Source organism: Strix uralensis, chromosome 4, assembly GCF_047716275.1.
Source record: "Strix uralensis isolate ZFMK-TIS-50842 chromosome 4, bStrUra1, whole genome shotgun sequence".
Taxonomy (NCBI): Eukaryota; Metazoa; Chordata; class Aves; order Strigiformes; family Strigidae; genus Strix; species Strix uralensis.
In genome coordinates, this window is record NC_133975.1 from 24,702,787 (window position 1) to 24,846,965 (window position 144,179).

The following is a 144,179-nucleotide window of genomic DNA, read 5'->3' on the forward strand; positions in this document are numbered from 1 at the left end:
AAGTTGCTTAGGTAAATAATTAATTCTGCTGAATATGTTGAGAAGGGCTTTGAAAAGACATGATTACTTAAAGTAAGACAGGGAATTTGCTAAGAAATTATGAGAATCCATCAGTGTATTCTGACTGTTGGAGAAACAACATGTAGATTACAAGCCACTATTAATGAATTAATTTATATATTTATCAAGAAATATTAACTCTATCAGTAGATAATAATGGTTCCTATACCAATAAGGTAAAATAAAAGATATACTTTGAAGCTACTGGTGCAGAGCATATGAAACCAAAACCAGAGCAAAAGAGATCATGACATCTCACAAGTGTGTTAAAAATGGAAGATAGTTGAATGTGGTATCTTTACAACAAATGAACCTTAAAAATCAAAGGTGTGGCACATATAGGAAAAATACACATTTAAAAACAAGACTTCATTCTTTGTGACTGATTCATTCGTGTCATAACGCTTCCTTCAGTCATATTAAATACTGAATGCTGTTGGCAAAAATGTTTTAAGGCGACTTCACTTTAGATGCTGGAAATAAATTACAGAACAGTGTAAGATATGTTTTTTCCTGGTTGTTGATAACTATTTATTTCACAGGCCTTTTGTTAATATTCTAACTTTCTAGATAATCACCTTACTTAGATTTGCTTATATAGCTAACTGCCTTCATGCATGTCTTCAGTGGGGAATTAGACTGGTAATTTAACAGCCAGGAGTCTTCCCTAATCATGTTGATGTATGCCTAATAATTAACAATCTGTGAGCAGCTGCATTGTTGGATGTCCAGATAGATTGCACCAAAAATAATCGTTTGTATGTTGTGGGCTTAGTGGACAAAATGAAAAAGAATTTTTTATCAATAGTTACACTTTTTGTACATTTTATGAGTTAATAGGGTTCAATTAACATTGCCAAGTTGTGCGCTTCTTGCATATGTCTCTGGGGCTTTGAAAAGTTGAGAAGAAAGCTTAATGAATGGTTGAACAGTTATACTGGTACCCTAGTAATTAGAGAACGGGTAATTAATGTGCATCTGTGGTAGACTCTGGGGTACTGTCAATGACCCTGCAGTGTGGTAGAAAAAGGAAATTATGAGCTTGGCAAGGGAATACAGCTTTTCCTATTTTCTTAAATTTTAGATCTACATCTGTGTTTAATTAAAAGAAGAAATGAATTACCATTAACACCATTAGGCAACGAGCTATGATTGGTTAAGGTCCACATGGACTGTGAAACTGATGAAAACTCAGGAGATCAGATAAGATTTTGTGGGGATTTTTTTAAATGCCTGAAGGACTTTTCACAGAAGACACCAGACTTTCAGAAAAGAAGCAGCTTATAGGCTGGAAAGCGGACTGGTGAAAAAAAAATCTGCATTTTGGTACAACTTCTACTGTTACCAGTTTTGGGTTTGTTTTGGTTTTTTAAAATTAAAGTGTGGGTGCCCAGGTGCTGGCAGCATGGACTGCAGAGGTGGCCTCTGAAGCCTCTGCCCTGTGCCAGACACAGCCATTTCCAGCCAGTTCTAACAGACCCACCACAGGGCACAGCTCAGCCCCTCAGCCAAAGTAGTGGTGCCTCTGTGAAAGTGCATTTAAGAAGGGGCAGAAAGTAGGAGAGAAACGGTAGAGGAAACACCAAGGTTAGAAGAAGGAGGTGCTGTTCTGTAGCATCAGAGCAGGTATTCGGTGCAGCCTGTGAAGCCCCCGTGCTGGAGCAGAGAAAGAGCGTGAGGAGAAAGGAGTGGCAGAGATGAGCTATTATGGCCTGACTGCGGTTCCCTCTCCCTGGGCTGCTTGAGGGATGACATGGGGATAGGGCAGGCAAGAAGAGGAGTTGGGAGTGAAGCTGAGCCTAGGAAGGGGGGGAGGAATGCTGTTGATTTATGTTTGCTTTTTTGTTTCCCTCTACCTGAATTAATAATTCCATTTTTATTTTGACTGGCAGTCAGTTAATTTTCTCCAAGTAAAGCCTGTTTTGCCCATTATGGTAACTGGTAAGCAATTTCCCTGTCTTATCTTGACCCACAAGCTTTCCTCATGTTCTTCCTATTTTCTCCTCCTGTCTTGCTGAAGGGGAAGAGGGAGTGGGAGTTTGACCCGGGACTAACCCACCACAAGATATTATAATTTATAATTCACTGAGGTAAAATTTGTTCACAACAACTACAATTTAGTCTTATTTAACTTTAGAAGAAATATAAAAAGCATCTTCTTCATGAAACATTTAGTTTGTACAAGCCTTGCACAAATTAATAATACTGAGAAACGCTTATTGAAAGATAGCCCTCACAGATGTTACAGATGACTAGGTAAGCTGATGCACTAGTTTCTAGAGGGATTCAGATGAAAATTGCTTTTATCTCCTGAAGCAAAATAACATTCCGTATTTCACATGATATTAAAATGTATCCTCAGGGTAAATATGTTGTCTCTACTTTTAAAACAAAACACAATTTAATTAGTATGCAAAAGTGAAGTACTATTTTATGGGAACAAGTAAATCTCCTGAGTTTACTATTTTAGCAGATTGTAATACCTTTTGTAACAGTACACTAGTTGCAAATTAACTCTGGTTAGCCATAACCAACCAGATTTATAAGATTCATTGAAATGTTAAGCATCAGCTAATAGTTAAATCACAAATTGTTCCAAGACATGTGGTTTTAGTTAATTTCGAAATGCCCTTTAATATAGCTAAACTTTTGAGTATCTGAAACTTTCAGCTTGCTTGAAAAACATACAGATACATTGAACAGTTAGTTTAGCTGTGCATGTAATTAAGAAGCACCTAACAGGAAAAAAGAATTCTAATCTCGGACATTCAAATTTTAAAGCATCTCAATACAATATTACAGAAGCACTTTGAAATACAGTCAAGAATACCTGAGGAAAGCTGTCATACATTACTTTAAAAGCAGCTTTACCTTACAAGAGCAATCCAGATGGGAACAATACCCTAAATAAATTTGAGCATTCCTTTTTTTTTTTATTATTTTATTTTATTTTTTTAGTTGACTAAAATAAAATTGTTAGTTTAGGTATATTTTCAGTAAATATGAAACAAGACATACCTACAAGCTGGGTAACTATAGTTCAAATTGCCAAAACATAAGTTAATTTTGTACTGGAAAGCATGGGGGTTTTTTCCCCACAGTAGTGCTGTTCCCAGGCTAATGTGTTCTGCCTCTGTGGAAAACAGCAAGTAGAGAAGAGCTGCTTGTGTCTGCCCATGTCCGTAATAGATACTTCTCATACTCTAATATTCCAGGGCACTACAAGTCAAAGTATTTCTAACATCAGGGTATTTTAATTATTATGTAAATAGGAAATATTTACTATATAGATAGAATATATAAATACCTAGAGCTGAACAACTGCTATGGTTAGCTTTTTAACCAAAACCTGATACACCTCTAGAGCTGGTAAAACCCATACTCTGAAAAAGACAAATTGTGCAGGTAGCCCATGCAGCAGGCCAGGGGCTGAGGGAGATCTGTAGCAATGTCAACACCAAGTTACACAGAGCCCTGTGGATCTTTGTGAAGTAGATTGAGGTTTTTCTTTTTTTGTTCTAATCTTTCAGAAGCTTTACAATTTCTCTTTCTTTCCATCTTATAAAATGAGTTAGAGATGAGAGAAAAGAGATTCCTAGTTCGTTTAACCAATGTCCATGGTATCACATGGAGCCCCAGTATCTTCAACAGCAGTGAGTAGAATGATTCTAAAATACTTATCCTTACAAATATAAATTTACAAAGCAGTGTTAAGTGGACAGAAATGGATCCCTGAGTGTTCCTACATTAAACACCCTGTTAATAGGAATGCAAACTATCTGTCTTAGTTTTAATGTTTCGGATTAACTATAGATTTTGGAAGACTAAGGAAAGAAAGAAAAAAGGAAATGAAAAAAAGGAAAAAATAATTAATTTAGAGGGAGGTAGCGGCACGCAACTTATCTTCAAGTTTGCTTCGCTGCCATTATGGAAAAAAAAATTATTAATGTTTTAAGCAAAGTGAAGAGATGAGCTAAATATACTAAACCATAACACCCCAAAAAGCCAACAGTGATCTCTGGCCTCATAGACAAGTGGCTATATCAGTAAAGGATTTGAGTCTTCAAAGCAATATTTAGTAGATGCTGAAATTAGCATCTAGTCCTGATGTTGCAGTCACAAACCTGAAGTTGTCTAAGGTTTTCTGGAAACCACAGGGAAATTTTTGGTATGTCAGACAGCTGATACACAATGCATATGTTATAAGCAGGAAAACCCATACCATAACAGGATCCTGAGAATAAAACCTACCTGATCCTGGAATTTAGGAGCCTTAACTATACAAGTGGTTCTACTTCCTTGAAATTCTAAAAATCTTCTCTGGAGTGCTAAAGCTTACATATACCAGTGTACAGTTTTTGGTTTATATTGTTGTATAATTCAGTCACAGGTGATGGTGTTGCTTCTGTGAGGTAGCTGAAGTAAAACTCTTGTTTACCTAGCAAAGAAGATTGTATACAAAACACTATTCTCCTCTCCCCTCCCCTCCCTGCCCCAGGTTCCTCCTCTTAAATACCTTATCACAGAGGCATGGCCACCATTCATTAATTGACTTGGCCTTGGCCAGAGACAGGTCTGACTTGGACCTGGGGGAGCTTTTGAGAACCTTATTACAGGGGGCCACCTCTGTAGCGCCCTCCCCCACTACCAAAAGCCCCGCCACACAGACCCAGCACGGTCCAGGAACAGAATCTGCTCACATTTTTATCACAAAATTACCCAAGAAAGTTTACGCCTGTTCTTTTTTTGTTGATGCTGTTTTTCAATTTGTAAATTAGCAAATTAGATTTGCAATATAATTCCACAAGTGCATTGCTCAAAGGGTGTGAGTTCATATTCTAAAAATGTTGTTTCTTTATTGTTTACTTTTCTTACAACTTTGCAGAAGTCCTGGCCGTATTTGTGATGTGGAGAGTACAAATCTTGTGCTCTCCTTTCACACTGGTCTATAAAACTGGCCTAAAGAGAGGGCACACTAAAGACTACCCCGTCTAGACTTCCTGACAGCGGTTCCTTCTTCCACTTCTCGAGTTATAGGTAACTCTATCTTGATTTCCGTAACTGGTATAGGGTGAGACACACTAACAACTCCCTCGTTTTTCTCCTAGGTTCCCCTTTGCTCCTATTGGATCAGGTAAAAGGAATGCTACCACCGGTGGGGCTGTAAGGATATAAAACAGGGTACCAAGACATGCACAAGAGTGGCTGTGACTTCGATATTATCGTCCAGCCTCTGAGTTGCCATGCCACAGGGAAGGAATGTGGGGGAAGTGCATGGGAGGCAGAGAGCAGATGAGAAAGAGGCGCCCTCAAATACTTTCCCTGTAAATCTTTGGTGTAGGGTTCTCTACCAGTACAGAAGATTGAGATGGTTTTTGTACAGCAGTATTTGAGGTAGAACACATTTAGGGTTGATGCCATGTTAATGGCTGTTGTTAGGTGAGAAACAAGTCATTTGCTAGCTACAATTTACAGGATTAATGACACTTCTATATTATGCTGCCAAGAGAAGTTAGTTTAAATATGTATGAACGTACACTTCCATACAAATGCAATAGCATGCCAGTCATAAAAAGAATGGAAACAAAGTATGCAAATAATATTGTGTAGAAGCCTGGTGTTATATCAACTGTGCATTTAGATTCTTAAAATTCTTTGTCCAGCAGTGCATTTCACATTTTAAAAAGCTCATAAATAAATAAATAAACCAACAAACAGGATTAATGTCTTTGAATATGCAAGATTTCTGTCAAAATATCTGACACAATGAATTCTTCTCAATATATAAACTTTGTAATAGATTATTTTTAGTAACCTGTTTTTCCTCCTCACATGTTCCCTATATATTGTGTGTAGCCAAAAAATTGTTGCACATTTTTTTCTATAATTTTGTTTTCCTCAAAAAAACCACTAAGAAACTGTCAATAGATTTACCAACAGATTTACTGTATATTTGCCTTTCTTGTAAGAAAGATGCTGTCTATTAAAAATATAAAAACACAGTTGCAGAGTCATTGCAGAGCAACTTCACTGCCACAGTAAATTTGTTCTCATTGCCTGCAAACTTATTTCATCTGTGCAGAGGTGTTGTGCACATTTGAAGTAATAACTGTCATCTTTGGAGATCTTTGAGTGTGGTGAAGAGTAAAATAATAAGAATTAGCAGATTCACTGGCATGAATCTTCAGTACCCTGAGAAGAAAAGGATTGATAGTGAAAAAAAAAACCACTTTATTTTCAACCTGGAATGCAAATATCTCCCTAAAGATATTACATTTTGATTTCAGAGCAACAGAAACAGCTTCCTTTGGTTAAATTAAATGAAAATACATGTAGTCTCTTAAAGTATCTTTGTTAAGAATAAGTTAAAGCTTAAAGGTATGAAGAAAGAGCAAAATAGTGAAGAAAAAAAAGAGAGGGACGGAATGAGAAAGAGGAGGAGACAGTGAAATTAATGAAATGACCATTTTGTTAATTAAATGTTGTTATGCATTGCTTCAGTCTCTGAAATAATAGTTTTCAAACTAAGTATTTTACCAGCATACTCTCTGTCATCTCGTACATTTTACTCAGTTTTTATCAGATGTTTTTCCCCTGAGATCAGCATGTTACAGATTTTCTGCATATGTGACAGTTGTATATACAGCTCTGAATGATATCATACTGTTAAATGTATATGTAGACAAAATTCAGACATTTGTTGTAGTTTGCAATTGCTGTATTTGCAATATTGTAGCACTAGTTGGGCATTAATGTCCCTGATTACAGTTTTGCCACAGATTATTGTAGGTCTTATGAGTGCAGTGTTGTGATAAGCTTTATGGGCAGTAGCTTCCCATAAATGAAGAAAAACAGAAGATTTAAGATAAATACAGAAGTTTAATATGTGAACCCTTCAATCTTTATCAATCCAGTTAGTACAATCCAATTAGATTCAGTACAGAAAACTGCATCTTATTTGAGTTTTGGAAATAGAAAATAATAAGCTATTTTTGTTCTGTCATTTGTTAAAGAGTTTCATCTTTGTGGAAAGCACATGCTCATATCAGATTCTACAATGAAGACCACAGAAGAAGAAGAAACAATTTGATGCCTGAGATGAAATATTAACAAAATTGATTTTGACAGTAAATCAAAGCAGATGCAAACATATAAAGCATTATGAAACAAAGTCTTGCCTACAAGCAACAATACATAATTCTAATTATACTCATGATTCTAAAAGCCTGGTTTACAAAGTAATTTCACTGATTTCAACATTATTTTCCCAGAATGATACCATCATAAATGAGGAGGATTTGACCTATGCTTATGGAGAACTTACTAGACTAGAATGTGGTAAGTAATGGAAATCTTGAGGTTAAGATGAGGTGCAGCATAGATAGAATATAAAGAGTCAACTGAGCAGAATGCCGAATGACTTTTGAAGAAATAGAATAACCTTTAACATAACCTTTTATAAAAAAGAAATCAGTTTTCTAACCCTTTGTTACTTATATGCAATAAGATTTCATTTAATCACTTGTAGTTGATGTGTTTTCATTATGTCAATCAAGATATTCAGTCAGATGTCTTTATTTCCTTTCCTGCCACACAGAAGGAAATTAGATGCCAGGAAAAATAAACTTCCTTAAAAAACCAGTCCAACTAGTGATAGACTTTCCCATTCATTGCTTCTGTTTATTTAAAATTTATACAGTTAATGCACTACACACATGGTGTGCAGTGAGGGTGAAGAGGATCAGAAAGAGGGATGTGGTTCTGTATAGTTAATCCTTTGTCATGTAACAGAGCTGTTTAACACTTATGTCTTCCACTGCAAAGTTTTGCTTTTCCTTCTCTTTCTCCACTGTAAATGCTTTCAACTTCAGCTAGTATTTTCACATGGCAACTAAAAGCAATCCAGTCACACGAGACTTGCACACGGTCATTGTCCCAGTGCAGTCAAACTGGGAAGGGTCACAAGAAACTGCATCAGCTCCCCTAGATCGTACTAGGCTTCTTAACAGCCAAGTAATTATGGCATATACTCACCTGAACAGCTTGTCCTGCATAAAACAGTATATGATACCAATCATTTCTCTCTCCCCAGTCCTCTAGAGTGAAGTATCACACAACTAAATAAGAATAAAGACATATGCCAATTTGATCAAGACCCGATTATTTTCTTACTTAGAAAAACAGAAGGGATATATGCCAGTTTTTGTAAGCTGCAAAATAATAATAAAGCAAATTTGGAGACAAAACAACAAAGTTTGAGCTAGGAAGAAAGCTTTGCAAAACTTGTAAATTTCTTTGGTTTTATGATCTTTGTGTCCTTTACCACCTTAACACTGTGTGGAATTTTTGTGAATGTTCTGAAAACTGAAACCTTTTGGTATAGTAAAGTATAGTAAGTTCTGTTTCATTTTTGTTGTTTTTTTAATTACAAGAAGGAAAGCTAAGTGAGATTACATTTTAGAGTGGTCGCCTTTTCTTGTACGTGTTAAGTCACAATGGAAAGCTAGTCATTAGACTGAAATGCTTTAACATCTTCTCTTCAACAATCAACAATGTATATTTAAAAAAAACCCCAACGATAAAATCTCTGAATAGATCATTTGCATTTGGTTTTTTTTAATTAGCTGTCTGATTTTTTTCCAATTATTTTTCTTATAGGGTTGTTTAAATAAGAACAATAAATTTTTCATGTACTGTTTTTACTTTTCCTTTTACATAAAGCTGCTCCATAAGTCAATTTTGTTAAATCAGACCACACAATCTAAAGTAATACCTACTGTTGAACAAACTGAAGGCATTCTACTCTAGGTTCTCCAGTCTGAAATTCTTCTTGTCTAGTGCACTGTTTTAGAAATGTTACTTGTAGCTTATTCAGTTATTTTTATTCCTTGTGAATTCTAGTTGTATATATGGACTTTGCAGCACTTCGTTCCTATCTAAAGGAAAGCTTTGACACAAAGCAAAAATAAGTCTTCTATTCTTGTCATTCTTGAATTTGGGCAAATGTTGGGTATGCTCTATTTCTTATTTTGTTCTTAGAAAGAATGAAAATGTCTTTAAACTTTGCATATTTATCTTCTATCTATGTAGAACAAGTATCACATACTTTCCATCGTAACTGAGTACTGTATTTCACTGCATCAAAAGAACAAGTTCAAGGACTGAGGAAGTGTTCAGAGAAGGCTAACTAAGACTTCAGGTTTTCTAAAACGTGATTTCTGTTTTACAGTTTGCATTAAACAAAATTCACATATAAACAAAACTGCAAAAAAGGATTACAAACAAAATCTTCACAAAACATTCTCACTGCCTCTATAACTGAACAGAAATAAAATAACAACTCCTAAAATTATTTTCTACAATTTTACATCGTTTGTGGTTAGGCGCATTCAGATGACATGCCTATTGCTGCACAACCACAGAGACACAAGTCTGTATTTTTTTCCTGTCTGGCTAATTAAGTTATAATTAGCATATAATCTATCTGAAGAAGTAACCTTTTCTGTCTAGGACATCAAATTATTGGCTCATTAGTTAAGTATTCTCATAAAGAAGCTGGATTCTCCCCAAGCTCTTTTTGTGGAAAACCGTCTTTGGCCACAGAAGAAACCTCCTTAAGTTTAGCATGCAGTTAGTGGCACTTCAAATACTGTTCATTATTCATTACACATGGTTATTGGAGAGAAGTTGATACTTTGACTGAAAGCAGCATGTGATGTTAGAATAGATGATAACAATAATGGGTAAAGTAGGTTTTGTGTGATTATCCTCTTTTAAGAAGTTTAATTCTAAGTGCTGCTAGAATTCTAACAGTAGATGGTAATTTTTTAAGTGAAAAATACATTCTTTGTGGAGGAATTCTAGTTAGTTTTATTACTTAATACCAGCAGATATTGTGCAACCATAAATAATATGTCTATTAAAATTAAAGACACTCAGTAAAATACAATAAATATTTGAAATGGCCCTAATATAATATAATGTAATGTATATGATATAGTATAATATAATGTAAACAGGGAAACATTTATGATAATGCAATATTGATAGCGCTACTTCCATACAGGATTTTTTTTTTTTTTAATTATGACTATTTAGTATAACTTTTAACAATCTGATGTTTAGAATCTATTTAAAGTACACAAAATGAAAGTATCTAATAGAGGACAAAGGAAAAATAGGGTGGCAAAATCTGCTTAATATTTGAATCCATTGCCTGACATATTCTTCTTTCTCCCCCACCATTATTTATTTTGTACATCCACAAAATGTCAACTTGAGGGAACTCATGCAATTTTACGGATGCATCTGCTTTCTGACCTTTTAATGCCAGTGCTGCATTTAGCACAGGAATACTCTGAAGAGTTTTAAATACTGAAAGTCCTTCAGACAAAATGTAGCTCCTGAAAACAACATATAAAATATTTTACTTACTTGGGTCCAGATCCTCACATCATGTAAACAAGGATAATTGAGAATGAATGTCTATAGCTTTCAGCCACTGTCAGAAACATTAAATAATTAGATTGATAGCTATAACCTTGTAAGTGTGTGTGCACATAGTAACTATAATATTGTATAGCTTGGAGTAATTGCATGAATATTTATGTAACAAGGCAGAGTTCATAGTACATAGTTAACTTGAAACACTGGGAATTCCTTGAGTATTTTTCAAAATTAGCAACAATTACCATAAAGTTCTACAAAGCAATTTAGTCCTGCTTTATCATTTAAAACATTATACTGATGCACATGTATACATTTGTCTCATAAAATACCATTAAAGTATTAACTAAATTATTAAAACACTTAGAAAGTCAGTAAAATCAATTGATATAATATCCTTTCAATCTATTTCAGGCTCCCTGAGCTCCACTGTAAAGACCTGAAATTGAAGATTACTCCATTCCAGGAATTTCAGCAATTAAAGCAGAACCATCTATTATTACCTGTTTTGTGTGTTTGGTTTTTGTTTTTTTTTTTTTTTTTCCTGATTTTTGTTGATTTAATAGCATATATGACATTAGTGGATATAAAATTGGAAAAGCTTCAGGAAGTTTACTGTGGTACAGAAAGCCTAAAGAAAGTACCTTGGCCTCAAAACCGTTTCTCTCTATATATCTATCGATAGCGTCCCAACATTACGCTAATAGATTATGTCAAGACAGAACAGTTACCTAAGAGTTACTTGTTCCCAGAGTGAATTTTGGTATATTAAGAACATGGAACAGATTTTTCTTGGTGTGCATTCTCTGCAGTTATTAGTACTGAGCATGATAGCTTTCATACCATCCATGCTAGGATGTGTTAAGCAGGTGTGAATGCTGTCATCTGTTGACACATAACACTGTGTTTCTGTAAATGATAGCAGAACTGAAAGAGAGAAGGAAGTTGAGCCCCAGTTTTTATGTTCATTTGACAAAAATATCTGGCCTTTCTAATATAGAATAATTCATTTTTTACTGTCAGGTTTAGCAAAGATAGACCTGAAAACTGCTTTCTTTTTTTTTGGTTTTTTTTTTTTTTTTGTTCAGAAAAGCCTGTACAAAAGCTTTCTTTACTGGTTCCTTCATAAGCAATCTATTTTTTCATAGGTAGAAAAGGAGATTTAAGCTTGTCTTTTTTAAATTTTCCTTTTTTTCTTTTTTTTTTTTTTTAACTACATGAATAGAATCTTCTTTGAATTTTCTCCTTTTCTACCTTTTTGACAGTAAATACTGCAACTAGTACTTTAGGGGGGGCACATAGGTCTCAGCTGACTAAAGATCATCGTCTTTGCCTCAATGGCAGTACTGACAAAAGAGGATCTGCAGGGAGTAAAAATTCATTCTGGCAGCTGGAATAAAATGTTTGTTGTCCTTAGACAGAAATCATGGTGATTTGAGCATTATTTGTGGTTTGATACAATAGACTTAGCTTGATTTTCGGAAAGCTGTATTTTTTCTAAATGCATAAGGCATGATTGTATTATATTGTAGAAATCTATCCAGGCTACAAAGTAAAACTTTATAGAACATCATATTATCTTAAACCCTGCATGAATCATGTTACTGGAAAAAGTTTAGAAATCATTACTTTTTAAACTGTAATATTTTTCATTATTTTCTGTTAGAAAGTCCAGGGTTATTATCTGAGTCCCATTCTCCTCACCCAAAGAGAAAATTACGAATTCATGAACATCACAGTTTAAAATAAGAATGTAAAAAAAAAAAAAAAAAATCGCTGTTGAACCATGAGTCCTATAAAACATGACAGACAAATATGACACCAACATTGACTGTATGCTTTGGCTTCAGTTTAAGGGAATATACTATTTTTTTAAAATGTCAATCCAGTTTCTGTAGTGCCATCACAAGAACAGGGGTTATCTTCTGTTTCAAGACCTAAGAAGATGGTGGTGGTCCTTAAGTTTATGTGAGATAAAACCTAAACAATTTTTAGAGTTAAGTAAGTTTTTAAAAATCCAAAGTCCTGATCTAAAAATATGGTGTGAAAATGTCAAATCATCAAAATGCAATGATAGGAATGAATAAACATGATTTTGGTCCATCATTGCTTTGACATTCTAAGTTGTGGTTTTTTTCTTTCCTCTTACTATCTAAGATACCTAAGGTTTTATGATAAGGTTATTTTGGAAAAAAAAAAAAAAGTTCTAATTGTTTTCAAAATATCAGAATATTCATTTTCACATACATTTAAAAAAATTAGAAACTATCTCTTGAATTCATTAATTTCCCAATTAGAAAGTTCATCAGTAGATCTCCAGAAAGTGAATTTATTATTCTATGTCCTTACATTGCTTTATCCACAATGTATTTCCCTCATATTTTCTTTAACATCTATAATGAGTATTTTTTTTCTACTGACCATTATTTATAATAAACCATGTTCGGTTATAAATACTGTTAATAGATGCTCTTTTCTCCCTCTATCATTGTTTTACAATGCTAAATATGACATGATGGAGGAATACAGTATACATCAATGATGTTTGATGCCTGTACATCAAACAGTACTTTTGTAATCTAGGTAGGCTTCTCAGAAACATTTGAGACTTTAATAAAAGCAAAATTTTTCTTCCTAATTAATGGAAAACACCTTCAAAATTGTACTCACTGTACATACTTAGGGTAGCACTGCTAAATATGTGTCATATTTTAATTTGATAAACTCCAGTCATGCTCTTTAGAATATTTATTTCCTGTTATATTCTGATGTATTATTATCTGACCTTGTTTTTTTTGTGTTTATTACACTTCAGATTCCTTTCTGCAGAAACAAAGCTTTCAAGATACCTTCAAGTAGAGCTAGTCAAAAAGATGATGGTCAGCTGATGTTTTATAAAATACATCAATTTCAGCTCACTTCTAAAAAGATATTGCTGCTGTTTCTTGCTGTTTATCTTGAGCTATTGGGATCTGCAACTACAGATTTTCTTCTATTTTTTGCTATTTTTTTTCTTTTTAAACTTTTAAGTTGTAATACTGGAGGTGGGAAAAAGGCATTCTATGTAATTTTATTTTTTTTAATCCAACATATACCTCAGTTACTTCATTTCCAAATTTTCCCAAGAAAGAAATTTCATGTTAAGCTCAAAAACTTGCTGAAGGTAGTTTTAGCAGATTATTAAATTTAAATATTCATCCCTGAATTTTTTGATAGTAAATATGGAAAAGTAAAATTAATATTGCAAAGTTATTTTGCTCAAACATCAGCTGGTAAAATAAGGTTTTGTTAAGGGTCGACATAGCGCTGAGGGATATGGTGTAGTTGGGAACTGTCAGTGCTAGGTTAACGGTTGGACTAGATGATCTTCAGGGTCCTTTCCAACCTTGATGATTCTGTGATTCTGTGATTCATACTTTATTTCAGTTTAAATACTTTTTTTTTAAATTACATGTTCTGTATTGTTTAGATGATCATGTTCAACAAAGTTTTGCACATTTTAAAAACTAAAGGGAATCAAAGGATAAGAAAATAATTACATATTGAAAAACAGATTACCTTATTTTTTCTTTTTAAATTTAACTTTAAAGGAAATTTTTCCTTGCCTTTTAAAATGAGAATGTTAGGTCAGTTCCTTTCTATCTGTAATAAAAAATGTTCCAGTGTTTATCTCCTAGACCAGACTTTTTTCTATTGACTTTTCCAGATTATTAATATGGTCCCTTGACACTGTGCTTATAAAAATTCTAAATAATAATTTGAGCACAAAGTGGCTCATTGACCGCTGCCAAGTAATACACAAAAGTGTCAGGATAAAATAAGAGTGTGATTTATATATGCTAATCTAGCATAATTTTAATTAATTCTTTGGTCAATCAGATTTTCAGGGATTCTGAGAGCTACATCTCTCAATGACTTCAAAAGTTCTCAGTACTTAGTATTTCAGCAAGGTAATTCCATGCTTCCTACTTTGTTATTTGTTTCGGACACATTACACTCCTTAGGGATAAGTTCTGCTACTTTTCCAGTTTTCTTGACACCGAAAGTCAGAAATTGTTTCTGGCTGCAAACAGATGGTGTTTTTTCTCTTATGTAATGTCCTTAACTAAAAGACTCAGAGTGAATGTGCTGCAGTTAACTCTTACTTCAGATGTCACTTCTCTCCACAGTCTATACTAATTCTACACAGTTTCTCCTTCCAGAGAAAATTATATTCAGTTGCTATAACCTTTAAGTAAAAAGAATTTGGCAGTACATTTAGCTTCATTGTGGTGTGCAGATTATTTCTCATTGTTAATGTCTGAAGGAAATTAATGTCAGAAATTTGGCCCAAAAACTATTCTGTTGCTTTGTCAGTATCTATCCAGGTATGTGTTTTTTCTTTTTGCCAAGGGAATAGTAATCCACTTTGAATAAAAAGTGTTGTGTTAATTCAAAAGAGCCAGCAAAACATTGATTTTTGCTTCCAACTCTAAGATTAGTGATTGGAGCACATACAATTTCAAGTTCAGTTTGCCAATTTTTTCCATTTTATATATGAGGCAGAAATGTCACACAACCTAAACTAAGTAAGCCAGGAGTAAGTACTCTTAATATAAATGGTTTTGAGATAATTCTGCAGTATTTCATCAGAAAAAGATGAAAGGACACATTTGGTCAGTTTGTGGAAAATTTGCTGAAAGGTCATGAAGAATGGCTTTTTCTTAAGTTAAAGACTATATACTATACTATATACTTAAAGACAAATATGCTTAGTGTTCCTAAAAAATGCCTTTTAAATTTCACACAACCTAAAAGCATTTATGTGCAATTTTTATTGCTTATAAAAGACTTAATGAATCTGTGCAGTTAAAGGTTCCTCACACATCTGTAGCAAGTGGGCAGCATGATTGTTCCTTCAAAGAGAAAGATTTATATAATCAGTGCTATTTTTAAAGAACATCCCTGTCCTTCTCTTTTGACTGCACTTGAAATGAAAAAAATAATGTGTTGTTTTATTAGCAAATAGTTTCATTTTTTCAAAGGTTTGTCATGAAAGACAACTATTACGAACCCAATTATATATCACTGGAAGAACAGATAATCTTTTGGACACATAAACCCTTCTCTCAATCTAGATCAGGAGCAATAAATTTCAAGCTGATTATAGACTGCAAACTTTTTTTTAATGATATGTAATTATATAGACTAAGTAAAAGGAGTTTGGGGTTTGTGTCCTGTTTGACTATATTATCATATAAATAGCTGAGTTTTGTAAAAGTTGATTTTTAGATGTAAGAAGCTTATGGCAAAAAGGCTTATGATTACAAGTACATGGATTCTTAGTCTGGGTTGCAATGAGTTTGAAATCCCAAATTATTCTGGGAAAATATATTATTTCTGTGAAAAAGGAATCTTACTTTATTATTCAGTATTGACTTTAAGAACTTTATCAAAGTGATAGTTACACCAAAGTAGCATGCTACATAGACTGAGAAGTAAGAAATTAAAACTGTTTGAAATACTGCTATAAAATGTAGCTGTCTAAAGTTTTCCAGATGAATGTCCATTTGTTAAGGAACTGTATATCCAAGAAAAAAAAAATGCAGAAAGGGCCTCTTTTGAAACACCATCAGTGGTTATGGAAAAAAGAACCAGCTGTACAAAAAGTGAGTATAAAAATTCTAATTTTTTAATTATTTTTTAAAAAAAGTCTGACAAATTTTATTTTGATCTATGTTTGCAAATATCACAAGCATTTCATAGATATCTTAGTGAACAGGCTTTGAAGCCTGCAGGATCATGTGCCAGCATAAAACTAGCACACTTGGAGGCATTAAGGTTTACATAATCCATGGCAATTTCCCTTTCAAAGGAAAAAAATTGAAATTTTTAGATTCCATTCCAAGATAGAATAAAATCAGAATCTTCCACAAAATGGAAATAATTTTATTGTTGAAGTAGTATTTGTGAATAATTACACCTAGATTCACTGGAAAAAAAAAATAAACTAATATAGATATACAGAGAAATATCTTTTTTCTTGTCCTTTTCAGAAGTGTGAATATACTTGCACAGAGATTTCCATGAGATGTATTACTGTCTGATTTGCATCATGATTTCCTCTGCTACCTATACAGAGCTAGAAATCATTAGGTAGTCATTTTTCGTTAGCTTAAGATCAACAATGACTTTTTTTTTAACGTTTTATGTGGCATAGCTCAAGCTATAAAGTTGTCTTTGTCAGTCATATAATATTTTATTATTTTAGGACAGCAGAATCAGGACATTTATTTTATTCTCTATACATAGGCAAGACTGAAAAAGGATTAAGATGGCAGCATCTTTAGGGATTTTTTCTATATATTTTATGATATTGGAAAGAAGATAGCTTTTTGCATTTTAAAAGGAAAAACTACCAATATGAATGTGGAATCTTTGTTTTTACAAGCATAGCTATCACGACAAATTATAGAGGGTTTGTTTTCTTTCACCTTTCTGATTTAGGGTTGGTATTTTGGGCTGAGAAACTTTTAAAATTAGTGCTTTGTTTTATTGCTGCTCTTCTAAACCAAAGTTCAAAGAACAGGTGCATGTCTTATAGCAATCTAGATATGTAATTGTTGGAGGAATATTAATAACTGAAATTATATGATGTTTTCATATTGTAATTCTGGAGGATTAATATTAGTCTCTTTTTGTTTATTCCAAAGTCAAACACACAGGGAACTTCATTTAGGAAACTATGCTTTCAGAAGTATGCAAAACTCATTTCCAATATAATAGATACCCAGGCAGAACAATCTTTAATGCAACAATTTGCCTTTACTTGTTATCAGGGCAGACATCTGTCCCATTTATGATCTAGAACTATACTAGCTGTGAGAAATACGAAAACAAATGGATTAATGTAATTACAGATTCATCTCCTGGGCTCACTCCTACTTTAATAACAACCTAGAAGAGATCAGCCCAGGAGGTGAAATGAGCACTTCGGCACAACTGATTGCTTACATTTAAGAGTTTAAACCCTATAAGCATCAATAGTATAGAGGTTATGCATTGACCCTCAGAGCCAATCAGTTTTATTTTGTGCCTTTTCCTGCAATGTTGAACAAAATAGATACATTATTCAGTAGACTGGAAAACAAACTGCATGAAGGAATGAAAAAAAGTAACAAAACTTTTTAGGGTTTTCTGAAGCAGTGTCACATCCTCTGAAGTTAATGAGAGCGTTCTCCACTGACTTTAATACTTCTTTTCATTCAGTTCATAATAGACTACTAAAGGGCTCCTTAATTGAATACTCAAAAAGAAAAAAAAAGAACTAAATCCTGAAAGCTAAGGTTTTTATATATTCTGAGTGTGAAAAGAAGCATCCTTATTAAAAGGATGATTAACCTTTGGTGTAAATAATCAAAGTGGATTCTATTTCTACCAGCACAGCCTGGGTGACAGATTTTAACTATGTGTTATTTTGAAACTGTCTACATGTGGAAGTTAATGAGGAGAAAGAATTTATTTATTTTGCTGTTACCATTCTTACAGTGTCTCTCTCTATAACCTCCTGTTTGGCAAAGAAAATATCCTACTAAAGAAAACTTCAATGCATTTTAACTTAATAAAGTTCCAAAGTATAATAAAAACCATTTCACAGCAACATTCTTACAGCAGAGTAGGAGTGCTCTTCTGGAGAGTTGAGAGGAGGTAGTGGCCTATCATTTCACATTCTAGCTCATTCCACATTTATTTGCCCATGTAGACAAGTCCCTAGTCAAACACAGCTTTTTTTTTTTTTTTTCTTTTATGTATGGACAACTGTTAGATTATTTCAGACTGTGATAAAGAGAAAATGAGACCAATAGTAGCTTCTAACTTTGAGCTCCCTGAATATATGCAATTCTTGGCAAAGAAACTGAATCAGTATTTTGCATTACTTCCTGTGTCTTCCTGAATTCCAACAGTATGCCTTGTTAATGATGTTGCTGGAAATACAGATAATCAAGCAGTGCACTTCGCAAGGCATTATAAGGAAAATGCTTCTTTGTTAACAGTATTTACACACATTTAGTAAAAAGTGATTTTTTGAGTAGTGACAACACATTGTAGCCACTGTCTTCATTACAGTACTGGTATGAGCTGTGCCGTTTACTGATATGGGGGAGCAAAGTTTGTTGGAGGGTGCAGGTGTGGGTTTTTTTGTTTCATTTTGTTTTCTTTTTATTGTAGCCCTTCTAATACAGATGGTTCTGCTACTCAGACACCTCTCGTCTGTGTTTTTGCATGATGTAGCTCAGTCTTTTCACTAATTTACTTTTGTCTGATGTGGCCAGGGATTCTGTTGTTTTTAAACCAATACTCAGGAACTTCTGATTGGTTGAGAACATTCATCTGCAGTGAATCCTTTAAAAACATACTGGTAATGTCTTGTAACTGCAAAATATCTTCATACCAAACTAGTAACTAATTTAACCCTTATAATTGATCTGATCACTTCTGTGTTTCAAAAAATTCAGCTGTCTGAAGCTCTCTCTTTGTACAAAAATCTTGGGTTCCCAGTCTTTTTTCCTTGAAAATCTAATTAACAGTATTCTTTTAAAGAAGAAGATTACTTTCTGTGAGCAATTAACTGAATTTCAGTCTGCTTTAAACTTTTCAATATAGCAATGAATATTTATAAATGTAATAGAACTTCACCCTGGTAGGCAATTCCTTTAATCTTATTTGAAGCAGTGTGGGGCCCAAGTCTCACTGCATATTTTCTTTTGGCACACACACACAAAAAACCTAATTTCATGAAATGAGATATTTGACCAACTGATATCCAACCTATGACAGTTCAGAGTCTGTTCCAGTAAACCTAGAGTGTATGTATCCATATTATCTGTGGCTCCATGCTGCGATTCAACAATGATCTCTCGAGCTCATACGCAGTTTTTTGTACCATTAGCACCTGTTTGCTTGCAATTATCAATCATGGAATAAAAGGTACAGTAACTTTGGTCTTAAAATGTAAGCTAAATAGGGTAAAGATCTGCTGCAGATTAAAAACTAAAAATAATTTAAAAAGAAAAGCAGACATCCAGGAAGCAAAGAAGCAAGCTGAAATGGAACCAAATAAGTATTTTCAGTATTGAATTTCCTGTCTAATTTTGCTTTATCTCCTCCATGTGAAAAGTCATTATTATGAAATTGCTTTTGAAGTAAAATCTGGTTTACATTCTTAAAACAGTTGGATGCTGCAAACAATTTTCTAGTAATTTCTATATTATTGCCACATATGCAAAATGCATGAGAGCTGGTTTTAGTGCCTTTTTTTTGCTTTTCCTCTCATTAACTCTGCCATCTTATTTGTGCTTGAAGAACTGTCTTGACTAATTTTACTATCTGGTTTTGATATGTTTACTAGATGAACTCCTTTTTTATACTTCTCCTCTGTGTTTCTCACTTGTCTGAGCCTATTCCTCAAGATATTTTTTTTTTCATATGTCCTTTTATTCTGCAGTCTTTGTTTTATGCTTTCACTGAGGGTAAAGACATCCTTGTGAAAAAATGTCTTCTTTTTGATGTTCTCTCTTGGTTTTGCAGGTGATTTGACAGTAGATGCCTGTCAAAAAGATAGGTGGGCTCCAGCTTGATAGTCTAGTGAAAAAAAGGAAAAAGTAGGATCCAGATCTTTAGGATCATATCATAGTTATATTTTGTGTAAGAGGTGGTTTTGATGCAAAGGACTTTTCAAGAGTAACACAGAGCAAACATACAGCACTCATTTATCTCTGTGAGAAGGGGCTGCTTTAGGTGATGCACATTCCCAAAGGATCTGCACATATTCTGCACATCTGATGCATACAGAATATGTCAGCTTGGTGCACAATCTGACCCTGTTTCAGAGCTACAGCAGAATCAGTTATCTCGCAACCAGTTTGAAACTGGAGAAATCTCAAGAGGGTAATGAGGTGACACAACCTTGGCCAAAACCTTGCAAACAGAACACATAGGACAGAGTATTGCACAAAAACGTAATTGATGAAGACAGGCTAACCAGTCTAGAAAGGGATGGATACAAAACCAAGAATAATTCTAGTAAAGGTAGAAAGATGATGTAGAACTTACACCCTACGGGTTCTTACAAAACATTTGTCATGAAAAGTAGACAGCAGTTGACCTCAGTTAGGGACATACGTGTGTAACACCATAGTGCTGTACACAACTGTATACACTCTGTTTGCAGTCACCAAAGATACCTGCTTTTATCCTTCCATTAAACTGCAGTTGTCAAATGAAAGCCAAGCTGTTCTTTTGTTTTGGAGTTGTAGGGGATTTTGTGACAAGCTCCTGTGGAGGGTATATATCCTCTTTCGGGTAATACTGTGCAACTATAAAGGTTGCAGTTCACACAGGAAAACAAATTAACTGAAACCTAGGACTTTTGACCTATTATATTGAAAGGCCACATTCTTTTCTGAAAAGCCCAAATTCAGTAGGGTTTCAGTAATCCCTTAAGAAAGAATTCTTGCAAGTGGAATCACACTGTTACTACCTTTACAACTGTCAAATAGTAGTCAATAGTAAAGCCATAATATACAAATTCTCCATTATACAACCAATTTTAAATTTGAATTTGCAAAACAACTTTGTAAAATACAAACTCTGAGAAGGATCTTTGCTTCCTGATATAGTCAGCATATGGAATACATAGTGCCCACCTCATCTCTGGATGTAGCCGAGTAGAGATGTTCGAGAAAATGTCCAAGGACAGAAAAGCTGATGTTAACTGTGTACAGCTTCTATAATGTTGCATATGACCTCATTTATTCCAGTATCTCTACAAATTTTGTAGAGACTGCTTGGTTTTAGTTTTGTTGTTTTTTTTTTTTTCCCTTCCTCTTTCATCCTTTCCTCTTGCTGCAGGTCATGGGGGAGAGAAGAAATAATGTCTGGGAGCATCACATGTTACATGAGATATCATTTATGGCTCTGCATTACTGACAAAAATCAAGTATTTAAGGTAAAATATTATAATCTATCAGATTTTTTTCTCACATACACAAAAAAAAAACCCTAGCGCAACACAGATTTCTCTAAAATGTAGGGTTTCTGTTACCGTTAATATGAAGAGCTATCAGTTCTCAGATTTTGGCAAGTAAAGAAGGAGCTTTCCATCCCATCAGCCTTTTAATCCCAAGTATCATGTTTTTCTTGGAAATGACATCTCCATTTAAATTAAAAAAAAAATAAATTTAAAATATTTAGTTGTTATATGAGGACAGGCTGAGAGAGTTGGGGTTGTTCAGCCCAGAGAAGAGAAGGCTTCAGGGACACCTTATAGTGGCCTTCCAGTACTTACAGGAGGCCTACAGGAAAGATGGAGGGGGACTCTTGATCAGGGAGTGTAGTGATAGGATGAGGGGTAATGGTTTTAAACTGACAGAGTGTAGGTTTAGATTAGATAGAAGGAAGAAATTCTTTACTGTGAGGATGGTGAGACACTGGAACAGGTTGCCCAGAGAAGTGGTGGATGCCCCCTCCCTGGAAGTGTTCAAGGCCAGGTTGGATGGGGCTTTGAACAGCCTGATCTAGTGGAAGGTGTCCCTGCCCATGGCAGGGGAGTTGGAACTAGATGGTCTTTAAGGTCCCTTCCATCCGAAACCATTTTATGATTCTATTTTTAAATGTGTTATTTTTCCATCCTTTTTCCTGAGTAAAACCAGTAACTCTGACACAGAATACCTGAAAAGACTTTTGGCACAAAGGTCATTGAGCTTCAGGATCTTTAAATTAAACATTTGAGGTTTAAGAAATTGGATTTTGCTAACAAAATAAAAATTCATAGGAAAAAACCCTAACCTGTCCTACCAGCTGCAGTTACGTTCAGATGGTTTGTAGACTATGTCTTGACACATACTGCTCTGGGTATGTTATCTTAACAAACGATCAGAACTTTGCCAAAAGTGTAACTGACATTGATTCCATATTGTGTGTCACCCAAACCTAAACTGAATTTCAGAAGAAAAAGTTGTGAGTTTTATTTTTTTCTCTCACAGTTGTCTCCAGGCTAAATTTCAAAAGCTTGCTCTAAATGGTGAAGGTATAAAGGTTTTCATAATTTAAAAAGTGCTTTAAATATTTAAAAGGCAGACTTTCTAAGATGTGTTATTCCCATAAGACAGCATAAACTTTCTCTGCTGTCCTCTAGGTCTAGGGTAGTTCCATTTGCAGCCCTAATGAAGAGGGGAATAAGAATTATCCTTCAGTCTACCTAATGTCCATAAAATTCAGAGCTTCACTCTTAATGAGTAAATGACATGAACTGATAATTAGAGCAGTTTCAAACAGTCTCAAGGAGATGTTGAGAAAAATCTTCCTTTAGGAAAGTTTACCTGCTTGCCATTTTGTCAATAAGCCTGAGTGTTGATTGATTTTGAAGTGATAATTTCTGTCTTGAATAAGAATGTATGCATACATTCTTCTTTCAGATAAAAAGTAGGGAAGAGAAAGTAGCCATAGTCTGATGAAGTTACTTGTAATTTACCATGATCACAATCAAACTTTTTGATTCTAGTCTTAATATTGTTGCTTTCCTAAGAAAGCAAATCTCTCCTGTTAAATCAAATCTCTAGTTACATTTCCTGATAAAGCAAAGCTCTATGTCTGGTTATTGTGTTCTGTTGTTTTCTTGCCTTTAACCCATACCTTCACATGTACTATCACTTAAAAACTAGGTAAATTGATAATACAGTAACTTCTACTACTAATTTCAATGATTTCTACATGCCCACATACTTTATATGTCCCATTCAAATAATTTTTTTTGCTTTCAAGGTCAAAGAGGATAAATGATATTTTTTTAGTATCCTCTAATGTAATACTTCTATTACTGAATAGCTTTAAATTGATTGCATAGACAAAGTCCCTTAGGATCTGCATTTTTTTCACCTTTAATCCAAGTCTGTTGTTATCTTCAGTAGTCTTTGTCCAATTCCAGTCATAATTCTGACAAGACTATTATTTTGACTGATGTTTGATTTTCATAGCAACCCAGTGTGTCATTTTATTACCAGAAATCTGCACATTTTATTTCCTATCGTTTCTCTAGTGATGTTCACTAACTTATTTCAGATGCCAGTGTTTTAAAACTGCCCAGAGGGATGACTGTCCTTATTTTCAACTGTCTTTTAAAAGGAAAAAGAATTCAATATGGAATAAGTCTGTCAGCTGAATGCATTTCCTTTTTATTTTTTTTCCTGTGTAGTAGAATGTATCATTTTAAGATAATTCTGAGAGTCTTATAATTGCACCACTTAGATTCTAGAGACATAATTCATCATTATTATGCTTTCAGTTGCCAAGGTGTTTCAGTCAACTCTTTGTTTAAGTGTTATTTATGAAGTTTATTTTAATTTCCATTGTTGTCCATGAATAAGACAAAATACACAATTTCCTCTTTTTATGTACACCATTATATAAAAATTATTGGACTTTCTACTGATAGCTGATCAGTACCTATCGTATTAAGAATGCACTTCTTAATTAAGCATATTTCCTTAATACTTCTCTGAAATTCTTATTTAAATTAGAATATTGTTGTTATGATGCTCTATCAGAAAACTGTCATAAAGTTTATGTTTAAAACCTAGAAGATTTTTTTTTTCCTCTTTATTTGCTAAACTATAAATATTCATTGCTCCTCTAGGTGTCCTGGGAAAAAGTTCAGAGAGAAACAAGAGTGTATCAAGAACAGAACAGAGATTCAGAAAATCTGAATCCAGTTTGTGCATGATCAAAAAATCCTATAACAGCAAGCCAGCTATTTGCTCTTTAAAACAGAAACAAAACTTCTCTCTCTCATCTGACTGTGAAGTCTAGGACAAAAAGTCTGTCTCTTGTTCTATGTATACAGCATTTAATCATAATTTGGCATTATTGTATAAAATATTATCTCGGCTATCTTTACAGGAAATAATAAGCAAAACCAGATATTGTTATTCCAGAATAGCACTTCCATGTGTCTTTGATTTCTACTTTTATAAGTATGTTGAGGTTTGAACTCAGCCGGCAGTCAGACGCCACATGGCCGGCCGTTCACCTCCCCCCTCCCTGGTGACATAGGGGAGGGACAAAAAGAAGAGAATTCATAGGTTGAATAAAAAGAAAGAATTTACTAAATATGACAAGAGAACAACAGTAACAATAGTGAGTCCAAAAAGAAACGGGTAAGATGCAGCAGTGGCTTACCGAGCGCAGCGACCGCCCCCACAGCAACACGCGATCGGACCACAACCTGAAAACAGCGCGTGCCGGAGAGAGCTCACCCACCTGTATCCCTGGGCATGGCATCACATGGTATGAAACACTCCAATGAAAGTTAACTCCATCCTGGTCGAAACCAGGACAAAGTATTTTTATAATGTGTTGATATTTAAATACTGGGTTTTTTTTTTTCTTCCTAAGGGACAACTATTGGCCTGTTTATGCATTTATGGTCTTTTTTGCAGTGACCTCAAGGAAATTATACTGGAAAGCACTGGTCTAGGGTCCCTGTAAATTCAAAGAAAGGTAACTCCTATAAATAGTTTGAGGATGTAAGTACTACAATGAAGATCTTCAACACAGAAGAAGAGTTGAAACCTCAGGTATGCCACCCAGTTACTAGCCCTCTAGGATTGTAGAACTCTCCCTTGTTAAAAGGAGAATTTAAAACTCCAGCACATTATACATGAAAGATATACATGATCTAACAGTTCTTAATTAAATTTTCCATTACTATTACAGTCAGTAATGAGCAGAAAAATACAGTATGAGCAGGAAAACTCTATGACTCAGATGGGCCACCCGAGATGTCTAATATGGATTTTATGCATCATTAGCCTTTCTTCAGCTGTTTAGATTTCTGTCTACTTTGAACTTTTTGTTTTAGGAGTCCATTGTATGTGCTTATGCCTTTTATTTTTTCACTTCAAACAGATTACCTCTTCCAGCTTTCTACAGAAATATGTATTTTTACCTTGAGATGATTTTCCTACATGTGAGTGAAAAGGAAATCTGTTATAATTTTAGTACAGCATTTTTTTTTTACATTTGTAGTCAAATGACAGCACAGAAATAATGGTTTTGGTGTGGCACCATTACATATCAATTTCAAACGGATACTTTAGTATTTTTCAAACTGTATTGTCTTTGCTAATGCCATTGATATGCTAGCAGATACCTTTCTGCCTGAGAAACATATTTAGGGGTGCAGGTTAGACTTCTGTTACGCCTGGGCATAGATCCAAAAGGTAGCATAAGCTTTGCTTCCTTGATTGCACTTACTACCATTTGCAATTCCATAGTCCAGCATTTTTTGTGGGTGTCATAAGCCTTCTCACCCTTGAGTAAATGAATCAGAGAATCACAAATCTGCTGAGGTTGAAAGGTACCTCTGGAGGTCATCTGGCAAAATGCCCTGCTTAAAACAGAATCATCTAGAGCAGGTTGCTCAGGATCGTGTCCAGTTAGGTTTTGAGTAACTTGAAGGATAGCGACTCCACAACTTCTCTGTGCAATCTGTTCCAGTGTTCAACAACCCTCGCAGTATCTTCTGTCAGAATTTTCTGTCTTTCAATTTCTACCCATTGCCTCTTGTCATGTCACTGGGTACGACTGAGAAGTGTCTGGCTTCATCTTCTTTACTCCTCCCATCAGGTATTTATATATATTGACAAGACTCCCCTGAGCCTTCTCTCCTCCAGGCTGAACAATCTAAGTTATCTGGAATAGAACAACTATCATGTGATCTCTGCATAAATATTTACCTCCATTTTAGTTTACAAACTTCTGCAGCAAGGCAATCTGAATTTACAGATGACTGTGTCTCTCTGGAAGCAGTAGTTATGAAAGGTGCCATGAGTAGAAGGTAAAACTGAGTTACACTTTTTGAATACAGAAGAGAAACACAGAATCACAGAATCATCATCAAGGTTGGAAAAGACCTTGTAGATCATCCAGTCCAACCCTTAACCTAACACTGACCGCTCTCAACTACACCATATCCCTCAGCGCTGTGTCAACCCGACTCTTAAACACCTCCAGGGATGGGGACTCCACCACTGCTCTGTGCAGAAATCAAAAGAAAAGACTAAAAAATAATTAAATCCACAGCTAAAACAATTACTAGAATTTTGGAGACGTTACATTAAAAATTAACTTCTGTTTCTTACTGATCTCCCAGCATTTGCAAGTGACATATTAATTTCATAATTAAGAGTCCCAAAGAAAGTATATAAAACAATAAAGTGTTGGTAAGCTACAGTTAAGGTAAAACATAACTGTATACTTTTACAAAGACTATTTGAAAAGTTCTCCATTATAAATAAGAACATTTAATGTGAATAAATTATGACAATAGTTTCTTGAAAACCAGATCAGTCTTCCAAAATGCTTAAAAAAATGCTAGGAATCATTTAGAAATGAATGCAGAAAACATCCTCATGCTCCTACACATCTCACCTTTAGTTCCTTGCAATTTCATTCATTCTGTTTCAAACAATATATGGTAGAATTAGAAATTCTGTTAAGAATAGAGACAAGGATGATCAGAAGAGATATGCAGTAGTTTCCAAGTGAAAAGAAAATTCTTATATTAAAAAGCCTAATTGACTAGCAGTTTTGAGAAACAGGCAAGCTGAGGGAAAGAAGATACAGACTCATTAACAGTATGGTGCGAACAAAGCAAATATTCACTAGTTTTTGTAATGTGCTAGGGGTGCATCCATAGAAATTACACAGTGGGAGTTTTCGAACAAGAATTCTTTGCAAAATGTATAATGATAGTCCAGATAAAGTGCTGACTGCTAGATGCCAAGAGAACACACTAGGTAAAAGATATCTTTGTACTTGTCTTGTTTCTGTTATTCTTTTCCTAAACACTTCTGTCTGTTCTGGCCTTTGTCAGAGATGGAAGAATGAGGAGAGAATCTCTGTTCAATGGCAATTATTTTATAAATCTTTATGTAAGCTACTCTAGAAATAAAAATACTGCAGTGTTACAGATAAAAGCTCAATCCATTGAAGTAAAATTGCTGATTTCTAGTTATGCATTACAGAGACCAAGTTTTCTATCTTCATAAGATTTCTGAGTTTCTATCAAGAGTGAGGTCTGATATTTCTAGAGAATTAAAGGCATATACTGGGATTAGTACTTTCATATTGAAAATCAGTGAGACATATCCAAGTCATCTGATGTTGTTTAGACATTCTGCCTGTCATTTCAACATTTAATTTTGAATAGTATGATGGTTTTGTTCAGTGTATTCAATATTTTCAGTAGTAGTGAGGATGAAGACAAAAATGGTTAAGTTTGAGAAAAGCTATCAGAAAGTTTTATCTGAACCTGACAGGTTTTCACTATTAGTCCTGAAGTGTCATGGATATAGGTTTTCTTTTGAGAAACATAGTTGGAGGGAGGGAGGGAGGGAGGGAGGGAGGGAGGGAGGGAGGGAGGGAGGGAGGGAGGGAGGGAGGGAGGGAAAAAACCCCTGAATCTGTCAAATTTATCTTTTAGGATATATTTTATCCTGACCAGTATAATGATATGAAATGAGAAGAAATAACAATGTTTAAGTATGAATTAACTATAAACCAAACATCAAAACTGGTTCTGTCAAAGATCAGATGGAGAATTAGGTGAAGATGTAGATCAATTCTTGGATCCAGATCTAACTGTATACTTTACATTCTCAGTGACAGGATAAATGCCTTCCATTTCAGGAAGAGAGTTATAGTCCTTAATTATATACTTATATGAATAATTCACTTCATGTGGGAAGAACTGTTCATATTGGCCAAGAAGATGTATAAATGTCTGTCAGAACTGGCCTAAGAAAACATGAGAGAAAACCATGCTGATAGTGGCATGGATGTACATGAATTTAACATATATACACTTTGCCTATGACCCCTTTTATATCCATCTCTGACTTAATAGCTGTATAGGAGAAAGTATGCACCTAATGAGGAAATATTTTTTTCTTACATACATATTTGACCATGCTTTACTCTGATTTATTTTGCTAAATGTAATCCAACTGCATTATAATTACTTCAATAAAATCTTCTAGTCAGGATTTTTTTCCCAGTGGAATAGAGCAATCAGTTTTAAGTCTTTTTTCTTTTTTCCATTTAGCTACAATTCTAGAAAGGCAAATACTTTTTTTGGCCCTTCTTTTAAATTGGTGCATTATAATATGTATTTCATCAGGGTATTAAGAGATTATTGTTATTCTTTGTATCAGTGTCATTTTTACAGTCAGATTTTCTGACTCATTTAATAATTTTTGTTTTTCCTAGTAAGACCTTTATAATTATTCTCTGACTTTAGCCAGCATTCTTGCAAACCCACTTGTATCTTCCACTTGCAGAACCGCATTCTGTAATTTAGGAAGCATTTGAAAAGTATTTTCTTGTGTCCAGTATTAGTTGCCATCATATCATCATTCTGTCTACTAAATGTTTCTTTCAGGCATATTACAAATGCAACATTGTACCTTTGGTGAAATTCTGCATATTTGCTATGCTGCTGAGAGTTATTTATCTGGCTAAAAGTGGTCTAATGGCCTCTGGTTACAGCTCTTTTTCACCTTAGGCTGTTTCATATTTATGTGATGCTGAGAATATGCCTCTCTTTTGTAACCTATATAATACATTTAAAGTACTATGTGCCCTTCCTACTGCAAGAGCTAAAATAATCTAGGCAGTTTGCCTTGAAGTATGTTGGTCTGCCTTCAAGTTGATAACATGCACATTTACAGTGCAAGTTCCTGAGACATTTAGAGTGGTTACTGTTATCCAGTGTCCTTGTCCTTCATGATTAAATTTTGAAAGTCACATTTGTTTCATCTTTTCTGATGAAAAGTGTTATCAGCAAAATGAGATTGGTACACAACTTAAACATCTCTTTCTAATACCCCTACAGGGTTGTGGTAGATGTCATTATGCGGATCCAAAACATGCATTCTCTGCATTTTTTCCTGATGCTTCCACAGACTGCTTTTAATAGAAAATTGTACTTTATAAATCCTGCCAGGTTTCCAGTTGCTAGGTAAAATGTAAGCTGTTTGAATTAATAACTCCAGTACTTTTTAATTAAGACATTTAATCATTCTCTGTGTGGCAGGTGCACCCGCCCAATGAAAATAGGGCTTCTTGGCTGCTGAAGTGTAGCAGCTACTGATTGCCTTTACTCTCGGGGCTTCACAGTAGTTGGGGCCTTTGGCCGATGGGGGGCCTGGGTATAAATGGAGTCCCCTGGGGAGCCATTTTGAGCTTGTTCCCTGGAGAAGCGTGCTGTGGTTGAGGACTCTCCCCTTGGGTTGGGATGTCACCCAAGGAAACTCCTTGAAGTGACTTGGGTCGGGACGCTGCCCTGAGCAGGTCCCTGAGGTTGAGAGCCCTCGCTTGTTAGGTGAATGAGAGAGCTTTTTGGGTTGTTGTTAAACCCTAGGAAGTTGTTCTGTTCTCCTCTCACAGGCATTTGAACCTGTAATTTGCGGAGGGCTAGTTAATTATGTTGACAATAATTTTTAATTTTTGGTGGTTGCTTGTTTATTTGAGAGCCTCCCTAACACTCTGTCAACAAGTTATTTTCCTATATGTATTTCTTTTCTTGTATATGATTTATTTATTACTTTATTTAGTACTTTGGTCTTCTTTCTCCTTTTCCTGCTATTTATGATTTTTATTGGACTGAATAATATTCCTGTTCTGCCAATGGATTTTTTCCATTTCTGTTTTAGTTGCTCTCAGTAAAATCAACTGTTTCAATTTGTTATATCTGTATAAAATGGAATGAATGTTAAAGCAGTATCTTCTTTGCAGCAAAAATTGGTATCCAATTACTGTCATTTTCTTCAGCACAAATGTCAAGATTTGTTGAGGTTGATGTGATCTTGTTACTTTCTAATAATAAGTGAATTATTTTTACAGTGACATGTAGATAAGCAGTTAACTGTAATGACCTTATTCATCAGTAGCAGTACTTTATCTCATGAAAAGTCACCTTGACTTCACTAAGACTTCATACGGTATAAGCCAAGTAGGCATATAATGCATCACAATTTGGCAGTCATACTGGATTTGGCATTCTATACTGGAGCCAAAACAGCAACTGTTTTCTTTACCAGTCTGCAAAACGGCACAACAACAAAACCCTTGTGGCATAAATTAGACCACCATTTATAATCATGTTATCTTTAATATTTTGCTGGACCTCAGCTGATACATAGAAACTAAATATGCACATCATTCTAATCTGTTGTAATTCAAAGTAATTCAAAAATTACTTCGGTGAACTCATTTTATATTACATTTTAACAATTACTGAATCTTTATCAGTGTAAGTGCAATTACTAACAGGTGCCATGGTACCTTATTAAAACAAGATGAGCGCAACTAACTGTCTGATTATGCTTCTTCTCTTTTATTAGCCACCTCCTTCTATAATTCAAAATTTTTGAGGGTTTGGAGTCCTGTTATGTTTATGATATCATATCATCTGTGTCCCTCAGCTAGGGATCAGACTGTTTTGAGATACATATGTAGGTAACAATCTCTAGGCAAATAATTCAGGCTGTGAATGTTATCATACAGCATAGGTCAGCAAGATAAATTTCTTGTCATTACATTGTAATAAATGAATACCAGAGTACATCAGATACCCTGCCATAGCTTCAAGTCTTACACAGCTTTGGTGACTTGCATAAATCACTACTTGCTTTCTCTGATTTCTCTTAAAATTTGTCTTCCTCTACACTTTTTCTTCTTCTAGGAAATAAGTGTTTCTGATATTCTCAGAAAAACTAACTGATCAGATTTCTCATGTTTTACTCCCTTTTCCCATCAGTGTAACATCATGCTTCTTTGTTTTTCTGGTTGCTCCCAAAAATTTCTTAGTGCTGCTCTTCCTCCTTCTTATCTTCTTCCTTAGATTTTCTTTCCAACTGGAGTATGTACCTTTAAAACAATATACCTTGGTATCTCTAACTCTAAAAAAGCCCCCAAACTAAAACAAACAAACAGAAGGCAAATAATATATTCTGAACTCATCTGTCCTAAATATCTATTTTACTGTGATGTGACTTTTAGGATTGGGTTTCTTCAGCCTCTTAGAACCAAGCAGTTAATAACTTTTTTTTTCTGATAAAGTTCCTAAATTCTTTATAAATTTTTCTAGCCTTATCCAAAATGTACATGAAAAACAAATCACCCCTTCCTCGTTCATGTAATTGTTAACATTCTTGAAAGATCAAGCCTTCCCTCCATCCTTCCTTCTCTACAGTAATTTTGGCATAGATGATTATTAGACTTTACATCAATTTCAGGTATTTTTACACTGCAGGGTAGAGCAAAGGAAGATCTTAAATACATCAGCCTCCTGGTATCATATACTGTGAGATTACTTATCCCATGTTTATCTCACTAAAAGGAACTAGCTTTCTCTGACAAAAAATAAACTCAGAACAAAACAAAAAGATACTTATAACATTTTAAGTGCACCAGATTCTCCTCAGGTTTTAAAGGTTTCACTCTGGTCAGCACTAGAGCCTTCATCTTTAGCCATGCCTTCAGTATGAGGACAAAACTGCAAATAAAGTATGCTGTCTCCAGCAGACAAGCAAAACCTCAAATAAAAAGCCATTTTGTCTAGTTCCCAGACAAAAGGAAGGATAGACTTGGTTTTCTAGTAATTCAGGTTTTCCAATGGGAACTATGGTGCACAATTATGTAAATTACTGCTTTTTAACAAAAGGTGATTGAACTGAGATTCATGTTCATGAAAAAATGAACAAATTCATAGCTGCACATAGAAAGGCACAGAAATATGCAATGTATCAGATTCAAACTTGACTAGAGTCAAAGATTTTCCAGCTTTATTCTAGTGACATTGACTATTTTTAGTACTATACTTCACCCTGTGTACATTGGAGAAACAGTGTGAAAAAATGCGAAATTGCTTTTACAAAATCATCTCACTTGTGAAGTACACATGCTTCTTGTGCAGTCCCAACAGTGTCTACTTTAATCCTATAATAAAAAAATGTCTAATTAGAACAAATTTGATAAGCAGTCAGTTATCTACATTAAACATATGTGTCACCATTTTTTCTACAAGTAAACCTATTATTTCTAAATGAAATCAGAGCCATTAGATCAGAAAGGCTTACTGAAATAGAACTTTCTTCATTACTAAGCAAAATCGGGGATTTCTATTTCAGAAGGGAGCACACATATCATTTCAAAGTAAATGCCAGTAATAGACATAATTAGCACTATAAAGTGTTCAAGAGTCTTGAGGAAATTAGTATGTGTTGAGTTTGAATGGAGTAGATTACTTCTTAGGTATTGCAAATAGGTATTACGTATATTAACGTTTTAAACAGGCTTACAGAGAAATAGTCTAAGAAGCAACACTCTGAAAAATGAATCTGAATAGATTATGAAACTCTTTACATGATTAGAGACTGTTTAAAATTAGGTTTCTTCCCTGAATCTTTTCTCAGTTGTGAAACATTATTAATCGGTCATGGCAAGATCTGTGAAACAGGGCTCAGTGATATTGTTGTTAAATGGATTCTTGTAGAGCACTCATTAAGTGTGACAGAAACATTTTAACAGTCTAAAACCAGGGCTTTGTTCACCGCTTTGCATTCTTCTTTGTGGCTGCTAGGTTTTGAATGTCCACAAGTCTTAGTGATTTCCATGGACAATAAGGAATAATGCTATTTCACCAAAACCTGTGTTGTCACAGTTCATGATTAGTGATTCAATATTTGTCCAGCCAATTTGTGGGAATATTAACCAGCTTAACCAGATATATGTTTCTAATCTTTGTGTAACTACGGTATCTTTGGAGTAATACTCATATAAGGTTTTATGAAGTCAGATGATGAAGCTTGGAATTCAGCAAAACCTTACTCTCGTTTTTAATGAGGTATTTATGGAGAAGCAAACTAAGACAAAGGTGTATAGGAATTTTCCCAGATGCTAGTTTAACCTTGACCAGTTACCTTCCATACAGGTGACAGATCCATGTTTGATTTTCAGTCACTAAGAATGCTTCTCATTTGACTGAAAGCAAATGTGCACTACGTGCTTTACCCATTAGGATGAGAAAGGAACAAAGACATATTGATGCTTTATTCACTACTCTCTTACCCTTTAAAAGAGGCCAGACAGCCTCCTACCTAAGTAGCATAAATGGAAGCATAGCTGGTAAATGGCAGTTATGAAAACATTGACTTTCAAATACATTATCTTTCTTAATCACACTAATCAAAATTGTATTTCCAGAAGTGTGAAATTAATATACAAGTGAGATACTGATTATTTTGTAGCAAAAAGTAAAACAACCTGGCCTGTGTTTCAGTGACAGCAGTAACCTGTTTCAGAGACTGAACATGGCTTGAAGTCACATGATCAGGCCTTCTTTAGCTAGGAGGCTATCTGTAGGCATTCACCATTTTGTCATGGGCTTTTCTCACCAGCAGTTTTGCTCAGACTGAAACAATACATTTTTGGACACAAAAAATAATTCATTTTCCTCCCTCACTTCTTTGTTCAATGAAGTTACTGTTTTCATTTCTCCATTCTGCTATATTTTTGTGGGGATGATCTGAGAAAAAGGTAATTGCTTTACAGTAGCAGGGGAAAAAAAAAAGCAAAGCTGAATGATTTCACTGTGTGCTTTGGAAACAATTAAACCCCCAAATACCTGAAGGTATGTTTCAGTAATCAAGTATGCAGATCAGATTGGCATTTGGAAAAAAGATCCTAACCTCACCATTCATTCTATATAAATTTGTGCTGCCTAAAAAAGTGAAGAGTTTTCTTCTACAGTGAGTGAACAGTATGTTTGGAAAAGCCCAAGTGTTTAAAGCTTGTGGATGTCTAGGAACAGGTTTTATGGGGTTTTGGTATAATTTTTCAGGAAGTATTTTGGACTATATACTTATTGCTGTGAGTATTCCTCAAATATTTTATCCATGCACTTTGATTTCTTAGTTCTGCCTTATTAAAAATTTACTTCCTGTTTTGTTTCTAGGCATTTATAAACAAAATAAATTACAACACACCATGTTACATAGTTTCATGATTATTTACAGTATTTTGAGAAAGAGTATTTGGTAAGAAATAGACATACACTTTCATTTTCACACATATTTTGCACACATTCCAAATATTTCCCAGTATGGATTTGCATTATCTCACTTTAAAGTTCTTGGTATAATTGTGCCATGTAGTCCATTTATAGTGCCTCCTTATTTAGTTATTTTGTTTATTAATTTTGCATAGCAGAATATAGTAACAGGATTTATGGCAATTGAGATTAGCTGTTCTGATTCCAATTTAGTTTGCTAGAAAACAAAGTATGCACAAATTACACACAGGCAAATTATGGTTAGTGCTTAGTCCCCAAAGTTTAGAGGTATTGGTTTGTTCTTTTGGTAGCTCTAGACACACTGAAAATCAATGTGCTGTTTTATGAACTACGGGCTGTTCCCATTCTACAGAATTGCCCTATTTATTCCTTCTTTATATTTAGAAGCAGCATTTTTTTTTTTTTGTCTGGGCTTATTTATCAGAAATAACCTAACCACATTGGATTCACACCTCTTATTTTCATAAATTTCATAAAAGCATAGAACTATATCATCATATCTTCTACTTATCTAAGGGTATTCTTTAACAGTACAATAAAAATCTACATAGCCCTAATATACCATAAGATATTGCAACTGAGAAAATTGGTTTGTTTATTCAGAAGCTAAAAACATTTTCACATTCATCTTCAACTTAGTAGAGATTAACAGTGAAATATTAATAGAAAGAAAATAGAATGTTTTTCTTACAAAACAGTGAAAGTTTTATTTTGCATTTTTGATCAGAACAGGGTGGGGGGGAAGCATTTCTGAAGTTAATTTTATGAATCAAATTAACTGAGCAAAATGTTTTCTGTTGAGATGCCCTTAAAACATAAAATATTTCCCCTTATAATAAGCATGGTGTGGGCACCAGTGTTGCAGTTCTCACACCTGGGTTAAACTGGAATATCATATTGCCTAAACTAACAGCAATAATTCTGACCAGTAGTCCCAAGGCTGAGGACATGCATCCTCATCTGGGATTGTCTGTGCCAGTAAAAAGCTTCCTGCCCCTCTGACTGAAGCTACTAATTACTATCTTTCCCCCATAGGTTACTTCTCCCTAAAGTATTCTAAAAAAACTGTTCGACCGTAATCCTTCTCAGGCTAATTGAGATGCTAACAAACAACTATTGTTTTAGTTAAACGATGTCATTTTGCTGAAGGTTAGGAATCATTTGTCTGCTCCCTGAGTGTATGATTTGCACTTCATACTAGTATGTTACATCCCATCTCTGCTCACTAGTTTGAAATGCAAATCATCATCTTCAAGATCATTCACTTCTGACTACATGGATATTTTGACCCCTTTAACTACTGTATTCTCCAATTTTGCTCTAAAATTTTCAGCAGACCTTCATAATTCTGTGCCTATTGAAAAACAGTGAATGAAATTGGTCCCCAGACTGATCACTGAGAAATTTTGTAACTAACAGCATAGTAACAGTCTTCTGGTTTGTTTCATTTTTTTCTGCCAGAGCTGTAACTTTGCATGCCTGTATACTTACTGGAAGGGTCACACAGTGACAGGGCTTTCCCACTCTTGACATATACTTGTTTTTTATTAATAAGCACTATGTTTGTTTTGCAATGATTATTCTAATGAATAAATTAACCTGTTAATATGACAGTTGACATTTACTTACATTTCATACAGAGTTCTTATGACAGACCACCTTTTGCAATTAAACTAAGGTCAAAGACACGACTAGTGCACAGTTACTAATGCAACAGCAATACGTAAGTCCAAGCCCTCAGAGAATCCTCTGAAGATCTAGGCTCTTGTTCCTAATTCAATCTTTAGCCAACAATTGAAAACTGTAGGATTAGAAAATGAATTTCAGAGCAATTACCTTGGAGAAACTGTTATAGTCAAGAGACTGGAGAATAGAAATGTCTCAGAAGTGTCAGCGAGTTTTGCTCTTTCCACAATTTGACTGAAATATATTAAATAATAATCTCTGCATATTGAGAGATGAACAATTGGAATAATATGCTTCTGAAATACAGTCATGTTAGAAATGAGCTGTCTTTAGAAACCCCATGACTATGACAATTTTTGTGAACTAACTTAAATGCAATAAAGCTTTACTGTTAATTTAAAAATTATTTCTTCTATTCGGTGCTGATTAAAGAAGACTAAGAAATTTACATAAGTATAGTTACTACTATTAAGACATCATCACTACAAGAACCAACATTTATCAGCAGTTCCTACTAGAATCTACTAAAAGCCATGAGCCAACAATCCTGCTGTGTGGTAACTTTATAAAGAACAGCCATACAATATCTGCGACCATACTCTTATTTTAGACTAAGCTAGATGTGCAGCAATTGACCTGATAGAATCATCTGTTTAAGAATGTTATTTCTTAAATGTTCTTTGAGTCTTTGTGTGTTTGAGTATACTATGTAACTATGATATTTCAGAGCCAAGTAAAATATTCTGTGTTTGAACATTGGTCTGCCTGAATTATATTTTCACAAGATTAGATTTGATTTAAATCTTAAATTGAGATTTGAACTGGCTAGAAATGGACTTCTTCACTGGCACCATAAATTCTTTAATTGCCATTGCTTTAGCAGTGATCATTCTTCACAATTATGAAAGGGAAATATAGATCTAATGCACAAATTGTGTGTTTTTCCTATACATTAGGATTTTTGTTTCATATAGATAGCGAAGCTTTCAAGATATTAGTACTACTGAAGTAACTGAAGAGAAATTTCAGAAGGCTCACTGTCAGTCTTCTGGCATGCCTCACACAGGCTCAACCTCCTTGAAACTGCCACTTTATGCCCAATATTTCCCTGTATTTCTAATGAAAAGTCTTCACCCATAGGTTTACTTGGGACCTTACTAATCCAGTAGTCCTTCAAGTGAGAAGAATTTCCTAGCCACATGAAATCTGTTTCTTTTCATGTTATTTTGTTAACAGACTCCAAAAATCATGAAAAAGCAAATTGCATATTTGATCCACCCACTAAGACTGCCCCATTTTTAACAGCTATTTACTATTCAGCAAGATAAAATTAAATATCCAGAATGCATTATAGATGATATTTAACATATTATCCTATGCTGTAAGAGGAAAGCTTCAGGTTCTTCAAGCAAACAAGACTTTGAACTCCTGTATCTTCTCTCATTGATGTAGCTCCCTGCATATGAAATAAAAGACAACTACTTCACCTGCATCTTTCCTGAGGTCCAATCCAGCACAACAGTTCTAAGTACACAGAATATAGATATGCCTATAGGATAGGCATGAAAGGAACTTCAAGAGGACATTTCTAATCCATCTTCCTGTCCAACGCAGGACCAACATACCTGTGTTTTTTCCAAGATATTCTGTGAAGTTTGCTATTCTAATAAACAAAGCCTGCAAATGAGATGGACTCATTTAGGGATCATAATGTGCTAGAGACAACAGTGGCATAGCACAGTGAAAGTCAGTGTCATGACACTAGGAAAGTTGCCCATCTTCAGTCTTCGGTTGTACAAAGCTGTTAACCTACAGATTCTAGTAGACAACTGATATGCATAAATGACATTATGCAGACAACTCTGATGATGTGGAAACCTGAGTTGCAAGTTGTCCTTAAATGCTAAAGAAGTGCCCTTCTTGGTTTTGTCCACTGAAGTTGTAGCAAATAATACAGAAGCTTTAGATGTGCGGCTTTCTGACTGCAAATAAGCTTTATGAAAAGCTTTAACTACAGGTTTATGCTTTAGTTCAGATACATGGAAAGCTGCAGTGGATACAGCTGATTTAGTCTGTTGTACGACCTCCTTCCTAGCCATCCTGACATCACTTTGTCAATGAGTTCAAGTGGCAAAACCAGGAAAATTATTAAACCTTTGTTAAAAGCCATTTCATGTTTCTAAAAACTGAAGTGGAGTGAAAATGTTTACAAATATCAGCAACAACTATGCCTAACCACTATTGTAGAACCTGGCCATTAAGCACTGTGAATGCTTAAGCACTTCTAGAGATGTCCAGGAACAGACACTTTACCAATAAAAAGTTTAAAATCTTTATCTGTGCAAAGGTGACTCTAGAATTAAAAGACAAATGGACAAATGTTTTGAGGACCTACATTTTAAATTTATGTGCCTAATATTGGTGTTTGAGGGCTAACATCTTTTGTAGATTTAGCCATTAGTCTTGAAGCACAGAGCTAAATTCAACTCTGAGGTAAACAACAGCAACTCTATTGGAAAAACAGAAGAAAAATGAATTTGCTAGATGTCTTTGGCATATAATCATTAATGTTCAGAGCTTTATAGAGTACAAGTGCCTACTTTTTTACTGAGAACAGTTATCCCTCTCAAAACCTATTTAAATAGACAAATGTAATAGTAAATTGCACTTCTCTTTCATGAAACATATCAAAGCTTTATTTAGAAAAACTGTTGAAGTAAATCTAAATTGCCTAACCTGAAATTGTGATACAGTTGATAGCTTTCTTTCAATTTTATTCAGCCTTTTATTTTCCCCTGAATGTATTCACTAAAGATAAACCATTAAATATTCAGGCTTATGATTGTATGAAATGACTTTTTCATTGAAGACAATATTTCTCCACTGAAATCAGTTGTTATGTGTGCTCAGGTTGGTATTATTGGACCTTCCCATAAGTGGTCTGTGCTTTCAGGAAGGTTTCATCCTGTTAATTAAATCTTTAATACTCTGTTATCTAAATTTCAGTTGATATATTTACAATTTAATGAAATTATCGCCTTTTTTTCTTGATCTTATTTTAAGAAAAGGAAAATACCTTATGTAATTCTTTCAATTGCTAATAATTATGTTAAGCAGGACTTTTTCATTTTAAAAAAGGAAAGAAAAAACCAAACCCTAAGGCATCAGCTGACAAATGACAGGCAATGAATAAAGGTCAGTCTCTGAGTACTTGTCTTTTTTTGTTACACAATGTGACTCCCAATTCTAAAATTCTTATATTTGCCATGACGGACTAAACTAACAGGTATAAATGTCCGTCACACATATATAGTAAAAAGTAAGATCAAAAGGTTAGGAAAAAAAAATACACAGGTAGAAGACATATTTTGATGCTGGAAGGTATCTATGACCAGTATTTCTTCTGGATCTAAAGCTATGGAGCATATACCAAGATGTGACAATCAAGGTGCTTTACTTTTAATAAAAACAGAAAAAAAACCCCACAAATAACTTTAAAAGGAATCTTCTTCTACATTTATATATTTCTCTTTAAAACAAATATTAGGGTAATTTGAAGATTTTTTGTGGATTATAACACTGTCTAACTTCCAGCTATATTCTTAGAAATGCATCCTGTAATTTTGAGAAAATTTTAAGTCCTTAGTTCCACTTCACTGAGGATGTGGTGGAACCAATGGAAAGAGGAGCAATCTGGTCAGAGGTATAGCCTGTCAGATATACAAAATACAGGATTTAATATTATTAATTTCAATTACAAAAGACTGTTTACTTCAATCATATTCATATCCCATGATTTTCATAAGTAGAAAGTAGCATTGCTGTTATTGTTTAGGGAAACAATTATGCATGTGAATAAATGCATTTATCCACTGTTCAGTAGTATTCAGTTGTGAAATGTGTTGAACTGATATGAATTTCAATTTCAGTTGATGGAATTGAAATTCAATCACACTTTTTCTTCCTGTTTTAATGTTTGCTATAACATTAGAATTAATTTCACATTATTTTGGTAACTACTCACCAAAACACTAGCAAATAACAAAAGAAGTCATCAAACTGAATAGGTATAAGTCAAAGTATTTTGTGTAAATTTATACAAATCATTTGATCATCAAGATTTAATAGATACCCAACTTGATCCAGAGCCATCTTACTATTCAAGATCGACTAAAAAGAACACATTGACTTTTCCATGAACTTTAAAGGAGTATCATTGAGTTATAGACCAATGTGTAAATTGGAAATGGAGTTGCTTAAGTGTTGATCTCTTCAGAATGGACTCAGATTTATAAATAAATTTTACTTTTGTCATTATACTGTGAGAAATATAATGAACAACCCTCACTGCAGTTTCTGCTTAATTTTTTTATGTGGATAGCAATAAGCTCACATAGACATTTATGCACATTCTCACCTTTTTAATTTGCATATGTATGAATTTAAATATTACTCAATAGGGGAAAAGTTCTGATATTATTGCTGAAAGGATAAAAAAAGTTTTACATAAACATATTGAATGGACAAGGGAATATGCCATAATTAATCATACAATTTTACTTTCCTATGGCAATGGTTGTCCCTGTATGCTACTTATCTTTTAAGCTCTCCAATTAAAAGCAACAGTATTCAGGATATGGTGTTTTGGTCAGAGGTTAAAAATGCAAAATAATTCATTGGATCTTTGATCTGTTTCTAAGCACTTGTTCTAAGTTTATTGTGCCCTTGAGGTTGAACCATAGTATAGCACACCCAGCAATCATTCTCAAATCCGTTTCATCTTTCAGGGCTTATTTCATGAGTAAAAACCAGAACAGATGTCAGAGGTTTTTATGTTTTCCCCCATGTTCCCATAGACATTGTTTTCCCTTTGCTGACAAAACATTTAAAAATTATAAAGTGTATTGTTTTGGTAAACAGGGATTGTCATTAACCTTTTAATTTCCCTCGATGGAATGTATGATACATATCCACTATGACATTTACATGGATTTATGTTTCAGTCTTATCATTTCACACATCTTCTTCTACAGCTTTTGCCATGTCAGACAAGACAGCCCTGGGTAGTTGTCACTCATAAAATTACTCTTCTGATCAGACATACAAATTGCATTTCATGAAACCAGCTATATCAGATAAAAATTTGTCTCCCCCTGTCTCATTTTGAATTCTAGACTAAAGGATATCTGAAACATGACTTCTTCCTCCTGCTAGAGTCACAGAATGTCAGTGAATATTTGAAGGAAATTGACCGGAGAGATTGAGTAGAATAATAATATTTAAAAAAAAACCAACATGATTATTCAGTGTTAGGATCTATTCCTAGGATTTCTATGGTTTTCTGTCTGTCATTTCTCCCTTTCCATCTGCATTCTTCTACCAAATTCAGTTCTGTGATGAGTGCCAGATAAACTCCACAAAAGCTGAAAAAGCTCAACTCAACATTTCTGAAAATCAGCTTTACAACTCACATATTAAAAGTTTCAGGATGCTTATTTTTATTATTTTTGAAGATACAAGGAGTTACACTAATCTCCAGAATCTTAAACTTCACTCAAAATCAAGTTATTCATATAATTTTCTTTAAAACTTTTACCTACAGCATGATTACTGATACATCCCTTGCATTTTTCATGAAAACAAAATGTTTACATTTAAATGAATAGTGATATTGATATTGGTTTTTTAACCCTCTCCATTACCTTAACCATTATAACTGGGGAAAAAAACATTATTATATGTCATCTTCAGTAATCAGAAAAAATGTTTGCAGAAATAAATACAAGCTGACAGCGAATGTTTTGTTTCTCCCTATGAATGCCATGTCTGGCATTTTTTGATGTTTGTAAGTAGTTACATACCCATATATCTTCTTCTCTCATCCTCAGAGATAACCACGCTCCCCCTTCACCCTTTATTCACTTGCTCTTACTCTTTCATACATGTATTTTTTTTCCATTACTATTTTATCCTTTGCCTACCGATCACTTGCCAGGAAACACACCTGTTCCATTGACCTTCTCTCTCACACAAAACTGGACATGTAACATTTTTATGTGCACAGCTGGGTAACATCTCAGATACATGCTAGCCTTTGGAGACCTCCAAATGACAACACTCTAAATGAAATCCTGCATCAGCATAATATCCTAAACACTTGAATATTCAAGGGATTTCCAAACTCTTATAAATTCTCAGTCCACTCAGATCTTTAATAATACAGGACAAAGGTAAAAAGAAAAAAAAAATCAATATTTCTTAGAACTTTAATAGCTCAGTATCTAGTATCCAGTAAATACTACATCTAAATTACAAAGAGGAAATATCAATATTAAAAAAAAAATTATAAAAATTTAGTTAAGACCTCATTGCAAATGACACATCTAACAGTCCATATCATGGAAACGTTCTCTAGTTTTCTACTTTTTTAAAAATACATTTTCTCTCTGGTTGCTAATTTACTATTCAAATATATAACACCATGCATTCTGTAAATTAAAAAAGTTGCAAGCAAGAAACTAATTTCATTTTACCCATATACTAAAATTTAGAATTTCTCTTCAGCATCTCCTCGACTGCAACAAATATCTAGCCCTATTTTCTTTAGCATCTTTTTTACTAAAACATCCCCTCAATGCAAACCAACTTTGTATGCACGTAAGTCAACAGACACATCAATGGGGTCTCAGTTTCTCCAGCCTTCCCTCTCTCATACTTAATGTGGTGATGATGTCAGAGAAAGCAGGACGAGCTCCACACTTACAAGTGTCATGTTAGAAACAGGTCCTTAGCACAAAGTCCTTCCTCAGAGAAAAATCCACATTAATGTTGACTATCTGTGTGTGCCACACAGGAGAACACAGCAGCTACAATAGGATATTGGAGTGACAGTAGTGCTGCAAAAAATGGCTAACCATAGAGAGAAGAGGAAAGGAAACACATCTCCCTCATCACCCACAGAACACATTTTTGCTTGTATCTCTCTGTTTCTTGAGTCTTTTTTCAACAAGGTAGTGGAAAACAGTTTGCCAAGTTTTCTTAGCTGATAAACTATCAGAAATTCCTTCTATATTTAATATGTTTGGTTTGTTGCTTAGTGGGGGAAGAAGAGGGACAAATAAGTAGATATACTCTTCCACCTTCCTGGACATTATCCTTTCCAGTTTAATAGTGTTAATTGATCATAAATTAAAAGAAGTGTAAAAGTCTTTAGTAACACCATGATCCTTGAGTAAAGCATAAATCACATGCAGGGTTTCTGTGCTGTTCTTAACCACATAAGATTATGTAATACAATAAATATTATTAGTTTGAGAAAGTTAAAATTATCCTTTGTCTTTATGAGATTAAATGCTTAGAGCAGCTAAGCAGACAGATATGAGCAGTTTTTTATGAAAAGTAATTTCTATGTGAATCTGGGTCTTATCAATCAGTTCCAGGTTTTTCCAGATTTTTCTTGGCTCCTTTGAATGTGCCTTTGTACATTGGAAAGTGGTAACACATGAATTGCTGCATCTTTAAGTATGCAGTCAGCACTGCATATATCAAGGGAGGAACCAGAATATTCATGATCTGTTGAAAATCATAACCTGAGTATGCTTCTTTTTATTTCTTATAGTCTCCACAGTAGTATTCCTGAATTAACACAGAAACTGAAGAAGATTTAGCAAAGTATCTCTGTAATACTTAATCCTTATTTTTCCAACATGGCATCTGTTTAGTAGGACTGCTCATTGGATGTGGTGGTTTTGTTTCAATTCAAAATATAAGGTTCCAATCCAGTTTCAGAAAAGAAAGAATGTACCATGTAAGTATCTAGTATGTATAGGGTTCACACATTTTGGATTTGATTTTCAGAAATGTCAGGATATATTTTAACACTTTCATTAAGCAGTTTTTTACTACTCTGGTATTTGTAGCAAAAGAAACAACAAACTTGGGGATATTTTGTTCCTTCAGGTTTTGTTTCTACTTTTAATGCTGAAAAATAGATTGGGGAATCAGACTATACCTTTTTTTTTTTTTTTTTTTTTTTTGATACCATATTAGTTTTCCAGAAAGCTGGATAGAAAGCTGAAATTGATTTGGAATGTTTTATGCCATATGGTTAAAATTCAGTAAAGCTCCTGACGAAAATTATTCTTAAACCCCTCTTCTTTATTAGGAGTGTATTCTTAGACCTATCTTCTTTTTCCAGTAGCATAAGGAGGTAGTTGCTCAGTCTGTTGGGAGTTTTTTGTAAGCATATATGCCTGTATATGGTTAAGGCAGTAGGCAAAGTTTTCAGAATAAAAATGTCATTAAGACCCATTTGTATTGCATTGATGTTTTAAATATTTTTGTCTTAAAGTCATACGGTGTTGTTAAAGACCATCTACATTGACTTGTATTTCATAACTGGTTTAGCACATCAGATTTTCTTTGCAAATTGTTAAAACTCAAAAGACTTCATATCCTGCCAAAAATTTCACATTAATTACCCCACTGGTGATTGATTTGAGATTGATTGAGAGAAATTCTCTCAAAATGAGACAACATTTACTCTGAAAGGAGCTTTTTTACTGGTGAATAACAGTTATATTTTTAGGGTTTTTTTTAATACTGCAAAGTACTTGTAGCCTTCCTTTTTTTCTTCTGTACTCTGGCAAAGAGACTCTCATTAACTCCCCACATGCCTGATCCATCAGCCCAACCTGCTGCCCATTCTGATCCCAATGTACATCTTGGTTGTACACGCTGTGAAGGTTAATCCCCTCCTCAGTAGTTCAACCTCTCCTGCAGGCGGTATCACCCTCTGTGGAGAGGCAAAAAAGCTCTTCCTCCTCACCCAGTTCCCTGGTACTCCTGGCATGCTGAATTCACACATATGGTGCAATGCAGACAAACTCAATGACACTCTTCCCGTTGCTTTCAGCTTTTCTTTCTCTCCCCATACACAGAGATTACAGCTTTGATGAATTCTGCTGAGATACCAGATGACTGAGGAGGTGCTCCCATATTCAGACAACAGTGTAACTCTACACAGACCTGCCTCCTTATACCATACAGTGGCATATGTTTGTGAGCAGAGTTGAGACTGTATACTGTGCACAAACTTGGACTTGCCTCCCCAGCTGCTGTCGTCAGACTATAATGTTTAACCTCTTGAGGAACTACAGAGACATTCACATAGTGAATGCCCTAGCAGTTTTGTATAATATAGTAATCAACTACTTTGCTGACAAATCAGCATAACTCCATTTTACCAAACTAGTTCACACATGTTTGGAATCTGAGTGAGTATCCCAAAATAGGAGGTGGAGAATTGAGTATTTATGAGCCTATTCATGATCACAGTGACATCTTACCATTTTTCTGTCTGACAAAGTAACTAACAGAGGTCAACTTCAGTCAATCAAAGCACTGTGTTTTTGTCTTTTTTTACTGGCAGCAGTTACTTGTCAGGTTGAAATAAATTCATGATCTCTAACTGTTCCTGCTGTTAATATTTCAACAGCAGTAGAACTTTTCCACTTAGGGTATTTTCTTACTGGTTACTTGGTTGGGTTGAAGATTTGCTTAGAATTGTGATGAGGTTTCATTGATTCAATACCTGAGTTTAAATAAACTAGTGTGACTCTCTGAATAACGTAACAGTTCTAGCTCACTCATGCAAGAAATGCTTAAAAGTGCAGTTCCTTTGTAGGCAAAGTAAGAATTTATTTCAGTAAATACTGTACACACATTTAATTAAAAGATAACCTTTGCATCAAAGAACTTTAAAACCTTCAGAAAGCCTCAATATGAACAGTGTGGTGTGCTAATGACTGTTATAGAATGATTACTTTTTTCAATAAAATCCTTAACATTTTTAGGAAATTAAGGAGAAAACTCTTGAGGCCCCACCCCAATTATCCTTGTTCATAAATTGGTTCTCTACTTTTGCATGAAGCGAATACAGTAGCTGTATTTTCAAAGATGTTCCAGGAACATCTCGGCAATAAAATGACAAAAAGTTTTTTAAGAATCCACACCCAAAATTCTCATGTATCTCCTTGCAGCTGCAAAGACGACCTTTGAAGGACCCTCCCTGTTCTTCAGGTAGAAAGATGAAGGACCTGTTTGCAGGTTAGTACTAAGCAGATGAAGGGAGACAGGGCAGCTGCAGGGACAAGCTCCCCTACACCATGATTCTGCCCCCTCCACCCCCTGGTGTTCAGGAAACAACCAGGGAGGCCAGGTGCATAAGGGGGTTGCTCTATTCACCATGTATTATCAGCCCATGAGATCTTTTCTGTATTGCTTCAGGAGCTGGTTTCTCAGAAGCTGGGGATATTAGCATCACTCAACTGTCCATAGGTGTTCACGTTCAGACTGCTTCAGTCTTTTAGCAGCAGCAGCAGAATCTAGTAGGTGGGTTTAAGGTACAGGAAGCTTAAGATCTGACAGTGCATTCTGTGATCTGACTTAAAAGATTCCTTCCTGGAAATATCTCACCTAGGACACTACAAGAAGACTTAACAAATATTTTATGAAAGTGAAAATGCCACAGTCTTGATGAATCAGACTGTGAGGCCAACAGTAGTGAGACTGCACAGCACTCAAGCCTTTTCTTAGTCACATGCATTACACTGAGCAATGCTAAAAATGCTCTGTAGTCTTTTTGGTTTCTCCCTGCCTCATAAATTTGTGCCCGGTAACACTGGGAATATTGAGCATTCACAAGTTGCCAAACAACAAAATTTAACTTATTTGGAATTACTATTAAGGGAATTAAAGTGAGGAACTGTGACTAGAATGAATTATTACATTTCACTACTAGCAAATGTAGGCATCAGAAAGGCATCAAAATATTGCCTGTTCATTAAACATGGCAGCTTCACATCTTTCTCCAAGTGTGGCATCAGGATTTTGAATGTGAGTGCAGTCCAAGAATGTCTACAGTACAGATTTTTTTAACATTCAACATTTTTATAACATTTTTAAACATTTTTTTGTGTATCTGCATACTGACTTTATGAATTATTGTGGGGAAAGTTTAATTGTGTGACCCTTCATTCTCATGGTTACTGAATCAACTATTTCCTAGAATAAACAGAGAAAAATAATTATTTAAAAAACCCTCTAAAAGTGTCACATATTTTATAAAATTGATCTGGAAATAAAGAATTTGTCTCTACAAACTGAATGTGGGTTTGTAGTACACAAACCAAATGCAGAATAGCTGTTGCTTCTATGACAAGATATCCAACTTTGATAGCATCTCCAGGAATGCTATTCCACCCATCTCAAGATAGGGTTCTAAGAAAGTGAGATTAATTTTTATCAGGAAATCTTGCATATCTCTGCTGTCTATATGACTGAAGGTGCTTACAAGACTGACTTGGAATGTAAGCTTGATTCTTAGATTAAGTTCACCTCACATAAATGTAGCTGCCTACAGGACTAAACAACATAACTAAGAAGAAATTAAAAGTAAAATGTAGGTGCAGTTAACAGGCAAAACTCTGCAATGGGAAAATTGTTTAACATGAGCTTGCCAGAGATTTTACGTGTTCATGAGCTTTCACAGAGAGGGTTAAAATGCTTTATTTGGTTAAACAGCTAATTCATAACAAATAATCTGTCAAATTAATCAACACCTCAGATTTGCAGAAATAAATGCATTTGTTACAAAACTAATAAATAGAAAAGAAACCTGCAAATATGAATGTAGAATGAATAAAGAATGTAGACAAACCTGCAAGTCATGGGAAAACCGTAGTGAAAACTGGAATATCTTCTGATAAAAACAAGATTACTGAGCCTGACATTAAATGTAGTAGGCAAACAGAGGTACTCAAAGAAGGAGTGAGAGGAGCATGTACTGCTTAGCAATACATTGGCTTTTGAAACTTCTTTAACTGTGTAGAGGGTGAGACTGGAGACAGGTAGACCAAATTATAGCAAAATGCACTTATGTACAATCAAAATTTCAGTCTGTGAGGAGTATCTTGTAATTGTGAAATCCACTTATTAAAGAGCTAGAGTGGGAGCACTCCAGTAAAGCTATTACTGGCTTCATAAATTAATTAGAACTGGTTTTCACTGTTCCACCAAAAAAAAAAAAAAAAAAAGGGAAATAACAGCTGCAGAAGTTTTAAAGCTAACTTTTGCTGCATTTCAAAAACTCTTTGACAATGAGAAGATAGATGATTTGCCTCCTTTCAACTGCTACTTAGATTTTAGTCCCACATGCTGCTGAAAGGTAATGGGGAAACCATTGTATCAAATGTATTTGGAATCATGCATTTTTATAGCACCTTATCCAATTAAGGCAGGAGAAATTTATCTTAATTCCTAGATATTACTTTTAATGAAGAAATTGACACTGCTTAACAGCAAGAATTATACGTGTCTTAAAACAATGTTTTATTTTTCCCGCTGTTCAAATAGTTTATGTCCAGTGTTACTAAGGGAACCTTAGGCAACTGAGATGTAAAGTGAAATTGTATCCCTTTCATTTAATTCTAGACATAAGTAAGTATAAAAGATGTAAGGCACTCTCAGAGAAGAAAGTCTCAAAACCATGAATTTATACAGAAATATAAAAACAAGGCATTAATTAGTCCATGCTGTAGTATAGCCTGTCAAGTTTCAGTGCCCCAAAAAGTCCCATACACTTCTCACATTCAGCTACTATTTGTGAACATTTCCTGTCTAAAATGAAGACTTCTGAGATACAATTTTCAGAGAGAATCTAAATGTCGATATGGAAGTGCCCTGGGAGAACAGACTGACCTTGAGTTAAAGCAGTGCTTAATCAAACGCAAACATTGCCTTTCCTTACTGGCTGTTCAGGTGAGGTTGCCAGACCTATCTTCTTGCAGTGCCTTTGCAGAACAACTTTGTTCAGATTTATTTTGTTAAGAGAAGAATTAATGTGAAGGCTTTCTCCTGCCATTTCATGTATGCTAGAATTTACATAGTAAAGCTAATTAATATTATGTTTTGATTATTTTTGTTAAAAATTTCAGAAATACTAGTGGCATCAGAAACACAAACAAGAATTGAGTGGAGTCACGGAGTTCAAACATGGTTTCTTATCTTTATTTTATGTCAATTTAGTTAATCTTCCAGTTGTACTAGAAATTATGCAGTGTAGTAATAATACTTTTAGTACCCTCTTCAAATCTTTCTTTGTCCTGCTTTCCAGGCAAACACAGATTTCCTTGCATCTCCTTCAGCACATCTTTAAAAAGATATGAGGTGTTTTATGTAGTCCAGTTAAGAAACTTCTAGAGAATACCAAAGCACAATAGACATTAAGAAAAACAAAATAAAATTACACGATATACATTCACCCCTTGAATCCTGTATTTCAATATATATAATGACATCAAGGCACAGGTTGTTTGCTCAGTTAACTAATTAACAAAAAAAAAACTACAAAAAGGGGATCACAATTGAAAGGCAGAATTATGTGATTATTTTCATACACTTTAAAATTCTCGAGTTTTTCAATACTGGCAATGAGTAATTCATGATTTAGAAGTACAAGCATTATACAACTGTCCCACAGAAAATAAGTTAGAAGTAATATGCACATAAAAAGATCAAAACTGAGCCTTCAGATGTTTTACAGAATATTTTTTCTTGAAATTGAGGTGCTTTTAAAGTTCACAGTTTCATGAAAGGCAATCTTTGGCTAAAATCAATGTACCAGCAAGATAAAAGGTGCAACAATATGACTGCAGTGATCAAAGCTTTTCAAAAGAATGATCCACTCTTTTTAAACCACATCCCAGGCAACAAGTCCTTTAAATGCAATATGGCTTGTACCAAAGGTAGAAAAGATGAAACTCTGTAAATCCACAAGAAATATAGCAGTTATGTTTTACTACATTGGGTGCTTTAGAAGTGACAATGCCTTGACAAAAAATGGGTTATTTTATATACACTGTAAAAAAACAGGCAATAATGAGTACAGCTAGTAGTAAAGAATAGCTTAAGAAAATGGGTGTGTTGTAAAGCGCTGTGCATAAATTCCACAGCCGCCTCTTGTAGTAGAAAAAAACTTCAAGCAGGTAGGTTGGTATGCTCACTTGTGAGAAAGAAAGATGTTTTGCCCCTTCCTCAAGTAGCAAAACCACAAAGTTAACATGCATCTGCAGGAAAAGTAGGATGGTGAAAAACATTAAACTCACATGCCATAAACAGTAGAAAAGAGAATGGAGAATGACTGGTTAAGTACCACATTTTTTGTGCAAATATTTTTAGTACCTTTGTGTTTGCCTCACAGGTCAGTAGCAACTCAGGCTTCATCATCTGCTAGGTTCTTCTATGAGCTACATGGGATGATGTGGTGGCATCAATCCCTTTCTTTGTAGACAAGTATCTGTGTCTAAGAAAGCTCACAGAATTAACATTAATTGGCCCCTTTGTTGCTAGGCTCAGTCATGAGGAGAAAAATTAAATGACATGAATTAAAAAAAGAAATGCTGATTCCTAGAATTGGTCGCCAAGCAAAAGGATCAAGCCATATTTGCATGGAAATGTTGGAAAACTTCATAACTTCTAATTAAGACTTCTGCTGGTTTAGAGAGCTAAATTATCTTTACCTTGAGAGATCTTCAGCCTACCCTCACATGCCGCAATTGGTCAGACTGGAGGAGGGGTTGGGGAATGTCTCAGCTTTCTCCCATCTGCTGACTGAATGGGCAGGGTGACTATGTTCCTCAGGGGCTAATAGTTCAGGGATTAGTAAGCCGAAGGCTTTCTATGTCTGATAAGGGGTGAGGGAGAGGAAAATCTTTACACAATGAAACAAAAGTTTGATTGCTACCAACTTGGTGAAGGCATGGAATATACCAAAATCAAAACAAGATTGGCTAAAGGTCACGTATCTGTTGACATATCAAATAGAGGGGTCTAAAAGAGGGACTTCAAAAACATTGTTACAGATAGAGTGTCTCCTTAGTGAACAACTAAAAAAGCAGCCAGTCTATGGTAGGAAATATTGCAGAATGATTTGATATAAAGAACGACTTGACTCTACTGAAAGCTCCCAACCAGTCCAGCAGTGCCAGGAACAGCAGGTGACAAAAGTCAGAAACAAATCTTCAGCATCAGGAGGTATTCTGGACTGCAGGGAAAGGCCAATTCTTGGGAAAGGTCATACCTATTAATTGATCCCACTGATATATTAATTGTTTGTAATGTCAATAATATATATATTTAAATACTGGGAATACTGTATTATGGCTAGAGAAATTGTAAAACTTCCCCTCAGCATGTCACTTTAATATTAATCCCTGTAAAAAGCTCAGGGTTTGGATAAAAGTTCTGATCCATTTCAAGAGCACTGACATCGCATCAGACATTCCTGGATTTGCTTACTGCTTCTCCAGGGGATATTAGTAGGGGACAAGAACGTGATGAATGTGTGAATAGTTCCCCGGACCTGCTTAAAAGCTCATAGTCAACCCTTCTCAAAGATTTTAAAAGGGAAGAAAAAATGAGTGATTTCACTTAAGATTATTGGCATTGCCTGTTCAAGGTGTTCAAGGTGAATGAATGACAGCTTTCTGAAAGCAATGCCATTGTGCTTTTATTGTTTTCCTTTTTTAATTTTTTTTTCCCCATGTACCTGATAAAACATAACCTTGAGACCAATCAAGGGGCGCTTACAGTTCTATCCACACGTTAGCTGTAGGAAATAGCAAAATCTTACACTCGAATCGACAGAAGTCTGAGATTACACATATGCACCCCTCAATGAAAAAAACACCCAACAATGATTAGAGAGTTCAATCATTTCATCAGGAAGGTTAGAAAAGGACTCAATTAGAAACCTTTAAAAGATCTTCTGTTCATAGAGCATTATCTGTGTAATACGATGTCTTCCATCAAATAATGGACTTCACCAACATAACTGTGTTCCCTTCAGTTTATTAAGATGTAGTAACTGCTTAAAATTATTAGTTCTTATTCATTTTTTGCTCTTAATTTGTATCTTGCATACTTCTAAAAAAAAAAAAAACTATGAAGAAGGAAGAAGAACAGATTGATGATGCAATCAGTGAGTGAATCAATTGATTTTGTATCTCTGAATCCTCCTATGAAGATGTTATTTACAGAACAAGTGGTTACATTATTTTAGACAAATGAGCAGCACGCAGTGGGCTACTCAGGATCAGGTCACTCCTCTCTCTGAGGGCATTTGATCCAGCATCTCCTAACTCCTCAAAGTACACTCTTCCAACTTCCTTCAACTTCTCTTGCTGAAGCTTCAGCATACGACAAAGAACTATTCCATAAGGCAAATGAAGTGAGAATGTCTGTATATATTAGAAGTTACAACATGGTCTCACTAAAAAATCCGGCAGTCTGGATGTGAGGAGAAAGCAAAAGGACATTCCCTCACCTTTGCAATAAAGCAGTTATCAGGACATTTCAGATCAAGAAAGTGGACCCATGGAACAAGGTAATAGTTAGGTAGAATAACAGGTCTAACATTACAGGTTCACTTGAGCTTTTTACTTCTACAGCATGGAGTTGGGGAGAACAACTGTGCAATAGTACTCCATGTTAAACGGAGTACTATTATAAACCTCACTGTTTTATTAGGGAAGAAAGAAGTGGAAGAAATTAAGTTTCCTTTGTCACCCCTGTTTATTTCTGCCTGCTGGGTTCCAGTCAGTGCACTGTGGTCCACTCCAGCTTACATCCTTAAGATTTCAGTGTATATTGACAGAAAACTACAGTCTAAGGAACAAGAAAGGCAAGTTAACTACAAACAAAATATCTTATGAATACAAAATATGTTTAACTGATGAATAGTGAAGAACAGAAAGCTCACAAAAGCTCACAAAATCCAAGCATGTTTGAAACTTAGGAAATTTATACAAAATTGATACTGCTCCAAGATTTTTTTAATTAGTAATCATAGGCTGAAAGCTTTTTAATGTACTGTTTTGGCCCAGAGAGGCATAAATCTGATTTTTATTTATTTTTTAGACCTGAAAAGACATCTTTATAAAAAATATCCTCTGAGGACAGATTTTTGTGGCAACCATTCTTTCTTCCTCCTTAGGATGAGCTATTTTACCTTTCTTCTTTCACATCACCTTCGAGGAGGCCTAATTTCTTCAACCTACAGGGATTTTCACTAATCCCCCTGTGAGATTATCAGAAAACCCACATTCCTGCCCTGTGAAGGTTGTATGCTGTACAATTTATTCCTCAGAAGCACTTATCATATATTCTTCCACCCCCAAAATAAAGACTGTCAATCCTATTTTGAACAGATAAGAGCTTATTGTATTTTATTGCATTTTTACCTGGAGTTTTTTTTACCCTTCTGTAGTTTCATCATACTTCAAAGAAAGGTGTCTCTTTACTGTCTATTGCTGCCAGCCCTTACTTAATAAATTTACTCCTATGCTGAGAAATGTAAAGGACTTCTGTGATTTAAATTATATTATACTGTATATTTTTCAGATCTGAAAAAAATAAAGTTCTTTAAAGTAATGATCTGTGGAAGATACCTTTCCAACAGGACTTGACTATGATGTGTTATTCATTTCTAATCCCAGCCAAATCTGCAGACTTGAACCACTTTGGGAGGATTTTTTAAATATAAATTATTGCTTATTCTTAAATATGACTCTTTGTGTCTATGAAGTTTTGCATGTTCAGGGAATCAATCTCAAGATTTCTTTCTATGTGGTTTTATTGTGTGTTTTTATCTGTGCCTCTGTCATACATATTCAGTGTTCCTAACACAAGTTCAGTGTTTGGCACCTGGGTGCTGGAGAACTGAGTACTGTGGTTTGGATGTTGTTTTCCTCCCACTTCATTAAGTTACTTCTTATTTTCATTCTTAAACTTTATGGGTTTTGTTATCAAAACTATCCATCAAAATTTAAATCTTACTAGAATAGTTGTATTTCCCTCATGGATGGGTGAAAAAGGAAAGTTCACTGAAAACTGTTTTAAATTAAGAACTCTTTTTTAAATAAAGATCTTCACTTTTAGCTCTGAAAACAGTCAAAAAGATAATACTGTTCAACAAAATCCATTCCAACACATATTTTTTAAACAGTTCATAAGGGCATCAACGGGAAAAATAGCAACCTATAGAAGTTTCCCGGTAATATACAGTTAACTCATTCAGCATGTAATGCTTTTATACACATAGTTTATTTGGATCCATGATTCAGCATTTCTGATATTACAAATCTGTATCAAACTGATAGTTCTTCTTATTTCTCATAAACGCTTTTTAAGGGCAGAATGATAGTGAAACAGAGTTAAGCGTATGCAGAGTGATAGAGTGCTCTCATCACATTACTTCAAGCTGCTATGGTTTATCACTTTGCCTCAGAAAACTTGCAAAATACAGCAAATCAAATCTGTTTTTAAATGCCTGTCTACCTCTGATTTGTTCCACAATTCAGGGAAAAATTCTTCTTGACATGTTATATTGCAGACATGGTACCAAAGACAAAAAAATTTATATGAATGGTAAGAGACACTTTGTGGTAGATAGTCAGGATCTTCTGGATGAAATTAAAAGTGAACAGTTGTTATGTTATTGACCTGACCTCTCCAAATCTGGAATATGCATTGCTCAAAAGACTTATTTTCTTAAATGATCTTAAATCTTCTTAAACTCTTAAGAAGCCTGTCTGTCTAGTATGTCATGTTTTAACCCCAGCCAGCAACTAAGCACCACACAGCTGCTTGCTTACTCCCCCCACAGTGGGATGGGGGAAATAATCAGTAGAGTAAACATGAGAAAACTCATGGGTTGAGATAAAGACAGTTTAATAAGTAAAGCAAAAGCCATGCGTTCAAGCAAAACAAAACAAGAAATTCATTCACTACTGCCCATCAGCTGGCAGGTGCTCAGCCATCTCCAGGAAATCAGGGCTCCATCACATGTAACAGTTACCTGGGAAGATAAATGTCATCACTCCAAACATCCCACACTTCCTTCTTCTTCGCCCAGCTTTATATGCGGACCATGATATCATGGGGTATGGAATATCCCTTTAGTCAGTTGGGGTCAGCTGTCCTGGCTGTGTCCCCTCCCAGCTTCTTATGCACCCCCAGCCTACTCACTGATGGTGTAAGAAGTAGAAAAGGCCTTGACTCTGTGTAAGCACTGCTCAGCAGTAACTAAAACATCCCTGTATTATCAATATTTTTTCCAGGACAAATGCAGAACATAGCCTGGTGCTAGCTGCTGTGAAGAAATTAATTCTATTGCAGCCAAAACCAGCACATTCTCCATCCCTTAATTCCATACCATTTATGTATCCAATACAACCTCATTAACCACCATCCCCTTCCCATGGTTTGATATAATACACAGATATCATTCCCTTAGTCTATGGATCACCCCTGTGATACATCCATAAAATGTCCAAAAAGGTCTACAAAATGTCCATTGATTTCACTTAGTCCATGACTTTGGGCTTCATCTGTTATGGTGGTCACTCAGGACAGGAGAGGTGGTGCGTTGCGTGGAGTTATTTGGCACCAAAGCCAGCTCAGGTCGGGTTGCTGCTGCACTTGCACTGCTTCTTGTAGGACTTGTTCTCCACTGGTTTGGGTGGTTCCTGTTATAGTAATTGCTATAACATGCAACTCAAATCATGGGTTACAACAGTTTAAAGGTATTTCCATTACAATCTCCACCCTGGTCCCTTTGGACCAGATCATAGAGTTTAACATTGCAATGAACTCCTCCCCTTGCCCCTGCTGCGGCATAGACTTATCCACAGCCACAGTCACTCTGAGGTGCACCTGTTCCAACACGGCCTTGGCCATGGGCCTTCAGAGATATACCTGGTCCAGTGTGGCTTTACCCACAGCCACAGTCCCTTCAGAAGTGAATCTGTTCCAACATGGCCTTACCCATGGCTGCAGTCCCTCCAGGGGTGTACCTGCTCTGTCATGGGCTTATCCATGGCCACACGCTTTGAGGTGCTCCAGCAGGACCTCATGCACAGCCACTGATGCTTCAGGGCGTACCTGCTGCAGCATGGACAGGTCACAGTCCATTCAACTCAAGTTCACACTGGAGTTCCAGCCTGTCCTGTACAGCAGCACAGGAACAGCAGTGATGCCCTGGCAATCTGCCAGCCCAGGTGCATGGCCATTGCTGTTATCAAAATGTTCCCAGGCACAGCAGAGTAAGATGATAAGCGGTACAGCAAACAGCAAGGAGCAAAAGCAAAAAGCAGCCACTAACAAGCACAAGACTAATATACAGTAAGGCAAGCAAGCCCCATGGCAAACACAGAAGCCTGTCAATTAATAGCTAAACAGCAATAACAGCTATAAATTCAGTCTAGCACATTCCAAACAAATCTGTTGTTATCTCAAACTCTTCATACCTCACATTGGGCACTAAAGAGGACTGTTGTGGTTTAACCCCCGCAGCAACTAAGAACCACACAGCCGCTTGCTCACTGCCTCCTGGTGGGATGGGGGAAGAGAATTGGTAGAGAAAAAGTGAGAAAACTTGTGGGTTTTCTGCACAGAAGACATTTTCTTAAATGATGGTATTTTTGAGAAGCCTGTCTGTCATCCGTTATACAAAAAAGGTGAACCGCAGATGTTCAATTTAGCTTGACAAAAAGTAAGAATGGCCCTTTCAGGGTAAAACTTTTTCTTTATACAGGCAAATAGAAGGCCTACCTAAGAACAAAGACTTATTTGCAGTTTGGGAAAAACAAACAAACAAACAAACAAACAAACAACAAACCAAAACCCAACACATCATTAGATCCATGCTTATACTGTTAATTTCTACAGTAAATTTGATTTAATGTTTTATTCTTCTTTCAATATGGGTGTAAAAAACTTCTCAAATCTATTTAATAGCAACCTTCAAATACTTAAAAGGAAGTTACCAAGAAGATAGAGCCAGACTCCTCTCTGTAGTGCATGGCAGGAGGTTGAAAGACAATGGACATTGAACCAAGAAAGATTGTGACTGAATACAAGGAAAAACTTTGTGATCTGGAGACTGGATACAAGTTAAAACTGGGCATTGGAAAAAGCTGCCTAGAAGAGCTGTGGAGTTTCCAACATCAGAGGTTTTCACAACCCAACTGGATTAAATCCTCAGTAATCTAGTCTGATCTCACAGCTGGCCCTCCTCTGAGCAGGAGGTTGGGCTACAGCCCTCCTGAGATCCCTTCCAATCAGAATTATCCTGTGACCTTATGAAGTTTTTGGAAAGACATATTGTCTTTGATGAAGTCTAGGTTGCGGCCTTAAGTATGTCATAGGCTATTCACACATTCTAAACCATACCTGTTTCCACTGAAAATTCCCATTACTTTCAACTGAACCAAGAAACTGAAACACACCAGAAATCACATTTCAGTTGAGGTACCTCTGTGGCCTCTGAAAAGCACAATATTTTTTCAGGGGTATCACTCAGCTTCATGTTAGCAACCTCCTTCACCAAACTATAACAATCAGGATTAAATACCTAATTGAGTGCCACTACCAGAGGCTTCCCTCACTGCTACCCACCCTCCCAGAGTTCTGCTGCAAGACCATAGTAGCAATTCTACTGGACAAATGAAATCTCACCAAGAGGTGGACAAGTCAGAATCTGATGACTGCACTGGAAGAACCAGGATATCTCGTTACTTAGATTTTTCTAACACACATGCAATCCAGTTTTAAAATAGTTGTAATGCTTTAGAGGTTCTCATGTATAAAGAAAACATGTTTGTGTACATATTTAATCCAAAAGAGGTACAAGGATGTGTAAGAATGGAGTACAAAAGTAATAAGCAATAATAAAAGAAAAATCAAGACTAGTTCACTTGGCTAGATAAATTAACCATATTATCTTCAGTGAACCTACTTTTGACAGGACTAAGACTTGTCAGGCTTGCTCTGTCTAAGCCTTGGTTTTTTTGTTTTTTTTTTCAAATGACCAGGTGACTATAACTACTTCTATTTCTGGTTAACTTTTTATGGTACAACCATAGTTTTTATACAGATAGTAACAAGTAGCTATTATGTAAAATGAGATATTTATGATTACAACATAATAATGGAGTAAGCAAAAATACAGGCCTGGTGGAGGCCTTGAGAAGTGGGAACACTGGCCATGGTGTGCAGGACTACAGGCATGGGATGATAGGAGATGGAGAGCCAACAAACACTGGAGACCCCAAGGATGGGGGTCTCATTGGTGGTCAGTTAAAGAAATGGAGCTGGAAAAAAAAAAACAAAACAGCTTTAGGGGTAATAAAGAGAACAAAGAATAAGTTAGCAAACATAAAAAATAACAAGTGGATCCTAGAATAACAAAGAAGCCATCAACATCACTTTCCTCCCAGCAAAGGACTTGCTGCTAATGACACACTGTACTCCCCTCCACCAACATCCATGCACACACCAGACTGAAATCATTGACCTTAGGACCCAGAAAGGCAGTAGCAGGATGAGCAAGGGGTAGTTACTAGCATGTCTATATGTAAAAGCTTTAACTGGACTGCTTTACTGAGACTTTTCCATTCTAATTTTCTTTCATCTTTTGTAATAATTAGATGTGGACTAATGAGGATTCCTTGATTAAACCATTAAGATTTCAATTATACTAATAATAAATTCTTGGCTTTATATATGTAAGTTCCATTTTTGCTCATAACATGATTTTGAGCATAATGAGTTATATGAATATCTATAGAGTTCTTAGTAGTAGTAAAACCAGAAGCAGCTTAGTTATTCTGTATGCAAAGCAAATTCAGCGCAATGATTAGTACAGCTTTCATCTTATTCCAGTAACTATGAATTAGAGATAAAAAAGCATATCCCAGCTGAAGCAATAATGTTTTGTTCCTCTGGTTACCCTGCAGATAAATGTGATTTTATTCAGTTGACCTCCAATGTTTCTGCAATGAAATTGTGATTAATATGCTGTGCATATAATTTTAATTTGCTGTGAAAAGGAACCAGTGTGTGGTTAAACAGTCTTTCATCTGGGCCTTCATCACTGTGCTGGTGCAACTTTAGTCAGTTACTAGAAATAACGTGGAACCTATAGCTGTATTTTATGAATGTGAACAGAGATTAGTCTACTTCTCACTGTATCTCCAATGAAAATGAACCATGCTAAATAATACTTTACAGACTTTTTATTTTGGATTATGAATGTAATTTGAATAAAATATAACAAGTATATAGTCATTTTTCAACAGTGAAATGATAATCAAGAGGAATAATATATAGCTCCTAACTGCAAGGCTTTATTTTTTTAAGATATAACCAAAATCATAAACTGAGAAAGTGTTAAACTGTTTTCCTGAACCTATGATTTTAATTTGCTGCACTGAAGTTCTTCTATTTAACATTCCATTTCTGTGATAGGTGAGAAGAAATACAACTTTTTCCACTAACATTTAAGATAGAATTTAATGCACAGAAATTTTCTGGGAAGAAAACAGCTTAGGAGTTCCTCCTTCAGATATCAAGTAGTGTTGTCAATGTGCTCATAGGTCTTTCTCAAAGGTCTTCTTATAGAACTGCTCTGGTCTATTTTGCTGCATTAGGATTCTGAATGAGGAAAGCAGCAGATACAGCATGGAAGTAAACACAAAAGCATTTTCTTCATACCATTCTGAAAAACAGTATTCACAACCTGAGGCTGTTCCACAGTTCTTGCTTCGTAAGTTTTATTTCCCACCTACCATTCAGCAGCAGCATAGGCTTGTATCTCTGATAGCTCTTGTGGACATTCTGCCACCATCACAGGCTTATTGAAGAGACATTTCTGAAATTGTGTATTAGGCATTGGAATGGGCTTCCCAGGGAAGTGGTGGAGTCCCCATCCCTGGAGGTGTTTGAGAGTCGGGTTGACATAGCGCTTAAGGATATGGTGTAGTTGAGAACTGTCGACTCACAGTGATTACAAAGATGCTGTGAGGCTGTGCAGGGCAGAAATCAGGAGGTCTAAAGCCCAGCTAGAAATTAATCTGGCTTCAGCAATCAAGGACAACAAGAAATGTTTCTATAAGTATGTGAGCAGCAAAAGAAAGACCAGGGAGAGCCTCCATCCCCTGCTAGACACAGGAGGAAACATGGTAACAAGTGATGAGGAAAAGGCTGAGGTGCTTAATGCCTTCTTTGCCGCAGTCTTTAATAGCAAGGCTAGTTGCATTGAGGGAATCCAGCCTCCTCATCCAGAAGACAGAGACTGGGAGAACGAGCCCCCTGCAAGCCAGGAAGAGATAGTCAGTGACCTACTGCATCACATAGACATACACAAGTCTATGGGACCGGATGGGATACACTGAGGGTGCTGAAGGAGCTGGCTGGGGTGCTCGCCAAGCTGCTTTCCATCATTTACCAGCAGTCCTGACTGACCGGGAAGGTCCCGACTGATTGGAAATTGGCCAATGTGACACCCATGTATAAGAAGGGTCGGAAGGATGATCTGGGAAATTACAGGCCTGTGAGCTTGACTTCGGTGCCCAGGAAGCTGATGGAGCAGCTCATCCTGAGTACCATCATACAACACATGTGGGACAACCAGATGATCAGGCCCAGTCAGCATGGGTTTATGAAAGGCAGGTCCTGCTTGACAAACCTGATCTCCTTCTATGACAGGGTGACCTGCTTATTGGATGAGGGAAAGACTGTGGATGTTGTCTACCTTGACTTCAGTAAGGCCTTTGACACCGTTTCCCACAGCATTCTCCTGGCAAAACTGGCTGCTCGTGGCTTGGATGGGCACACGCTTTGATGGGTAAAAAACTGGCTGGATGGCCGGGCCCAAGGAGTTCTGGTGAATGGAGTTAAATCCAGTTGGCAGCTGGTCACAAGTGGCGTCCCCCAGGGCTTGGTTTTGGGGCCACTCCTGTTTAACATCTTTATTGATGATCTGGACGAGGGGATCGAGTGCACCCTCAGTAAGTTTGCAGATCACACCAAGTTGGGTGGGAGTGTTGATCTGCTCGAGGGTAGGGAGGCTCTGCAGAGAGATCTGGACAGGCTGGAGCGATGGGCTAAGGCCAATTGTATGAGTTTCAATAAGGCCAAATGCCGGGTTCTGCACTTTGGCCACAACAACCCCCAGCAGCGCTACAGGCTTGGGGAGGAGTGGCTGGAGAGCTGCCAGTCAGAGAGGGACCTGAGTGTGTTGATTGACAGCTGGCTGAACATGAGCCAGCAGTGTGCCCAGGTGGCCAAGAATGCCAATGGTATCCTGGCTTGTATCAGAAACAGCATGGCCAGCAGGGACAGGGAAGCGATCTTACCCCTGTACTTGGCCCTGATGAGGCCACACCTTGATTACTGTGTTCAGTTTTGGGCCCCTCACTAGAAAAACGACAATGAATTACTCAAGCATGTCCAAAGAAGGGCAATGAAGCTGGTGAAGGGTCTGGAGCACAGGTCTTACGAGGAGCAGCTGAGGGAACTGGGGTTGTTTACTCTGGAGAAGAGGAGGCTGAGGGGAGACCTCATGGCCCTTTACAACTACCTGAAAGGAGGTTGCAGAGAGCTGGGGATGAGCCTCTTTAACCAAGTAATGAGTGATTGGACAAGAGGTAATGGCCTCAAGTTGTGCCAGGGAAGGTTTAGACTGGATATTAAGAAGTATTTCTTTACAGAACAGGTTGTTAGGTGTTGGACAGGGCTGCCCAGGGCAGTGGTGGAGTCCCCATCCCTGGAGGTGTTTTGTTGACATAACGCTTAGGGATATGGTGTATTTGGGGACTGTCAGTGTTAGGTTAATGGTTGGACTAGATGATCCTCAAGGTCTTTTCCAACCTAGATGATTCTGTAATGTCTTCCAGAATAAATAAGTGGAAGAGCAAAAATGCCAGTAACTATCCAGTAACTCCTCCATAAATGGTGATTGGGAGAGGAGTTAATAATTTTATTCAAAAAGTATGAACTGAAAGAAGTTTCAGTAGATGTAATATATACAACTCTCCAAGCTCATAGTCACTGTATATTGAAAATACAGAAATACAAAATTGAAAGTTCAAAAATTTTTTTCCAAATTTAGGTTATAATTAAATGTTAATGGGATTACAAATGGTCTACTACCAAACCAAGTTGAAATCTCAAATAAAATAGTACAACTTTCTAAAAGATACCTGTCAATGTAAATCCTCCATTCAGCATTACATAGACTGTGAAAACAATGATAATCATAGTCTCTCAGACATGAAGTCCCTGATGCTTATCATGTTCTAAGTTAAACGTCTTTCACAAACCTCCCAAAGAGTAACCTCTTTATTCACTGAAAATATCATCTAAGAACGTAAGAAAGCTCAACTGTCCAAGATCAATGGTCTTTATCCTGTATCTGATAGCAGCAACAAGACACTCCATTTACGAACAATACAACCGCCTAACCTCTATCATTTCCTTCATATCCTCTAAGCAGTCACAATCATTTGAGATGTACATTCCTGCATATTCACTTCAATAACCCCTGTTTATGAATCTCTTGTCGGTGAATGTGCAGTCCCATTCTGAACTTGATGATATCCTTTGGTATCCAGATGCAACTCTAGAAATAATTTCCCTTTCTGTGAGTTTCTAAGTATTACTCCCTTTACTCCCTTTTCTCACACCTCTAGAATTTTTTCTTACTTTTCTTCTGCTTAATGTTCAAGCTTTTACTTCTTCAAATGGCTCTTAGAATGCAACCCTACATTTCATTTTCTCTGTAGTCTATGGAAAATAAACAATCATGAAATCTACAACCCACAAAGCAGGAGATGATGACTCTATAAATATCTGGCAGATTTCTGGCAAAGTGGTATTCAAAGATCCCTCACATGGTTCATGACAAGAGTAGATATTCTAAGACTCCATAATTTATTCCTGGTCTCAATAAAAAAATTAATCTGTATTTTATTTTCACCCCATCCTAAATACTAGGATTTTTTGAAACATCCATGTTTCTTTTCTTTAAAACAAAAATAATTTGAAATGTTAGATCTCCTCTGAGGATGTCATTCTCAGCAAAGGGAAATTCATAATGAATGTTCATTAATGTTCTTTATCAGTTCATTAAAGCTGCTTGTGCACTATGTTTATTAACATCTTTGATAAACATTTGGATTTGTTGTGCATGAACTGCTGATGAATAGTCATTAAACTGTCCCTAAGTTTATTCATTATGACTGCTTATTAATTTCTCATGAATTATTATAAAATTCAAGCTGCTCTAGCAGTCATCCATAAACAAAGAACAATCATTCACAGTATGTATTACTTATTAGATATAAATTTAAAATACAAGCTTATTTCTAATGATTAATGCATAGAAAATGTACTTTGTCTGGCAGTAACTTAATCAAATCTAAGGCAATTTCAGAGAAAACTACTGAAAATTATGTTATCATTTGGAGTTACACTTTCACTTACAAATCATCTGACAGCCAAATTCAATCCACATTGCTGCAGAGTAGCACTTAACTTCTTGAGTATGTGTGTAAAGATGTCCACATCTGTCTAGCATGTTGAACACCTCTCTTCTCTGTATTGCTAATATCAGGGGAACACTTTCTGCTGGGAGAATTGGTAGCTAACACACACTCTTCACACATTTATATTAACTAAATGCAAATGTAATGCAAAAACTTGTGCTCAAAAAAATCCAAACACATCAGAACTACAGCAACCTATACAACTTTAATTTCCTTGTCCTGTGCACAGCTGTCATTACTCAGTCACGTTTTTCCTTATCAAATTCCATAGCCTCCGGTGCAAAGTGGCTCTATATTACTTTGACTGTAGGACAGAGCAGAAATTTCTGAACTAGATTTATATCATTTAGATTGTATACTGATAATAATTTAGTGTGCTGGGTTCATGTGTGGTGGGGTTTTGGTAGCAAGGGAGGGGCTACAGAAGTGGCCCCCTGTGAAAAGCTTCTTGAAGCTCCCCTGGCTCCAAGTGGGCCCCGCCTCTGGCCAAGGCCGAGCCAATCAGTGATGGTGGCTGCGCCTCTGCAATAGTGTATTTAAGAAGGGGACCTGGGAGGAGGAAGGGGGAGTTATGAGGAGGAGTTATGAGAAATACACCTATGTGAGGTCAGTGGAAGAAAGGAGGAGGGAGGGAGTGAGGTGCACCGGAGCAGACACACCCCTCCCTGTATCCTGTGGTGAGATGGCAGGGCCACCCCCCTGCCACCATGGAGGTCCACAGTGGGGAGATGCTGACCTGAAGCCTGTGGAGGACCCCACACTGGAGCAGGCAGCTGCCCCCAAAGAAGGCCGGGACTCTGTGGGAAGAAGCAGCCCCCACTGTTGTAGTTCAGCACTGGGAGGACTGCAACACATGGGGACGTCCCATGCTGGAGCAGCTCAGGAAACATAGCAGCCCATGGGAGGAACTCACATTGGAGAATGTTTGTGGAGGACTGTCTCCTGTGAGAGGCACTCTATGCTAGAGCAGGGGAAGAATGTGAGGAATCCTCCCCCTGAGGAGGAAGGAGCAGTGGGACTGACTGTAACCCCCATCCCCTGACCCCCTGCACCACTGCAGGGGAAGAGGTAGAAAGGTTAGGAACAAAACTGAGCCAGGGAAGAAGGGAGGGGTGGGGGAAGGTGTTGCTTCTCACTGAAATACTCTGTCTGTTAAGTGTTGTCATTGTTAGTGTTTGAATTAAAGTGATATCCTTGTTTTAGTTCTCCTAATGAGTCTGTCTTTTGCCCATGACTGTAATGGATGAATCATCCCTCTCTGTCCTTATCTCGATTCCTGCTGACTTTTGTTTTATTTTCTCCTTCCCATTCCTGAGGGGGAAGGGGTGAGTGAGCAGCTGTGTGGTGCTCAGTTGCCCTCTGCGCTCAAAACATGACATTCAGGCCTTGTTGCTCCATGCTGTGGCAGATACATCAGTGCTTACCATTTGGATAGCTCAGATATAGAAAACTTAAAGCTAGCTCAGATATGTCTACACTGCTTAGGTATCTGTAGTCATTTTCACTGCGCTTACACCCATTATAATGCTGTTCTCATTAAAATTTTACGCTACTAATGAAACAATGAATATTTAGCATTTGTCCAGTTTTGATTGATAAACCTTGACTCTAATTTTTTGGTTTGATTGGTTATCATAATAGAGAGTATTTTTCAGAAATATCACAATGAAAACAGAGTGCAAGTAAAAGAATGTAGTAAGTCACTGTATCACAGTCTCACAGCAATTGCTGCAACTGGGAAAAAGTCAGGTAGGCTAGGCATGAGAAATTCTATAGAAATGTCAAAAAGATGCTAGCAAATTCATAAAAAGCGTTCACACAGGGTAATTTCTGAAAGACTGGACAGTAACAAAAGAGAGAACTTCCAGCACAAAGAACACAATCACCATAAAGGGCTCACAGAACAAACAGGTAATGTGGTTTGTTTTTAATAAGCTCAAGTTTGATGAAATTCTGTAACAAAATTCAAACTTAGATGAGATCCTTCGGGCCTCATCATCAGTATATTAGTTTCACAGTATGGTATTTTCACAGACTTCAACCGTACCTTCTAATCTCCAGCAATACATTTGTATAAGCACGTACCATGTACACTAATAAATATTCAGCCATTCAGTAATGTCATTGTTTTCTATTCCTCAATAGACTACTCAGAAGTAATTTAAAATGAATGAGACAGAAAACATGTACTCTTCTTATTTCTCTTTTATAAAAACAGTAGTTAGTACTCCCTTTCCTCCCTCTAAGGACCTGATTTATTCACATAGAAAGAAGATACAGGACTTCAGGCTTTAAGCTTTTCTCTCCTGCAGCCCATCCAGGGCCATCCACATCTCAGATCTGATGCACAGTATCTGCACTACTCACACCACCATTCAAAATGACTTGTAAATAAGAACATCCATTGGAGTTCTAGTAGATTTCTGTTAAAATAAATGAGAAGAAAATCTATATTGGAGAGGGTTCAATCTAATTGCTTCTCTTTCCTTTATCTTACGTTTTGTAGCCTTTTTTTAATTACCTTTTCTCTTCTTACTGGAGTCCCAATTTTATTCTTTGTTTTCCACAAATGTATTTCATCCCCTTTCCCTTCTTTTCTTTTTCCAAAACCTAAACCAGAAAGAAACTCAATGTTTTGTTTGAATTCACTCCATCAAATCAAATAAAATTAATAACTTGAATTAAAATATGCAATCATTAATATTCTAAAATAAGACCATACTAAGAAATTTAGGTGGGCATATGAAAACTAATAAGCTTATCAGCAATCATTTATCTAAAAAGAAAGAACTTCTGATTTCTCAGTTTGTATTCAGCTGCAAAAGCTACGAACAGGGTGAGAAAGGCAAGGACTTGTCAAGCGACAGGGCAGTTAGTAAGGAGCACCCATTAACATCCTACTTCAGTGCCAGAGACCTCAGACTCCAGTGCTCCTATCTGACAGGGAGCTTGCAAAGAGTTCATGAAGGGGACAGTCCCAGCTCACATCTCCCCAATAATGTAATGAAACAAAAAGATAGTTATAATGATTTTATTGAAAAATTCAGTTTTAATACCCAAGTATATTTATGTCAGTACACATATGATTTAAAAAGCTGAAAGTGTGCTGATTGCAAAAATCTCCTTTAATAATCTAACAGCTTTATAGCATTTTAGCATCTAGTCCATAATACAGAAATAAAAAAAAAAAGGGGGGGGGGGCATTTGCTTTCAATATTTGAAGCAAAAGCAGTGTTGATGACAGTTAAGATCATACTTCAAAAGGCAGTATGAGCTAAAGCTACTTAATTTAATAAATTAAGCACTTTTATCATTATTTAATTATCTAAGAGTAATCAAAAGTGATAACTGCATTTTCATAGATAAGGAAGTAATTCGAGAAACAAGGCTGATTGAGCAAGACTACACCTCATGGATTCTTTTTCTGGAATAAGATAATTTGACAAGTATCATTTGGAAGAGCAAATCATTAAAATGTACCATGTGGAAGTGGTAGCTGCAAATTAAAGTAAAAAAAGACTTAAGTAATCAGAAAATATACTTGGAAAGACTTTTTTTAACCACTGGAAATCTTCATTAAAAGATCAAAGTCCTTTCACACATGTGGGCACTTTTTTTCTTGTGTTATAGACTAACCTTCATTTTGTTTGTCGATTACATGGTTAAAGGTAGAACAGACAGTAGCTCTTCCATATTTATCCAACACTTCTGTAAAATGCTTTTTCAGGTGCTAGGAGAAGACGACTAGACTTTCTTGGGGGAGGGGGATTTGTCTGACACTGAGTGGAAATTCAAATGGTTCCAACACCTTCCACACTGATTTAGAGAAGAAAATACTGGGATTTAGAGACATGTTAGATTTGAGAGCCTGGATTAATTCATGGTTTATCTACACTAAAAATGGAGCATTTGTGTTTGTGAAAGCATACCCTTATACGAGCAAATTTCAAAAGGATGACAAAACATTGCTTCCAATTATTTGTGTCAAAAGTATGCATTGTCTACCAGGAATTTAACCTAAGTCAATACACTTCCGTGAAATGAACTTTTTAGTCTCAGTATCTTTTTTTAAAAAAAAAAAAAATCAAATAAAAAATTACACTTAGAAAAAGTTGCTGAGTCACATACTCCAACATCTGAAAAAATCAAAAATACTTCCTATACAGTAAGAGCTAATGTTTGCTTAACTGAATTAGAGACTATTCAAGTTTTCCCTTGCCTTTTTGTTAAGCATTAGAAGCTGAACATTTTTCAAATACTGGTGAAATTTAGAATTATTTTATTTTCCATGCTACATCTAATTTTCCATCCTTTGGGACATTGTGCCCTACACATGCTCTCTGTAACACAATGTGGTTGTTTAACCCCTGCCGGGGTCTGAGACCACGCGGCCGCTGCCCCTCCCCCACAAAGGGAGTGAAAATACAAAGCCCCAAGACTGAAATAAGGAAAGGTTTAATACAACAGTGCAATAGCAACACAACAAACAACAACAATAACAGTAATAGTGATAGCAATGAACAGAGCAAAATAGCTACCAAATACAGCAGTGAGAAGCACGATGTACAAAACCACGAGTGCACCGCGCTCCCGCGCCAGGAAAAATGTGACCTGCCAGGATGTGACATCCGCATGGTATCTGAATAACCCGGCTAGAGCTCCCCCCCACTGCTGGGGAAACTTAACCCTATCCTGGTTAAACCAGGACACATAAAATGTTAAAAAGGTTTAGAAGGAAAAACTGCTAGGAGAGGTAGATTGCCCAGCTGGAAGGACTTGAGGAGTAACGAAGCTTCAGAAGTTCGGAGATGGGTATTTTAGTGAAAGGCACTGGGTGTAATAATATTGACCACTAAGAAACACCTACTTGGGACTACAGCTGAGGAGGAGAGAGGTATTGTATCTCTTTACCCTCCCCAATGCCACTCAGAAATGTCCAGAGCTCCACACCTACTCACACTTCTCACCCTCCCCTCTGGAGTCCATAAAGCATCGTTGCACTATGGAGGACTTTGCACAAACAGACAAAGGAGTACAGACAGTACAATTATCTCCCCTCAATATATTTAAGTAATTTCCAGTCTAAAATTTGTTTTTCTCTCCCTCAAAGTTTGCCTTCAAGGTTTAGAAGCCTTCTCCTGAGGAGTGTGCAACAATTTTGACCTTATCCCAGCAACTGACAGCACACTGTAAGAAGGGAAATATCCAGAAAATTATCTGGGTGGTAGAAATGACTAATTTTTTGTCCTTTTCTTTCTGAACAGAAGATTATCTGAGTGACCAAAGACAGATAACATGATCCACACCAGGAAGAATGAGTTCAGAGACTTCTGTAACTTCCTTTGAAAACCTATCGAATCACCTCAGACAGCAGATCACCCAGCTGAGACAAGAATACGTAGTAGTTGATGGCTAACCTCTATCTTAAGCATGAGTGGATTCATGCATGGTGAGTGAAGTCTCCCTTTTCCCCCTGTTCCCCATCCTCAGTGTTGCTTTGATTTATGAAACAAAAAACAAAACAAAAAAAAAAACAAACCAACAAACAACTCTGAAGTCAGATAACCTTAGTTCTTGACACTGATTGAATTTATATTGGAATTAGTTGAACTAAATTAGTAATAAAGTAACTGTTGCACAAGTCCATTGTTTAGCCTAAGTGAAAGAGCTAATATTCCTCAGAAAATGGCAAGAAAACTCTTTGTATTACTACTGCTTCCAGACCTGGAATGTGTCTAGTTCTAGGAAAACATATTAATTCTGGTTCATCACGCAGCAAGTTTACATCCAGAGTAATATGCTCAAACTTTCATGCTGCCATTCTCCTTTGGGAGTCATAGGACATATAGGACTTCATACTTTAGATGAACTTTTAAAGATGCCCTCTTGCTGGTCCAAATGACTAGGATTTCTCTCTGCTGCTACTTAAGCTTAACTGAGTACTAAGGAATCAAAGACAACAGTTTCAAAACCAAAAAGGGAGTCCTGGACTGTGTCAAATTTACCATTCTAAGACTGAGAACCTGGGATATCTAAACTTCTAAAACAGTTACGAAACCTGCATTCCCTTGTCTATTCCAACAATATTGTTATCTGGTACCCAATTTTACATCTGATAGTTACATATGGGGAAGATCTGTGTAAAAAAAAGAAAAGAAGGGATTTAAACATGGAAAAGAAACAATAGGAAGTGGCCAACTTGTGTTTTTTGTCTCTCATTTTTTGTAAGGGAACTTGGGAGACCAGAGAATGCAAAGAATAAGATGAAAGGATACAACTTACTGGTGATCCATTACAAAAAACAGGGACATGGAGACAGATAGGCACTAGAAAGTTAAGTGAAGTCAGGCATCTAAAAACATGCACAAAGTGACGGGTGAGTCAGAGATAATATTTCTTTAAAATCAGTTTTTAAAAATACCAGGATCTCCCAATTTAGATCCTTGTTCCAGATACTCTGGATGACAAGCTCTGTGGAAGAACATAAAAAAATACAACTTCAAAATATTTTGTGTTTATTAATACACAAAAATAGTCTTCTGGCATTAATACTGCTAATTGTGTCCACAAAAAAGCCAACATGGCCCTAAAGGAAGCGGGACTCACATCAAGAACACAGGCTGTAATAAAAGCAACTTCTCTAGCATGCTTTGTTACCCTAGCGTCTCTCTCCTCACCCTTTAATCTCAGTGAAAAAAAGGGAAATTTCTTCAGTAAATGAAAATATGTAAATTAATACTCTGATCTCTGTGGATGCATAAGATGAGGTCTAATTTCAGCAGAGAAACTACCTGGTGAAAGTCAAGAAGAGACAGGGAGGATGGGACAGTCACCTCAGTTTTCCATTAAATGTGTAGTTGTACAGTAGAATAAAAGTTCTCCTAACTTGAGGAGCCAATCCTTCTGCTGATGCCAAAGAGTTATGCAGATCTATAAGCACTGGGCAGGAAAGAATAGATCATTCCAGCACTGATGCCTTCAGAAATCTTGGATGGTTACAAAAGGGTAATATTCAGAAGTGCCTTTGGAAGTTAGGAACCAAAATTCCATTAAAAGATGAAAGAACTTCTGAAGCCCAGAGTTTTAGAAAATCTTCCTTTCAAAAGCAAAGGACAGAGACATCTAGGCTTTCAGAACAAGTTGCTCTTTAAATTACTAAGCTCATCTGTCTCTAATGACTGTAGTATCTGGGCACACATTAGTCCACACTCTACACTGAGAAAGTTAAAAAAAATACATTTCTTTTTTAAACTATGAGTCATAAAGACAGAGAGACAAAGTAATTAGCACAAGGTCATCCTGTACCTGAACTCAGAACCAAAGCTGTATCATTAAAGTTCCTAGCTCTCATCTCAGACAGTAACCTATCTTATTTCTATCTTTTAAACAAATACAAACCTCTATTTCCATCCCAGCAGAGGCTTATGCATTAGAAGAGAGGGGATTCATTCCTTGGCCACTGGATTCTTAGCAATTAATTGATATTCCAACCAGGCTCTTTGGATTAGGGGCTGCCTTCCCCCCCCCCCCCCCCCCCCCCCCCCCCTTAGGCATTACCTGCACATACCTTTAAGGTACACCAGAAGAACAAAACTTTTTGGAGTCTATGTGGTCCTATAGAGGGATTATGTCTTTCTTATGCCTGTGGTTCCAGTTTGCCGACGCACAAAGAACCACAATGAATTCACATGAGTAATCCCAGGTGAGTGACCAGCTCAGAAGCACGACTGAAATGCTGACTACATTGTGTGTACAAAAAGGGCTTCTCCCTTTGTGAGTCTTCCAGTGGAGAGTGAGACTGGAGCTGCATATGAACCAGTCACCACAATTTACACACTCAAATATGCAGTCCCTGGGATGTACTGCCTGATGCTAGGTCAGAGCAGAGGTGTGGCTGAAGCTCTTCCCACACCAAATGCACTTGTAAGTCTTCTTTATCATGTGAGTATGATGGTGCTGTAAGAGGTTTGAGCTGTGCCTGAAACTTTTACTGCACACAGTGCACTGGTAAGGACTCTGTCCTTGTGAACTTCTTCCTGAGAATTCTCTTTTGCAGTTTCTCTTCCCAGACACCTCTGTCTGTTTGTTCTCAAAGGGTATTTTCACATTCATAAGGGTGAGACATCTCACCCTTCTGACAACTTAGGTCACCATTTTGGAATATGTTTTGTCTTCGATCTCCTGGTGACAACTTGTGTTCTTCTGTATGTCCAAACCTTTCCTGGTCATAAGTCTCCATTTTTTCTCCAATTCTATCAACCACTGCAGGTAAAAATATAATCTAAAAAAAAAAAAAAGCTATTTTCTGCAAATAGCGGACTTAGTTCTTTAGGACATGTACTTTGGAGCTAAGAATAAGCATAGCAGTATGAAAACACATGGTAGTGTAACCAAAAATCAGGTTTTGCTACCTCAAGGATGGTGAATCTTTTATCCTCAGCTTTCAGAATACAATTTACAGTTGCAGTGAAAGAAATGGTTCTGAGGAGCAGAACTATTCTGTGTAGAGAGGAACATGGGTGGGAAGACCAGAAGGAGCCAGAAGAGGTTTTTGGGAGTCACAAACTAACTGCTGATTGGCTTAACTATTCCTCCTTATTACTCATTTCTTGAGGGACCTTCAGTTCTTTAACAACTGAAAGCAGATTGTATTTGAGTTCTGGTTGCTTGCTTTAGCCTGCATCTTTCTTGGTTGGTTGTTCAAAATTATGCTGTGACCAGTTAAGCCGAGAGCTGTAAAACTCCCATAATTTCACAGGAGCTGTTATCTTCACAGAGGTCACTACTGAGCCTTTAAAGGCTCTGTAAACCTGGAAATAAACCATTCACTGTAGAAGTATGGCCTTCAAATCACTAGAAGTCAGATCAGATATTGTTGAGAAATAAACACACGCCTCACCCTGATTCTTCACATTGTTGTGATGCTATAGAATGGATCAAAGAGCACCACCGGTCATATATATTCTTACTCCAATTTGATGTAGGCACAAATGTTTGCCTATGGAGTTGAAATACACTTTAAAATGCCACATGGGAGGAGCATTTGTTCATCCCAGCACAAAGGAATACACATTGCTTTTCTTCCACTGAATCTACACTGGAATATGAGTCTTTCTGCAGACTGCTTTGCAAATTTGAATTCAGTTTTAAAGAATGGTTCGTTTAAGATCCTGGTACTAACTCCTAGACCTACTGCAAGTTATGTTAAGAAGTTTTAGGGAGTCTAAGACAGTACTTCCCATCTCTTGTCACTTCTTCCCATGTGCACTCTTGTGTAAATCACTTTGAGAGTTTATTTCCAAATACTTCCAAGTCCTAATAAAAGTTACTTTTTAACATGTCCTTAGTCTTTTTGAGCTTCCAGCTTCCCCCTGTGTAAGGGAGATAACAATCCTTTTACTTTTAGAATGACATTGATTTTGAAAGGCATGAAAGTTCACCAAGAGTACAGATATGCCAGAAATCGGTAACTAATCCATCATCTGTGCATTTATTTCTTTAATGCAGGAGATTTAATGTGGAAGATTTAGTTGTATCTTAAATTTGTAAACAGGGATGGTCAAAAGAAGTACTTTTTGTACAAAGTATTTCTTAACAGGAACTGCAATTTGGTCAGGACAGTGTCAGTATAGTACTCCACCAACTAGAACAAATAATCCCTTGTTTTCCACAGGAATTTTAGGAAAAAAGTTTAATTTCTATTTTTTCCTTCAGACTTTTGGTTCTTCTGTTGATGAAGTAGAATTAATCATATTATATTTAAGTTTTCATCAAAGTGCATTTGTAGATTTGAGTTACCTAGCTTGATACTTTGTGACAACCTGAGCCTTAAGCCTCTCTCTTTTATTCTGTGAGGCTTCTTCCGCATTTCAGCATAATTCATGGCATGCTCAGGCCTCTGGTTCCCACCTGGCAGGTAAAAGGGAAGAAGCCCTTTTGTAGGTACTAAGGCTGACTTACTTCACTTTGTGTAACAGTCATGGGGATCTCATGGGTTCCTGATACTTTCATAGCTCATCATGATCACCCCTTCACAAAATCCTTCACTGGATTATCATTCCCTTAAAGCTCCAAGCTGTCCCCATGAAAAACTGCAGGTGATTGCACTGTTGGAAAAACTAAGATGGCAAAACTTGAAAGGCCTACTATAGACAATTATCATCATGGCAAGAAGTCATCAAAGGCCTGACATTTCTATAGCTTCCCTCCTGCCTTAGGGATAAAAACTCACATCCAGCCTCTGAGTGCTCCTAGATGGAAACCCTATGCTGGAACAGTTGCCTGGGTGCAGCTACCTGGACCATGTTCCCAGACCCAGCTCTTCTGACAAGATATACAGGAACTTTTACAGGATATCCATGCCCTTGATCTGCTCCTCTGTATGTGTCTCTGCCTTCAACTTGTAACTTCAGTTGCATAAAAGCCCCACAGGTACCCCCAGCTTACTGGAAGCAGAATTGTCTGAACCACTGGTGCTGCTTCTCCATGCTGATGCTTTCATCTTGCAAAATTACTGCCTTCACTCTGCTATGATCTCTACTGTCTGCAGTGTTCAGGTTCCTAGAGAACTGTCAGCTATTCCTAGGTGACAAGCAAGCTTTACCCATATAACCGTCACTGAGCCTGAGCTGTGGCAGCTGCAGATTTTCCCAATCTGAGACAAAAGGGGAACACAAGGTTTGAAAAATCGGTTGGCACCAAGTACCCTGACATTTTGCCATGCCTATACAGCATGGCTAATTACTCCATTGACACAGATCCTACTTTTCTCAGAAATTAATGACAGTGTCTTGTCAATCCACAAGTTTCCCAGTTTATGTCAGACTACTCCCACATTTCAGAGCTAACCTTGCCTCTGTTCTTCATCGTTATATTAAAACATACCCTAACTAACTTTCCAGCAACAGCATTCTAGTTCTAGAACTACAGTCCATGTAGTAGGTAGCCTTTTCTTCCCAACATCCAAATTGTACAGAAATCGCTAAGCCTTCATATTTAATACCTGGTGAAGATCAATCAAATCTACTTTTGCATCTCTGAGTCAGCAGCAGCAGGAAAAGAGTATTGATGGACTGGCAAGGGCAACAAAACGTAGGCACATCAAGAAACGTCACCTCAGTGGGTCACAAAAGGAAGAATTAAAATTTTAAAAATTACATACTTTACTTCTACCTACCACCAAAAAAAAAAAAAAAAAAAGAAACAGGAATTCCCCCATACACCAATCACCACAAAGCTCTGACACAACCAGTTTTCACTGAAATCTCATTTTCACTTTTCTAGAATTTCGTCTTCCTCGGATGCAATCCAAAGAGAAAGAAGGTGATAATTCTGCAATTTATGAAGCACCATTTACAAGTTGTTAAACTTACACCACATGAATTTTAATTCAAAAAGCTGAGTGTCATACAGTCTATACATCTCATGTAATATTTAGTGTATTTCAAAGAGCAGTTCACGGTGGAATTCCGCAAATATAATTTTCTACTATATAAAATTAAAATTCGGCCCTGATTATTTTAGACAAAAGGTTTAAAATGGAATGTAAGTACATGTTAATAGAAAAAGACAATACGTTAAAATAGAGCACTTTTTTTAGTATCTCATTAACAATAATGCAGTATTACAGTATTTGAACATTTGAACTCTTGCATGAACCCATGAATTTCTGTTATGCTGTTTACATAATTCTCATACTACATAACTGTTACCTGAAACGTAATATGTAAGAGCAATAAAATTAAGAATACATATTTTCTTCTCACTGCTATTTAGAATTTGCATTTTCAAAAAGCTGAGTGCTCTTCCCGCTGTGACAGCTGGAAATCTATTAATACCAAACTGTCAGAGTCAAGAAACTGAGATAGTGGATCTTTAGTCTCCCCTACTGTGGCAGCTCTTATGAGCTCAACTTTGAAAAATCCTTAAAAACTGTTGGACAGCAAATACTGTGACTTGCACTAGCTATAGACTCCTCTATTACCAACTGCAAGTCGTACTTAAAAATACAGTATGTTATGCTATCTCAGCCTTTAAAAGGAAGGCATGCTTAGCACAGTACTGCAAGAGCTATCATAAGGCAGGCGCATGTGAGTCCTGTGGTGGAGGGAAGCAGGTGCACTGGCTGAATAGAGATAAAAAGCTTGGAAAGTTTCAAAATTATTTTAACTTCAAGAAGGAGGAACTTTCTACCCAATTTGACCATACATTTATTCTCCTTTTCTAGGTGGTGTAACTTATATGCACAGTACGTCCTCATAATAATTTTTTAAGCACATTGTAAGTACTACAGCATTAAAAATACAGTCTTTAAAAACAAGCAGAGAGATCGGGAGCTGCTGGGACTCACCCCACCCCTCAGTGCCCCCTCACTCGCGACCTGCCTGCGGTCAGGGGAGATGGGAGGAGATGGGGGAGGCTGTCACCCCTGCTGCCTACTTGTCCTGCCGACAGAGGAGTCCATGGTGCTTCTGGGAGAACCTACCCCCATCTTGGGTTTCAGCCGAGCCTGCGTTCCCTGGACTAGAAACAGCTGCTGTGCCTCAGGTGGGCATGCCAAGGCGTGGATGGGACAGGAAAACAGAGGCCTTCAGATCCCACTTTGGGTTGTTTTCTGGACTTAGAAATAATATTACAAACTTCTTACTCCAGCACTTCAGTCACATTTCAACTCTACTGGGATTCCTGCCTTGAAGGAACCATTCTACGTCCCAGGCAGAAAAAGTAAGGCTGTGGCAGACCTTTCAACAGATCCAGAGGGCTAGTTACACAACTCTGGAGGGCTAATTACCTGTTTGGCAAGAGGTTGGAGTCCAGGGCCTCCCTAGATTCTCAGTTTTGTAGCATGCTACTGAGTCTCCTCTCCAACTCCTCCTGGTACTTTGGGAAGGCAGACCTAGTACTTTGAAAAAGTGGCTGAAAAATAGAATCCTGTTTCTCAGCCCAGTCAAGCTCCTCAGTCCCCTCTTTGTTTTCTGCCTAGACAAACCTTTAATTCTCAGTTCACTATGAGATTTCACCTCAGTAAAGAGGGAAATCCAGGCGTTGATGATACACTCTTCCATTCAGGTAAAACAATAAAGGGCTACCTCAACTAACAAAATGCTCTTAGTTTCCCCTCCCCCCCGCCCCCCCCCCCCCCCCAAGGGTTATTAGTCCAGATGGATATTCAATGCCCTCATTACAGGTTTTTTCTTTACAATGGACAAAGCTTAGACAACAGCAGACAGATTGTAGGGTATGACAATCTATTCAGAAGAGCTTTCCAAGGGGATTTTTTAACTGACAGAAAAACTATTTAAAAAAAAAAAAAAAAAAAAAAAAGAGCTGACTACTGCCAAGTGCTCTCTTTAAGAGTTCAAATAAACATATGCAGGACTTATGAAAAACGCCCCCAGCTCCATAACACCATCACTTGGAATGCTATTCACACATGCTCAAAATGTTATGAATCCTTCCACATCTTGTGCCACATCTAGCAAAGCTTTTTGCAGCTGTTGTTTAGTAGGTAGCATTCACACACTGAACCAAGTACAGGTCTCTGTGTCCCACCTAACCCCATGTTAGCAGAAAAGTGAAGCATAGCAGTTAATTGCTGATGGTGTGAAGTATACAGAAGGAGCCAGACAAACTGATGCAGCTGTCTACAAATTACCTCTGTTAGAATACATAAAATGTTCCTGCAAATTAATATATGGACATATATATCAGTTAAAAAGTTAGAGATTAACGTAATGGGAGTGACAAATGAGGCCACTTTTGAACTTTCAAGCTAAGCCTTACGAAATTCCTTCACAACAAGCACACTTACTGCTGATGGCCAATTCCTACACAATATTAAGCACCATCACTACAAATACAAACCTCTGTCTTTACCTGCTCTGTGCCAGACTGGCTGCGAGCACGCCATCGCGCAGAGGCCTGCAGGCCGCTGGCTCTGTGGGCTGCGCTGCAGGTGAACCGGCCAGAGCTCCACAGGGCAGTGGTGGGAGCCAGTCTTCCTTGCTTACGCCTGATCTTTCTAGGCTGTTGCCCCCCTCCCCTGCTCCCAACGCCACTGATGTGTCCCTTTGCTGTCCCCCTTCCCGCAGCCCCAGCACAGTGCTGGCCCTCCCTGTAGCCGTGCCCCTGGCCCCTCTGTGGGCAGCCACCCCCCGTCGCCCCTGAGCTGTTGCGTTGTCCCCCAGCTCCTGCAAAACCACGTCTGGCTTTGCTATCGCCCTGCTGCAGAGGGCTCACACACTCCAGCGAGTGAGTTACACTCCTTCAGCAGGCTCATACTCAGGTTAAAGGCAAGCTAGTATTAATAATACGCTGATTAACACATTTTTAATGTGGAGATGTTACAGGCTCTCTTTTGGCTACCATGCATATGCTACTTCAGTGAGTGAAGCAAATGGACTATATGTTGCTACTTTTTAACTTCTCTACAATAGTTTATTAATGTATTTAACAAACAGGAAACACTGAATTTATGCATTCATTAACATCCGACCTCCATAAAACTGTTGTCTCATATGTATAGAAAAAGAGAAATAAGTATGCCATTACAAACTGTAAAATAAATAGTCCCAGGGTTAATACATTACACAACCTCTCACACTGAAACACCAAGAGCAGTCTTTGTCAGAGTCCAGCACTCTCTGACTTGGTTCTTTTAGACATTCCATGTGCAGAGGATGTAATATTTAATATCAAATTTACTTATTTCAAGGCATTTGATGTTACACGGGATGTCTGATTTAGGGGGCAGTGATACAAAATATGCTGAAATCACAATTACAAATGTAAGCTACACTTAGCAAAACACATAGTGATTGCAGCATGTGGCTAAGTCACAACACCAACATGATTCCTATTACTAATCCCTACAATGCACTCACCACCACCATGCCAGACACCCCCAGGACAGAGTATTGGGGGGAAGCCAGCTCAAACTTGTTACTCTCTTCCAAATACTTTTGCTAGTTAGTTTGAATTTTATGCTCCATGTTAAGAGCTATGTATTCAGTCCCCTATCTGGTCCAGCTAGCTCAGGGAGACACACACTCCTTTAATGAGCTCATTTGCACCACCTGCTGATCCACTCAACTGCTTATAGCTGTTTAGTGAAAACAAAGGCCACCCTCTAGTCCCCTTTGGGTAAAAACAGTCAGTGTCTTTGCAGCAGCTGTGGGCAGTCACATCTTGTGCTATTTGCTGAGCTTCATGGGCTCATCTCCCTTGTCCGACTCCTCTCAGTATCCTTCTGTTGTAGGGATCTATTGGTCAGTCAGTCTTAGATTATTTTCTTGAGTGAAGAGTATAACAGGCTCTATAGAGAAATTAAAATACTTAGTTTGGGTTTACAGTGGTTATATTGCTTCCAAATTAACAGAAACAATTGCATCCTGTTAATGGAGAGACTTCTGAGTCAAATATGCATACAGAATTTCATCACACTTCAGTTTGACATGCTTTTTAAGGAATGTCAGTGTGAATAATCTATCATGGCAAATTTGTGGAGTGATGTTTTCTATAGAGCTATAGATACAGTGAAATTATCATTGGAACCAAAAATAATATACAGAAAAGAAAGATATACTCTGTGCAGATTAATTAGGGCTGAGACCTAAATTTTTTAACCTGTGAAGGTAGTAATGGGTTTTTCTGAATAGGTAAATACTGGCCTTAATTTGTCAAAAACTGCAAATCCAAAAAGTATCTAATTATTATTTGAGATTGTGCCCATTTTTTCAGATATCTATTTTCTGTATGGAATGGCAGCAGGTGTTATTATCTTGCATAAACATTCATACCATATCTCCTCTATTGAATGTTGCATGTTATGTATTTTCTTTCAGTTCATAAAGACTGTTCCTCCTCTGCCCAGTGTTTCTGTTTCTCTTTTATTGCCTAACAAGGTTGGAATCACAATTACATTCTTTCCATAAGTGTCCATTGAATTCTTAATCTACAGTATTCAGAATTTTTTTGAAGGTCAGGGAGTCTATAGGAATATTGACTTTATGAATATATTCATGAGATTTTTGTGACAAACTTTCATTTAAAAATCATCTCTCTCCTTACTCTATACTACAATAGAATATCTGGTTTGAAAGAATGTGCCTCCAATTGTGCCCATATGGAGAAATGGCCAAGAAAAATGTGGACTGTGCCTAAAATGTAAAAGGTGAGGAAATTGCATACAGATTTAGTTTATGACAACAGAACTGGAAAATATAGCATGGGGTTTAACCATCCCATCCCACTGGAATTTCTAGTGCCAAAAAATTCTGGTATCATCTAGGCAAGTAAAGATCATTTGTGATGCACTGAAACAGCAATGGTTTTGTTGTTGGGTTTTTGGTTTTTTGAGGGCATGAAATTAATCATTTATTTTTATTGCTGTTAAGCACAGAGCTCTGCTAGTTTGGAGAACAAACAGATGCAAGCTTGTTTTCTGGTTTTCAGAAATAATAACTCCCCTGATGTAATTTCCAAGTTAAAGATTAATTAGACTTACAGAGATATTTCCAGGAAGGTGAACATAAAATGTAGGAACCTGATCCTGAGAAACACGGAAAACTTGCACTGCCAGTGAAACCAATACCAGTAGTAGGGAATATGCTTATTTATTTTTTTTCCCTCTGTCCCCAGTTTCATCTTCCCTATAATGGGGTCCATGCTTAGACAAAAAATAAAAGTTCAAATATAATCTGTTAAATATTGGCAATTTCAAGGCAGGTTACATACTTTGCCCTGCAAGTATATGGACTTTTTTTTTTATTTTCTTCCCAAAACAGGAGGAATTGTTCCATACCCTGCAAACAGTTATTTTATGATCTATGAATTAGGATTGAGATATTGAATCATTACAAAATAGAAAGTATCAGACTGCATAGAAAGCTAGTTTTTGAGGTGGTGTTGATACTGCTATAGTCTTAAATTTAGAATATTTGGAGAATTAAAAATCAAACTTTGAAAACACCAAGGCATTTCAGAGAAGTATTGCATAGATTAATTATCATAGAAAGCTGGAAGAGACCATTAGATAATCTAATCTAACCTGACCTCCAGCATACCAAAATGTATGTATTTCCTGTACTTACATATTGCATCTTTGCTGAAGTGAACCTTCCCAAAACACATCTTTCAGAAAGGTCTCTGCCTCCAATCCTGGTGTGGGCTTTTGCTAGTTTGCCTCAGTGGTTAACATCTTGTTAACACCCTCTCATTATTTCCAGTCTTCTCTAGCTTCTAGACAGTGATTTTTTTGTTATGTTTCTCTACCTACCTAAGGACGGTTTCAGAATTAGCATTTTCTCTACAAGTATTTTTCATCTTCAACAGAATAATCAAGATACTTTTCAACTTCTTTGGAAAAGTAGCCTAAGCTCTTTTAAATGTCTTACTAAAACATGTCATTTTCAACATAAGTCTTTCATGTTTTCTGTACTTTCTCCTATATTTCAGCATCCTATCAGAACTGTATGTGTTATTCACAGAATTGTAAAATTTATAGTATTCATACAAAATAGGGCTGGGAAGATACTAGGCAAAGTCGTCCAGTTCATCCACTACTCCAGGGCAGGATCAGCTGTATACATTCTTGATCCAGGTTTATCTAACTTTTCTTAAAAACTTCCACCACTGGAGAGTCTATAACCTCTCTAGGCAATTTATTCCAATGCTTAACTATCTTTACCACTAGAAAGTAAATCTCCTAACTAAAATGGGTCACATACTCCAGATAAGACCTTCCTAATGCTGAACAGAGCCTAAGGATTACTTCACAGCCTTGTTATTCCTTACAGTAACATATTTGATTTTTACAACAGCACAGCCCTTCACTCATTTTCAGCTTAAAATTCACAGTAGGTTCTGAAGCTCTTTTCTGTAAAATTAATATCCAGCCAGTAGTTTCCCTCCTTGTATTTGTTCAGATGGCTATCCTAATGTTGTTCTCTCCAGCCTTGTATAAAGAGGTAAAATGACTCCATTTATATTCACTACTGCCTCTTTTGTACGTTTCTATGTCTCATCAGCTCTTTTAGGTTACAACATGGCACTAAAACTAAGTTAGTTTCTTTGCCTTATGACTCCTCAACTATCCCCAGTGGTTCACTGTTTCAGGAATGTATGTAATCTTTCAATAAGGCATTTATTATTCCTAGGGAGGCAAGCCTGTATTTTGTAGTGGGGACCTGTCAAAGCTAGTCAATAGTAATGTGTCTTAAATTCTGCCCTTCTGTAGCGTTTAGGTGCATTATTCAGAATTACCATGTATGTGCCTTGCTCAGACTTATCACATACTCAGATTTCTCACATTTGTGTGCCTTACTGAGTGCTTAAAATCCTTGCCTGACGATAGGTGCCTACAGTCTTTCTTTAAAAAATCAGAGAGATTGCACTTAGCAAGACTTTTACATACATACTGTAGATTTTTTTATACTGACAGAGCAATATAATTAGGAATGAGATATGATTTAGCATTTTGGGAACATTAAAAAAAAATTGAGGTCTGATGCTACAAATAAATTGACATGGAGAAACTACTCTGACTTCTTCATAAGGTAATTTGCAATGTCAGGTGTCAAGTTAACTACTGGAAAGAATCATATTTAGTCTCTGTATAATATAGCATGGTTCCTTGAAGAGTATCAGATAAGTGTGTCATCTCCCCCATCCTCCTGCAGTTTAACATAGAGCTATTTTAAATCAGATAAATTATCTGCAAGTATATTGAAAAATCTGTTGATAAATTAGTTGAATTGTTATTTATCACATAATTTGCATATTTAGCGCACATTTTATTTACTAGACATAAATTAGAAATAATGTTCCTGAGATGCATCGTATGTCCTAAGACATGATAGACACAGTGCATCTAAAAAATTTAGCAATCTGTCAAATAGAAATAGTGAGAATATGGCAAAAATGCACATAGTAGAAGATAATGTTGGACCATGAAGTCATGAACAGACTCAGATGCTGCTAAATTGCAGGAATAATCAAATACTGATCAGTAACAAAAATTGGTATTTTGGAAAGGCTGACTTTGAGAAAGAAAAAATTTGATGAGGCCATCAACACTCAAATTAAAGACAGAATGCAGATGAGGCACGGATTAATTTTATTCAAAAGTACAAATACTATCTGGGACTTTAATTCCTGATAACAGGGGGTGAAATGGTCAGGAAGTATTTCCTTGGATCTGTAAGTCCCCTCCATAAACAGCATATTTAAAGACAGAAACCAAGAAGGATGGAAATAAAATTTCTTAACAGGTATAGTCTGTGTGTTAAAGATTAGGCAGTGTAGAAAAATTAGAGCATGGAAGAGATTTAATTTAGACTTTACATGAAAATGAATAACAAAAGGGTTTTTTTAACCCATAACACAATTGTGCTGTTACAGACTTGTTGGTGTTACACATTGAAGGCAAATCTTTTGCTGCAATTTAGCTTAAAGACTGATAAGAAATTAATGTCACAGCATCTAATGAAAACGATAGGAGAAAAGAAGATTGTAACATTAAATTCCAGGGTGCAAGCACAACTTTTATTGCTTACTATGAAAAACATTATGGACCCTTAAGCCTTTCATACTGAAGTAATTAATGCATGGAATCTGAGCTGAACGGAAACAACTATTAATAAATATAAACATAAACTTTTGTAAATGCACTATTCTACGTTCACCTAAGTGTTTGTTTACAGCCTTACAATTATTACAATGGAAATAATTTACATTTCCAAATTATGATGATGATGAATAAAACAAAATAATACTACAAAAGTAGTGTGTGCTTTTTTGGTAGTGAGCGCTACTGCTTTTTGTGGAAATCATTATATGTATACATTATCTTATCCATCATTGCCTAAAGGCACTATTGCTTACTATTAGAATATGTGATGATAACATTGCACTACATCCTTGCTTCAGAAGATCCCATTGGAAGCTCCTGTTGTGGCTTCTAAAAATCACACAGACTAGACATGTGCATAGAGAACTGAGCAACTGAGGTTTTCTGAACTCAAAGTATGCCTGAATCTCAGGTGTTTCCTGAGCCTCAAACAACTGGCTGCTAGAAGAGAACCTTGGGGATGCTTTGTACATCCTTCCTCTTCATATACCCTTCTCTGAACATCCACTTTTGGTCATATCAGGGACAGGATACCGGACTAGCTGGACCTGTGACTTAACACAGCACTACCTCTGGTGCTCTTATATATGTCTTATGTACAGTAACAACTTGCCAAGAGGGCCAAATTTTTGTTGGTTTGTGTTGCCAGTTTTATCAAGGAGACAAATTTTAGTATCCCTACCTAGCCACCTTTCTTTGTGTCATCTATATTCCAGCTGTATTACACTGAAGAGTCAGGGACTCTTTCTTTCTAGAAAAAACTGTAGGGTTTGGTTTTGGATTTTTTTTCCTCTTCTAAAGCTAAAGTTTCCTCAAAAACCAGCTTGAGCAGAATCGCTGCTGAAACTATCTTTTCCCTTGAGAACCTGACAGAGATTAAACAATCTTTTGTTCAGGTAGAGTCTGTGTTAGAAAGCTTTGTTTTACTGTAAGGGGAAACTTTGTTGAACATGTAGGTTTTGGCCAGTTTTTGAGTTTGAAAGAACATTTCTGAAACTGTAGAATTCTTTTCTTTAGCTCTTAAAAAAACCCCAGAAATGATCTTTTCATTATTTGGATTGTAACTTCAGAAACCTTTTCTATGAAAAAGCCCTCTCAAATACTCATACATATACATTTTACTGATAATTCCGCATTTTTTTATCAAAAAACTCTTTGAATGCTTTTGTAATACTTTTAAGTGCTACTGAAATGAGTGTTCACGCATTTTCAATAGTGAACCCTAAGGTTGGTTCTCCAGTATGTATTGTCAGATCAACATTAACCATTTCATGTTTCTAGCCCACGCTAAATGATAGTTTATATCCCAGTGGCAGGTGTGGCAAACACATTTATACCTGTGAACAAATATTTCAAGGTAATGCATATGCATTATTACTCTGCATTCTAGTTCACAATGATGTAACTTCTGCATGTAGCCATAAACTTAGCTCCAATATTCACATAGACACTAAAATTTATACATCATGAGTTACTCACTGGACTCAAAAAGACTGCTCACAGTGAAAAAGCTGAAGGCTTCAATCCTGCAACTAGGTTTTCAATTGATTATAAATCATCCAATGATAATTCCCACATGACAAAATAGAATAGATGAAAAATGAGAATTCATCCCTCCCCTTCAAAATTGAAAATCTTTCAGACAAATTTTGAAAAAATGAAAGAAAAATTGATTGGCTAATAATAAATTATATCATCTACTAAAAAGTTCATAATATGAACACTTTTAATTTTGGGTGAAGCAGATACGTGTCTTATACCTAAAGGAATAGTTTTGCATTGCCTGATTAGCCTAATAGAATAATAGGCATAGCACTGATTACAGGAAATAGTGTGTCTGAGGTAAGGACAAGCAAATCCTACTGGAAAAAGATTATTTTGTTTGTTTGTTTTGGCAAAAGAATGGCTGAAATTAAAAAAAAAATATATTTTGTGTGTAGGCAGATTTTTAGGCCACCACATTCAGATTTTAAAATTTGACAGTTTATAGTAAATTTCATAGTCTATTTAGGCTGTTAAGACTGAATTTCAGAGAATTATTACAAGAAAGGGTGAAGAACTACATAGTAATTTCTATCAGCAATGGAACAGGAAAGCCTGTAATTGCATCAATCAGAGAAGTAGTAAGGGAGTGCAAATGTATGTTACCTAGAGATAAACATTTCATCATTCCATTTATCACTTAAAACCAAATAAGTTTTGTATAAATTTCAAAAGTGATATAGGATTAAGATTAAGATAAGAATAAGTGATAAAGGATTCAAGTCAGTGAGTATCAAAATATGTCCCTGTCTTTCTAACTTTTCTTGCTTCACTGCTGCTAAACATCCCACTTACTGTGAACTCCAGAGTTGATATTCCAGGCTGTGATGTGATAGCGCAAGTTTTAGAAATGTAGAGACAGTAGTCGTTTGATTTAACATTACAATTAAAGTGAAGCATCCAATGATGCGTTTTTACCCTGATCAGTAAGAGTTCAATCAGAAGACAGTTAAAGACTTATTTTAAAAATACATGTATGTAGACAATACTTCTGGTGAAGTCAATAAGAACAGTCATTTTACATTATGTTACATAATATTGGCTTTCATATTCATGTACAGATATTACACTGGATATTACATTAATTGGCTTTTGAATTCATGTACAGATGTGAAATTACTAAGAAAAGTATATAACAGTCTACATGTTACACCTTCATTTCTTATGTAAATATTTATTATTAACAAAAACAATTGTAACAGAGGACAAGTTGTCTAATTTACATTTAGATCTACTCTGAGAAAAATGAATTTTTAAATCAACTGTATTTATGATAGAGCAAGGTAATAATAGGGTATCCAGTTGGTGTCTCATTAATGGTCTCATTAAATTAGTTGCATTCAGAATGTCCAATTTACAGCATTCATAATTTTTCATCTCACATCTTGTTCAGCAGATATTTGCGAATTTTCTTCTCATTAAAAGTTATTTTTGTAAACACTAAAAATAAAAAAACCCTCTTGTGCTTATTTCAATCTTGTTATACTTAAAAATTATTTTCTTGCAGAGCCATTAAATTAGTTCCTTTTCATGTATGATCATCACTGATACTAACAAGTGCACAAGCAATGCAATTGAATATACAGTGATCACCATTGCAATCTTTACCATTGCCATTTGTTAATTAACATTATTTTGTGGTTGTTCCAACATAGAAAAGGAATTTATTTATAGATCTTAAAATAAACAGCTTGAAGAGGCTTTTCATTCTGATATGTGTGGATTTGAAACCAATAGAATTTTTTATTAGTGAATGACAGTCCTTGTCAGAAGCCAACTGAAGAAACTGGATGCTAAAAAGCAGCCTTTCTTACTCAAATATTGCAAAGAAATCAGAGAAACAAAGAGTTGTAATATTCTGAGATGGTGATCCTTTCAGTAGTATAAGCCTCTATAGTGATTTAAAGACAGATATGAAGGTTACAGCAGTCCTCAGGTTTCTCTGACTTGGTCACAGGCTAAAGCAAACATCTGCGCCTGTGACTGGACTATACACAGTAGAAAATCTTCAGATCCTGAGTTTCTGTCTAGTGAAAGTTATGTCTACAGTCCTCTGGCTTTCCTACCTATAGAATTTAAAGTACCAGGCAAGTACCTTCTGCAGGGATTGGCAGAGTCAGTGTTGATGTATACCGATTCTCTGGGACCCTGGGCTGATACAAGAAGAAAGTTTGGGATTCCTGAGCTATACACACTGTGATAACTCTACCATTAGCATGTATAATAAGCCTCATTAGTTTGACATGCTAAAGTTGATTTTCAGAGAACATTTTAATTAGCAGACTGTCATCTGGCCATTTGTCAGATAATTTAGACTACAGAAGCAAAAACTGTTTTAATTCAGCAGGCACAGTAACTGCTCCCATTGCCCATACTTGCCGGCCCTTTCTCACCCTGCAAGTTTTCCACAGTGACTGCAGCAGTGCAGATCCCAGTCCCCTGTCTCTATGCCCAGTAACACAGTAACTTTCCAAGAATTGTTTGCGCTGTTGTCCTGAGCACCTGTTAGTAATGTTCCAGATTACAAGAATGATCCAGCACAAGAGGAACTATCAGGCTCAAAACACATTACCCCTTGTCCTATTGTTATACTTCCTGAAAAAGAGTCCCTCTCGTGAGTCCCCACCTGGAGTACTGTGTCCAGCTCTGGGGCCCCCAACATAAGAGAGACATAGACTTGCTCAAGTGGGTCCAGAGGAGGCCCTGAAGATGATCGGGGGCTGGAGCACCTCCCGTATGAGGACAGGCTGAGAGAGTTGGGGTTGTTCAGCCTAGAGAAGGCTTTGGGGAGACCTCATAGTGGTCTTCCAGTATTTAAAAGGGTCCTACAGGAAAGATGGGGAGGGACTCTTTATCAGGGAGTGTAGTGATAGGATGAGGGGTAATATTTTTAAACTGAAAGAGGGTAGATTTAGTTTAGATATAAGGAAGAAATTCTTTACTGTGAGGGTGGTGAGACACTGGAACAGGTTGCCCAGAGAAGTTGTGGCTGCCCCCTCCCTGGAAGTGTTCAAGGCCAGGTTGAACGGGGCCTTGAGCAACCTGATCTAGTGGAAGGTGTCCCTGCCCATGGCAGGGGGGTTGGAACTAGATGATCTTTAAGGTGTCTTCCAACCCAAATCATTCTATGATTCCTCTTTTCCAGTCAGTGGGAACTTCACCAGGTTGCCACAGCTTCTCAAATATCATGGATAGTGGCTTAGCCACTTCATCCACCAGTTCCCTCAGGACCTGTGAATGCATCTCATCAGGTCCCATGGACTTGTGCACCTTCAGGTTCCTTAGATGGTCTCAAAGCTGATCTTCTCCTACAGTGGGCCGTTCTTCATTCTCCCAGTCCTTGGATTTGCCTTCTATGTCTTGGGACGTGTGGCTGGAGCACTTATCAGTGAGGAGTGAGGCAGAAAAGTCACTGAGTACCTCCGTCTTCTAAGTATCCCGGGTAACTAGGTTTCATTTTCTTTCCCAGAGGGACCACATTTTCCCTAGTCTTCCTTTTATCACCAATGTACCTATAGAAGCTTTTCTTGTTGCCCTTGATGTCTCTGGCCAGATTTAATTCTATCAGGCCTTTGGCCTTTCTAACCTGATCCCTGGCTGCTCAGACAGTTTCTCTGTATTCCTACCAGGATATCTGTCCTTGCTTACACTCTCTGTAGGCTTCCTTTTTGTGTTTGAGCTTGTCTAGGAGCTCCTTGTTCATCCATGCAGGCCTCCTGGTGTTCTTACCTGACTTCCTCTTTGTCAGGATGCATTGCTTCTGAGATTGAAAGAGATGATCCTTGAATATTAACCAGCTTTCTTGGGCCCCTTTTCCCTCCAGGGCTTTATCCCATGTTACCCTGCCAAGCAGATCCCTGAAGAGGCCCAAGTCTGCTCTCCTAAAGTCCATGGTAGCAAGCTTGCTGTGCACCTTCCTCACTGCCCTAAGGATCTTGAACTCCACCATTTCATGGTCACTGCACTCAAGGCTGCCCTTGAGCTTCACATTCCCCACCAGCCCTTCCTTGTTGGTGAGAACAAGTTCACCATAGCACCTCTCCTTGTTGTCTCCTCTATCACTTTGAGAAGGAAGCTATCATCAGCACATTCCAGGAACCTCCTGGATTGTTTATGCCCTGCTGTATTGTCCCTCCAAAAGATATCGGGGTTGTTGAAGTCCCCCATGAGGACCAGAGCTTTTGAATGTGAGGCTGCTCCTATCCATCTATAGAGGGCCTCATCCACTCGGTCTTCCTGGTCAGGTGGCCTGTAGCAGACGCCTACTGTAATGTCACCTGTCCCTGCCTTCCCTTTAATCCTGACCCACAAGCTCTTGGTTGGCTCCTCATCCATGCCCAAGCAGAGCTTAGTGCACTGCAGCTTGTCTTTGACACAGAGAAAAACCTGCCCTCCTCGTCTCCCCTGCCTGTCCTTCCAAAATAGCCTGTATCCTTCCATTCCAACACTCCAGTCATAGGAGTCATCCCACAACATCTCCATGATGCCAGTAAGATGGAGTATCTTGATCTGTCACTGAAGAGTCTGACAAAGACAGCTGAGAAACCAATGAGTCCTGCAGTTAGTAGTTTGTATGATCAAGTTGGAAGACTCATTTATCAGCACTACTTTTTCAGTTTTTTAGAAACACAGGAAGATATTACTGCATTAGTTGCATTCAGGTCACAGATTTAAATTTGATAGCGTCTTGTGGAGTGGTGAGGAGGGGAGATAGATGGGGATCTTTTTAAATTCAATTATAGATTCTGATGTAGTCACATCATTCCAAGAAGCAAACTGTAGAGGTAGATACACATGGTAAATTCAACATTGTCATGTCAAACCTGCCTTTCATCCAAGTTGCTACTTTTCAGTTACATGCTAGGCTTCCATTTTGAACAAGTCTGACCTGTTCTGGCCAAACTGGGTTTTGTTAGTAAATTTTCAGTTCATGGAACCTGAAATAAATAAGTGATTATATTTTTCCAAAGCCTAAACAGGATTTTATTTGGCTAATACAATGCCAGGTATATCTACACAAGTACTCTTTAGACAGGCTAGGAAGTGACCCTGTGGACAGAAGCCGGAAGGGATCAGTGTTCTATGCTTGGCATACTCTTGAGCACACTATTCCTGAAAAATTTAGAGATTATTTTAAGCTTATATGAGACTTTTATTGTTAGATTTTTTGTAGCCCCAGAGATAGACTACAGGTTTTGAGAATTTAAATTGCAGACTTAGGACACTATCTTTTTTGGATCTAGACCTTATCTGGATAGTTTCAGAAAGGAATCTCATTAACTGAATTCAAGTACAGCCAGATAGATTTATATTATTTCATTTTTGTGTTTGATATTGATTTTACAAAAATTTAAATTCATGCTTCAGAAAAGATTCCAGCTGTGTTGTGGAATGTATTGGTAAAAACATAGCCAGTAGGTCCAGGAAAGTCATCCTTCTCATTTTTGGCACTTGTAAGATTGCATCTGGAATACTGTGTCCAGTTCTGAGCTTCCCAGTATAAGATATTAACATGCTGGAGCAAGACCACCAACATGGTCAGGGTCTAGAGTACATAACATATGAAAAGAAGTTGAGGAAACTTGGTCTGCTCAGTCTAGAGAAGGGAAAGCTCAAAGGAGACCTTGGTCCACATACTACCTTGATCAAAGGATATGGAAAAGACAGAGCCAGACTTTCCTTTTCTCAGAGGTGCGAGATATGATGAGACTCAACAGACAGAAGTTGTGACAGACAAACTTGCAATTAGATATAAGAATGACATATTTTCTAATTTATAAAATAGAATTCTGTAAAATATGTAAGTAGAACTATATGGAGGAAGCAGGTTTTAGTTTCCATATGCATAGTCTTCTAGATTAATTTCAACTGAAATACACAAAAACACCTCTAGTTCATTTTCGATCAAAGTCATGCTTTGTGTTAGTTTAAAGAAAGGATATATTATTTTCATTAGTGTTCTTGAGAAGAGCATTTCATGAAGGAGCCTCTTTTATGTTCTGTTCAATGTTGTTCATTACCTTCAATTCAATCAAGTGGCTCATCAAAGAAGACAGATGTGTGGAGTTTTTTTATTTATTCCTGACCTAGCAGGTGGCAAGTGTGGAAATCTAACTTACTCATTTCATTGTTCCAGGGAGTTACAGAATGGATGAGTCATTAAAATGAGGGAACCAGAGCAGGAAGAGTTAAAAGAGAGAGAAAGTTTTTTTCACATCACTGAAAACAGCTGTCATTATATAAGATGCATAATGAAAACCTCTTGGCAATTTTCTTATTATTGAAGATGATAGACACAATGATTCTGGCTGCATATGCAGCTTTTTAGAGACAGACTTTGTAGACAGTATGTAGACAGCTTTAAAAAAGCTTGGAGTCTATCACAGGATCCACTGAGCTTACCAATAATGCTAAGCATATATGTTGATGATGGCAGTACAAAGAACAACTGGTCCTCTGTTGCATAACATGTTGTGGAGTGATCACACCTTTGCTGTTAAACATGTGATGTATATTGTTGTAGCTGGATAGTTTAAAGGTGTGAGCTGAAACTTGAAATGTTGTATTAGGTAAATGTTGGGAGCTTTGCTGGTCCTGATTCTGATCTGTAGAACTTCTTGTGTCACTCAAGCTTGCCCGTAGCAGTTTGTCTAATAAATTACATTCTCTCTCTATTTTTTTTTTTATTTTTAAATGGATTAAAAATACCCATGTAATCATAAAAGCCTCGGGTAAAATCCTGGACAGACATTCTCAGAGACGTGAGCTCCTTGATGGCCAGCTGAGAACAATATTTTCTATTGGTTATGCCACAGCTTATCAAGATGGAAGAACAATCCTCCTAGAAGATAATATAATCAGGTAATTGGGTTGCTGGGACCTGGAGGATGTGGATTTGATACAATGAGTCTGAGAAGAAAAATAAGTTGGAAATGTTTCAAGCCATTATTCAAGTGTTTTCATGGCACAGCAATTTCTGAAACTTTCATAGACTGGAACATCTTCTGTATTTTTATAGAAAAGCTGTACATATTAATGCTCAGAACACAAATTCTAAAAATTGGCACCCAAGTAGGTGAAGCTATTTCCCAATACAGATGTCTAAATAACCAACAATAATTTTTATTCATGCAGTGTTTCTTTTTGACTAAGTCCCTGTTCACTTTCTGCTTGTTCTGAAAATTTCTAGATACCTAAAAGAAGGATATTTTATCACCTCTTTTAAAGAAGTACAAATCCTTTACAACATATGTGTTTTGTATTGTAATCCAATAATGAACAACTGAGAGCCCTGACATACAGCTATCTACCTTGTTCATATAGTTGCATAGGTTTTATCAGGATTTATCCCACAGTCCTTTTCTGAAGCAAAAGTATTGTGGTTTGAAATATAGTTTTCCCCCAGATTGGACAGAAGATTTAACGATGTAAACATAATTACGTGACCGAAAGCATTATCACACAGTATAAAGATACAGTGGTCATCAGTGATAGTTATCATTCAGCAAGTATTCATTTCTATGCTAGTGAACAACTTTACTCTCTTCAGCATTATTGTACGGTAACTTAATAAGTGCTGATTTTCTAATGGTTCAAATTGTGCTACTCATCCAGCATTCAAGAGACACCCGTAGTATTCAATCACATTAGTTCCTGCTCCCTCACTATTTTTATGTTAAACTGATATAAAGTTGATATCCTCCCTGTATGTTAATACATCTCCTTCTCCTTGAAATCTTATAATTTGTTTAATGTCTTTCCCCCACTGTTTGAAGATAATTCATTACTTTCTGACTTTAAAAATCTAAAAACTGAAACAGGTTTATAGACTTTACCTTTGAGTTCTGACTCATTTCCCCTTTTATCCTTCTTTATTTTTATGGCCTTTTCAGCAATGTGGTTGGCCTTATAATTCTTTTTATGCTCACATTCTTTTTGTAACTAGTGGACTAGTTCAGGTAAAAGGTTTTTTTTATTATTATTATTATTATTAAAAAGTATAGTTGAAGTATTAATCTCAAAATCCTTGCTACCTAAATTTATCTTCATCAAAACATATACATTTAACCTGATGAAGAAGTCTTTTGGATTGTCTATGTTTTTATATTTACCAACTGCATAATTTATTGTCCTTAGTACTTAATTACATCCTCGCTCTGCCTGTTTTCATTAGTAGGGAAAGTATGAGCAGAGATAATCCAGTACAGCCCAAACATTTAGGGACATGGCATCACATTTTACTTTGGATGTGGGCTTAGGGGTAGTAATCCCTAATTTACAATGCATCTTGTATATAGTCCTGTCTTTACAGTGCTACCCACTATTCCTCCCACATTTGGAACAGAAATAGGACATATAAAATGGATTGTGTAACAAGTACACTAGAGGTCTGCTTGAAACATGGTTTTCCTAACACAGGGGTAAAAGGAGAGCTTCAATGACCTTCTGGAAATAGGAGGTTGTAATTTTTAGAACTGCTGTCTGTAACCATAATGTTTATCAAATTCAGATTAAATGAGTGTCTGCTAACAGTCGTTACTGTTCAGTTTTTTTCTCACAAGTCTCACTATTACAAAAAGTGTCAAGTTTAATTATTAATTGAAAAATAAAGATAATGTTTTTATTTTTAAAATCAAAGCATGCCCTACAGATCTTTGGAAGCAAGGCAAAAGAGAAATGTAAGTTTGGGAGTATTTCTACGGTTACTCCCCAAAATGAACTTTATATCTCATCTGTTTACATATTTATTTTGTAAGTATCTTAATCTTATTAATTATTACATGTAAACATTATTTTCTGTATCAGACCACTTTTAAAAAATTACTTCAATACATATTGTCATTTTACATTAACCTTATATTTCATCACTAACCATGGCTTTTGACAAATACTCTAACCAAAAAAATCATATCTTTTTCACAAATAAGCAAGATAGTTGCAAACTTTTGGGGCTCTCTGTATAGACAGGCAATTTGCTAGTTTCAACCGCACCCCCAACAGTACTTTACTAGTATCAACCCCACCCTGACACACATAGACTGGTATAACTTAATAGATAAACTGGCTTTTAATTCCTTACCTAGATTCAGCTCCCAAAGTTCATGAGAGGTTTGTTTCAGAAAGGGACACAATATCAGGGGAATATATGTGCATACTTTGCCTCATAGTGATAAGATGAACTAATGTATGTTGTGACTTATTCAGATTTTATTCTTCTGTTCTGTCTTGCACATTTCTGTTTACTGTAAAGATCACTGGAAAGCTTGCCCTAAAAATAGTTATTTGGCAAGGGTCATCATAAAAAAGTAGCTCCCAAAGACATGATTAAGGCTCTATGGATAGGTAATGTCCTCTGAGCTCATTTGTCTATTACACAGTTGAGAAAGATAATAGGTTGTAGTCTCTCAGCTTTGCTGACAGGAAGCAGAATAAGCTCTCACTTTTCATTGCTAGCCAATGACACCAAGTAGTTTCACATGAACTCCACATTAGAAGTATAATTCCGCACATTAATTATATCACAACATATAAAATTAGCTTCCAGCCAGCATGCCTAATATACCCAGAGTTTATATTATATATTGCCTTTTTTATACTGTTACTGCTCTTTTTTGTAGCATGAATAAATGTGCCATGAGTCAACAGTCACTGTAATATTCAAGGGAAGAAAATGTGTTTATATCTATTCTGTCTTTCTCTCCAACCCATTTATTACACATCCGACCCTGAAGATATTTTTAATTAGTTGATAAGAATGGAAAATAATAAACTTCATGAACATTTTATTACAGTGTGTGTGAGTATTAATTGTTGCCAATTCATCAACCCTAAAGCACATTAGTTCTGGAAAGATTTATTTTATCTGTTCTATATTTATGAGTACAATCTCATCTTCAAAATATTAGTAAACAAAAATATCTTTTGAATATTAATTTTAGCACTGGTATTCTCCTATCTCAAGCTGGCTTTAAATGCTATCCTAGGAAATATTTTGTTCACTAGTAATTGAATTAAAATGATATCCATGTGATTTAGCTTGCTCTTGGCCTTTTTAATTACTATACTAGTAATTCCTTGGACTCTTATCTATATTTCACCTCAGATTCCCCTAGTTAACATTTTCCTCCTTATCTGGTTCATTTACCAGTACTATAGACACTAGGTTGTGCCCAGTTTGTGATGAAAATCTAGACATCTGTACCAGCCTGAAAAGTGAGTCTCAGTGACATTTACAGAAGGAATTAGAAATAGGTGTAAATGCATAGCAGGACTTAAATACTGCCTAGAACAGATTAATAAATATGTTAATTCAAGAAAAATAGATTTTTACAGTAAGGGTCAATGCTGAAGGAAGCATTTTCTTTACAATTGAATCTTTCAGTATACAAGGGAGTTTTATATATAGCAGAAGCCATTTATAAAGTATAATCCATTTTGCCTTGTGTTACACCCCAAGCCTCAGATATCAATATTATATCCCTCTTGAAAGCACAGCACAGAGGATGAGTTCAATAGAGACAATAAAGTTCTCCAACTCTTGTTCATGTCATGCCAAGAGAAAGGAAGGACTGTTTTCAGTCTTCATACACACACAGGATGTTACAAGGTGTCCCAATCCAATATCGGGGAGGGTTCTTAAATGATCCCAAGAGCCAGATTAAGACACAAATGAGGTCAGATGCTGTACAACCTTGTAAACTTTGTTTCCTAGTGATAGGACAGAGAGAAGAAAGAAAAAGTCAGAATACCTAAGCAAGCAAACGAAAGAGATGCAGCAAAACTAGTTAACCGCCACCGCAAATCCAGCGATGTCCCATTGGCTCGGTCTTGGTGCAGGTGATGGTGCTCCAAGCTCCAAGCTCTGCCAAAGTGCCAGCTCTGAGTGGATGAAGGAGCAAGAATCATCAAAATCAAGAAGATCAAGATTTTCAAGATTAAGAATCCCGAGAGAGGAGTATGCAGTCCTTTTATTGTACCAGTCCCCACAATTTCTCCGAAGAGTCCGCCCATTTCCACGGAGCTCACTGTAATACGTGCTGCCCCGTGTTTCCTCCATGTACACATGCCCAGGTGTTCATGGTGGTCGTGCTGGCAGGGGGGTCGACCTGCAGTGTCTTCAGCCTCTGCACATCTTCCTCACCCTGATTTCCTCTCCACCCAGCTGGCGCGCAAGCACAGCTTGGTAGGCACTGCCAAGGATGTTGTTGCTCCAGCTTCAGGTGGATATCATGGTTTCTTCAGGGACAATTCGTCTCTTTCAGAGCGTACTCCTCCACGGCGACAGGATGTTGAGGCCAGGAAGTGGTAGTGGTGCAGCAGCAATGTTGAGACAAACACAGTCCAACACAGTCCCTTACACAAGGGAATTTGCAGGAAAAGAAGTCAGACTCTTCATTTTTTAGAGTTCTTAATTCTTCTATGGCATATGTTCTTGTGCAGCATGTATAGGGTGCCAAGGTCAAATATTCTCTATAATGATGAGTTCTAGAAACTCTCCTTAGATAATAAAGAAAAACCACTCAATTATATGCTACTAGAAGTTGCAGATATTATGCAATTCATAATAATATTGCAAAGTAGGTGACAACAAACAAGATAAAAGGTAAAACCAAACAAAACCAACAAAAAAGATAAAAGGAAGTTCCATTAAAATAAGCAGCCTAAGCCAATCTCTCCTGAATGCATTGGGCCTTTAGTTTCACCTAGTTACCTCTCTGTGACAACCCAACGACTACTGTGACAAAACTCCTTTTTTTGCTTTTGCTTTCCTGGGAATGAACATTTCTCAGCCTATTGGCTGTCACAGGTTTCTGACAGGACATCTGCTGTCAAATGGGAACATAGTACTTTTCAGCAACAGATTAGAAAGCATGTGAACTTGCAACCTGGCATGTAAAACAGCATTTAACCCCTTTCTACAAAGCTATGAGAAGAGCACTAGTCCTGGGAGTGCAAGAAGATTGAAGTAGCAAGGGCATAGAGATCAACACTCTAAGGCTGACAGAACAAAATTTGAAGAAAATTTTTTAAAAGAGAAAAGAGGTTGTCTGCTTTATAGAATCAAGAATTGTATTCCAAAATACAGAAAAATATAAGGGAAAAACAAAGTCCTTGCAAATGGTGATTTTAATACATGGGACAAGCTGAAAGGATAAGCGATATGATCTACAGCTCTAATGAGGTGAAACCTAGAACATACCAGTCACCCCAAATGCTCTACTTCTGAGAATAATCTACATGGACCACACAGAAGCCATGCTGTATTTCAGTTTGTTTGTGATCTGGATGGGTACTGGGATCTTGTATCCCTGTCTATAATTCTAGATGTAACCAGAAATATTTACTCTGGATATAGAGCCAAGCCTTACAGAACAACGAGATGGCACTTGCAAAAAACAGGCTGTACAAAGCAAGCTACACATCTAGAGAGGCAAGGAGTGAGAAGATTGCTCTAGATATGCGTAGGACTGAAATCTATGCCTGTCAGTAATTAAACATGTCAGAAATTTTCCTAAAATTTTCATTTACTTTTTTCTAAAATGTTCAAATAAATTGTTGCTTGTACAATTGCTAATGGGAATTTTCAAAACAATGGTGTTTGGGGCATTTTGGGCCTTGGGGCTTTACAGAAAAGAAAGAACATGGAAACCAACTCACAACATGATTTTATTTGCACTCTAGAGGATATTGAATAAGTCTCTATACAAACAGACTGATTTTTTTTTTTTTTTTTTTTTGCATGAACATTTAGGTGCACTTATACAAAACTCAGCTCTAAAGTATCGTTTTATTTTTCCTTATAGTGCTTTCAAACCCTTCACACTGTGCACAGGCAGAACTCCAGAACAGATGCTTAGTCATCCCAGCCTAGATTATGATGTGTTCCTCCCAGATGGTTTCTCAGCTCAGTTTTTATCATGATAAAGACTTTTTGACTTCTAACTAGATCTTTACAATGCTTCTTCAAGCAGCAGGAAAAGTTAGCAACATAAATATTTGCTGTCCTGTATGAAAAGCATCACATTTTTCCATAAGGCAGTAATCCTTTCACAATAAGGTAATTGTCTTCTAGTTTAGTCACCAAGGAGCTGGGTTACTGCCTGACAAAGCAATACTGTTTTATTGAAGAAGCATGGTGTTCCCAAAATAACTTTCAGACATTCCCTGAAATAGCTTCATTAGAAATATAACCAATCCTGTTTTGATAGCCTTGCTGTTTTAACTGCTTATACAGCTGCTATTAATGCTACATCTACCTTTGAAATACCTTTCTAACGTAATGCTATTTTTAAACATTTGCAATCTCATGATCTTCCTTGAGTGAATGGTATTTGCAAACCAGTTCTATGCCTCAGTCCTCTTTGTCTTTGAAAGTCATGTGTTTTTCAATTGCATCAGTGCAAGAGTCTGGGAGCAGAAAGGTCTGAAGACTCCTTGCCCCTCTTTACTGTAGTGGTGCAAGTAGAAACTCTGTGGAAGCTATTCTCCCTGTTGCAGTATAACACAACTAAGCTACAAAGAGTAATAAAAGGTTATCATGGGTCCTTTCTTCTCTAATATCATTCATATGCCACTATAAGGGCGAGTCATGGTCTTTCCATTTACACCCTATATTCAGTTCTGGAGAACATCTGACCATAATTTGTTGCATGTGAAAGTAATGTTTCATACTAAGCCCACTGAGGCTTTTCATAGGCTTCTCTAATCACTACATCAATTAGTCCTAGCACTGGATTATGTTCCAGTTAGCAATTCCCCTGGTGATCTATACTAAAAAATATTCTTCTAAGAGAATGCTTTCTTCTGAGTAATTCTAAGTAATATACAAAATGCCTAGTAACTAATATTACAAACACATAACAAGTATCTTTGCACATAGCTGTTTGGATTAAAAGATATTTCAAAGTCATCAACATCAGTGCCCAGTAAATGCTCTTTTATGCTTGAATTAAAAAACAGGTTAGAACACAGCTTTCTTAAGACAGCCATGATCTTTCTAACTTGTGCACATGCCATTTAATGACTCTCATGTGTCTTCCTTTGTGCTAATAGCATATAGATTCAATTACACCAACATATTAATGTCTTTCACTAAATTTTATAAACAGTTCTTATAATGAAAATCCATCACAGATCACAAAAGAGTGAACAGGAATGTCTCAAAGTGCACTACCGCGTCTGCATAACTGTAGGTAGGTTACTTATTAACAAGGTTATTGAAGGCTGGGATAATGATTTTGCATACTAAACAGCAATGACTTATGTACACTGCTACCCCATTCTTGTTAGTTATGTCATGAACTATCTAGGTGTACTCTAAGGTAGGTAGCTTAAAAGACTTACTATTGAGAAAAGAAAAACAAATAGAATCTCTACTTTGACTAATTCTTTTGCATAAAGGTCATCCTATTGAGTACAGAAGCTCACAAAGTGACAGCCTCAGTACAGCAAAAAGTACAAGTGAGATATTAATTCCTCCATGCAAACAGACTAGCAATCACCTACAATTCTGTTTGGTTAATAACCAGTCACACTTCTGATTTTTAGGGAGAAGTAGTATAATTTATTGGACCAGCTGGTACAGTTGGAAAAAAGGAATGAACTCTTGGCAGAGGTCTGAAATAGACTAAAACAATTCCAACCAAAATATATTGGAACAAACACTTTCAATTGTATTTGGTTAAGTAACCAGACAATTTTAGAAAATTGGACAGTTATTGGAGGAGAATAGTAGCAGGAGAAGAGGTGGTAAAATCCTTTTCCTTGTGAGAAAGAGGCAGAAACAGGCAGTTAGTCACTCTTGAGACCAAAGCATTGTATTGCTTTTTTTCCAAAAAAAATCTATTTCCCTGTCATTCTATTAAAGATATTATCTCCCTCTGGAAACTTACTTCACTTATATCCCTAGACTCTTACAGTTTCAACAACACTACACTTCTGATTGATGGCTTAGTGCACAGAAGATGCATCTGTCATTTGCTCTTTGGCAGATATTAAAAACCGGTAAAGCTGTAGAAATATCCTTTTGAAGGTAGGCACCAGATAAAACCTAGTATAAATCAGAGCTCAGAACCTGAGATATTCCCAAGCATTATGATCTCTTACCAGAATAATCCTACTCTTCTTCAGCTTCAGGGAAAATAAAGCACACCCAGATATAAAACAGGGAGTTAGTATTATCTCAGAAAAAAATATGTTAATAGTGGTTCTGGCATACATTATATGAGTATATGAAATCAGGCGCTAAAGAACTGAGTCAGTGAAGGAATACATTACCTAAATTGGTGCTGAAATAGAAAATAGATACATAAATCCAAAACTAAGATCCAAAATCCCTTTGCTTATACTGCTTAACCCTGAAAGTCCTTCTTTTCCAATCACTTTATTAGTTAGGCTTTTTATCAAGAAAAGAGGGCTTGCTTGTTTTGAACCCCCTACTGCTAGAACAGTAGCTGAACCTGGATTTTCCATTTCTAGGTGAGTGTTCCAGTCACTAGGCAATTGTGTAAAATAGAGTACCATTATCATAGGCTTTATATCTCTATGTTCAGGATAAGTTTCCTACCTGTAGTTGTCTCTCAGACAAGGTAATCTACTAATGAAGACAGCATTTTAGACACATTCCTATACTTGGTATTTCTTTATGCTTTGATCTAAACCATTGCTAATTAGTGCTACGAAATCTTGCACTCTTACTCCCCGCTTATAAATCACCTTTCATTTGTACAATTTTCTGTGTCTGAAGACCTACAGAGAATTGCCAGTCTATAAAAAGTAGCATGCTTTATTCTTTCAGTACATATTTTAAGATAGAGCTTCTGTAATAAAGGTTAAAGGGTTTTTTTTAAGCCTTTAGAGATATTCATTGCAGACTGGATGCTTTGCTCATTCAAGTCAGCAAGTTCCTATTGATTTTGGTACAGCCCAAGAATAAAATGCTAACGCACTAGCTACGTTATGCTAACTCACTATCTACATCTCCAGTATTGGTGTAGATTTTGAATATGATGTTAGCAGCAGAGAAGAAAGAAAGATTCACTAATGTGAGAGGTTTAGGTTACATTCCTATTAATTAGGCTTCCATTTGTCTCATCAAAGACCACACCAAAAATCTACACATGAGCTCAAGGGACTTAAATGTAAGTTATGGCCACTTTTATTAATGCCCCTTGGTCAGTGTGCAAACACACAAGAGCTTGGAGTTAGAACTATGTAAAGAAAAGAAGGATTTAAGTAAATGCCAGAAATAACTAAGCAGAAATACAACTATGCTAATAAATTTCAGGATAAGATGGGATATTACATTAGTTTGCTAGATGCAATTTTACAAGCCATAGAACTCTCTCCAGTTTACCCCTGTAATGTGCCAAAAGCACAAAAGGTGAAGCTTTGACTTCCTGAGAATCTCCCCATCTCCTAATGCTTCGTTCCAAAGGCAATTCATGTTTCTCAAAAGCAAGCAAGCAAACAAGAACAACAAAAGCACATCAAAGGTTTAGTTTTTTTGTCTTAACACACCTATATACCTCATTATGAATATCACCCTCTATATTTAAACTTTCAAAAGCTTCAGATTCTCAGTCATGAAGCAGTTGAGCTCTACAGAAACCAGATGAATATTGGAATTCCTTTCAGCTGGTGTTGATTCTGTAGATTATTCCAGACTAGTGATATCTGATACAGTCAATCAGTCAAGCTGCTTGAGCAATCTGCTCCACTCCATCAGTGCCATGTTTTGTCTATTCTATTGTCTTCACTGAAGACATTTGTCTTCACAGTGCAGACCAAAATTATAATGACTATCATGATTCATTTTAAAAATACCATATTTTTCACAGTTTGGGTACATATGTCAGTCCTGATTATCTAATAATGTGATAGACATCATCTAATTGAAGGGTTTATAATAAGCTATGTGAGTTTTACTTCTGTCATTTTCCATGACGATTCATACAACAAACTTCAAACTATATACAAGCACATATGGAAATTTTTAAATAGAAAACATTTAGTAAACACAACAAAAAAGTCTGTTTGCTGAATTCCCTATACTCCTAGACATTTCTGTACTGTGGTCAAAATCAGAATGAGACATATATTTAAGGTATTTTCTTCATCTATCCAACATACACTGCAGAGAGGAATATAATCTTTCTTACATCCTGGCCCTATGATGTTACTCAGCTTTTTATTATAAAGTTGGTGAAGGAAGTTAGGAAATTAAGATTAGAAATCTGATGAGTAACCTAGTTCAGTAAGAAACTTTTATCCTGAAGAAGTAAGAGTGGTTGAATCAAGCTTTTCATGTCAAAACATCATGTCCTCCAAATACTTTGACTTATGTGTCATAAAAAGACGACCCTCAAATAACCCAGGTAATCTGATAACATAGAAGAGCACGTGCCAGTGCATAGTTAAGTTCATAACCTTGTGTTTATACATTGATTTCATGTAATTTACGGAATAAAATCAGTGAGAATGCAGAAACCTTTTCTTGCGATTTCAAAAAGTAACTTCTATCCATACAATTGTCACAGAAAAGCTGTTTAGTGTGAATAGCAATGTGCTTTTTTTTTTTTTTTTTGTCTCTGGAATGATTAGATCATAATAAAAATCCAAAGCACAAGTAAAAAAAACCAGAATTCTCCTTTCCAATTACTCCATATAAGTAGCTAAGTAAATTGGATCTTAGTTCATATATTAAGAATTAAAATATTAAAATATACATTTTAAAATATTAAAATTTAATACAAAGCATTCGCTTATTGAATGTTTTGTTGTTCAAGAATTATTACACCTGCCTTTATTAATAAATAATTAATAAACAGAATAAGATTTAAACGAATCTTTTAAATGTGTTACTGAATAGACTGAATGCTTTTCCAAAGCAAGGTCTTACAGCTGTTGATGGAAGAAAATTCACTTGTCAATTTCGTTTTTCATAAATCTGACATCAATTCTATATGATACATCCCAGCATTATTAGCTGCAGCTTTGCTGATTAGGAATTACTATCTACTATTTCCATAAATTACACATCATTAACAGTGACAGGCAGGCACAAGGAGCTGCTCTGTTAAAGCACAGGTCTCACATAGGTCTTGTGCTATAAGCCAGTAAAGAACTTACTTTGTAAGAAGCTGTATGGCCTTCGATCCCCTTGACATCAAGAGTCAAAACAAATGATAATTCATAATTGCCACATCCAAATTTTCAGAAGAGGTGCTAAGGTGAGGGTAATTTAGAGATGCATTACAGTTTTTTAAAAAATTATTTTTTGTAATATATGCCTAAAAACTTCCTCATTTCACCCATCCAAGAAATCCTATTGATGACCTTGGATCCATAAGATGAGTATAACAGAACCAAGTCCTATATTTTGCATCAAATAAACAATTTGTATTTATTTTAAAACGAAGCAGCCAAACTTAGTGAAGATGATGTGTCATAACATATATTTGTAGAATTATCCTACTTGTTCAGCATAGTTTATCATCTATTACATGTTATAGACTTACAGTCCAAACTACCCAATTACAGCTCATTTTGAGTAAGCATAATAAAACCTGATATATAGAAACAATCTCATAATTATCCCTTTCCCTAACATGTGGAACTGTGGAACTCATGACAGAACTGGGCATAAGCACAGCCTTAAGTATTCTGAAAGGTTGCTCTACTGTCTAAAAGATTCCTCTGAAAGGAGATGTAGTGTCCTCCTACAGCTCTTTTCCTGAAACAGGGAGATGTTGGTCTCTGGATTTTCTGTAAAACAGTTCTGTTACTGATATTAAGTGTGCTCCCCTACCAAATCAAACTCATTAGAGAATTCTTATGAAAAGCACTTTGTTTAATGCAACTTGTAATGCATATCAAAGCTAAAATGGCTATCAAGCTGAAACAGATCTTTGGTATCTGAAAGACTCATGGATTTAAAATGAAATTCGAAGTTACTTAGAAGTTCTTAGAAGAATAGATGAAAGTTATGGGAATTGAATTCTTGGATATTGCTGCCTAAATGAAGACTGTCACTTCGGGAATTCAGTGTTCTGTTTGGACCTTGTAACATTTTACGTTTACTTTCTACTTGCTGTTGTAAAGGGGCAAATAACAAAAACTTCTGTTCCCCTTGGGCCATTTCACCAGTGTAATTTACTGCTCTTGTATCTTAATTAAAACTGAAATATAATTTCTATTTCTAACTAATTTTGCAGGAATGACTCTACAATGATAAAATTAAGATATGAAGGTCATACTCTTTCCTAAGGTACCAAGTTATATCGGCTTAATTTTAGAATTATATTTTTGAACTGTATGTTTGAATAAGTAAACAACTCCAGAACCTGAAAGGGTATTTCTGTACTTGTAACATTAAAGCTATGAGCGTTATCAGTGATTTGTAAAGGTAAACAATCCAGTATGAACATGTATCTCATTCATGGTTCTTTCAGTTCCTCTCTTTTTTGTTACATTCTGCTTCCAGTTTGGAATGGGATTGATAGGTTTCTACCTTAATTTCTAAATTTCTCAATGTAATAAACAGATAAATATATACTTATATTTCTTACTTTCCATTTTACAAAATGAAATTATAATATAAAAAAATATTAAAAAAAAATTAATTGTGAGATCTTAATAGAATAATAGTGGGTTTTGGTCCTGAAAAGGTAAAGTATGGATGAGAACTAGCTGAATTGAAACTTACCATATGGGTATACCTATTTAATAACATATTTCATTTTTGCATTCATTTCAGATACAGAGTAGAAATTTGGGGAGTTTAATGTGGGAGGAAATAAAACTGTTTTCACCATCAAAACAGACTCAATGACTTAATACCTCAGAGTAAAACTTAGTTAATATACAAAAATTTGCATTTATTTAAATATTTTCTCTATGGACTTCAATTTTAAATTAAGTAGTTTATGTTTTTTCTTTGTTGATGTGTCTCTAAGATACATAAAACTGTTCTGAAAAATATTTTATGGTGTTTATATGTTGCATGGTCTTTCTGACTTTTGGCTAAAACATGAACAGAATTGAATGGCATTCTAACGCATCAGAGATTTTTCTGTATTAACAAGTATTTTTTTGAGTCACGGCTGTTGAAGACCCAAATACAATGTAATAAATGTTGAAAGTTGCTTCTTGTCAGGAGATTAATGTGTGTGGTCATTGGTCTCTCTGGACATTACTTCTTAATAAAAAGCAATTCACTTAAATTACTTTTCTCACTATTTTTATTAATATTACAAAATTACAAGCAAGTAAAGGGAAAGCTTTTAACTCTGCTTTGCTGGAAGTAGTATTAAATTTGTTCATTTAGGATCTAGAGTAATTGATTGACCCATGTAAAACCTAACCAGACTAACTGTAACAAAGGAGTTCGCCAATTACAGATTTGCACATTCTTCAAAGATCTCATCTAAAATGTAAAGGGAGCTGTATGTGATAGTGAATCATTACAATACCATGGCAAGTTAGATACAGATGATATATTGTTATGCCCTGCTCTAGCAAAGAGATATCAGTCTAACATTCACCATTTCCACACAGACATTACTTTAGGAAAAAAGTTGTTCTCAAACAGGTACCAGGATTAATTTAAACATAATTCTCACTTCTCAAACAACAGTGAAAGAATTCTGTGGATTTATGTGAAGGATTTTATCAGTGACTAAGCATCCTCCAAAGAGGTCTCAATGATAATTCAAAGTTTGTCAGAATAACAGGCTGGTATTTTTCATGTAAACAACTTTTATTTTGTTCTCTTCAAAGCAAAGCACCCAGTTTTACTGTAAAAACAACTTTGCATTTGAAGATTTAAGCTGATTATATTTTAACAGTTGAATGTAAATAAAACTGAAACAAAACTTTTAAGCAATATCTGAAGAAACACCTTAATGACTGTTTGGGGTTTTTTTACTCTTAAATGACTTCTCATATAGACTTCACATGAGAAGAGAAAAGATTTCCATATCTTGAAAACATTTGCCAGTTAGAAATAGTGTTTCCAATCTGACCACCTACTTTTTGCTTTATGCAATTATTCCATGCCAAGGTGACTGGCACAATCAGCAATAACATTGATGTATTTTAGATCCAGTGTAAGATTACCTTTCTTCTATAAAAGTTCAATAGCATTCTAAATTAGAAAAAATTAGTTTCACAATGTTTTACTCCAATATAGCATCACAATGAAAGATTAGGTTTATTACAGATTTCTGTATATATGGTCCCTAAAAGAGTTAGGATGAAAATAGGCCTTCTCCCTTTACAATTCAAAAGTCTGCACAAAGACTTATTGCAGTCACAGGAAGCTCTAGCGCTGAATACAGGAAAAACAGCAATGTACATAAGAAAATATTTTTTCTTATAGGTGACCTTGTGTAAATACATTATTATTGATTAGAAGTATTCTGACTGGAAATCTTATGTCATGCAAAACATTTCCCATTTTTCTAAGAGTTCAGCACATAAGGAAAGAAAAAATTCAGAAAGTTAAGATCATGATGCAGCTGGATTTCTCTGAAGACACCACAAAAACATTTACTTCACCGTGAAGGATTTAATGGTTTCCTATGACATGGTCAAATGTTGGGACATCATTATCCAGAAAAGGTCACAGACAATTTTTCTGACTTCTAAAGCATGAAAATACTATGACGGCTGGGGAATACAATTTTCCTGCTATATTTTTTGAATACTGGATGCTAAAAGCTATTTGTTTTGCAAGCCACAATAGCTGCTTTCAATGCACTACCACAAAACTGATCTTAATTATATAAACTAACATGAACATTGAACATGTAGGTCTTTACTTGACTTGAGAGTGATCAACAATTAAATGTTAATTATCTCATATCACGCTATGTGTGACTCAAAATAATGCATATACTCCACTAAATACCTTCTGAATTACTCTGTCTAGATTTAACTTTAACTTGTAATGAAATTCTGATTAATATACAGCACTACAAGTGTACTTGTGCAACAGAATATTCATTCATATTCTATTCAAATACCTTTGAATTTCTTAATAGATCTTCTCAATGTGGAATCTTGCCAACTAACAGATCTATAAACTTACAGAACTGAAGCAATTGTTAAAATAAGACTCTGAACAGCCATGATTAATGGCATGGCCAGGAAATGCAAGTCAGAAGAGATATATTAGTTAAACAATTATAGCCATTTTTTGTAACAAAGCTAAACCTGTGGATGAGTCGGCAACATCACTTAATTTTCAATTGCTTTGCCTATTTATGCCTGACACTGAAGACCCTTTTTATCTCTTTAGACAGCTAGCAAAGGTACGAGCTAACCTTTACATGCTTACACAGTATTTTAGACCTTTGAACATTCTAGGCATAACTGCACTATATTATCCTCAGTGGTGAGGAATCACCTCATACAAAGTGAAAAGAAGGAGATTCTGTAACGCTGATGCAAAAGCTCACTGAAATCAGTAAGGTCTTTCCATTAATGACAAGGAGCTTGATCAGTTTCTAGGACCCTGATTCTGTAACACCAGGCACTTTCTGTAGCTCATCATTTGCTCTTGTCCAAAACTTGTACAAAGAAGAATGGTCGCTTTTCCTGTTTGGTTAGATTGTTTAAGGTCAAAGGAAATGTAAATCATTGCTGCTCTGATGCATCTGATACATTATTATGATTCTCATAGTAAGAATAGAATTGTATTCAGTTTTATCAAATTTCTTCATTTCCATCAAAACCATAATATCTATACATACTTTTAGTAAGAAATAATTAAGACAGAACATTTAGCTAGAACAATTAAGACATAAAACTTGTGTGTGATTATTTCCACAGTTCAAGTCATGGACTAGTTATTTGTGCTCAGAATACTTCATGGTGACCATTTTCTTGAAAAAGGCCAGCATATCTAATGTTGAAAACATGTCTGTAACAATTATGGTAATAGTAGTAAAAATACTGAAAATAAAAATTTAATTTGTCTGTGAGGAATGTCACAATGAATTCCTATTCTTTTCCACCTGAGGCCTCAAAGATATATGTGCTCATTCTTGACATTTTACTTGTCTAAGCACATGTATTTCAATTAATTTCAATAATCTGATTGGAACTCCTGTGAAGCTACTCTTTCTTGTGACTGGAGCAATTTAAGACATTCAGAGCAGTTCAAGAATTTTCCAGCTAGGTTTCTGGTCTCCAACTAGAGTTTACCAACTGTCAGCTGATTGTAGACCATGTGCATCCTCCTATTTTCTTTTAATGTGAAATAGAATAGGTTCCTTTAAAGTTGTCATGACTTAAGGAATGCTACTTCATCCATCATAAGAATTGAAAAGGAACATTCTTTTATTAGGAAAACACACTTTAACACAGGATGCAGAAATCTCCCACTAGAAGAGTTGACTTAACCAAATCAAATACAATGAAAAATAAACATTTGAATACATCCTTCTTCAGTTTACCACAGTACAACATAGGCATATTTCTAATACATGTAGCTGAATGGAAATAAACATTCTCCAAACTATATTGCTCAGCTGTTTGTTTTTCTTTTTCTCCCCAGTTAATGAAATTTGTTTACAAGTAGCACCTAAATAGAAGTATAGACCATGCCGATACCAAATGCCCCCATTCTCTGCTGTCAAGACATACTATATTTCATACGATCTAAAGAATTATGGATAAAAAGTATAAAACATATTAGTAGTCATAAATAAAGCAAGATTATTCAGTGGTTTTGTTTCATCACCTTCTTAATAGTCCAATGTTTTCTCCCAGTTTGAAGAAAAAAAAAAAGTCATGTAGAAATTCTGATTTCCACTTAGCTCTACTAAATTAACTTTGTTCCAGGTGATTGAAAGATTTCTTTTTTCTTGTAGATGTTTCATTCATTGGAATAGACTTAGTTGAACTGCCTTAAATATAATAATTTTCTTTATTCTGGATTTTGGAAAAGAATGAACAAATGAGCTTTAAAGTAATGTTTGCCATGCCTTGGGGAACAAGTGAGTTTCCTGTTTCAAGAAATGCATCTGCTTTACATATTTTTCTTTTTTGTTTTTCTCTGCAAGTTTCTGGTTTCTGTATTTTCAAAGAATTGTTTGTGAATTCATCCATACAACTATGACTCAAATCAGGGGAAGATTTATTTAAAACCTGAACAATGCTTTGCCAAATTAAAGGTATGAATTTTGAGAAGATTCTCTTTAAAATACACTTTCAGGCAGAAATGTTTATTACTTTAGCTGATGGCACTGAAACTCAGAATTACAGATGAGATGAAAACTAACTACAGGCTGTTTTTTAAAGAAAAAATACAAGAAGAAATTATTTTTATATAAGGAAAATGCAGATAATCTGAAAAGAAGTTGTGCAGTACATAAATATTACATGCATATAAAATATACAATTTTCCTATGCCTACTGCACTGGTTTTGGCTGCGATAGAGTTAATTTTCTTCACAGTAGCCAGTATGGGGCTATGTTTTGGATTTGTGCTGGAAACAGTGTTGATAATTCAGGGATGTTTTAGTCACAGGGAAGCAGTGCTTACACAGAGTCAAGGCCTTTTCTGCTTCTCACCCCACCCCACCAGCGAGTAGGATGGGGGTGTACAAGAAGCTGGGAGGGGACACAGGTGGGACAGCTGACCCCAACTGACCAAAGGGATATTCTGTAACCTATGGCATCGTGCTCAGCATAGAAAGCTGGGGGAAGAAGGAAGTGGGGGACATCCAGAGTGATGGCATTTGTCTTCCCAAATAACTGTTATGCATGATGGAGCCCTGCTTTCCTGGGGATGGCGGACAATGTGCCTGCTGATGGGACGTGGTGATTGAATTCCTTGTTTTGCTTTGCTCGTGTGCACAGCTTTTGCTTTATCTATTAAACTGTCTTTATCTCAACTCATGAGTTTTCTCATTTTTATTCCTCTCATTCTCTTCCTCATCCCACTGAAGGGCAGTGAGCAAGCAGCTGTGTGGTGCTAAGTTGCTGGCCGGGGTTAAACTACGACACCTACTCAGTGTCATTGCTGACACTTATTTTTCCAGCTTGGAACACTGGTAATGCTGATTCTTTTGAAACTGATGAAGCCTGCTTTTTTCCCCATTTTTATGTATCACTTGGTGAAGTAATCACTGTGTTTCAGAGGGGGAATAAGCTAATATGAAATTAGAGAACTCTCTTAGGACATTCTTTATTTTGGTATAGTAATAAGATCCTTCGTGTTGCTTCATTGGGCATACCTATGATAGAAAGTTAAATATAAAGACTCTTTTTCCACATCATTTCTCAATATAGGCTTTTTTTCTATGCATTCTGCATTCATAAAGCCTGATGACAGGTATTTAAATAGGGAAAGCATTTTTGAAGGAGATTTCTTCTACAGACTAGAAATATGCCAGCACTATTGTCACCTTAATTTAGATTATTAAAGCTATAAAGTGTTAATGTGACCCACAAGCTGATATGTTATCTGAAGGAGCCTTACTAATAACAGATATGAAGGGGTCAGTAGCCATCTTGCAGAAAAAAGGTAAGCATGATTCCCATCCTTGCTAGGACAAAGATTCCAGGGAAAGGTTCCATTTCCAAAAGCTTTTTATGCATTTTGCCTTGCAGCAATGTTGATTAACCATATAAATGTTCCACTGGTTAGGCTGACACCCTAGCTTTAACAGTCAGATTGCTGATTTCATGAGGCTGGGGCCTTGCAGGTAAGAGACTTGATTTAGAAGTATCATGTCTCCTACCTTTAAGGCAAGTGTTCTGTGTAGAAGCTGTTTTCTCCATCCTGTGTGTATAGGGCAGATAGAGCACAAAGGAGTCCAGGGCCAGGCAAAATTCAAGATACCTTCTGCCTACAACTTTTCTCTGGAAGTTACTGCAATTGTCTTCTTGCTTGGAGTGTTAGCATTTAATATTCCCTAAGCATTGTGTTGTCAATGAATTCAGGGGCTATAGATTCTGTTTTATTCAGCCTTTATTGATTGGCACTGAAGCACTTTACTTTTGATTGCAACATGAATTACAATGCTTAATTTATCCTAAGAATAGTCTTGTAAGCTAAGCAGAGAAGTGTTACTTTCTGTTTTACAGATGGGAACTGAATTGGAGCTCTTCAAATGCACTTGGGTCCATTCATCCACCACATACATACTGGCTGTCACCATAGGCCATAGACAGTCTCATGCAGCATTGAAAGTTTTGCTAGTTGATATTTGCAGAAATCACTGCATAGCAAGCCACATGCAATGATATAGAAGTCTGACAGGATGTATCCTGTATAGCAGTTGACAAAGAAATAGTGAAAGTTCCTTCTCAAAATCAAGCAGAGCTTGGCTTTGAAGGTAAATCCCATATATCATAGCCATTATAGCACACCTGCTCTGGCTTCACACATAGTAGAGACAAATACAGACTCAGAAAACCAGGATGGTACACAGATGGAATCTCCTGACTAGCCATAAGCAGATGCCTTCCTCTCTCCATCAGTCTCTTAAATCTGCCCGTTTCTTTTCTTTTTAATGAATGCTTAGCTAATTTACACAATTTCCTATCAGCCTGAAGGGTATGCTTCCCTTTGGTGGAGCATTAACTATGAATTACATGGAACCTAGAATGGAGGATTCCAGTAGACTGTTTTCCTTTCTCTTCTGCCATCACTCTCCCTTCAATTCTCAGCAATAAAAAAAGCAACAAATGCTTCCTGGATCTGAATCTTTTCTACTTTACATACAAAGACCATCTTTATTTTTTACCACACAACATGATGGGAAGTGAGAAAGATGAGGTAAAAGGAAACAATGACGTTGTGCATGTATGTTTTCTTCAAAGGTTTGTAAAATTTGAGTTAATCTGCGCCTTTACAGAGATACTGGGATTTCTGTACACATTTATAAAGATATCTAATAGCCAAAATGAGCACAAACTGCTTTTTTTAATAAATGCTCCTTATTCTGAACAAAAAAAAATCCTGTTCCAATCATGGCATTTTCACTAATTTCAGAATCAGCTAGTCTATGTAAAAAATATGCCGAGACACATATAATACAGGTTAGCAGGTTATAGAAAGTCTGGTTAGTTCTCTGTATTTTTAATGTCCATGTTTCCAGAGAATCCTGAAACAGAGATGCCAAAGCCCTTGTAAGGTTTTTTGACCTTCTAAATAGCAAAAGTTCTGTGAAGCATACAAGAAAATTTGATGTTACAAAATGACCAGAAATAAATTATTTGGTTAACTTAAAGCAAATCCTGTAGAATTCACTAATTAGATTCTGATTAGCCAAACACCAGTTCACAAAATAGTATCTTTCTTGTCTCTTTCAATTTCAGATATTGTTGCAGTGAATACAGTTACTAGATTCACTGCAGTAAGCAGAACTTAAGCTTCTCTGATCAGTCTTCTGTTAGTATTGTTTTAAAAACATAAAATTATTAATTCCATTTAATTTGTTGAACTTAACATTATGTCACTTGGGAAAAAAGCAATATGGTAATAAAGTAACTTATCTGAAGAGCTGTGCATTCAGAAATAAAATTTATTATTTTAACTGTTATGATTTAAAAGCAAAACAGTTTCTATGCATAATAGGCTACATAGAACTTACTTGACTCAAACAACATATTGACATCTTAGAATTTGTAGTTTAGTTCTAAAAGTAATACTGTTCCTAACACTTTCTCCAACACATTATTATTTCTGCAGTGAAAGCAATTTTCATCATTTATTGTGCCTCTTAGATATCTACCATGAGCTTATTTGATCTAGAAGAAGCTATTTTAATTTACATCTTGCAATCAGCACTCTGAAGTACTGACTTTGAATGACATTTTCTTCAGCTCCTTTCAGAGATGACAAACACTGGCACTATTAGATGAAGCCTTAGCACATTGCCTGAGAGAAAGTCTTAGGTCCATAGGTCATTCAGCAATTCTACTGTTGCAAATTATGATATCTCTTGTATTAGACAAATTCCTTGCTTGTCAGAAATTATTCTTGTCACTGGGCTAAGATGCAGTTTGGAATGAAAGTGATAGTGTAACATATGGCCTTTGCTGTAGGATGGCAGACACATATTCACTCACTCAGAGGCTATTAATCAGCTCTTGATGCAGTGCCCTTAACTTGCTAACCTCACTTCTGCATTTTGCAGTAGAAAAAGCACTCAACCACAGTCTTTAAAGAAAGCTGTGCTTTGTATTGTACATTTCAGGGAAGCAGACTATCCTACAGTTTCTAATTTCAGCTTCTTTTTGGGTGCTAACCATCATCTGGTGATCACTAGAGTATATTACTATAGCAAAAGTTATGATAGCATAATTTGGTAATATGTGCCACTCACAATGATTACAAAGATGCTGTGAGGCTACGCAGGGTGGAAATCAGGAGGTCTAAAGCCCAACTAGAAATTAATCTGGCTTCAGCAGTCAAAGAGAACAAGAAATGTTTCTATCAACAGCAAAAGAAAGACCAGGGAGAGCCTCCATCCCCTGCTAGATGCAGGAGGAAACATGGTAACAAGTGATGAGGAAAAGGCTGAGGTGCTTAATGCCTTCTTTGCCTCAGTCTTTAATAGCAAGACTAGTTGGACTGAGGGAATCCAGCCTCCTCAGCCAGAAGACAGAGACTGGGAGAACGACCCCCCTGCAATCCAGGAGGAGATAGTCAGTGACCTACTGCATCACATAGATATACACAAGTCTATGGGACTGGATGGGATACACCTGAGGGTGCTGAAGGAGCTGGCTGGGGTGCTCACCAAGCCACTTTCCATCATTTACCAGCAGTCCTGGCTGACTGCGGAGGTCCCAACAGATTGGAAATTGGCCAATGTGACACCCATATATAAGAAAGGTCGGAAGGATGATCCGGGAAATTACAGGCCTGTCAGTTTGACGTTGGTGCCCGGGAAGCTGATGGAGCAGCTCATCCTGAGTACCATCATACAACACATGTGGGACAACCAGATGATCAGGCCCAATCAGCATGGGTTTATGAAAAGCAGGTCCTGCTTGACAAACCCGATCTCCTTCTACGACAGGGTGACCTGCTTATTGGATGAGGGAAAGGCTGTGGATGTTGTCTACCTTGACTTCAGTAAGGCCTTTGACACCGTTTCCCATCTCCTGGCAAAACTGGCTGCTCGTGGCTTGGATGGGCACAAACTTTGCTGGGTAAAAAACTGGCTGGATGGCTGGGCCCAAAGAGTTGTGGTGAATGGAGATAAATCCAGTTGGCGGCCAGTCACGAGTGGTGTCCCCCAGGGCTTGGTTTTGGGGCCACTTCTGTTTAACATCTTTATTGATGATCTGGACAAGGGGATCGAGTGCACCCTCAGTAAGTTTGCAGATGACACCAAGTTGGGTAGGAGTGTTGATGTTGCTGTTTAAATTATCAGGGAAAAAAATAACTAGAGCTAACAATGAGATTTACAGTGTCCATAGCAAAAGAATGAAAACACGCTGTCCAACCAGTACACAAATAAATTATGCCCACCCTTTTACAGCTTGATTAAAAGTTTAACCAAACCAAACTGAATGTTATGGAAGGATATACATTCAGAAAATCACACTACGATATCCAGATATGTAGGTTCATTACCTTATAAAACAACCCCAGCTAACAACAGTCACCTTACAAAACTGGTCTGCTTAAAGGAATATGCAAAATTATTTATCCACAGTCAAAGATTTTTGTTGAAGTTTTATAGTGTGTGCAATCTCTGGCTTTGATTTGGTACAGCACTGGAGCATGCACAGTATTTGTACATAAAGTATGTAATGACAACAGCAAAGCACGTGGTCGTACTTAGTTTCATTTTGGGCAGGCAGTCAACCTATGTGGATGTTGACACCTAGATATTTGGCTGGCATGTAACATATTGAATATGCTGGCATATTCTTGTTTTCTATTGCATTACGTCCTTCAAGAATAAGAAGTACCGGGCTTTTCTAATTTATTTGTTTGAGGAGGTATTTTGTTTTCATTTTCATATAAAAGCCAGTAGACTTATTTTTATGCCTCTGGTAAGACTACTCTTACAGAAGATAATCATGCACATAATTTTTTACAAGACTGTCACCTGTCTAAAAAAAAAAAAAAAAAAAAAAATTTAGGATTGGATGTGAAGAAACCTAACTGCATTGTCCTACGTCCATGCTCCTTACAGAAACCTCTCGCAGTATTTTACACTATTCTACAGAAGATGCTGGTAGTAACTTTGAGGACTATCCTGAGTAACATTTACTCATTTCCAAATAATTTTCCAGAAGCCAATTTCAACCTGGAAACATAAATTCATCTATGGAGTTATTATTATTATTATTATTTCCATATATTGATATAGTCCCTACATCACACATCTATTATCTTTAGTGCTGAGAGAGAGTAGTTTGATAAAAAAGAAAATCTACCATAGGCATTTTTGAGGAAAAGATTAGGGTTTTGGGATGTGTAACATGACCCTGGAAACCCCTGCTAAATTGTCTGTGATTTAGATAAAACTGTTGGCAGCCCCTAAGGTTTAGTGACAGCTAGTAACAGAGGCTTCAGTAAAGTCTGTTGTGTCCAATAATAGGTTGTGGTCTGTGGAGGCAGAGCAGGAAGAGTCCTGTACTGGCAGGCTCACTGGGGAGTGGCAGAAGTATAAAGAGAACTAACTGGTAGGGTGAAACACAGCAGTGAAGGTTCAGATGTGGAAAAATGGAATGGAAATGGTACACAGAGCAGGAGCAACATATACCAGAAGTCAGTTACTACACCTAGTTATTTTATACTGGAGGTCCTAGGAAGGACTCAACACCTTACAGCAACCATGGGCTCCTTTTGTTTTGGTTGTCCAGCAAGTGGATATTCTATAGCATTTTGCTTGTAAGCTCTTAAAGCTTGCTTGAAGTCCTGTTAGCAGGATCCATAAGTGCAGATCAGATGGCTGGATTCTTGGTATAATGCATGGAATAAAGTCATGGCTTAATGAAATGTCTGAAAGCCAGAGCCAGGAGAGGAGGAAGGATTACCAGTTGCTGCATTTATGCATAGCTGGGAACTGCCTAAATGATGCAGTAAGATACATTGAGAAGGGGATACCATTTAACATTCATCTCACAGAAATATGCTTAACTGTTATGAAGTGGTGGGTAGCTGATGGTCTGGAAGTGTCTGAAAGTCAAGACACTTAACCATGCAAGATCTGTTTTCCCCAATCATGATTTCTCTACAAAACTAAATGGTATTCTGCTGTCCTTAATCTTTTTTGTTGAGTTGGTTGACTTTTTATAAATGATGCTTAAATTTTCATTGGAGCAATTACTGGAGCCCAAATCTCCCTAATGGGTAAATGAGTCTCTTTCTTTTCACAGCAAAATATAACCTGTGAATCTTCATGAGGTTTGCTGTGTACAGAGCACCTCATCAGTCAGCTTTTTCAGATCTTTTTATGGACCTTCTAAGAGGGCCAGTGATGCACTGATATAAGTACATTTAGGAAATATGACATGGTAGATACAGTATTTTAGCAGCAAAAAGACATTTTGCAATAAAAGTAAGCTATATTTCTCATTATTGGGTGGTTATATAGTTAAAAGCTGCAGCACAGAAAGGGTTTACACTGGATTAAAGATGAAAAGACAGGTGGTGTTGAAGATATTCAGCGTACTTATGGAACTTCAGACATTTTCTAATTCAATCTTTTTTCCTTCTTCCTCTTAAATATTTCACTTTAAGATCCTCAGATGACAGTAATTAGGCTTCTCAGGTTAATTAATCTCAGAAATTTCAATAACATAATCCAGATGACCATAGGAGTTGACCTAAACTTAATCAACTCCATTGTCAAGTTGCTCTAGCATGACACACAATGAACTGTAAACACTATATACTTTCATTTGCTGAGTTATGATTTGATTAATAATTTACATGTATTAATATGTAAATCACACCTATGAACAGCATTTTATCTTTTTAATGATATTACATTATGGAAAGGAGGTTTAGAATCCAGTAATCATTTGCATACTTTTTTGAAGAAAAGCTCTACTAATGATGCCTTACAGAAAACTTTAAAAATCAGTCTATTACATATTTCTTTTGTGTTTCTTTTTCATTCTTCTTTATTTCTAAGCCAGTTAATCTTTGTCTCCTACACTGTTCATAGCTTTCTGAAGTTTTAATTCTTTACTACTCTATCCTCGCCACAAGATACCAATTATGATGAAATAAAGAACAGTTTCTCTTAAAATTAAATTAAATATTGACATGAATGAAATCATACATCACTGACTTGAATCCAGTGTACTAAGGATAAAGGACTAGGCAATATTCCTTAAATAACTTGATTGTTTCCTGCATCACCTCTGCTACTCCATTTCTGGCTTTATGTATTTGTATATATCGTATACATTTGTATATATTTTACTAAATAAGCATAAATATCTACCTATCCAGTATGCCCTTCTCATCCTGAAGATAAAAGGTGAACATTGGTCTAGAGACGATGAGAGTTGATTGCATTAACTCACCAGCATTGCAAGGAAAAGCAACTGCAGGTACAGACTTAAGAACAAAATGTATCAAAATCTAAGAAAATAAGATGCTGATTTAAAATGCATCTATAGTGATAAAGACTAGGCAAAGAGAAATACAGGTATGTTGGATAACAGCTCACATGCTGTCATACATGTTACAGAACAGCTCAAACTTCCATAGTAAAAAAGTCTGAAAGCACAGATTAGATGCCCCTTCATTTTACTAGAAGCATGTCACAAAATTAAATTCCAGGTTTTTCCCTGAATGTAAATATTTTTTTAGCTACCTGTACTTGAATTACTGAAACAAGACAGAGAATATAAATTAATAATAGGGAGGGTCTACAGTTAGTATAGATTACTAAAGTCCATACCAGAAAATAAAGAGTATGGTATGATAAAAGATTTAGAAAACCACTAAGAACTAGATGAAAACACCTGGCTGAATTCACACACACTTAACTGAGGTTAATATTGTACCTTTTTTCATGACAAATTTACCTCCTGAATGTTCAAATACAGCAGAAGCAACAGAAAATAATGAGCTCGAGATGAGTGAACAGAGAAAAACTTTCTGTGGCACTGACCTTTGTCTCTGGAAAAATGTATACCGTACACAATCTTTTGGACCAGTTCTCCCACTTAGTTTGTCACCAACTGAAAAGGAAATTGAAAAAATTTCTGTTCAAATGCATCTTGAGCTTTTTCTTCAGGAGAGAAAAAAATTCTAAGCCATTGTAAACTTATGCAGGTATGAGGTATACAAACAAGTAAAATAAAATTAAATAAGAATAATGTGACTGTGGCATTCACCAAGTTCAATTCATTCATTGAAAACATCTGTTGAGTAATTGGCTGAAAACCAAATAATGATTTAGATTCTTGAAAGTGCAATGCATGCAGGTGATGTTATATTTTAATATCTATGGAAATTTGATAATTTCTATGGACCTTTATTACACAAATTCCCTAATACATATCATAAGAGAAATTTGTTATCCAATTTAAAAAAACCAACTGTGCACATGCTTACAAAGGGAACAGAAAAATTAAAATAGACTATTAGAAAATAATAATTCAGACTTCAGTAACAAAGGCCATTTTTGCAAATTTGCAGCAATGCCAATAACAAGTGTTAATCAAACCTAATTTTTCTTACTATTTTTGAATGTGCCTTGCGTATATCAAGATTGTATCAAAAATGGGTACAGTACCCATGCTGCTTGAAAGAAGCCTACTTCACAGTTCATGATCATGTTTAGGCTTCTGAACTGCAGAGAGCTATGGCACTTTGAAGACTATAAATTTAGTTGAAATAGTTTAATACACTTTAGTAGTCACTCTCATAAATTCCATTGAGGAGAAAATCTACAAAACACAGAGCTCAGAACTGGCATAAATGGTGGAATAGACACAAATAATGTCACACCTCAGTGATCTATTTTGCTTAGACATAGAGGCAATCTGTCATTCAAAGAGCTGATTTAAAGACTGTCCTACTAAGAACAAACAGTTACAAGACTAATTTGAAAGCATCAGTAAACTGTGATGTAAAGGTTAAGGAGTAAGATGTTTTGGTTTTGTTCAAATGAGGAAAGAAAACTTTAAAAGTCAGTCCCACTAATTTCACACATTCACACAAAGGAGATGCTGAATCAAGACCGAGAACCTCAGACTGTGTACAAGGACTGTCTGTTACAGCTAGTGCTCACTATATGAGAAAGCAACTAATACACTGAAGTATTAATGCTTTTTTATGGTTAGACTACACAGAGCCATAACCTAAAATCCCACTCGAGAAGTGTGATATGGACCACCTCTAGTGCAAGAACACCTCCCACCAGCAGATGGCTGCCCAGCCAGGCTCCAAATAAAAGCTAGTTTGGAAAAACTTCCCCCCGCCAGGTCTACGGCTGACCATGATGTCATATGGCATGGAATATCCTTTTGGTCAGTCTGGGTCAGCTGTCCTGCCTGAGTCACCTGACAGCCTCTTGCCCACCCCCAGGCTACTTGCTGAGGGTATAGAGTGAGAAACAGAGGTGGCTTTGACTCAGTGTAAGCACTGCTCAGCAACACCTAAAACACTGATGTGTTACCAACACTGTTTTGGTCACAAATCTGAAACATTGCACCATACGGGCCACAATGGATTAAAATAACATCCCAGCCAGACTTAGTACAGCAGGATATGTTCTGTTATATGGGTGTAGCAGAACTTGTTGATGCTTTTGTGTGCTGTGGTGATTAGTTGTAAGATAAAAACAAAAGATTAATGTTCCATTACAGACTGTTAACTTCAGTAACTGTGGTAGATAAAATAATGTCAATGTTTCAAAAATAAAAAAATAAAATCATTGTAAATTGCAAAATTTTATGTCTATATTCTTCAATGATAAAAGTTGACTTTTTTTTTCTTCCAGCATATTGCATGAAAATTAAATAGTTCCGAAGGGAAGCAATTCTATATAGAAACTATGGTGTCTGATGTATATTCAAGTAGTTAAAAAATTACAAGATCTGAGTTGCTGTGAAAATAAAAAAATGCATTTTCAGTGTTCTACTGAGTTGGAGCTTGTATTTCAGGTGCTCAAAACCACAGTCCTTTTGCATCTGCTGTGCTTTCCTTATGAAGTTATACCTCTATCTGATGAACTTGCTCTGTATTTTGGATGCCTGTTACGTATCACCTTTTCTTGGTTGAGTTTAAAAGTAAATCTATATCTCTGTGACAAAACCAGAACATTCATCAGATACGTATATAAACAATGCTGGCCTATTTGCTATAGTTTATTTTTAAACACAAAATCATAAACTCATTCATTTCCCATATTACATCACAAGGGTTTGGTTTGGGGTTTCTTTGGTCTCATAAAAAAACAGATACTGCCTCTTTAAAGGATAATGAAAAATCTGAGTGTTTGACTTTCCAAGGTACATAATGATGTAAATAAGCATTTATCTGAAGAGAGACCTAAAATGCAGTTGATATTTGTCTGTCTTATCTGTTCAGTATAGTTTAACTCATGGCTAACCCATCAGGAAAAAAAATTTCACAATACCAGTACAAATGAAAAGATATCATTTATCTTCCTACTGATACTTATACAGTAAAAGTATTTTTACAGAAGATTGTATGAGAAAGATGACACTTCAAGAAAATCAATCACATTACTACAAGAAATATGGTCTCTCAAATACTTGCAGTAAAACCTCATTGTGAGACATTGCTTTCACATTGCAAACTTTCAATTCCAGGTAGTGATTGATACTAAAATAATTAATTACAGTTGAGAAGATGTCATTTTCTGTTATAGATTGAAATTAGTGAAAACAATTCACTGTTATGTGTGCTAATTTGAAAAAAAAAAAACCATATAAATTAAATGCATCCCCCTGTAATGCCTGAAATTAGAAAAAAATCTTTTTTTTAAAATGAAAAATTGGAAGGTATTTGGCCATTTTGAATATGGATTTATTAAATTTGTTGTGGTTTAAACCCGGCTGGCAGCCAAATACCATGCAGCTGCTCGCTCCCCCCCACCCTCCCTGGGAAGGAGGGGAGGAAATTGGAGGAGTAAAGGGAAGGAGACTCACAGGTTGAGATAAAAGCAATTTAATAATTGAAATAAAATAAAATGAAATGAAAATTATGATGATAATAATAGTAATAATAACAAACACAAACAAGTAATGTACAATGCGACTGCTCACCACCTGTTGACCAACGCCCAGCCTGTTCCCAGCTAGCAATCCCAGAGAAAAGAAAATCCTGAAACTGCAATCCCAGAAGAGAGAGAGAGCTTCCCAGCCAACCCTCATCTATATACTGAGCATGATGTTGTATGATATGGAATATTCCATTGGACAGTTTGGGCCTGTTGCTCTGGCTCTGCTGCCTCCCAGCTTCTTGTGCATATGCACACTAGCAGGACATGGGAAGTTGAAAAGTCCTTGATTTCTTAGCAACAACTAAAAACACTGGTCTATTATCAACATTCTTCTCATACCAAACTCCATACTGAATTCAAAACACAGCACTATTCTAGCTGCTAAGAAGAAAAATTAACTCTATCCAAGCCAAAACCAGGACAAAACTGAAAAACAAAATTCTGGTTAGAAGTATTCTCATTCGTGTACATGTGTGTGTTGTTTAAATACACACACGTGTGTGTAAAGCACATGCACAGAGTTCAGCTAGTAGAGAATAGAAGATTAGAATACAGTTGGATTTGAATGTCATTCACAGAAGACAGATGGACATTCTGAAAAGCTGCATAATGTTGTCTCTATCTACTGTCTCCTGGTCTTGCTGAGATGCATAAGAGACAGTATTTCCTTTCTCTGTAACATGCTGTCAATGTTAAAAAAGACAAGATAAAAAATGAAATTCAGAAAAACAACAGTAGCAAGAAATTACTTACATGGAAAGTATAAGACTGATTGCATAACTCTGCACAAGAGTAGTTATCATTAGCTTATAGACAACAGTAAGGGATATTTTGAGACGTATCTTCAAAAATGTTTGCAGGGTCTAGTTCTAATCAGTATTTTCATTAATGACCTAGGTGATAAAATAGGCTAATTTGATTTGTGCATAGCAAAAAGATAAGCAGACACGCTAGAACATTAAAGGAAAAGAATTCAAAATAATTCTTTTCTGTCAGCTTGAAGAAATGGTCTCGAAAAATAATGAGAATGAATTTCGAAAGAGTAGACTACTACGCATAAGTGGAAATAATCAATTTTGCAATCAGAGGCTAAAAAAGCTGAATTGGTCACAGTTTTTAGAAAAAGAGGAGATTAGAGTGTTCCAGTGTTTGTCAATCCACATAGTAAATAAGTTTTTTCTTATATTCTGACAGAATTTCCTGTATTTCAACTTGACTGGGCATGAAGCTTGGGTAGTCAAAACCGCCTGCTCAAGCAGTCACCTACAGAAGGTTGTCCAGGGCCATGCCCAGTTGAGTTTTGAATATCTCCAAGGATGGAGACAATGCAGCTTCTCTGAGCAACCTGTGACAGTGTTCAACCACTGTTATAATAAAGAAATTTTTCTTATGTTCAGATGGAATCTCCTGTATTTCAACTGGTAACAAATTCCTCTTATGCCGCTGAGCACCACTGAGAAGATCCTAGCTCCATCTTCTTTGCACCCTCTCAGCAGGCATTTATGCACATTAAGATCCCTCCTGAGCATTCTCTTCTCCAGCTGAACAGTCTCATCTCTCTCAGCCTCTCCTCATATGAAAGATACTCCAGTTCCTTGATCATCTTTGTGGTTTCTTCACTGGACTTACTCCACTACATCCATGTCTCTCTTGCACTGGGGAGCCCAGCACTGGACACAGCACTCCAGGTGTGTCCCACCAGGGCTGAGTAGAGGGGAAGAACCACTTCCCTCGACCCGCTGGCAATGCTCTGCCTAAAGCAGCCCACTGACCTATGTTCAACTTGTTGTTTGCCAGAACCTCAGGTCCTTTTCTGCCAAGCTGCTTTCCATCCAGTTGGCCCCTAGTGTGTACTCATGCATGAGTTTATTCCTCTGCAAGTGCAGGACTTGGCATTTCCCTTTTTTCAACTTCATGAGTTTCCTGTCGGCCTATTTTTCCGGTCAGAATAGCAGCAAAACAATCTGGTGTATCAAACACTTCTCCTAGTTTTGTATCATCAGCAAATATGCTGAGGGTGCACTCGTCCCCTTAACACAGGTCATTAATGAGGAGGTTAAACAGTACTGGACCCAGTGTCAACCGTTGGGATATACCACTGGTGACTGGTCTCCAGGTAGAATTTGTCCTGTTGACTACAATGTTTGAGCCTGGCAGTTCATTCAGTATTTGATCCACCTAACTGTCCACTAGTCCATTTTTAATCAGCTTGTCTATGAGGATGTTATGGGAGACAGCACCAAAAGCTATAGTCAGGATAAACAACATCTACTGCTTTCCCCTCATTCACCAAGCCACTTGTCTCATCAGATAAGGCTGTAACCTTGCATTCCAATATTTTTTATTCATTTTATGATGACCATCTAGGGGATAAAAGCAACAATAAATCTAATAAATGGTAGCAGACTCAGCATAAAAACATGGCTGCCAATTCATGCATCGTCTGGTATTTTTTTTTAATCTCCTTCCTGAAACTCATGTTCTGTGTCTTCAGGTTTCAGAGGCAAATCATAACATCCTGAGTCAAAACCAAATCAAATAAACCAGAGCAATTGTTGGGTCATGCTACCTTGGATACAAATATATGACAACAAGATGAAGTCATCATCTAAACAGGTGACTGTGCATTTCTGACTGCTTAACAGACTCTCAGATGAACAACAAACAGAAATGGGAGTCATTGCCTCAATCCTATTCTTACACAGCCAAGTGGTCTAGCAAGAGGTAATACTTTACTACACGAAAATCTAGATCGTTAAAAATTATTTTCAGATTTGTAATATGAAGATGCTGAGTTTAACACATACTTTGATAATTCTTCTTGACACATTTGGAAACAGATAATTTTTGTTTCTTGCTTTGGGAAAAAACCACAGCATGTAAAGCTGAAATGTTACTTCATAGTTATTTATTTTTAAGAAAGGAGATATGACTAAACTCAGAATAGGACTTAACTGCCATTGATAAAATTGAGATTTCTCTGTATACCATAGAGTTTAATGATTAGACACTTGCTGGGCTGCAGGAACATCAGATTCAAATTTTAGTGTTATCTTGTTCAGAACTGTGACTGAGATAGAGACCTTCAGCTTCATAAAGAGTAGTTTAATCAGTAGCTGTTACAGCTATTATAACCTAGGATTCTTCCTTCCTTGTAAGGCCTACACCCCAGGTGTGTTTCTCAAATAAAAGCTATACCACCAACCTGCCTAAGGTCATCCTTACAGACTATCTAAGCCAATGAGTAGTCACTTACAAAAAAAATGGAACAGCTACATCAGGAGGGACAGTTTTCCCTTAAATTTAGAAGCCACAGCATGACTGCAGAGCTGAATGCATTTGGATGATTGTAAGGGACTGTGTTGGACTGCATCTGTCTCAACATTGCTGTTGCACCACCACCACTTCCTGGCCTCGGCACCCTGTTGCCATGGAGGAGTACATTCTGAAGGAGACAAAGGGTCCCCGACGAAACCACGACATCCACCCGAAGATAAATCGGGGTGTGGAAGACATGCGGGCCGGCATGACCAGCGTGAGTGCCTGGGCATCCGCGCATAGAGGACCACGGGACCATGAGCCCCATGATTGGGGCAAGACGTGCAGGCTGGCACGAAATGGGAGGACTCTTTGGAAAGGTCGAGGGGACTGGGACAATAAAAGGACTGCGTACTCCTCCCTCGGTGTGCACCTTCTTCGACGCTTGTTACTTGGAGCCGGGACCTCAGCAGAGCTTGGAGCTTGGAGTCACCATCACCTGCACGGAGCCTGAGCCAACGGAACATCGCTGGATCCCTGGTGGTGGTGGTAATTAATTTTGCTGCATCTCTACCATTTTCTTGCTTAGGGATTCTGACTTTCCCTTTCTTTTTCCCTCTGTCCTATCGCTGTTACTAATTGTTATGGAAAATAAAGTTCACAAGGTTGTACAGCATCTGACCTCGTTTGTGTCTTAATCTCACTCTTGAGATCGTTTAAGAACCCACCCCAATATTGGATCGGGATCGGGACAACGATGGAAGGTATTTTCATGGAAGGTGCTAGAATGGGGATAGGAATACCATAAGGAACGAAAACAGATACATTTTAAGATAAGCATCTTTTCTCCTGTTATCTCAAGCACCGGGCATTCAGTTACAAGATGCTAATCTGTTTTATATTATGCCAGTATTTAGCTGCTACTCAGCTGCAAGTGGCTCATATGATCTGAAGTTTCTTTTCAGATAAACTGTTCTGTAGCAAAAACAGTGACACCTCTATAATTAATACTGGCTTGCCTTTAACCTGAGTATGAGCCTGCTGAAGGAGTGTAACTCCTCGCTGGAGTGTGTGAGCCCTCTGCAGCAGGGCGATGGCAAAGCCAGACGTGGTTTTGCAGGAGCCGGGGGGCAACGCGACGGCCCAGGGGCGACGGGGGGCGGCTGCCCACAGAGGGGCCAGGGGCACGGCTACCAGGAGGGCCAGCACTGTGCTGGGGCTGTGGGAAGGGGGACAGCAAAGGGACACATCAGTGGCGTCGGGAGCAGGGGAGGGGGGCAACAGCCTAGAAAGATCGGGCTTAGCTTCAAAGTTCAAAAGTTGTCAGTCCCCTAAACGCTCCCATCAAGTCAGTCTCTAATTACCCGATACTCATATATGTATGTGTATATATATATTTATATACCTACACATTCACCTCTAGCAATTTTAGAAAGCTTCAGATACATTCACCCTCCCGTATTTGGTTTTTCACTGCTTTCTGAAAAGTTTTTGATCTCTCCCATTCCTCTCTCTAGTAAAACGCATGATTATCCAAGTATATACCTGACATACTTTGCATGAGATCATATCTTAGATGAAAAAGACAATTTTCTATTAAAAATATTAGCATTTTGGACTTACACTTAGCAAATATCTAGAATGAGCATGAACTTTAATATCATTTAACGTCTTCCTTTTATTGTATCTCCTTTAAAAAGTCACTGTAACATCAATACAAATGAGGAATGTGAATTGAGTGTCTTGCATACTATTATGTAATTGTTCATGTTGATCTACCTGTTAAAAATAAAACTATGGCCATCATCAAAACCGCAAACTGTAATATCTTAAAATATAATTGTCATCTTGGAGTAACTGCAGTTTTATACTGCGCTGCTATATAATGAATTTGTTCCTTTTAGGTACAATATACCCAAGAGCATTTTCCAGTGCAATAATTGAAGAACATCCCTTCTATCTTGGTGTAAAGAAAACTGGGAATATTGAATCACTAGCTAATGAAAAATTACAGATCCATGCCAGCAAAATTATGTATCAGTAGTTAGAAAGCTATGCTGCAAATTGTGCCAACAGAAGCTTTATACAAGAAAATTAAGTTCACAGAATCCATTTGAGGACTTTTAAAGTTGCAAATATTGATTGATATGCTTTAGATTGTCTCCAAGGTCCTGATTTTTCCTCCAGTGTATACCAGGAGAACACAAATTTAGTTACAGTGAATTAAATCTGAGTGCTAGGACGTGATATTCAAGTGCAGAACATCTGAAGAATTGCTGTCAGAGTATTTTTTTTCCCACTATATCGTTCATTTTAATTTCATTTTTTCCTCTACCATCTGTATAGACCTAATTTCAAATGAAAAATCAAACAAAAAAGTGTTCACGGTTCAATCAGGAAAAAAGATAATAAAAAATAATTGAATGGCTGTAACATAAAGAATAAATGCAGCATAGTTTGCTATGTTCCGTGAGGAAGCTTTTCAAAGTGCAAATTACATGGTTACAATGGTGTCAGTGTGTGGGTGTTAGCTTGTGTAACTCTCATATCTAGAGTGCACAAGGACAATTCGGTACCAGGAAGAGCAACCTATAAAAAGGTGGCATTATCCACACAGTGTCTTTTTGCCAGGTCTGAACTCAACCATTAATACCAAATGTTGCTGTGCAATCCACTTTCTTCAGCCTTCTGTGTTTAGTTCATAGAGTTCATCTGGCAATTCAAAGGAATAAATCTTGATGAAAGGAATCTGCTCTTCCTTAGATTTCATAGCTTTTCTCAGCCATTTTGAGTTTTAAATGTGTGGATAGTAAGTGCTTAGTTTCCAAGAGTGTATTTCTCAATAGTAATTGTTACAATGCCAGTATACAGCAGTCAGAACCTGGCTGCGAAAATTCCACTATTTATTTAAACACATAGAGTGTTATATATATACACACATATATATATGGACCTATACATTCAAAAAATACAGCGTCACAAGACACCGGTAAGTTAATGAACGGTAAAAGCAAGAATTTTAATGATACTGAATATCTGTATACAAAATTTTGTAAAAGAACTATTTAAAAAAAATCATATTCTATTATCTCTCTCCTCCTGTTTGTTCTTAGAGAGTTTAATTCTTCAAATAGGTAACAAGGGTCCTGCACTGAATTTATCTAATGTCTATATAACTTGTGGGGGGTTTTATGGCAGCTGAACCTAGTTTAGGGGTTTATCTTTAGGCTTTGGAATCCAGTGTATTGGTTTTTTGAACTTCTAAAGAGGACACTTGCCCCCAATATTTTGCTACTTGCTCAAACTTGATATTAACATTGTATATTCGCTTGACCCACACTCCTCTGTGAATGAAAAGTCATCTACAGTGTTGTGGTTTGAGCTCAGAGAGCGACTGAGCACCATGCAGCTGCTCACTCACCCCTTCCCCCCCCTCCCAGCATTGGGAAGGAGAAAATAAAGCAAAAGGCTTAGGAATCAAGATAAGGACAGAGAGGGATGAGTCACCCATTATGGTCATGGGCAAAAGGCAGACTTATTAGGGGAAGAAAGAAAGAACATAAATTTAATACAGATACTAACAACAACAACACCACTTCACAGACTAGGACCGTGATAAGCATTACCCTATCTTGAAAACACTTTCTTCCATCTCTCCCTTCTTTCCAGGCTCAGCTTTGTTCCTGATAGCTCTACCTCATCTCCTCCAGTGGCGCAGGGGGCAGGGAATGGGGGGGTGCGATCAGTCCATTGCTTCTTCCACCTCAGGGGGATGGACACAACTTCTGGCATTCCTCCTCTGTTCCAGCATGGTTCCCCTCTCACAGGAGACAGTCTTCCACAAACTGTCTCCGACGTGAGTCCCTCCCATGTGCCACAGCATTTCTCTAGCTGCTCCAGCATGGGCCACCCCCACATGTTGCAATCCTCCCAGCACCAAACTACAACAGTGGGTCTTCTTCCCACAGAGTCCTGGCCTACTTTGGGTGCAGTCACCTGGCTTGGCATGGGGTCTTCCACAGGCTGCAAGTTGGCATCTGTTCCACCATAGACGTCCATGGGTGGAGGGGGCAGGGGAGGCCCTGCTGTCTCACCATGGGCTGCAGCAGGGCTCTGCACTGGCCCACCTCCCTCCTGCTTCTCCTCCTTTCTTCCACTGACCTCAGTGTTCACACAGATGTTCTCCTCGCAACTCCTCCTCACAACTCCAACTCCTCCTCCCAGATTCCCCTTCTTAAATATGTTATTGCAGAGGCGCAGCTAATTGGCTCGGCAAAGATGGGTCCGACTTGGAACCGGGGGAGCTTCAAGAAGCTTCTCACAGGGGACTACTGCTGTAACCCCCTCCCCTGCTACCAAAAATGTCCACCACTCACTCAAACCCAGGAGATATAGGCTGCAACAGACATTTCTACCACAAGACTTACAACTGTGATACTTTGGAAAAGCCTAAATTGTTGAAAAGTTCTTCAATGTGGTCTTTTTAAAGACGTTCATGTGTCCTGAGAGAGATCTTTCAGAATTCTGTTTCTCCAGAAGTTAATTTCCTGTACAGGTGCTAAAATATACCAACCTAGGTGTTCTATTTACACTTAGTAAATTGCTGAATATTGAGATTTTATGATGTAATCTTTTTCACGTACTATTCTGAGTTGTTTTTCTGAGGAAGGTTTACTAGATTTCTTATTTTTTCTCTACCCAGTCTCATGGCTCAGAAACTTAGTCTGCCATTTAACCTAACCAGGAAATGGGAGGTTCAGGTATTGGACTGACCACAGAGTAGAAAATAATTCAATGTATTAGCCTTTCTGTGTTTCTCCCTTCATGCCTTTAGTTAGGTACCTGGCTAGAGGCTTTTTAAATACAGTATATAGGTTCATTGAACTGGTTGATTCCATTAAGATGTGCTAAGCACAGATGGCTCAGTGATCTTTAGTTACCTATAATCCTGTAAACTATTGGTAAACCCCAACTGGCTACATGAGTCATAAAAAAGTCCGTTGTTCAAATAGGTAGACCCAGCTGGAAGTCTATGCTTTTAAAATGAAACTTGTTTTCTACAAAGCAGCACAGTGAAAACACCCTTCTTACCTGATATGAGAGTCAAGCTCCTCCGCATCCACTTAGCAGTACAGACCTCTTTGGACAGACTGACACCCTGGGCAGCTTCACAGTCATACTTCTATGACTTACCAAGTCTGGCATAGGTTTCCAGCAGCCCACAGTAACAGGTAGCTCATGCTCACTGAACCAGTTCATTCCATCTGTGCTTGAGAGTTCAAACATGAAGAGCGGTCCACGTCACATTCATTTAAACATCTGGGAATTGTGATGGCATTTGCAGCAGTGCCAGGGATGACCTCCTGCACTTTGAAGGGACAGTGAAATTCTATGGCAGTGCAGCATTCAAACACTGTTTGCTGCTATTATGTCTGATGGAAACAATAACCTTCTGTTATTAAAGGTCAGCTCGTGATGTCAAGCCAAACAGTATTACCATGTTGTACCTGGAAAATGCAAGTGGAGTGTAGGATGTAAAAATTAATATCTAAAGAAATTATCAACATAGTAAAAGACAAGAAAAAGTTATATTTATGTTGGTACTTTAATTACTTCCTCTGGGAATTTGTATGAAAAGAATCCCTACCAAGGATTGTGCTATATAGAAGTTGGATCATGATAAATTCTCTGCTCATCCTTTCAATTGTACTCCATAGTACATGTCAGGTGTGTACAGGAGGAGATAATAAACCTGTCCCTTCAGGTTCAGCAAATCAGCATCTACATTCAGGGAGGCAATGAATAATAAGGAATTGCAAGGAAAAAAAATATTTTCTGTTATCAACATTTTCTCTCAATCTAGGCCCAATCTGACCTTCAGGAGAAATATTACCCCAAGGCATATAGGAACACAAAGAAGTCATACAAATTTATGCGTACATGAACTGACATTTCTTAAATCAACTTTAACTGAACTTTAATTATTTTAATCATAATTTTATTTTGTGTATTTTAAACACTTTGTTTTACAAAAAAATTATCTGTCTATCGATCTTTGTAATTATTTGGAAATCTTTCTGAATTTTCCCCTGCTGCAAATGTCCATTCCTATAGCTTGCTGTTGCATAGTATCCTACCATCTATTTCACATAAATGGAATGACAGAATGATGTACTGAATCAGCATGCAAGTGTGTTATGAAGCAATTATGTTTGATGGTGCAGATGTGTTCAAATTAACTTTCTTCCCTGACTTCAGAAAATCTGCATCAGAGACTTAAGGGAGCATTTCTTGTATTATTAAAAATAAATTACTAGCAAAACAGGGCAGAGATTGATCCCACTCTAACAGTTTAGAGCAGTGAAAAGGAAAACAAGCCTACTTTGCACAGTTAACAATTTATTACACCCTAGTTTTGGCCCTGGATTGCATTTCATAAGCAGAAGTATTTTAAAGTAATACATGCCAGTCCCTTAAAGGCTCACTATTTTGAGAATTAATTAGCTGAGATTTTTTTCGCCTCCCAAATGTCTGTAATGATTAGTTTGAAAAGCTTAAGCCATGTACAATAAGGCATCATGTGCTGAAGAGATCATCTTAAAACAGAATGTTGACTGACAAGTACTAGCAAAAAATTATGTCATAACTGCTTTTTAAAAAAAAGACTAGTATTAAAACCTGTGCTAAAGAAGAAAAGAAACATTAAAGATAGCTTGGCTCTTAGAATACATCCATATATTCTTTGAAAATCCTTTAACAGAACCAGTAGTCTTGTTAGATCTGCAATTATTTATTTTTCTGTGACATCAATCAGAGTAAATTTAGCTCTTCAGTATATTTTCATTCAAAGAGAATATGTGGTATAAAGACCTTTTGCAGAGTTTGTTCAAAGAGACTCAAAACAATATGTGTAAGGTCATAAGCAGAGTCACCTCAATCCAAATGGCTTAGTCTTCAAACATATATAGAAATAATAACTCCCCATTTGAGTTTGGAATATATTCCCTTTGAGGGACTGATCACAACACACCTAAGCTTACTTCTAATGAAATCAATGAGAAATCTTCTGAACTCATTGCAATCAGAAGTGCTACATTTTCTTTGGGTAATTATTTTTTTAAAGTTTGAGTTGGCAGTTAGGTCACTTGATTTTAGTGCCTAAAGCAAAAGCTTTTATAAGTGACTGGAGATTAATTTTGCAAGCAAGATCCTTAAGGAAGGATAATTTCAATATATTAAATTCACTGCTTACCTGAAAGTAAGTACCCTACATTAACTTCCTGAAGGATATATACGTGCATGCCATCAAAGACAAGCTGTCAAAACAAGATCAAGTGCTGCTTAAGTTCACTTAAAAGTCAACTTTCATTCCAAGGTGATGTGCTTCTTCAAGGTGAAGGGTGTGGAATCACATACATTCCTGTTGCAGTTCTGATTTTGCTTGTTAGTAAATGTCACGAATGTTCCTATAATTTGCTAAGGCTAGCTAGACTTTACAGGTTGAAAGTACCTTTTAAAGGAAGCCTTGGGGGTCATATTTTCTTCAAGGGTTAACTACGTATGGTCAAATATAAAGCAGACAAACAAACAAGCATGTACAACAAATCATTAAGTCTTCTGTGAGAATAGTATCAGTGCTTTAGGTGAAAATACATCATTATCCCCATAGTGCTCTTATCTTTTAAATCATTACATTAAATGTATTTTCTATATTCAAAGAAAATTTTGAATGTCTAGACAATTAAAAATGTTACTAGGAAAATAGTCAAGGATAGAATCAGATACATAATTAAAATACTTAAAAGATAGATTTTCTTTCTCAATATCACTTTTTTGAAGCAGCATATTCTATGGATGGTCCCAGTGAAATTAGTGGAACATTTATATTCATTGAATGTAAATTCTCATTTTCCAGAATCTGTTTCATAATGGAAACATACTTTTGAAGTGAGAAATGTGTCATTTTTTAATGGGGAAAAAAAAAAAAAAAAAAGAGTAGTTTTTAACAAGAAGTTTACTTTTATGTTTGAATTTCAGAACTGAGAACTGAGAAAGATTCTTTGTATTCCTTCATGTGCTGGCAGATCTTGTTCCAGAGAGCATTTATTATGAATATAAGTCATTGGCTGGGTAATGAATAATTTTTATTCCCTTGTTCTTCCTTTTCTTACATATATTTATTACCTGTGATTACCCTGTCATCACCTGTAGCTAGTTTTGTCAGTAAATTGTGTATCTGCTTCAAGGTACATATGTTGCTTGCTTTGCATCATGTGGTTTTCATATAATCACTGGGAAATATTGGATCCAACACAGTTGAGTTTTGACTTCAAAGGGGAAGGATTTTATCTTTGCTGCTCTTTTTTTCTATGTCATTTTAGTAATACAGAATTGTACCTACTTCTGATGGGATGCCTGAGATTTCGTCTTTAAAAGATCTCAGATATTTATTTTCAAACTTCTGCAATTAATTTTCAGGTATTCGGTTCAGATTTTTGTGGACTCATGCATGTTTTCACAAATATGTTACACACAAGGACATTTATGAAGAACGAGCTATTCAGTTCTTTATGAATGGAAGCAAATGGAGTCATGCATTTGTTGCAGTTTTGGACAGTGACTGGTTTTCGAGCTATGTAAACTGGACTGATGTCCTCCTCCAGGTGTTTAAGCATGGCATCCTCTTTGCCTACACAAATTTAAGCAAATTCTTCATCCTTAGTTAGATAGGGATCAATTTTCTTACAGTCTCTTTTCTCCCCTCCCCCTACAGATTGCATCATTTTACAGTATTACCATATTCCACATTTTTCTTGTTGACAGCATTTTAAGGATTTTCTAAACTTGGTGGCCAAAGTGTTGTTTTATGGCTTGTTTTTTCTTTCCAGATATTGAAGCGTATCTGTGTTTACCAGTACTGCTAGAACTGTATTCCCAATTCTTCTAAAAACTGAAACAAGTATCAATTTACTGAAGCTTTACTTTCCCCTTAAAAGGGGATACATCAGGCATTTGCTCAGTGTCTGACTTGAAAACCAGTGCTATCCATATTAGAAAAAAACAATTATGCAATGGTATGTATGATTACCTTCCCTCTTCAGCACCTCATGTATAATCATGCTAATAAGTCTAACACCAGCTAGTACATTTTGTAAGTGATAATTGAGGATTTAGCCATGCAGTTGCAATGACATTACTGGACGTAGCAAAGCCAAATCCTAGCACTTCGTTTTGAAAACCCTCAGCCTGCAGCAGGTTTAATGAATTTCATTTGGTTACTTACCTAGTTATGATGAATGGGAAGAGAAAGACAGACTTCATTTTTAGAAAACAGCAGTGTAATAATAGTGTCATCTGTGAAAACAGTAATTTGCACCTAATGCAATTTATGCTAGTCAGGCACTTTTACTAAAATAGCAGCATCTCAGTCTCATTAACAGCTGCAGCATCATTTATTGTAAACTCTAAATAAAAAGGGTACCTCTGCTCAATCCATATGCTCCTGAAAATAGTATCTGTTGTTTACTCTGTATCCTTCATTTAACCTGCAGTTAAGACTACAAAAAATCGGTTCTGCAGTTCTCCTTTTTTTGACTGCAGGGGACAAAGTATACTGGAAAACTGCATTATAGATTTTTTTGGTTTGTTTTGTTTTACTTTTCACTATTGCATCTCTTGCTGGACAGCACAGCTAGCACTAGTCTGTGACTTGCCCCTTCTCCACCACTGAAGAAGCATCAAACTGACTCACCAAAAGAACCAAATTTCACAACAAAAAAAAATCACCATGAGGGAGAAGAGACTGGAATATATATTAATAGAAGAAGGAAAATGCAGTGGGGAAATGCTATGTGAAAGGAAAGGAGAAAAAAGACAGAAAAGGAAGTGAGTCTAATGCAAAAAAATTATGGTCAGAGATGACAGAGAGCCAGTCACAAAATTTCCATTCTCAAGTTGATGAGGCAAAGGCAGAGTAATGTAAATGCTGCAGTTAAAGTCAAAAGCAGTCAAGAACAGGGTGTAATATGGTCACCTCCCATTGTATTCCTCATCATCTGCTGTATCTTGACATATATCACAGAATGAAGTGTAAAGTACAAGGTGAAGAGCCAAGATATTTCTCTCATCAGGGAACTCCAGATAGAAAGTCTTTATCGATCAGTCACAGCTACCTAACAGTACCTCTGCAACTCTGTAATTGGTGCTGAATGATTTTATGTTTTTAGGACATTAAGATTGCAATGCTATCTGGCAGAGCAAGGATATGCAAATGGTATAGTGGCTGATTTAATACCAGAAGGCAAGGTATAGATCAAGGAAAGGATTTAGGTGATACCTCAGCATGATTTAATCTGGAACCTGGGAGATGAGGTGGCTGAGCAGGTAGAAAATTGTATCAGTTATGAGATTGATAATAAGGAAGTGAATGTGTTAAAAAATAATTTGCTTCATAAAAATGGCTTTTCAAATGACGGCGATTATACCAAACACAAATTGCTTCCTTGGGTGTCATACTTGCAGACAGAATTAATGACTGACTTAATAACTCCTGTATTAACATAATAGGCTAGTTAGACCAATTCACTGGAAAAGTAGCAGTATCATTATATGTTTTAACATAGCATTGTTATTGGTGAGGGTATTTTATTAAATCACAGGTAAAAAGGATTAATCATGTAATCCACCTCTAGAGAGGCGTATTTAGCCAGAATCAATCCAAAGAGATATGAATGATTAATAACTAAATATGGATCTGCCATCACAAAATCATGTAATTTGGCAAATATAAGGACACATTTTGCGTTAAGTGTATACACCAATTTGCAACGAAGCATAAAGTTTTATAACAGCAGCAGCATTCACTACATCATCATTAAGCTTCTCTCATCATTTTTATAAAGGGATTTATTACTTGGCCATTTCACCTTAAGGTAAGATTTGCCATGCATGTTCTTAGTGACTAATCCAAATTGGTGCTGAGCACCTGCAACTTCTATTGAATTCTTCAGTGAAAGTTACAAGTGCCCAGAAGTTAATTGTATCGTCTCTCACTGAGTCTTTGAAACCGTTTCCACTGTGCTTTTTGACACACCATAGACCAAAGCTAGGCAAACAAGTAAACATAGAAGTAAAATGCTCCCTAAGCTCCAAGTAAATTAATATTCATTTACTCATTTCCATTCTTTCAGTCTGCTGAAAATAAGGTCTATTCAAAAAGAAACATAGATTTTTCCAAAATGTAGAAAGTAGTACACACATTAGATATACAATATGTCGGGGAAGATTTCCATGTCAAAATATGGTCCTTTTTCATCTCCGTCTAGTCACTGGTTCTGAATGCAGTGTGTTATCGGTTGCTTCTATCACAGATGGTGCCTTTAGGCCCAGGTCAAGCTAAACTCCTACCACTACAGATAGTTCTCACTACCAAAAGTTTACAGTCTAAATAAACAAGATCACTACAAACATTGCAAAGATGAGTCAAGATTGTTACTTCTGAGCAAATTGCATCCCATTTGGGAATGGGACCTGAATGGCTTGAGCACTTGTATAGGGATTTTGCATATATGATTGCGTATTTACCTACAATGGAAGGACAGAGCAAATGTGTACCAAAGTCTACCCTAAACTGCTGCTCTTCTCAAATATCCCCAATGCTTAATAGCTTGAGGTTGATATTACATTTATGTCCTGTGTCAGATTAAACAAGACATGTTTTCCTGTATTTCAATCTTTTTTCTTTAACTGCATGAGAATAATACAAGTCCTGCCTCACAGCATCATAATTCTTTCTAATGACTTAGGCACAAATCATTGGATTACTCAGTTATGATGGACTTAGTGAAATCTAGATTTACTTCAGTAGGTGCAAAAAGAATTTCCCCCTTACCATGGCAATATGAAAGGGATATAACCTGATCTGAAACAGAGGTCTAAAATCATAAAGGATCTGGTTCAGTCGTGAGTTATATCCCAGAGGATAATGCTGTGACCTATCGAAAGGCAATTTGAGGACTAACCTGGAGCACATGCTGTAGGACTTCATGTGAAATGTGTTAAAAAATTCTTCCCCAAAGACAGAAACAAATTCAAAGACGCACGTGGTTACAATAACTGAAACCTTCACTTATGATACTTTTCATAGTGAATGAGAATTATGACATTCTAGCAAGTTAAGTTGATCTATTCTCATCCCAAAAAACCCAAACAAATCTGATTTCTTTTGCCAAAAAATGTAATTACTATTTGCAGTTGTCCTATCCCTGCATTCTGTGTTTCTCATGAAAACAAAAAACTGATGTAATAGTAAAATGCAAAATAAACAAAACAGACCAGGTTTCAATAAAGCTGCAATAGTTCATCATATGCATCAAATCATACTGTTAGAAACTGTGCCTATAAATATCAAATAACCTCAAAAATCACTCAGCTGCAGAAGCTTGGAAACAGGTCCACTGCAGTATGCTATTCTTTTCTCTCAATTCCAGCATTGTTACAGAACTGTTTATCTGAGGCAACTGCTGACCCATGTTACTTTTTGTACTTTTCCAAATGGCTTTTGCATAGGTCCAGGCTGCCTAGAGAATAAAAATAAGTGACACCAAACATTAATGTATTCTGTGTCCTTATCACCAGAAAAGATACGAACCAATGGTCAATGACATTTTGCTCTAGTATAGCTACTAGCTGAAATGACACAAGTCCAGCATGAACGTTCAGTCTGACCACCTATGAAAACAGTAACTGTATCATCAGAGAATACACAGACTAAGAAACAGTCTGAACAACAACATAAAAAAAATCAAATATAAGCATTTTAGTGGGAAACTAATGATCACAACAGGCATAAAAGGTAACATGAATCTAACTACTTGACTTCCTGATCCTTACTGCGTGCTTCCTATACTTCAAGTGATTTCCCAGGATTCCCTGGAAAAAAAGTTTTCTGCAACCATTCAAGTTGAATGAAATTTTGGGTAATGAGTGGTAGCTGATGTTTCATGTTCTGAAATAACAGTTAATACCATTTCTTCCAAGCCTCTCCACTCTGCTTGGTCATATGACAATAAAGAAGGTGCCTTAAATCCTTAGTCATAGAGAGAATCAGTTTGCCAGAGAAGAGTCTGAATTCACTTGTGGAAGAACATTTTTCAAAATGTAGCTTCCTCAAACTAAATTCTCTATTACACATTTATACTGGATACATTAAAATATGTTTTTATGTCCCCATGACATGGTATTTTGAGATACATGTGCTCTTAGGTTTTGCAAACCTAAGGTAGCAGGGATGAAAAACTTGATTCAAGCATCAGGTTTTTCTCCTTGGAGGCTTAGGCAGGATCCTTCTCCATATGAACCCATCTATCTGCCTGTTACTGCAAAGACTGGTAACATCACACATTCAGAACAGTTGTATAAGCCTAGGATGAGTTTATGTTCAGACAGAAGTACAGGTAGCTATTGGGGTTAAAGTACCTTTTGTCTGTACAGTCAAATCTTATTCAGCTTGTCTTCTGTTGTAGAATTCCTGCAAAAATAGATAAGCAACCTTGCATGACAACAGAATGTAAGTGGAAGTGTCTTTTAGAACAAGGTGCCCAAATGAAAATCCAGGCCTAGAAGGGTCAGCATTAACCCTTAATAGAAGAGCTAAATAAGAAGATATCTTAACTGAAAACCAAAATAGCTGGAAGGGACTTCTTGAGATCATCTAGGCCAACCCCCCTGCTCAAGCAGGGTCACTGACAGCAGATTGCCCAGGTCTGTGCCCAGATGGCTTTTAAGTATCTCCAGGGATGGACACAACACAGCCTCTCTGGGTAACTGTCTGGTGCATCAACCACTTCTCCCAGTTTGTATCATCAGCAAACTCCTCCGCTGAGCATAGGTCTTCCTTGCTCCAGACTTTACCTATGACTTCAGGGACCTGAAGACTAGTTTTACTGATAAAGACTGCGAAAAAGAAGGCATTGAGTACCTTGTCCTTTTCCATCTCCTTTGTCATGAGATCCCCTGTCCCATTCAACTTCAGACCTACATTTTTCATAGCCTTTTTCACTGCTGATATACGTGTAGTTTTTCTTGTTGCCTTTCACATCACCAGTATCAGCTCCAGATGGGCTTTAACTTTCCTAATCCCATCCCTCCATGCTTTGACAGTATCTTTATATTTTTGCCATGTCACCTGTTCCTGCTTCCACCCCTTGTATGCTTCCTTTTCATGTCTGAATTTCAGGAGCTCCCTGTTTAGCTGAGCTTGCAGGAGGTGATCCTTCAAAATTATCCAGCTCTTCCGGACCTCCCTTCTTTCCAAGACTATATCCTATAGAGATATTGGAGATCCCATATCACCAAAACTGTATCCCAAGCAGGTCCCTGAACAGGCCAAAGTCTACTCTCCAAAAGTCTAGAGTTTTGAATCTGCCTTAAGACCTTCCTCTCAGGCTCCTGAACTCCACCATGTCATGGTCACTACAGACAAGGCTGCGCCTCGCATGCACAACCCACTCAATCCTTCCTTGTTTGCAAACATGAGGTCCAGCAGAGCACCACTCCTTGCTGGCTCCTTGATCACCTGTGTTAAGTTGTCCTCAATTCACTCCAGAAACCTCTTGGATTAGTTGTGCCCTGCTGTGTTATCCCTCTAGCAGGTATTGGGGTGGTTGAAGTCCCCCATGAAGCTTCTTTCAGCTGTCTGAAGAAAGCCCCATCAACTTCTTCCTGATAAGGTAGTCAGTAGCAGATACCCACAAGAACATTGCCCATGTTGCTCTACCCACTAATCCTCACCCATAAGCTCTCAGCTGACTCATCACCCACCCATAGGCAGAACTCCAGGCATCCCCACTGCTCTCACATCAAGGGGAGATCCCCCTCTTCATCATCCTGCCTGGTCCTTTCTAAAGAGTTTGTATCTGTCCATCACAGCACCCCAGTCATTTGAGTTATCCCACCACATCTCCATGATCCCAGTGAGATCACAGCCCTGTTAGTTCCCCATGCTGCATGCATTTGTGTACGGGAACTGTGTGCCATATCAGAGGAAACACGTGGTTGACTTCAATATTGAGGAAAAAACTGTCTCTGCCTTGACTCCGCCAGGATGCCATTGAGAAGAACATTGCTTAAGTTTTTACAGAAATACACATATTGGAGAGAAGATGTAGCCAGACACATAGTGGCACACTTTGTGCTGTTTAATAAACACTATTAATAATTAAAATGAAAATTTAATTTCCAGGGAAACTATTTTCTCTCCTTTTAGATCTTCTGAACAACAACTTGTGTCAGTTTCTGTAACAACTATATAAGTAACACTTCATGGAACATGTTTATTGAACTCCCCTTCTAATCAAACAAATTAAAAATAGAATATACCTTAACAGCAAAATTGAAAGTCTCCTGACTTCATTTTGCATGCAGATGCTGAGTTGCATTAACATTAGATTAATTTACAATTCTGTTGTCAATTTACAATTATGGTTAAGATATTTCTCCCTTTCCCTGCCCCAAACGGCCACTTTTCCTTTAAATTACAGGCAATGATGACTGTGTTTTGTATTATCTTCTAGTATGACTATGTATTTGGTTTGTGTGGCAAGGTTTTGGTAGCAGGGGGGCTATAGAGGTGGCTTTTGTGAGAAGCTGCTAGAAACTTCCCCTATGTTTGACAGAGCCCATGTCAGCTGGCTTCAAGATGGACCCGCCGCTGACCAAGGACAAGCCCATCAGCAACAGTGGTAGCACCTCTGTGAAAACATATTTAAGAAGGGGGGGAAAAACCCTGCATAACAGCAACTGGAGCCAGAGAGAGGAGTGAGAATGTGAGAGAAACAAGTCTGCAGACACCAAGGTCAGTGAAAGAGGGGGAGGAGGTGCTCCAGGCACCGGAGCAGATTCCCCTGCAGCCCGTGGTGCAGCCCATGGTGAGGCAGGCTGTGCCCTGCAGCCCGTGGGGGTTAACGGTGGAGCAGATCTCCACCTGCGGCCCGGGGAGGACACCAGGCCAGAGCAGGGGGATGCCTGAAGGGGACTGTGACCCCATGGGAAGCCCTTGCTGGAGCAGGTTTGCTGGCAGAACTTGTGACCCCGTGGGGGACCCACGCTGGAGCAGTCTGTGCCTGAAGGACTGCACCCCGTGGAAGGGACCCACACTGGAGCGGTTTGTGAAGAACTGTAGCCTGTAGGAAGGACTCATGTTGGAGAAATTCATGGAGGACTGTCTCCCGTGGGAGAGACCCCACACTGGAGCAGGGGAAAAGCATGAGGATTCCTCCCCCTGAGGAGGAAGGAGCAGCAGAGACAGTGTGTGATGAACTGACTGCAACCCCTATTCCCCATCCCCCTGCACTGCTTGGGGGAAGGAGGTAGAGAAAATTGGGAGTACAGTTAAAGCCAGGAAGAAGGGAGGGTGGAGGGGAAAGTGTTTTAAAGATTTGGTTTTATTTCTCATTATCCTGCTCTGATTTGATTGATAAGAAATTAAACTAATTTTCCCAAGTTGAGTCTGTTTCACCTGTGACAGTAACTGGTGAACGATCTCTCCCTGCCCTTATCTCAACCCACGAGCTTTGCATTATATTTTCTCTCCCCTGTCCAGCTGAGGAAGGGAGTGAGAGAGCGGCTTGGGTGGGTACCTGGTGTCTAGCCAGGATCAACACACCACAAATTTCTGAGATTGTATGACCGAAACTAATTCAGTTAATTTTACTGCAGCCAATATCACCAACTATATGAATAATTTCAGTCTCCTAATTTGCACCTAAACCAGGACTTTAACTAATGTAGATAGTTTGCTAATGCAGCTATATAATTTACTTTAAAATCATAACACGTGGCTCAAGTTAATAGACTTAGAATTGCATTGCCAACGTCCTTCTTAGCCAGCTCTCTCAGCATCCTGTAGTAAGATATCCATTCACAATCAGAATTTATATAAAAGAAAATGGTTCAGATTAATTTCCCATAGAACATTAATAAAGCTAATGGAAATTCACAGGGGGCAGCTTGGCCCAATAGCACAAATGTAACTGCAATTGAAGTGTTACTCCAGTTTATGCTCCAGGATGAGCTAATCTGCAAAGACTTTTTTCTTTTTAGCTGTTACTGAAATCAACAATAAAACTAGACACAGCAATTTTTTCTGTGCAGAATCAGAGATAACTGATATAAGAACACTTAATGCTGCTAGTAATCTAAATAGAGCTGAACAGCTTTAAAGTCCGTGATGCGATTTCCTTAAAAAAGGAAAAAAAATTATATTTGTTCATAACAAATGTTCCTTTACCCCTTCTGTGGCAGTGTAAGGCATTCTATGTCTCCTTAGAGACTTCTACACTCTAAGAGGATTATAACACACCTGGGTTGTGTGTTTAAAACCATGTGTGTAACTTAAAATCAATAATCCTTATACAGAATCATAGAATGGTTTGGGTTGGCAGGGATCTTTAAAGATATCTAGTCCAGCCACCCTAGGGACCTGCTACCCTGTCACCCTGGGCAGGGAGGGACAGCTTCCACTAGATTGCTCAAAGCCCCATCCAGGTTGCTCAAAGCCCCATCCAGTCTGACCTTGAGCACAGTTCATGGCTTAGCTACATGAACAACTTATCACATACCAGTTTATAAATGGTAAATTTTAACATATGTACTATCAATCCATCATGAAAAACAAAGTAATTTGAGTTCCCTCAATCAACAGTGAAAGATTGAAAGAAACTTGAATTGCTTGCACTTACCATTACACAGTAGCAAACTGATATTATCATGGCCCAGCTGCTGTGCAGCAGCCTTTTATCCACCATAACTTATTTTTCTACTCTTTCAAAAACTTAGAAACATTGGAAAATGTGTCTGTTTATTCAGCTGACAAACTGAAAAAACTTTTTAATATTTTTAGACATTTTGTATTGCTTATTAGGTACTGAGTGGGGTCTCTCGTATAACTTTATAGTGTTTCAGAGACAACAAAACTATGTCTTTATCTAATGGTCAGCAAGAAAGCAGGAGTTAGATTGATGTATTTAAAAGCTTTTATTAAAAATATGTTAGCAATACCGTATTTTAATGAGTCAGTGGTTCCTTTTAAAATATGAATACAGACTGTTCACAATGTTGGTACAATTAGTTTTACTGTATCCATTCCTACTAAGCAATATTTAAAAAATAGATACTTTGAAAAGTTTCTGAGTATTTGCAACATTAAATTAACTTGTAGAGTGAAGTATTCATCATCTGGAGGTTTTTGATTGGAGTTTCTTCTTCCCAGTGCATAGAGTATCAACTCCCCACAAGATCCAGGTATAAAGTTTTAAATCATTGTCAAACCTAGAGACACAATTCCTTCTCAACTACGATTTCTTTTTCTATCAAGATTTTTTATCACCACATAATCTCTGTATTGCAAATTTATACTATTTTGTGAAGGTGCCCTTGGACATCCTGATCCACTTACACCTAAGACAGACCAGCTATAAAAGTATGAGTGAACTCTGGAGGAATTTATCAGAGGTCAAATGAAAAAGCCAGTAAAGGTCCCAGTCATGGAATCAATACTAACATGTATTTGGTGATTTTTAAGCTACTTAATCAATGAAGTGCATATTTTATTTTTATTTTCCAGAATCTGTTGTGTGAGATAGCATAATTGTTATAAATTTAAAGTCATTTTAGCTGACTAAGAACAGCTAAAAACCTTATTTTGCTCATTTAGGAATAAATGGCAAGAGTCCTATTAGTGGGATGAGGCTCCAAGCTGGAAAACAAAATGCAACCCAGTCTTTTCCTTCATTTGCAAAATATTTGACATGTAGATAACAAAGGTATATGTAACATTCAGATAAGTGCACTACAAATTCAGAAACATCACAGCACCATAGTTAGTGACTCAACTTTTGTTCTTTGCTTTGAATTGCCTGTTGTCCTTCAACATACAGGACATCCCTTTTTCTCTCTCTCTCCATTCCTTCCCCTCCTTAAAGTATACATGCAGTATAAATAAGATACATAAATATAATAATACAATATATGCATTCCATATAAATAGTAAAATAATAAGTCTCAGTGGAGACAAATAGTATAATCATGAACCTTACTTACAAGGACTCAGAGAAAGCTGTAACTTAAAAAGTCCAATCAACCCACTGATAATATTTTGTCCCCACAAATAATAATAAGATGTCATGGATCAGTACCAATGGACAAAAATTTTGTATAAAACAGATTGCATCTTCTTACTCTTTAATTGCATTATTTCCTCAGGGAGTAATGCCTTTCATCACATGCACAATGGACTTTGTGCATAACATGGGTTAATTTCCTTGATGATTTGTTCCAACTCGTGGGAATAATTAAACACTGAATCATATGACTTTGGGATATGATGGTTGCCCTTTAGTTTAAGTCTGCAAAACCAAAGTTGTTGTCTTTTTAAAGGATACACCTTAACACAGTATGTCAAGTAATGAATTCCAGTGAAATGTCATACTTCAGGATATGCAGAAAGGAATCAGGCTAGATCAGTAGAACTTTCTGAAACAATGACAGGCATCAGTTGCAGCATTAAAATTTCTTGAAGACTAGCATGTACAGAATAAATACAGAACATTTATTATGGCCTTGCAGACTACTCACCAGCACACAGACCACATTTTCAGAATCATCAATAAAGGTAATTTTATCCCCCTGCATCACAAAATCTGTCCATGCCAATTGCAACAGACAGATCAAGGCAAATGCCCTGCCTATTT

At 36.7% G+C, this 144,179-nt stretch overlaps 1 long non-coding RNA gene across 1 annotated transcript; it reads right to left on the reverse strand.

Moving 5' to 3' along the window:
• Window positions 1–58,555: 58,555 nt before the first annotated feature.
• LOC141942102 (uncharacterized) lies at window positions 58,556–121,326 on the reverse strand. Its single transcript, XR_012628525.1, has 4 exons — window positions 121,220–121,326; window positions 118,090–118,159; window positions 117,415–117,517; window positions 58,556–58,575 (listed from the first exon to the last, which is right to left on the reverse strand). It is a non-coding gene; the product is annotated as an uncharacterized LOC141942102 (long non-coding RNA).
• Between the last annotated feature and the right edge of the window lie 22,853 nt (window positions 121,327–144,179).